The sequence below is a fragment of the Hemitrygon akajei genome, unplaced genomic scaffold, assembly GCF_048418815.1.
Source record: "Hemitrygon akajei unplaced genomic scaffold, sHemAka1.3 Scf000108, whole genome shotgun sequence".
Taxonomy (NCBI): domain Eukaryota; kingdom Metazoa; phylum Chordata; class Chondrichthyes; order Myliobatiformes; family Dasyatidae; genus Hemitrygon; species Hemitrygon akajei.
The window spans coordinates 3360-147538 of NW_027331994.1; the positions used below are offsets into that span (position 1 = coordinate 3360).

Genomic DNA, 144179 nt, shown 5'->3' on the forward strand with positions numbered 1-144179 from the left:
TTGGTAGGAACTACCAGGGTAGATCTTACACAGTGACTGGTCGGACATGGAGGAGTGTTGTAGAGTAAAGGAATCTGGACATACAGGTCTATATTTCACTGAAAGTGGTGTCACAGTTCGATAGGGACGGAAAGAAAGATTTTGACATATTGGCCTTCTTGAACCAAAGTTCTGAGTACAGGAGATGGATGTTATGTTGACTTTGTACAAGACATTGGTGAGGCCTAATTTGGAGTACTAAGTGCAGTTTTGGTCACCAACCTACAGGAAAGATGTAAGGACTTTGAAAGAGTTCAGAGAAAATTCACAAGGATGTTGCCAGGTCTGGAGTACTGGGTTATAAGGAAAGATTGAACAGGTCAGGACTTTATTCCTTTGACTGTAGGAGATTGAGGGGAGATTTGATTGTGATAGAGCGGCATAGATAGTGTAAATCCAAGCTGGCTTTCTCCACTGAGCTGGGGATGGGACTACAACCAGAGGCCATGGGTTAAGGGTGAAAGGTGAAATGTTAAGGGAAACATGAGGGGAATCTTCTTCACACAGATGGTCATCCGGGTGTGGAATGAGCAGCCAGCACAAGTGGTGCATGTGAGCTGGATTTCAAAATTTAAGAAGCTTGTACAGGTACCTGGAAGATAGGGGTATGGGAGTGGGCAGTTTAAATAGATCACCACAAACCAGATGGCCCAAAGGGTCTGTTTCTGTGTTGTAATTTTCTATAACTGTGACAAGAACCTGAAATAATAGAAAAATTTACTCTGTCCTTTTAACAGCTGTGTGGACCAGCAATTCACATCAACAGGATTTTTTTATATGGTGTTAGAATTGTGGCACTTTAAGTTAATAAGACATAAAAGAAAATCCCAGCTGCATGTCAAGAAAGACAATTTGCGTGAGACTGTTTCAGTTACTGTGTGGCCAGGCACCCATGCATCTCAGGAGGAACAGGGAATAATACCACTGGAGAGAGTCAAACTGAGCCAGGTCACAGATTGGAGATGGCAGAAATGCCCCATTCTTATAGAGACAGGAAGAGCATCAGAGAATTGATGGTCATTCCAGATACCAGCACTCTGCCCAGTCAGGATGGATGGATGGATAGATAGATAGATAGATAGATAGATAGATAGATAGATAGATAGATAGATAGATAGATAGATAGATAGATAGATACTTTATTCATCCCCATGGGGAAATTCAACTTTTTTTCCAATGTCCCATACACTTGTTGTAGCAAAACTAATTACATACAATACTTAACTCAGTAAAGAATATGATATGCATCTAAATCACTATCTCAAAAAGCATTAATAATAGCTTTTAAAAAGTTCTTAAGTCCTGGCGGTAGAATTGTAAAGCCTAATGGCATTGGGGAGTATTGACCTCTTCATCCTGTCTGAGGAGCATTGCATCGATAGTAACCTGTCGCTGAAACTGCTTCTCTGTCTCTGGATGGTGCTATGTAGAGGATGTTCAGAGTTATCCATAATTGACCGTAGCCTACTCAGCGCCCTTCGCTCAGCTACCGATGTTAAACTCTCCAGTACTTTGCCCACGACAGAGCCCGCCTTCCTTACCAGCTTATTAAGACGTGAGGCGTCCCTCTTCTTAATGCTCCCTCCCCAACACGCCACCACAAAGAAGAGGGCGCTCTCCACAACTGACCTATAGAACATCTTCAGCATCTCACTACAGACATTGAATGACGCCAACCTTCTTAGGAAGTACAGTCGACTCTGTGCCTTCCTGCACAAGGCATCTGTGTTGGCAGTCCAGATGAGAGATGATTTCTCTCTCCAAGTTGGGTTGTACCTCACTGTAACAGTGTGTTACCAGATCAAACCTTGGCAGCTCAAGTAATCTCATCTGAAATGTTGCCCTACACCCATTGATGAATTATGTAAATCTTTTCACAGGATACAAATGAGAAGGAATCTGTCGCCGGGAATCTCAAACGCGGTAGACCAGTTTTGCTGTCTCTGTCTAGATATTTAAGAAGTGTGGCAAGGGATTCAATCATCCATCCTTCCTGCTCAGACTGTGGAGAGGGATTAGGTTGGTCATTTGACCAACTGGCACACTCGTCATTTTAGACAGGAGAAAGGTCGTTCACCTGCTCAGACAGTGGGGGTGGATTCACTCGGTTATCTCAACTGAAGATACATCAGTCAAATTCACACTGGGCAAGGCCATTCACCTGTTTTGTGTGTGAGAAAGGATTCAGTCAGTCTTCCCACCTGTGGACACACCAGTCAGAGGCTGGTCATCTGCTGAATTTGTGGGGAATGATTCACTCGGCCATCTGACATAATGGCTGACCTGCGAGTTCACACCGGGGAGCAGCCGTTCACCTGCTTGGACTGTGGGAAGGGATTCACTTGCTCATCTAAATTAAAAGTACATCAGGGAGTTCACACTGGGGAGAGGCAGTTTACCTGCTCAGACTGTGGGAAGGGATTCACTCGGTCATCCGTCCTACTGGTACACAAGTCAGTTCACACTGGGGAGAAGCCATTCACCTGCTCAGACTGTGGGAAGGGATTCACTCACTCTTCCACACTATGGAGACACCAGCGAGTTCACACTGGGGAGAAGCCGTTCACCTGCTCAGTCTGCGGGAAGAGATTCACTCAGTCATCCATACTACAGATTCATCAGCGAATTCACACTGGAGAGAGGCCATTCACCTGCTCAGAGTGTGGGAAGGGATTCATTCGGTCACACCATCTGCAGAGACACCAGCAAGTTCACACTGGGGAGAAGCCGTTCACCTGCTCAGACTGTGGGAAGGGATTCACTGAGTCATCCACTCTATTGGTACATCAGCGTGTTCACACTGGGGAGAAGCTGTTCCTCTGCCAAGACTGTGGGAAGGGATACACTCAGTCATCCCACCTACATAGACATCAGCGAGTTCACACTGGGGAGAAGCCGTTCCTCTGCCAAGACTGTGGGAAGGGATTCACTCAGTCATCCAACCTACAGAGTCACTTGCGAGTTCACACTGGGGAGAAGCCGTTCACTTGCTCAGAATGTGGGAAGCGATTCACTCAATCTTCCACCCTACAGAGACATCAGCGAGTTCACACCGGGAAGAAGCCATTCACCTGCTCAGTCTGTGGGAAGGGATTCACTCAGTCATCCAACCAACAATGTCATCAGCGAGTTCACACTGAGGAGAAGCCGTTCACCTGCTCAGAATGTGGGAAGCGATTCACTCGGTCATCCCAACTACTGGCACATCAGTCAGTTCACAATGGGGAGTTGCCGTTGTTATGAATCCCGAGGTTTCGTTTGCCGTGGACTGTCATTTTAAGAGAGAGAGATAAAGAAGTCAAATCAGTTGGACTTGCAGCTTGTTTACATCGCTCACAGCTTGTTTAGTTTTAATCGAGGACACAGACACTCAGAGTCAGACGGAGATGAAGGAGGAAAAATGGAAGGATTGAAACCAGGGAACTGGTGCCCAAGGGTCACTGTTTGGAGCTTCCCTATGCCCACAAGGGTGGGTTAATTATCGATTCACTGTACATCGAATGTGTGTTTGTCACCTCGTTTGATCCATGGGAGTCAATCTGATTTGGGATATCCTGTGAAGACAACTGATGTGTTAACCCTTGCATGGCTGTGGTGAGGTAATTCACTTGAAGACAATACTCCTTGTGACAAGTCCCTTTCGGTGATAATTTGTATGTGGATTTGGAATTACGATGGATAAAATCTACACTGACTGTTCTCTCATTTTACCACCATGGAACCTGTGGAATTCAACATAATTGCCTTCTCTCAACATTTAGCCTGGATTACAAATATCTCTCTCTCATCACCTATTCCATGAATGAACTGAACTTTCATATTTTACCATCTCAAGACCATTGTTTCCCCTAAACTCAATAGTTTTAGAGTTACATTTATACACATATATACACATTACTCTGTTAACTTTTGTTTATCTTGCACAAGTTTCTACATAGTAAGTAGGTACTAATAAAGAGGGGGGTTTTCACATCAAAGCCAGACTCCAGTGTGAACTCTATTTGCTGCTGGTTTGTTTCTAAAGTGTTATGGTTCGTAATGAAATTGGGGCCTGCATCTGAAATATGAACAAATTTGGGGCGTTTTGATTGATTTATGATCAATTTCATTGGGGAAATCCCGTTTGATTTATTTGTGTGTGGAAAATCAGCAGCGGATGCTGATAGGTTTGTGGAAGCGCCAACCTCTGAGGCATTAGAGGATGCCAGACGGATTGAGTTGTTGAGTATTGCTAAAACGTTAAAACTTGTAAGGTGAAATTGACAATGAGGAGGGCACAGATGCAGAGGATAATAGCGGAACATTATGTATCTGAGGGTGTGCTTAAAGTGGAGGAGTTGGAGGTGTTTCCTGAAAGTAAACCTCATGAGCTTGAGCTCCTGTAGAAGTTAGAAAAATTAAAGATGGAAGCTACAGTAAGACAGAGGCAATTTGAGGGTAGAGAGGCAGAAAAACAGCAAGGAAGCAGAAAGAAAGAGGCTGCTCGAGCTGGAAAGGATAGAAAAATTGCAGGAAAGGTACTCTGGTGATGTTTGAGGCCAGTCGGGAAGTTAAATTGGTACCTGCGTTTGACGAGGCAGAGGTTGTTAAATATTTTCAGCGTTTTGAGAAGGTTGCTCAGAGTTTAAAGTGGCCTATTCTCATTTCATTCTTTTTCAATCTTTTTATTGATTTTCCAATAAAAAAATACAAATCAGAGGCGATAACACAAAAGACATGTAAACAGCAAAAAAAAGTATATATTGTGAAAATCAGATAAGTTTCTTTTTACTGTGTCATGTAACACCATGGTCCTCAAAAATGTTGTTTCATTTTTACTATGTACTGTGCCAGCAGTTATGTTCGAAATGACAATAACAGTGACTTGACTGGACTTGAAGTAGAATGTTATGCTGTTATAAATATAATCAAGAAACCACAACTCCTCTTAACAAATAAAAAAATAGGCCTATTCTCTTCAAAAGTGTAATTAAGGGGAAGGCTCAGCAAGCCTATTCTGCTTTGACAGTTGATGAAGCAGCTGATTATGACATAGTGAAACAGGCTGTGCTCAAAGCTTATGAGTTCGTCCCAGAATCATACAGACAAAAGTTTAGAAATTTGGTGATGAGACTGAAAATGGTGAGGTAAATCTTATTAAAGGCATTGGGGGTGGTATGGTTTTCGTGCCATTGTACAAGGTAACTTTACAGTCAGGGTTGGTTTCGGGACCTGTTAAAATTGGATTATTCTCCAGTTTACTGGTGGAAGATGTTACCTTGCTATTAGGGAATGACCTGGCAGATGGTAACGTTGTTCCTGCAGTGCTGTTGACAACTAAGCCAACCACTGACGACCCACCGATGGATTTTAACATTTATCCTTCCTCCGCAGTAACTTGAAGTATGGCTAAAAAGTCTGCCGATGCAGACGGTTCTGTGCAGCATGACTCTGATACCCATGATAGCCAAAATCGGGATTCAGGTTATGATGACTTGTCAGGGACTTTTCTGCCTTCATTGTTTCAACAGGATTCAGGTAGTAAGTCTGATGAGAAAGATCTATCCCTGTCTAGGAAGGAGTTTATAGCAGAACAGAACCGAGACCCTGAGATTGAAGCTTTAAAAGAAACAACTCTCTCAGATGATGAGATTAAGAAAGTGCCAGTAGGGTATTATCTCAGGGATGGAGTGTCAATAAGGAAGTGGAGGCCACTGGCTATACCTGCGAGTGATGAATGAGCAATTGTTCGCCAAGTTGTAATTCCTAAGGTTTATAGGACTGAAATGTTAACTTTGACCACAGTATGCCCTTAGGACGACATTTTGGAGTGAATAAAACTGTAAACAGGATTATGAAATACTTCTACATGCCTAATTTGGGGAAAGATGTTGTGACCTTTTGCAGAACCTGTCACACTTGTCAAGTCGGTGTCAGTTAGATAGGAGGCCCCACTGCGGCCTATACCTGCATTTGGTGAAACCTTTCCAAAAGTTATAGTGGATTGTGCTGGCCCATTGCCAAAGACTAAAGCTGGCCATCAGTATTTGCTAACTATTATGTGTACTGCATCCAGATTCCCAGAGGCAATACCTCTCGGAAATATTAAAGCTAAAACTGTGGCAAAGGCTTTACCGAGTTATTTTATTTGGTTTTCCTAAAGAAATCCAGTCTGATCAAGGAAGCAATTTTACATTTGGATTACTCCAGCAGGTAATTTATGAACTGGGAGCTAAACAAATTACATCGTCTGCATACCATCCAGAATCACGAGGGGCTCTAGAAAGATTTCATTCTACCCTCAAAACAATGATTAACACAAACTGTGTACCACACAATCTCTCTCTCTCTCTCTCTCTCTCTCGCTCCATGCCTTGTAAAGGCTTGAAAAAGACATCATCGGACGCACGCACGCACATGCCAAAAAAAAGACATACTGTGTTGAAAATGGAAAAGTCTAGGATGAAGGAATATATTTGCTTTTGTTCCCAATAAGAGAGTTGGTACAGGATTAACTGGGCTTTACTCCATTTGAATTTGTATTTGGTCATAGAGAGAGGGGACCTTTGACCTTGTTAAAGGAACAGTGGATTGATGGGGATGTACATGTTAACTTGTCAGACTATGTTTTAAAGATCAATGATAAACTACTCCACGCCTGTAGTCTAGTGTGACAAAACTTAAAGATTTCTCAAAACAAAATGAAGTGTTGGTTTGATAGGGTTTCTAAAGAAAATAGCAGGTAGGGGATAAGGTGCTTACCTTATGTTGAAGAATGTTGACAAATCCACTTCAGGCGAATCTCAATGGACCATATGAAATAGTCTCTCAAATTAATGATGTGAATTATGTTATCAAAACACCCGACCGACGTACACTAACACAGGTGGTACAGATAAATATGATAAAGCCTTATTTTGACAAGCAGGCACCATCTGTGAGTGTTGTTGTCAAAACATATGAATCTGGCAACCCTGAGAATGGTACAATTGACTCGTCTGAGACTTTTCACAAGCCAAACATTGTCCCAGTTAGGCTAATGAACTCGGTTGTTCTAGAAAATACTGATAACAGTTTGGCTCACCTGCAGCCAAAGCAACAACAACAGCTGAAGGAATTAATTCTGAAGTTTAAAGATTTATTCCCTGATATTCCCAGGCAAACCAGGGTCGCAGTACATGATGTAGATATTGGTCAAGCCAAACCGATTAAACACTCATATCGCATGAATGTAGACAAGTGTAAATTGGCTGAGCAAGAAATTGAAAATGCTGGAAAATGGTATTATTAGTCCTTCAGCATCAGATTGGAGTCACCCCCCGTTAATGTGCCCAAACCTGATGGTAGTGTTAGATTTTGCACTGATTATAGGAAGGTAAATGCAGTAACAAAAACAGATGCCTATCCTATCCCTAGGGTGGATGATTGCATCAATAAGGTTGGAATAGCTAATTTCTTACAAAGATTGATCTGTTGATAGGGTATTGGTGTGTTCCATTGATGGACAGAGGTAGAGAAATTTCTGCATTTGTGACACCATTTGGGTTGTATGAATACAATGTTTTGCCTTTTGGAAGGAAAAATGCTCCAGGAACATCCCAGAGAATGATGGATTTTGTAATTCGAGGGTTAGAACACACAGATGCCTATATTGATGACTTAGTCACAGGGAGTGACACTTGGGAAGAGCATATCTCTGCAGTAGAAAAGCTTTTTAACAGGCTTTCCTAGGACAACCTGACAGTTAACTTAGCTAAGAGTGAATTTGACAATGCCACTGTGACCTGTCCTGGCTATGTTGTAGGTCAATGCAAGTTGGCTCCTGTTCGGGCAAAAATCCAAGCAATTTCTCAAGTTCCTATTCTGACTGCGAAGAAGGCTGTTAGAAGGTTTCTGGGAATGGATGGATGTTATCTTAAGTTCTGTAAGCACTTTGCTGCTATCGCTCTTCCTCTGACTAATCTCCTGAAGAAGGGTGAAAAGTTTGTTAGGACCGAGCCTTGTCAGGTGGCATTTGATCGATTGAAAGTTATTATTTGAGATTAGGTCAATCAATGTAGTGCTGTCAGCAAATGTAATTAGCAGATTTTGAGCTGTGGGTGGCAGCACAAGTCATGGGTGCACAGAGAGTATTGGAGAGGGCCAAAAAAACAACCCTGTGAGTTATGTGTGCTGAGGGTCAGAGAGACAGAGGAGATGGAGCCCACTGTTACCACCTGCCGGCGATCTGACAGGAAGTCCAGGATCCAGCTACACAAGGCAGGGTGAAGGCCGAGGTCTCTGAGCTCCATGTCGATACTTCATGCCTTTGTATGGCTACTGCTCTGCCCATGACTGCAAGGAACTGCAGAGAACTTTGGAGAGCAGAGAACATCAGAGAAACAAGCCTCCCCTCCATGGACTCTTCCTACACTTCCCCTCCCTCGGAAAAGCAGGCCATGTACTCAAAGATCCTCACAACCTGGACATTCTTGCTGCAAACCCGCTCCCCCATCGGGGAAGAGATACAAAAGCCTTAAAGTGCGTAACACCAGGCTAAAGGATGGCTTCCTGTCTGCAGTTATAAGCCAAATGAATGATAAAATGGTCTCGGCCTCACAATGTAACTCGACGTGACCCTGCACCATATGTCTATCTGCACTGCAGTTTCTCTGCAGTGTTATGCCCGCAGCCCCCTCCTTTGTGAGAATCGCAAGGGCACTAGTGGGTTGGGTCAGTGGACCCAGGAAATGGGAGAGAGACGTGCCGAATGCCTCGTTCCCCGACGATGCAAAATGACGCGACATTGGCCATTGTCTCTTGGAGACGTATTTGTGGATTGGGGACTGCTACGTGCAAGTCCTCAGGCAAAGTGGGCTGGTTGAGAGAGAGATTGCATCACCCCCATCCTGATTGACATCTACTACCCTGTGAGTCAAGATAAAAGAGGGGCTGTAGAGACGGCCCCTCAGACGCACCAGAAGAAACGCTAGCGATCCCGTAATAGCGGGAGGCCATTTGAAGGAAGCCATAAGCTTGTCCCTTGTCTGGGAACCGGTGGCTGATACCACAGAAAACGACTTTGAACTAACAACGGGGAACCAACTCCCCCGACGCAACGGATTGGCCTCATCAAAAGACCCGGGCAAGTTTAAGACTGTCTCTCTCCCCAACCCGAAAAAGAGCTGAATCTTTAATGACAATTGACTTTTACTTCTTCATCGGACAATACAGTAACCCCGAGACAAACGATAGAGTTATTTCTTATTGATGATTATGAATATACCCGCGCTTTAGATTGAGTATTGACGACATATATTATCTGATTGTTTGTATTAATCCTATTTTTGTGCCCCTTTATGAATAAAGACTTCTAAAAATAGTACCATCAGACTTCAACAGACCTCTCTATCTTTGCTGGTAAGTGCCTCAGTTACGGGGTACGTAACTGCAGCCACAATGCTTAGTTACAGTGAGTGTTTTGTCATATATCAGCTCAATGTAGTGTTGTAATATATCGATCTGTGTGGATGGTACATCAGGCAAGACTTTCACTGTAGCTCAGTACATGATGATAATAAACAAATTCCCCATTTTAATTGTGTGGAAATATTAGACAGACTGAGCTTCTGCTCTGGAACCACAGAAGGAAGCTGAACTGTTGTCATTTCAGTGATAAACAAATATATGGAAAATGCTTCAATCTCACATTACGATCTGCCGTAACTGGGATCAGGTGACTGGTGGTGTGTCTCCCATATCAATATCAGAATCAGGTTTAATAACACCGGCATATGACATGAAATTCGTTGACCCTGAGGCAGCAGTAGAACCTAATTCATAACAATAGATTTTAACAATTGTGATTTAAAATAAGAATATACATATATATAGTACAAAAATGGAAAAAAATGTAATAAGCTATTTTAATTGTGTGGAGCAATTTGACTGACTGGCTGATGCTTTGGAAATTCTGAAGTGAAGCTGAACTGAACTTTACACATTTATGAGAAGCTCAGAGAAATAGAAAAGACTAAATTCTCACATAAACGGGTCAGACACCCAGAAACATCGGCTGCACTTCAGCACGTTGAAACAGTGAAATGAAACATGCAGAAACTATTGCAGAGAAAAAAAACATTGTCCACCCACAATGAGAGGATGTGACCAATCCGGATCTCACTGCCTTGTCTGAACGGGCGAAAGGTGAAGCTACACGTACACGTAGAGCAGTGACCCGCAGATGCTGCAGATCTGCAGAAAAACATGAATGGGAAACGGGATCAGGTGACGGGTGGAGGGTCTCCCTCCTGAACTGATGATTCTGCTCCTTGCCCCTCACACACTGCCCGACCCATCCACCGCATTCCCCACATTATTCCATATTTACCCCAGATACATGATTATTTTTCCACACCATATCTTCCCCGATCCCTTTCCCTCCACCCCCTGTTCACAGAGTCACCGGCTCAATTCCCATCCAGGTCCAAAACATAATTCAGACCCAAACAGGAAATGTTCACGTTTCATTTAAATCAGTTCTGTGTTTATAAACACTAATTTCTATTCACATTCCTCCGGAGCCTTGCTGGACAAGAACACTGAAACATCAAGTGAGAAACAGCAGGAGGCCATTCAGCCCCTCTAACCATCAGCAAGGTGGCGGCTGCTCTCCCATCTCAGCCACATGTTTCTGTCCGATCCTCATTTCCTCAATCCCTTCGGTCTCCACACATCTGGCGGCCTCTGTCTTATGTGAGGACGATCACTGAGTCTTCACAGCTCTCTGTGGTGGGGATTTACGGACATTCAACACCCTCGGAGTGGAGACGTTTCCCCTCATCTCAGTCCCGGACAGTCCATCCCTGTTTCAGAGACTGGGATCCCTGGTTCAACTGGTAATGATGTTGAACATTTCAATGTGTTCACCTCTCAGTCCTCGATTCTCTAAATGAAAGGGTTATCACATTTGATCTTTCTTCATATGATGACCCCACCACTCCAGGGATCAGTCAGGTGAATCTTCATTGCACTCTCTATAACAAATACTCTCTAACCTCTTTGTTAATCCTCTATGGAATTAATTTCCATCTTCTGAAGCCCCGTGTTGCCCCAACTACTCACCTCCCACCCCTGTCACTATTTCCACCTTCCCACCTCCCCCCTCACCTGGATCCACCTCTCTCTCCCCAGCTCTTGCCCCATCCCCACCCCTCACCTCTTTTCTCTGACTATTTCCCGTCCACTCTCAGTCCAGAGGGAGGGTCTCGGCCCGAAATGTTGACGGTCCATTTCCCTCCACAGATGCTGCCCGACCCACTGAGTTGCTCCGGCAGTTTGTCCTTTGGTCTGTATAACCCGTGTTAGTGTGGGGAGCGGGATTTTACACCATATTCCAGGTACAATCTCAACAAAGCACAAATAATTGTCACTTTGTCCGGACCATCGGCCCCGCTTGCAGGGCAACAGTCTGCCGGTGTTTGCCCCCTAATGTGGAGAATCCCTCTGCTCGACGCCACCGTCGGCTCAGACATTTCCACAGATGAGCCCCTCCTGTCCCCGCCGGGACAAACATCCTGTCCGCCCCCTCTCTCACCATTTTCATCCTTTCAATAAAATCCCCCTCTCCCTCCCTCCCCGGGGAACCGGCATCAAACCGACGGGCCGAGCGGTCTCCTCCTACCTTTCGGCGATACATCAGACTTCGGCCGTAGGAGACGCTTCACAAACGCCCCAACTTCCCTCGGAGGGAAATGGAAATAAATCAGAAAGCGGACATTTACTTTGAGGTTTTCTCCGCTCTGAGGAGGCGGTCGGCGCTTGAGCGGGAGACGAACTCAGCGGGGTAACGCCCACTCGGCTTGTCCACCTCCGCGATTGGCTGTAACCGGTGATTGACATCGCTTCGCACCAATGGGAATAGCGCAGCCCCTGAATCCTCTGTTGAAAGCGGTGGGGGAGGGGCTGGTCACATGATTATTAGTCCAGCCGTTAAACCGATAAAGCTCGAGCACAGCAGCGCGTGGGTGACGTAAGACACCGCGCACGTCAGGGCAGATCCCGGTGTGGGAAGCCCATGTGTGACGTCAGGCGCGTGGGGAGCTGTGTCTGACGTCACCTGTGGGCGAGCGCTGGCATTTAAAAGCACCTTAATGGAGTTTTCAGTGGGACAACAACATTAATGACGGGTTTCATCACTGAATCCAGTGTTGTGGGATGTGAAGTCCCCTGTTATGTGTCCGGCTGTGCCGTGTTGTTGGTGGAGTGGGCAGCGTGGTGTTTGTCTCGATTCGGGACACAACACCAGAATTGCCAGCGGGGTCCACACACAGTGTATTAGTCAACAGAAAACCTCTCGTCCCTGCAGTCTTTGTCTCCTGGTAAACTCAACACCCTGACAGTGTGGACCATAGATACCCCTTCCTCTCAGAGTCAGGGAATCATTCAGACAGATGATCGCTGAGAGGAATTATATTTATTGGTCATTAAAGTTCGCCCAGATTCGTTTGGACGGATTTGATGTGGAGTTCGGGGTGTCACAGTGAAAGGGCCGGACTGCCGAACTCTCTCCGTTGTCCAAACATCCTTCCAGGTGAGGCGACGCTTCACCTGTGAATCTTCCAGGGTCGCCTATTGTGTCCGCTGCTCCCGATGCGGCCTCCTCTGCACTGGTGACACCGGCTCCTCCGCAGTTGTGCGGGGTAGGGGTGTTTATTTGCGGGGGCTCGATGTTATTGTTCCCTTTTGTGTGTGTGTGTGGGGGGGGGGGTTGTGGATTGATGATCGGGATGTCGTTCTTTTTTATGCTGGGGTTGTGGTGGGAGTTTGATTTTTCTATCGAACGACTTTCGTGCTCTTTCTTTGTTTCGTGGCTCTCTGGAGAAGGAAAAGAAACTCAACGTGTGTCGGGGTGATGACTTCTTCTCTGCAGGCTGCCTCGTTACTTGGGATTCGGCCGATCAATGTAGTGTGGTCAGCAAATGTCATTAGCAGATTGGAACCCGCCACTGCAGCCCCACAGTGCACTATGTACTGATTGCAAAGCTACGAAATTGCATGTGAATAGCCTCCCCTCCCCCAACTCCACTCTTTCTGCGTCACCAGCAGACTGGGACATCTCACATCTCGCTGCCTCCGCCAGGACATTAAACTGTGAACAACTGTGGTCAGGGACTGATCTCTGGGGTACTCCAAACGCTACCTCCTTCCAGTCTGAAAACAACCCACTCATCCAGACACACACTACCGGCAGTTTATCGATCTCCAACGAAAAAGCCTAATCACCTACTCCCGATGTTCAAGACCATTGCTGACCTGAGTTGAAATGTTGTCCTTCACCCACTGACGTGCTGTATAAACTTTTAACAGTATAGAAAATTCAAAGGATTTGTGTATGGGAATCTCAAACATAACAGCACGTTAGTTCCGCTCTATCTCTCAGTTCACCAGAGCTTGAAGACAAAGTAAACTGCAGATGCTGTGGTCAAAGCAACACGTACAAAATGCTGGAGGAACTCAGCAGGTCGGGCAGCATCCGTGTAAATGAGCAGTCAACGTTTCGAGCCGAGACCGAAGACCGAGATCTACAGCTTTGCACTGGGAAGCGGCCGTTCACCTGCTCCGTGTGTGCGAAGAGACTCATTCAGTTAACCCACCTTGTGATGCTCCGGTGAGTTCACAATAAATAGAGGCGACATTTCTGTCCGGAGTGAGCAAAGAGTTTTACTCAATCATCCCAGCTGCTGCAACACCAGCAACTTCACATCAGGGAGGAAGTTCAAATCAGCTCCGTGTTAAATGTTTAACCATCACGGTGACTGAAGGCAGCTGCAGGTTCATGAGGGACTGTTACTGTCAGATTCTGCAGTTCTTGTGGCTGCTCATCGCACCCAGGACTGAACCCTGGTCACTGAGCATTGGAGGAGTCTGTTCTGCTGATGTTAGCCTTAAACTAGACTGGTGTTTAATATTGTGGAGCTGTGAAAGATAAATCAGTTCTGTATCAAATCCCATGTCGCAGGTACTTACTGTCACTGCCAAACTCACAATGTACACTAGAGAGGCCACTCGGTCTATCTGCTCTCTGCCCAGGTTTCTGTTCCATATCAGTATTTTAAAATTTATGTCTCACTCTCCCTGTTGCAACTTGTCACCGCTCTGTGGGAGAAGAGATTTCCCTTGAATTTCTTAGAATCAGAGCAATCTGCTGCAAATTACAGGCCCTTCGGCCCACAATGTTGTTCCGACCATGTAACCAACTCTAGAAAATGCCTAGAATTACCCTACCACAGAACCCTCTACTTTCCTAAGGGCCATGTACCTCTCTAAGATTCTCTTAAAAGACTCTATTGTACCCGTCTCTACCACCGTCACTGGCAGTGCAGTCCACCCACCCATCACTCTCTGTATAAAAAAATATATCTCTGACATCTCCCTTGAACTACTTCCAAGCACCTTAACTATGCCCTCCCCCCCTTTTGCTGAGTTCTTCCAGCGTTGTGTACGTAACTATGCCCCTCACGTGTTAGCCATCTCAGTCCTGGGAAAAAAGCCTTTGACTTTTCACACGATCAATGCCTCTCATCATCTTGTACACCTGCATGAATTTCCTGCATGATTTCCCCCAGGCTAATTAACACGATGAGCTCGCTGAGTATTTGACCTTCCCCAGGGCTCTGGACTAAGGTGGTTAAACTCCTTTTTCCCTGCTCTTTTCAAATTTTGTGTCATTTTCACCAATTTCAAAGGACTGTGCTTCAGACAGCTGGGTTGTTGCAATGCACCTCTAAAGCCTAACAGCAGACTAGCGAGTGAATCTTCAGTGGAGCAGAGTCAGAAACCGAAGAGTTGCCAGCCTGAGTCAGGGCTTTGGGGCTCAGGAAAGAGACGGGGTCTGGAGGTTACGAGCAGGAGGAGGAAGAGGAACCAGACCAGCAGGATGTGGCTATGAATGAAAGATGAGAAACATTTGGAAACTGGTTAATTGAAAAACAAAATGGTTAATTTCTACAAAACATTGCAGGTAATCAGCAGATCAGGCAGCAAATGTGGAGAGGAATAAATGGGCAGCATTTAAGCCGAGCCCCTTCTGCATGTCTAGACTGTGCACTCCTCTGCTTAGTTGCTGCCTGAACTGCAGAGTTCCTCCAGTATTGTGTGTGTGTGTGTGTGTGTGTGTGTGTGTGTGTGTGTGTGTGTGTGTGTGTGTGTGTCTGTCTGTCTGTCTGTATTTCCAGCAACTGCAAAATCGCTTTTGTTTCACATCTGCATTTGTAAGAGGATTGTACTTTGGCATGAGATACACGAAGTGCTTGTTGATATTGAGTGTATCGTTTATGGGCGCCGCTTTCTGCGTTAAGAAAGCTGCTGAGTTTTCTACACACAAAAAAGACCTGAGATATGGACATGGAACCGACGCTTGCAGAAATTTTTAATGGCACCATGATTACCCATAAAGCCCCGCGGTTAAAATTTCGCTGTCGTTTGAAGCACCGATCAAATGCGCAGGCGTCAGGATTGCTGCCGTCTCCGATAATTACGCATGCGCGCAGTATACAAAATGTCGGGAGGAGCGGAAAGGTAAGGGCATTTTCCACTCTAATTGAGTGACAATTGCTGTGAGAACCGGAGACTGTAGCCCGCAAACTCGGCACAGGCAGGTCTTTTTCCTCTCTCTCAGCCCCAGGATCCGTACGCGGGCCCCGGGAAGCTTCCGGCTAATCAGGGAATGGGAGCAGATAGATCTCACAGACGGAGCTGAGCTCGAGCAATCTGAATGCAAGGATTAGGAACTCTGAAAAGGAGAACAAAATCTTTCTATCAGCTGTTGAGAAAATCACCTTTGTTCTGCCTCCAACCGCAGCAAGAGAAAACCTGCAGCTGCTTGAAATCCGGAGGAATTTCACTCAAAATGCCGGAGGAACTCAGCATTAGTACTCTTTCCCATAGATGCTGCCCGGCCTGCTAAGTTCCTCCAGCATTTTGTGTGTGTTGCTTGTTCTGGAGTTTTCTACACGTGAGGATATGTTTTGACCTATTCTGTCTGGGTACATAATGATATCAAACAACTTTGCCCTGGGCAACAAGTAGCTTTCACATCACAAATGTGCCAGACTCCAATGAGACAGACTACTGCCCTTCCCTTCATATTCATTGGCATCACCAAGTTCATCACCGTCAGTCACCTGAGGGAGGGTTCAGGGGAAATATTTATGCCCAATACAGAAACTGGTGTTACCTGTGTGTATTGTGGTGATGCAAGAATTGCTGGAGAATTTGCAAGTGGAAAGAAGGGGAGTGATATTTGGAAGTCCGGCTTTTTAAAGCATCATTTAGCAAGAAAATTGCATACAGTGACATGCAAAAATTTGGGCACCTTTCTGTTCCTGTGAATAGCTAAGCGAGTAAAACAATGACCTGATTTCCAAAAGGCATAAAGTTAAAGATGACACACTCTTTAATATTTTAAGCAAGATTACTCTTTTGTATCCATCATTTACAGTTTCAAAATAATAAAAAAGGAAAAGGGCCTGAAGTGAAAGTTTGGGCACCCTGCATGGTCAGTACTTAGTAGCAACCCCTTTGGCAAGTATCACAGCTTCTAAATGCTTTCTGTAGCCAGCTAAGAATCTTTCAATTCTTGTTTGGGGATTTTTGCCCATTCTTCCTTGCAAAAGGCTTCTAGTTCTGTGAGATTCTTGGGCCGTCTTGCATGCACTGCTCTTTTGAGGTCTATCCACAGATTTTTGATGATGTTTAGGCCAGGGGACTGTGAGGTCCATGGCAAAATGTTCAGCTTGCGCTTCCTGAGGTAGTCCATTGTGGATTTTGAAGTGCATTTAGGATTATCCTGTTGTAGAAGCCATCCTCTTTTAATTTTCAGCTTTTTTACAGACGGTGTGATCTTTGCTTCCAGAATTTGCAGGTATTGAATGGATTTCAGTCTTCCCTCTACCAGTGAAATGTTCCCCGTGTCACTGGCTGCAACACAAGCCCAAATCTACCCCCATGCTAAACAGTTGGAGAGGTGTTCTTTTCATAAAATTCTGCTCCCTTTTTTCTCCAAACATACCTTTGCTCATTGCAGCCAAACAGTTCTTTTTTAACTTCATCAGTCCAGAGGACTTGTTTCCAAAATGCATAAGGCTTGTTTAGATGTTCCTTTGCAAATATCTGAAGCTGAATTTTGTGGCGAGGGCACAGGAAAGGTTTTCTTCTGATGTTTCTTCCATGAAAGTCATATTTGTGTAGGTGTCCCTGCACAGTAAAACAGTGCACCACCACTTCAGTCAGCTAAATATTCCTGAAGGTCTTTTGCAGTCAAACGGGGGTTTTGATTTCCCTTTCTGGACATCCTATGAGCAGTTCTCTTGGAAGGATTTCTTGGTCTTCCAGGCCTCAACTTGACCTCCACCATTCCTGTTAACTGGCATTTCTTAATTACATTACGAACTAAGGGAATGGCTACCTGAAAACGCTTTGCTATCTTCTTATAGCCTTCTCCAGCTTCGTGGGCATCATGTATTTTAATTTTCAGAGTGCTAGGCAGGGACTTAGAGGAGCCCATGGCTCTGATTGTTGGGACGAAGTTTGTGGAGTCAGGGTATTTATAGAGCTTTGAAATTTGCAACATCTGGCTTTTCCTAATGAAGACTGTAATTATTTGAAAACACAATAAAAAAAAGTTTAATAAAAAAAAAGACTGTGAACAAGCCATTGCTCTAACAAGCTAATTAAGGGCTGGACCTTGGTAACAGTTATCTGAGAGCTCAAATCTCTTGGGGTTCCCAAACTTTTGCATGGTGCTCCTTTCCTTTTTTTTCCACTCTGAAATTGTAAAAACAAAAATAATACTCTAATCTTGCTTAAAATGTTGAAAAGAATGTTTCATCTTTAACTTCATGACTTTTGGAGATCAGTTCATCTTCTCAGGACTTTATTCCTTGGAATGTCGAAGATTGAGGTGAGATTTGATTGTGAAAGAGGGGCATAGATGGTGTAAATTCATTTTTCAATCTTTTTTATTGATTTCCAAATAAAGAATATACAAATCGGAAGAGGAGTTTAACAAGTAGATAATATAAAAGACATATAAACAGCAACAGTAAAAACAAAAAGTATATAATATCAAAATCAAATAAGTAAAATATTATCCTGTTATATATACAATGGTCAAAAAAAACTATAACTCATAATAATCATAAAAAAAGATTGGAGATTTTATTGATAAGGAAAAAAACCCACTAACTAAACTGAAACAAAAAACAAAAAAAAAGAAAGAGAAAAAAAGGAAAGAAAAAGAAAGATTGGGCAGTCCAATTGAGGATAAAATTAAAGAAAACAGAGAGAAAAAAAATACATCCTTCCAGTCATCTCCAAACCTTCATGGATAAGGATTTTCCCCGAAGAGAATTTTAAAAAAAATAATAAATTTAAATCATGTGAAAATTTTGAATGAAAGGTCGCCAGGCTTGTTCAAAATTAAAGGATGTATCAAATGTTCGGCTTCTAATTTTCTCCAAGCTTGGACATGACATAATGGAGGAGAGCCAATAGAAAACAGTAGGTGGGTTAGATTCTTTCCAATGTAGCAAAATAGCTCTCCTAGCCGGTAAAGTTGAAAAAGCTATCACATGTTGGGTGGAAGCAGACACTTTGCTTGCTTCCTCTGGAATAATCCCAAAAATTGCTGTAAGTGGATTAGGTTAAACATCCATATCTATAACTTCAGATAATATTCCAAACACATTCCTCCAAAAATTATTTAAACTTACACATGACCAAAACATATGAGTTAAAGTGGCCATTTCTGTGTTACATCTGTCTCAAATAGGGCTTATATTCAGTAAAATATGCGCCAATTTATCTTTGGACATATGAGCCCTATGTACTATGTTAAACTGAATTAAGATATAGCATGACCAGATAGATGAATTATTGACTAAGTAATAAATTTTACTCCGTTGATTATCTGAAAGTGAATGTTGAAGTTCTACTTCCCAGGTACGTTGAACCCTATCATTAGGCGACATGTGAGCATTCATTAACTGTTTATACATGATAGCTATTAATTGTTTTTGAAAAGGTTTAAACTGAAAAATAACGTAAGCCAAATTTGAAGAGCAGGCCAAGGAGTAATTCGGTAAAAAATCATGTAAGAAATTCCTAACCTGTAAATACCTGAAAAAATGTGTATTAGAGATATCATACTTATCCATTAACTGTGAGAAAGACATTAAACAATCTTGTAAAAACAAATCTAAGAAAGTCTTTATTCCCTTAATTTTCCATGTTAAAAAAGCCTTATCCAAAGTTGATGGTTTAAAAAAGAAATTAGAATAAACATTACTAGAAAGTAAAAAATAATTTAATTCAAAAAATCTATGAAATTGAAACCAGATTTTAAAAGTATGTTTAACAATAGTGTTAAGAACTTGTCTACCTATTCTGGAGAACGAAAACGGAAGAGGAGCTCCTAATAAAGAAGCTAACGAAAACCCCATTACTGGATTTTCCTCCAACTGTAACCATGAAGGGCGATCTTGGTCGTCTGTATCATAAATCCAAAAAGTAATATAACGAATATTAATTGCCCAATAATAACATCTAAAGTTTGGTAAAGCCAGTCCTCCATCTTTTTTTGATTTTTGCAATAAAAGTTTATTCACTCTAGAGCCTTTATTATTCCAAACATAAGATAAAATCAAAGAATCTATTTTATCAAATAATGTTTTTGGAACAAAAGAGGGAACTGCTTGAAATATATATAAAATTTTGGTAGAATAGCCATTTTTATAGCATTTATTCGACCTATCAATGACATCGACATAGGTGACCATTTAGAAAGCGCCGTTTGAGTATATTCAACTAAAGGGAAGGTGTAAATTCAAGCTGGCTTTTACCACTGATTGGTGTGGGACTACAACCAATGGCCATTGGTTAAGGGTGAAAGGTGAAATGTTAAGGGGAACATGAGGGGAAACTTCTTCACACTGATGGTCATCTGGGTTTGGAATGAGCAGCCATCACAAGTGGTGCATGTGAGCTCAATTTCAACATTTAAGAGGTTCGTGTAGGTACCTGGATGGTAGGGATATATGAGAGTGGGCTATTTAAATAGTTCAGCACAAACTAGATGGCCCAAAGGGCCTGTTTCTGTGTTGTACTTTTCTACACGAACCTGAAATATTACAAACATTCACTCTAAGCCCTTTTAACAGCTGTGCGGACCAACCATTCATCTCAGCAGGAATTTTTTATATGGCGTTAAAATTGTGGCACTTTAAGTTAATAATACATAAGAGAACATCCCAGTTGCACGTCAAGAAAGACTATTTGTGTGATACTGTTTCAGTTACTGTGGGGCCAGGCACCCATGCTGCTCAGCAGGAGCAGGGAATAATACCAATGGAGAGTCAAACTGAGCCAGGTCACAGATTGGAGACGGCAGAAATGCCCCATTCTTATAGAGACAGGAAGAGCATCAGGGAAGTGATGGTCATTCCAGATACCAGCACTCTGCCCAGTCAGGAGATGATTTCTCTGTCCAACTTGGGTAGGACCTCACTGTAACAGTGTGATACCAGATCAATCCTTGGCAACTCATGTAATCTCATCTGAAATATTGTCCTACACCCATTGATGGATTTTGTAAATCTTTTTACAGGTTAAAAACAAGAAGGAATTTGTCTCCATGAAGCTCAAACACGGCACACCAGTTTTGTTGTCTCTGTCTAGATATTTAAGAAGTGGAGCAAGGAATTCAATCGACCATCCTTCCTGCTCAGACTGTGGGGGGGGGATTCACTTGGTCATTTGACCAACTGGCACGCCCGTCATTTTACACAGGAGAAAGGCCTTTCACCTGCTCAGACAGTGGGAATGGATTCACTCGGTTATCTCAACTGAAGGTACATCAGCAGGTTCACACTGGGCAAGGCCATTCTGTGTGTGGGAAATGATTCTGTTGGTCATCCCACCTGTGGACACACCAATCAGTTAGATCACATTGGGCACAGGCTGTCATCTGCTGAATTTCGGGGAAGGGATTCTCTCGGTTATCTGATCTAATGGCTCACCAGCGACTTCACACCAGGGGGCGGCCGTTCACCTGCATAGTCTGTGGGAAGGGATACACTCAGTCATCCCACCTACTGAGCCATCAGCGAGTTCACACTGGGGAGAAGCCGTTCACTTGCTCAGCCTGTGGGAAGGGATTCACTGAGTCATCCAACCTACAGAGTCATCAGCGAGTTCACACTGGAGAGAAGCCGTTCACCTGCTCAGAATGTGGAAGGAGATTCACTGTGTCATCCCAACTACTGGTACATCAGCAAGTTCACACCGGGGAGAAGCCATTCACCTGCTCTGTCTGTGGGAAGAGATTCACTTGGTCATCCCAACTACTGGCACACCAGTTTGTTCACACTGGAGAAAAGCCGTTCACCTGCTCAGAATGTGGGAAGGGATTCACACTGTCATCCCGCCTACTGGTCCATCAGCGAGTTCACACTGGGGAGAAGCCATTCACCTGCTCTGTCTGTGGGAAGAGATTCACTGCATCATCCAACCTACTGGTACATCAGCGAGATCACACTGGGGAGAGGCCATTCACCTGCTCAGTCTGTGGGAGGGGATTCACTCAGTCATTCAGACTACAGAGTCATCAGAGAGTTCACACTGGGGAGAAGCCGTTCACCTGCTTAGTCTGTGGGAAGAGATTCACTGAGTCATCCAGCCTACAGAGACATCAGCGATTTCACACTGGGGAGAGGCCGTTCACCTGCTCAGTCTGTGGGAAGAGATTCACTGAGTCATCTAGCCTACAGAGTCATCAGCGATTTCACACGGGGGAGAAGCCGTTCACCTGCTCAGTCTGTGGGAAGAGATTCACTGATTCATCCAACCTACAGAGACATCAGCGAGTTCACACTGGGGAGAAGCCATTCACCTGTTCAGTCTGTGAGAAGGGATTCACTGAATCATCCTACCTACAGAGACATCAGCGAGTTCACACTGGGGAGAGGCCATTCACCTGCTCAGTCTGTGGGAAGGGATTCACTGAGTCATCCAACCTACAGAGACACCAGCGAGTTCACACTGGGGAGAAGCTGTTCACCTGCTCAGTCTGTGGGAAGAGATTCACTGAGTCATTTAACCTACAGAGACATCAGCGAATTCACACTGGGGAGAAGCCGTTCACCTGCTCAGTCTGTGGGAAGGGATTCACTCAGTCATCCCACCTACAGAGTCATCAGCAAGTTCACATTGGGGGGAAGCCGTTCACCTGCTCAGACCGTGGGAAGAGTTTCACTGGGTCATCCCAACTACTGGCACACCAGTCAGTTCATACTGGGGAGAAGCCATTCACCTTCTGAGTCTGTGGGAAGTGATTCACTCAGTCATCCAACCTACTGGTGCACCAGTGAGTTCACACTGGAGAGAAGCCGTTCACCTGCTCACTGTGCGGGAAAGGATTCACTACCTCATCTAAACTGAAGGTACATCAGAGCGTTCACACTGGGGAGAAGCCATTCACCTGCTCAGTCTGTGGGAAGGGGTTCACTGAGTCATCCTACCTACAGAGACATCAGCGAGTTCACACTGGGAGAAGCTGTTCACCTGCTCAGAATGTGGGATAGGATTCAATCAGTCATCTCAACTACTGGCACACCAGTCAGATCACAACAGGGAGTGGCCGTTGTTATGAATCCCTAGGTTTCGTTTGCTGTGGACTGTCATTATTAGAGAGAAAGTGTGAGGTTAAGAAGGTGAATCAGTTTGACTTGCAGCTTGTTTAGTTTTAACCGAGGACATGGACGCTCAGAGTCAGACGGAGATGGAGGAAAAATGGAAGGATCGAAACCAGGGAGCTCGTGGCCAAGGGTCATTTTTCAGAAATTTCCTATGCCCACAAGGGCGAGTTAATTATCAATTCACCGTATATCGAATGTGTGGTTGTCACCTCGTTTGATCCATAGGTTTGGATCGGATTTGGCGTATCCTGTGGAGACCACTTATGTCTTACCCTTTCCTGGGTGTGACGACGATACCTCTTGTGACAATTCGCTTTCGGTGATAATTTGTATGTGGATTTGGAACGACGGATAAAATCTACAGCGACTGTTCTCTCATTTTACCGCCGTGGAACCTGTGGAATTCGACATAATTGCCTTCTCTCGACATTTACCCTGGATTACAACTATCTCTCTCTGATCACCTATTCTGTGGATGAACTGAACTTTACCATCTCAAGACTCAAAGCCTTGTTTCCCCCGAGCTCAGTAGTTTGGGAGTTATATTTACACACATTTATACACATAACACTTACCGTAGATTCCGGATTTTAAGCCGCTACTTTTTTCCCACATTTTGAACAGCTTTGAACTTTGCGGCCAATAATCCAAAGCGGCTAATGCAAGGTTTTTTTCATGCCGCCTCGTAAACATTTTGCCTCGTAACAGTAGACCAATAAAATTGATGAGTAGTTCACAGAGGTCCAATGAAATTGTACGATAAATCAAGCGCACTTTCACAATTAAATTATTGTAAATCAGTCATTTGTACTCACCCTCATCAACATGGAAAACACTCGAAGCATTGTGCTACCTACCCTACTTAGTTTAAACTATATTTGTTTTCTGTACTACATCGCGGGATGCTATGACGTCACACCCGGTTTCGCGGCGTCTTGTGGGAAAATGCCGGTTTGCGATGAAACGGAAAGGAGGGGGGAGCGGCATTACGCGAGCGGCTTTGGATCCGAGCGAACTCTGCTTTTAAATGCCGGTTTGCGATGAAACGGAAAGGAGGGGGGAGCGGCATTACGCGAGCGGCTTTGGATCCGAGCGAACTCTGCTTTTAAATGCCGTTTGCGATGAAACGGAAAGGAGGGGGGGAGCGGATTACGCGAGCGGCTTTGGATCTGAGCGAACTCTGCTTTTAAGTTAAAGGTATCAATAACTTTTCCTGGTAGGCTGCAGTATATATATTTTTTACCAGTCGTTAGGAGATATTGGAATGTTGTTCAGTAAAGAAGTATACGCAACGTATATTTAAAAGTAGCCGCGTACAGGCACGGTTCGAAAAAAAGCATTTGCAATATGTATTTGTTTTTGTTACCATATGGATTTAATTAAAAGTTAAAAAAATCCTCACGTGTAATATCTTTCTGTGTAAATATCTCATATTACAACGTGGGACACCTGCGGCCGAAAATCCGGTGCGGCCTAAAATCCGGTGCGGCGTTTACATTTAAAAAAATGATTTTATTTCTAAAATTAGTGCCAGCGGCTTAAAATCAGGTGCGCTCTGTAGTCCGGAATCTACGGTAACTTTTGTTTAAATTGTTTAAGTAACAATTTTATAAGTAGTTACAAATAAAGACAGTGGTTTTATCATCAAAACTGGACTCCAGGTGTAGTCTATTGCTGCTGGTTTGTTTCTAAAGCATTATGGTTCATAACAAAATTGGGGCCTGCGTCTGGGATATGAACAAATTTGGGGGCTTATTGATCAAATAATTATCAATCTGATTGGGGAAAATCCCTTTTGATTTATTTGTGTGTGGAAATCAGCAGCAATGGATATTTATATATGTCTGGAAGCGCCAACCCCCTGAGGCATTAGGAAAAGCAAAAAAGAATGAATTGCTGACTATTGCAAATGGGCAGAACCTTAAGGAGGAAAGAATGTGTGAAGGACCAGGGGAAGCATAAAACTGGGAGAGCAGGTACAGGTGAAAAAAATAGGGGTTTTATTACCCAAAATGTTTATAATCTCAACAGAACTGTTCTACAGTCCAAACTTGAATCAGCTAAACGGAACAAAACTGGGTTACAACAACATAGCGAAATACTCCTCAGACCTAGAGACACCACTCAGCTCCTGGCTGTGGGCTTATATTGGATGCTGGCCATTCAATAGTAAATTGCATGGGAGAGAAAACATTCCTCTCCTTAAAAAGATATGCCATAAATGAAGTAGCTCCAGAGAACACCCCTCTGGCTGTAGTAGAATGGCACAATCCAATTATCCAGCCCCAGCCCCATCAGTCGTTTCCCAGATTATCAGGAGGACGGTCGGCTACAGGACACATTAATATGCCCAGTTGATGGTGCGGCTGGGAATTGCAGCCACCATAGGGGACTATGAGAAAGCCAGAAATTCAGAGGAAAATAGTTGAGCACTATATATCTATGAAGGTATTTGATAAAGAAGTGTTAAAGAGGTTTCCTGTGAGTAAAGAGGAGATCCAGTTACGACTGGAACAATTGAAGATTGATGTACTTAAATTAGAGGCTGAAGAGAACGAGAGAAAGAGGGGGTTTGATGCTCAAGAGGCATACAAACAGACAGAAGAAGCATAAAGTTTTGAAGCTGAGGAAGCAGAAAAACAGAGGGAAGAAGGAGAAAGACAGAGGCAGTTTGTGATAGAGAAGTTAAGGCTCGAGAAAGAAGTTGCTGTCTCAAAGGAGTTGGTTGCACCGTTTATTGCCAGCCAGGAAGTTAAATTGGTCCCTCCATTTGATGAGACTGAGGTTGGTAAATACTTACAGCATTTTGATAAAGTGGCTCAAAGTCAAAAGTGGCCGAAAGGAAGCTGGACTCTTTAGTTACAATGTATAATTAAGGGTAAGGCTCAACAAGCTCATTCTGCCCTATCAATTGAAAATGCAGCTAATTATGACACAGTGAAGATGTTACTTTGCTGTTAGGGAATGACCTGGCAGATGGTAAAGTTGTTCCTGTAGTGTAGTTGACAACTAAGCCAACCACTGACGACCCACAGATAATTTTAACATTTATCCTTCCTACGCAGTAACTCAAAGTAACTCGAAGTATGGCTAAAATGTCTGCCGACACAGACAGTTCTGTGCAGCATGATTCTGATACCTACCCATGATAGCCAAAATCGGGATTCAGGTTATGATGACTTGTCAGGGACTTTTCTGCCTTCATTGTTTCAACAGGATTCAGGTAGTAAGTCTGATGAGAAAGATTTATCCCTGTCTAGGAAGGAGTTTATAGCAGAACAGAACGAAGACCCTGAGATTGAAGCTTTGAAAGAAACAGCTCTCTCAGATGATGAGATTAAGGAAGTGCCAGTAAGGTATTATCACAAGGATGGAGTGATAATGAGGAAGTGGAGGCCACCTGCTATACCAGCGAGTGAGGAATGGGCAATTTTTCACAAAGTTGTAGTTCCTAAAGTTTATAGGGCTGAAATTTTAACTTTGGCCCATAGTATGCCATTAGGTCGACATTTTCGAGTGAATAAAACTGTAAACAGGATTATGAAATAATTTTACTGGCCTAATTTGAGGAAAGATGTTGTGACCTTTTGCAGAACCTGTAACACTTGTCAAGTTGTGGGTAAACCTAATCAGGTCATCCCAGTGGCCCCACTGTGGTCTAAACCTGCATTCGGTGAACCCTTTTCTAAAGTTATCCTGGATTGAGTTTGCCCATTGCCAAAGACTAAAGCTGGCCATCAGTATTTGCTAACTATTGTGTGTACTGCATCCAGATTCCCAGAGGCAATACCTCTCAGAAATATTAAAGTTAAAACTGTGGTGAAGGCTGTTACCAAGTTTTTTTACTTTATTTGGTTTGTCTAAAGAAATCCAGTCTGATCAAGGAAGTAATTTTACATCTGGATTATTCCAGCAGGTAGTTTATGAACTGGGAGCTAAACAAATTACATCGTCCGCGTACCATCCGGAATCACAGTCGGTTCTAGAAAGATTTCATTCTACCCTCAAAACAATGATTAAGACATAATGTGTACCACACAATCTCTCTCTCTCGCTCCGTGCCTTGTAAAGGCTTGAAAAATACATAATCGGAGGCACGCACGCACACGCCAACAAAAGACATACTGTGTTGAAAATGGAAAAGACTAGGATGAAGGAATATATTTGCTTTTGTTCGCAGTAAGAGTCGGTACAGGAATCACTGGGCTTTAGTCCATTTGAACTTGTATTTGGTCGCAGAGTGAGGTGACCTTTGACCTTGTTAAAGGGACAGTGGGTTGATGGGAATGTACATGTTAACTTGTTAGACTATGTTTTGAAGTTCAAAAATAAACTACACCAGGCCTGTACTCTAGCAAGACAAAACTTAAAGATTTCTCAAAACAAAATGAAGTGTTGGTTTGATAAGCGGGCTTGCGAAAGAAAATACCAGGTGGGGGATATCTTATCTTATCTTAACTTATTTTTTCTCCAATGTTGACGAATCCACCTCAGGCGAAATTCAACAGACTGTATGAAATAGTCTCTCAAATTAATGATGTGAATTATGTTATTAAAACACCCGACCGACGTAAACTAACACAGGTGTTACAGATAATATGATAAAGCCTTTTTTTTGACAGGCAGTGAGTGTTGTTGTCAAATCATATGAATCTGGCAACCCTGAGAATGAAACAATTGACTCGTCTGAGACATTTCACAAGCCAAACGTGGTCCCAGTTAGGCTAATGAACTCGGTTGTTCTAGAAAACATTGAGAACAAGTTGGCTCACCTGCAGCCAAAGCAAGAACATCAGCTGAAGGAATTAATTCTGAAGTTTAAAGATTTATTTCCCGATGTTCCCAAGCAAACCACGGTCGCAGTACATGACATAGATATTGGTCAAGCCAAACCGATTAAACAACACCCATATCGCATGAACATAGTAAAGTGTAAATTGGCTGAGCAATTGTTTAAGTGGGGAAACAGATTCGGTAGGTCTCAAAGGCAAGGACTTCGGACACACACAGTAATGGTAGTAAAGGATTTTATTTACAGAAGTCAAGCGTGGGAAAATGGCAACAGAAGCAACACGCACACAATTTACAGCAGTCGTGGGGAAAGTCAGATCGGCAATAAAACACATACCGACAATTACTATCGAACGTGGGAAAATCGCCTGGGAACAAAGTACACGCACACATGCACAACCAAGGGAAAAGTCAATACGATACTTTCCACCCCTTGACTCTGTGAAGGCTCGGCTCTATGTTATTAGGGACAGTAATCAACGCTCCCAACAGTATTCAATACACAGCTCACCAACAATTCCTCCAGCTCCGTTCCACGGTTCTCAGCCTGGGGTGAAGCAGGGTGGCCCCTCGGAGTTGGCAAAGGGAAAGGGTCCAGCACACGTGGCATCCCTTATAGTGCAGCAGGGCTGGAGGGTCCTGCCCTGGTAATTCACAGTGGGGGCAATGGGTGGGTGCCAGCAGAATTAAGCCGATTACAAAGGCCAATTGCTCGAGGCCAAGTACAAGGAAGGCTAATTAAAGGGACCAATGGTGAGGTGCGCATTGATGGGCGAGGAGGGGTCAAACTTTGATTGGCAGGTGGTGTGCCTTCCGACCAGGTAGTGGGCAGTTCCGTCACGTGACAGTCACGACCCCTCCAATACAGTCTACCCGTCGGATCCACGCCAAAATCTGTGAGACCGACATCCCACAGCCTGGAGATGAGAGAGAGGGAGGCTGAAGGACACAGAGAGACAGGAGACGGTACAAATCCCCAGTGTTTATCAGTAACACAATTACTGATCACTTTAATGTTCAGTGTCAGACACCCAGTGACTGTAAACACAATCTCCCACAGTCTGGTACTTACTCCAGTTTCCGTATTTTACACTCCGGGTTCCTCAGAGCCGCAGACACCAGTTTCACTCCTGAATCTCCCAATTCATTACATGTAACGCAGTGAGAAGGAAAGTAACATATCTTAATGTAAGTCTTACACTTAACTATTTCTAAAGAAAGGCAGACGTGCTCTGAATAGTTTGACAAGCACAGCATAATATACACACAGAATGATAACGAGTTTGAGTGCAATCGATCAGTGAATGACAGTTGCCCACCACCCCACTGAGGACCCAAACGGCCACCAGTTTCCCCATGAGGTGTCGTGCCGGAGGAGCTTGTCCCTCGATTTTTGAATTTTTGCCACCGAGTCCCGAATGTGAGCAGCCCAGTGGGTGATGTTGCTCCAGACGTCAGGGGTAAACGTGCAGCACCCCTTACCAATGACTGCACAGGTACCACCATCAGCCGCCAGTAGGTAATCCGGGGCCTGTCGATGCTGCAGGGTGACCATCCTGACAGCCGCCAGTAGGTAATCCGGGGCCTGTCGATACTGCAGGGTGACCATCCTGGCGGCCGCCAGTAGGTAATCCGGGGCCTGTCGATACTGCAGGGTGACCATCCTGGCGGCCGCCAGTAGGTAATCCGGGGCCTGTCGATTCTGCAGGGTGACCATCCTGACAGCCGCCAGTAGGTAATCCGGGGCCTGTCGATGCTGCAGGGTGACCATCCTGGCGGCCGCCAGTAGGTAATCCGGGGCCTGTCGATGCTGCAGGGTGACCATCCTGGCGGCCGCCAGTAAGTAATCCGGGGCCTGTCGATTCTGCAGGGTGACCATCCTGACGGCCGCCAGTAGGTAATCCGGGGCCTGTCGATTCTGCAGGGTGACCATCCTGACAGCCGCCAGTAGGTAATCCGGGGCCTGTCGATTCTGCAGGGTGACCATCCTGACGGCCGCCAGTAGGTAATCCGGGGCCTGTCGATTCTGCAGGGTGACCATCCTGACGGCCGCCCGCTCTGCCGCCGTTCGGGTGAGGGCATCTTCGGTGTGTGGCAGTGTCACTGCCGTCTCGTTGGCCGGTGTCCCGAGCACACTGGTCATCTGGATCAACTCACGGGACATTCTGGCCGTGCCCTATCTGGGAGAGGCTATCATCCAGAAGCTCTCCGCCTCCATGATGGCCCTCTTGTCCCGGTGGCCGCTGTGTGTCGGGTGCTCCCCCAGATCACCCCGATCCTCAGGGAATACACGTTAATGAAATGCAGAGGTTCACCATCCAGGCGCACAGCCAGATGGAGCAGGCGGCCGGGCACGTCATCCTGAGCTTTTACCATTTCCGGCTGGAAGGTCGAGGCCAACAGGATCACCACCCCGCTAGAGTTGGAGCTGAGGAGGCTCATGTAGACCCCTCCCGGCCACTCCAGGAGCCAAGCGGACTCGTCTCCCGGGATGGTATGGTTTCCCTACAGGTCATTCACCGCATATCTCCCATGCCTGAGGACTGCGAGATTGTTTTATCTGCGGAGAGAACCCCTGCTACCATTAAAATTTAGACCAGCTACAGTGAGCTTCATGTCGGGAGTATACTAGGCCTCAGCACCAGTACCCTTCCCGGTGAGAGCGGAGGCGCCCTCAACCACACTATTCCGAAAAAGAAGCAAGAATGCTGTTTGCTTTCCGGGCCCCAGTGATGCCAACGTCACCCTGTGACCCACCGTCTCCGGAAGGAGCGAGGCTGCTTTCCACTCTGATGTCCCTCACCAGGTCATCCAGGAAGGATTTCAGCTGCCGCCTGTCATTCCTTGACACTGCATTCCTCTTCCCCTTCCGTCTGAGGATGACTCGGCCAGCGAAGCGATGCTAGTTTAGGCCGATGCTTTGCACCCACAGAGGAGTGAATGAACTCTCTGATTTCCTCCACAGGTATCAACGGCGATTTCTCAGGAATGGTGAGGATGTCCATTGTCTCGTTATCAAAAGAGTCTCCCTCCAACCCCTCACTGCAGACAGATCCCCCATCTTTCTCCTCATGTGTTCTAATAGGTGGCTGCACTTGTAACCCACACTGCGCAGCGGGTACCTCACTCAAACCTTCCCGCTCCACCAGCGCATCAGTCTTATCCACAGTTACGACGATGGAGGGATAATCCCCAGAGACTCCCTGCAGGCCATTAGTTGATGAGGTCCGCATGCAGGTTATATCACCCTCCCCAGGAGACAGGTATGAAGGGGACCCCAGCAGCTCTGATCTAAGGGATTCACTGGCAGCCTGATGCTGACAGTGAGAGAGCTTGGTCTCCTCTCCGCTCATACTGTTTAATACACTTGCCTCCAGGGAGGCGCTTACTGCTAAGTCCTGGGTGAAGTACTCCAAGTATGACTTAGTTGTGCAAACAGGGCTAGCACTAGCTTCCGGTACAGCCATTCCACCTACCACAGGACTGGTGGCTACATCTGGGGATTCAGGTAGAACCAACCTTTACCCGGATTCCCACCCTTCCTGCGACTCCCCCGCATGTATATTCCATGCCCCCTTGGGGGAACATTCCCTTCTCCTCTTAAAGCCGGAGGAGCACACAGGTGCGGGATTCACCGATGGAGCGGTACTCTCTGCTTCCATCACCCCGTCCAACTGCGCACTTCCCCGAGCCTCCCGCTCCACTTCAGGGCAAATGGGCGTGAGCTCTGCGGTCCCGGGAGAAGACTTCTTAAGGTGCTTGGACTTCTTATTCGCTTTCTTGCTCCGCACAGGCTCCACCCCGTCCCTCTCCTGAACCTCCCTGCACGTAGCCTCAGGAACACTCGCCTGAACCACAGGGGAGGAGCAGAGACTGGAACAGATGGAGGAATAGGGGCAGGCGCAGAAATAGGATCAGGGGCAGAGGTATCTGGGCATTGGTGCCGGAAGTGGACTCCCTAGGGTTTCGGGTGTTAGGACAGTCCCTCCGAAAGTGCCCCACCTCCCAGCACGCATGGCACCGTGGGCGCTCAGAGCTCCAATACACCTGATAGTCTATCCCTCGTGCTGGACAGTAAACCGGCCCTCAACGTCGTCCTCTTGTTCCAGCATGAATACCTGACGCCGGAAAGAGATTATGGTACGGAGGGTGCCTCTCTTAAATTTGTGTCTGATGGCAGATATTTCTGACCTTACTTGCCCCAAGCGTGCTAGTGTGGGAAGTAGGTCCTCGTTGGGGATGAAAGGCTTAACGTGACCGAGGACGATGCGTTGTGTGGGAGCTGTCACCAGCTCCATCTGTAAAAAGATGTTTTCCACCGTGATCCCCCTACTGAGGGCCCGATGCACCAACTCATCAGATAAAACACTGCCTTCCCGAACTCTTTCTCGGTGGCCAAAATACCATCTCTCCCCAACAAGTCCTCCATAGCCTTCGCGCACTTTTCCAGGGTAGTTCCAGTTCGCAAAATACATTGCACCCCACGTTCCACTTTCACCGACTGAAACGTTGTCCGAGGCTGGAGAGGCAGCCACCTTTGCATAACTCCCCGAAGGCCTGCGACTCACTGGAGACCTGTCCGGCATGTTGCTTCTGTGTCCGAATCGAGAATTATATGCCGCTGCTGCTTATAAAGTCCTGGAGCGAGTTGAGTAACTGGCCGGAAAAGTTTGTACTCGACAGTACCTTGCTGGCCCGGCGCCAGAAATTCCAACGCCAGGAAAGGCTCCGTTAGTCCTGCAGAACTTCCAGGCCGTGAGAGGTCGAGACGTCTCAAACGATGTTTCGGCTCCTACACCGAACGGGAGTCACGACGATAAAGGTGAAAGGAGGTTGTCCCGATGTCAGTGGGGGAACAACAGTGTTTGTCTCCGGTTTTAAAACACGAATCGGCTTCCTGGGGAGTTGCCAGCGGTCACAGCTGGGTGCTACGCAGTTAGCCGTCGAGAAACCCAGCCCAATCTGGCAGAAAACTTCAAACGATGCTTCCACACTCACCCAGCCACTCTCTCAGATGTCCAAGAGACATTTCGAGCCACTTCCAAAGATCTCACGAACTTCGTATAGCAGTTTTTCCTCGATTTCTCCCAAATGATTCAGAACGGCTCCACGCTGTGTCTGTGTGGTGAACTACATATACCTGTCTGGATACGCCCCCCCCCCCCCCCCCCCGCTGACTGCTCCTGTGGCTCCTCCCACTGACCGTGGCTCCTCCCACAGGCCCCGGTAGAAAGGCGATTGAAGCCTGAACCCTGCCCTCAGTCTCCAGGATGTAGCATGGTGGTCAATTGCTGCTTGTTCTTTCTTCCATTCAATTAAAGTCGATATCTCGCCTCACGTCTCAGAGAGTTATTGATGGTGCATCAGTCTGACCCCGGGAGTGTGTGATGGGACAGTGTGGAAGGAGCTTCGTTCTGTGTCTGTTCCTGGTGAGTGTGTGATCCGACGGTGCAGAGGGAGCTTCACTGTGTGTTTGACCCTAGGAGTGTGTGATGTAGAGCGGTGCAGAGTGAGATTCTCTCAACATCTGACCCTGTGACTGTGATGTGACTCTGTGTCTGACACAGGATTTTTGTAATGGCACAGGCCAGAGTGAAATGTTCTCAATAATGACCCTGGGAGAGTATCATGGGATGGTGTGGAGGGAATTCTCTGTGTCTGACCCCTGAGTGTGTGATGGGATGGTGTGGAGGACTTAACACTGTGTCTGATTTGGGAAGTATGTGATGTGACGTAATGAAGGGAACTTCACCCCGTGTCTAAACACTGGAGTGATTGATCGGACGTTGGGGAGGGAGATCACTCTGTGTCTGATCCAGGCAGTTTGTGATGGGTCGGTGAGGAAGGAGCTTCATTCTGTGTCTGACCCCAGGAGTGTGTGATGGGACAGTCTGGAGGGAGATTAATTTGACTTATCCAGGGATTCTGTGATGAGATGGTATGGATGGATCTGCACTCTGCGTCTGAGCCGGCGTGTGTCTGATGAGAAGCTTTGGAGGGAGATGCATTCTGTGTCTGATTCAGGGAATGTGTAATGGGTTGGGCTGGTGGGAGATTCACTCTGTGGCCAACAACTGTAGTGTTTAATGGAAAGACGATGAGAGAGCATTCTCCAGGGAGTGTGAGGTAGGGTGGTGCGGAGGGAGATCGTGTGAAAGGATATGTGAAGGAAGTTTCACTCTGTGTCTGCCCTTGTGTGTGAGCGATGGAATGTTGCAGAGGGAGTTTCAATGTGTGTTTTATATTGGGAGTGTGTGATGGGACGGTATTGAGGGAGATTGACTCTGTGTCTGACCCCGGGAGTGCGTGATGGGACGGTGTGGAGGGAGATTGACTCTGTGTCTGACCCCGGGAGTGCGTGATGGGACGGTGTGGAGGGAGATTGACTCTATGCCTGATCCGGGGAGTGTGTGATGGGACAGTCTAGAGGGAGATTGACTCTGTGTCTGACCCCGGGAGTGTGTGATGGGACGGTGTGGAGGGAGATTCACTTTGTGTCTGACCCCGGGAGTGTGTGCTGGGACGGTGTGGAGGGTGATTCACTCTGTGTCTGATCCGGGGAGTGTGTGATATGATGCTGCGGAGGGAGCTTCTCTGAGTTTCTGACGGGGGACTATTTGATAGGTAGGTGTCGAGGAGTTAGTCGGGGCGAGATGGTGGTGGAACGAGCTGCAGTGTGGTTCTGTCCCTGGAATTGTGTAGATGCAGATGGAGCTTCACTCTGTGCTTTAACCCTGGGAGAGTGTGATGATATTTTGAGGAGGAGGCTTCACTTTATTTCTGACCCCAGAAATATCTGATGTCTCTTTGTGGAGAGTACTTTGATCTGTGTCTGACCAAAGGAGAGATTGATGGGACGATGCAGACGGAGCTTCACTCTGACACCCCAAGCTGTTTGCTTCTGTTCCATTCTCTTTTTCACGACCTCTGTGGGCGCAGGTCAGATATTATACAGTATATTAGCTTCCAATCTCTTTTGTCGTTTTTGGCTGTGAGAGCAAGGAGAGTGCGCAGGACTGTAGGGGTCAGGATAGTACACGTATGGGTGCGGGGAAACGGTGGACAGCCTGGATGGGGATGGGGCGTGAGGAGATCCTGGGGACCAAACACCACCAGACTGACATCCCTCAGCCTGGAGCTGAGACGCTGCTGTACCTGTATGAGGAGCTCAGACCCATTATTGCAGTTCACCGGGCAGCAGTATCCCCCAGGTCACTGTATCTCCTCTAATGAGACTCAAATCCCACACCAAGACAGGAAGTTACAGTGGTTTATTGATTTCATCATGACAAATGTAAATTAAACAATGTGTGAGCTGCTGACGTGCGGGAATTAATAAACTGCTCCCGACTCACTCACAGTCACATACAATTAACTGACCGACGACAACCGGTGACAGATTGAATGATCTCACCTTCGCTCCATACCGGGGAACCGATAATCATTAAAATTACATTTGGGGGCTGTGTCCTGGATCTAGTGTCATATCTAAGGTATTTGTCAAATTAACACCATTACATTGGCCAGTCTACCAAATGCACGGTCCTCAACCCAATGTGAACAAAAGGATTATCTCCTGGGATAATCCCATCCTAGGACACCGGTTTCCCAGACTGAGCCCCGGCCCCGGGCTCTTCCTGTTTGTGTGAATTCCCGGATCTTACGTGGGGAAGCCTCAAACGCGCACATCCGACGGAGGCCGCACTGCTGGACAGCAGGCGGAAATACGTCACTGCAGGAACGCTTCCGATGTCAGAGAGCAAGAGAGTGAAGCCAGTTTCATTTGAACCGTTCGGAATTAAACCTGGCGCTCGGCCATTAAAAGTAAGGTTGGACGTTAAAGGGGAGGGCGGGGAATCGGCTAAAATGTCCCCATCCCGCGGGCGGGGATGTTCACATATTCAGATGTTCACAGCTCCACTGTCGGTCTGGGTCTGGGTTCCTGCAGAGATCTCAGTTCCTTCTCCCCGGTCCGACTGAACTGATTCCCGTACAGCCTGAAACAGATGGAAGAATAACGATGAAATAAACAGATCAGACAACAGTATCAATAGCAGGGGACTGGAGTTAATTCAGGGGTGTCAAACTACCGTCCCGCGGGATGATTTGGGGGAATAAAGAAGTATATTCACCACCAGTTATATGCATCTGTACGGCAGCCGCCCTCTTTTCCACCGCGGTGTGTGTCGCTTGCTGCACCGGCAGCTTACTGTGTGTAATTATAAAACTATAGGCGGCAGTTAACCACCCGCTGTGCATAAGCACCTACCACCAACAGTCAGTGTTCAACAAAAGTCGAGAGACTCATGATGGAGCCGTCAAGGCCGGCTATATTATTGCCAACAAAAGTCGAGAGACTCATGATGGAGCCGTCAAGGCCGGCTATATTATTGCCAACAAAAGTCGAGAGACTCATGATGGAGCTGTCAAGGCCAGCTATATCATTACCAACAAAATAGCTGCTGCGTCGAAGCCATACTCAAAGGGCCAATTCATCAAAGCACGCATGCTGACGGCGGCTGAGCTGGTGTGCCCTGAGAAGAGACAGGCTTTTGGTAATATCAGCTTGTCAAGAAATACTGCGGCAGAGAGAATCAGGAACCTTGCAGGAGATTTGAACAGTCAACTAAAAGACAAAGTGAAGTCACTTATTGCCTTCTCTGTTGCAATTGATGAGAGCACCAACGTGACTGATGTAGCTCTATTTGGAATATTTATTCGTGGTGTTGATGCGTCTTTGACCGTCACCGAGGAGTTTGTGGAGATGGTGCCCATCGCAAACACTACAACGGCGAAAGACGTTTTCTCCAGCCTCGACGAGGCCTTGGGCAGACTGGGGGTTGACTGGAGCCACGCTGTCAGCATGGCAGCAGATGATACACCGTCCATGGTCGGGAAAACGGCAGGTGTTGTTGTGAAACTCAGAGAGAATCCAGAGCAGAAATTCTGGAATTTTCTTTGTAGTTTACACCAAGGGGCATTATGTAGCAGGAGCCTTAAAATGGACAACGTCATGGATGTAGTTATCAAAGCAGTTAATGTTATTAGAGCCAAGGGACTCAACAATCGGCAATTTGAAACTCATTTGTCCGAAAGTAATATTGGACACGGCCTCCCCTACCACACAGAAGTCCGCTGGTTGAGCAGAGGGGCTGTGCTCAAAAGTTTTTATTTTCAATTACGTGCGGAAATTGGACTATTCATGAACGAGAAAGGGAAGCCAGTGGCAGAGCTGGATGACCCAGACTGGCTTCATGATCTTGCATTTTTGTTGCATATAACAGAGCACTTATCTGTGCTTAATGTTAACATGCAAGGCCGCAACAATTTTTTTATGGAATACTACGACAGCATTCATGCCTTTCAAATTAAATTAGGCCTGTGGGGGATGTAGCTGTCCGGAGCAACTCAGTTCATTTATCCTCTTTGCAGTTTGTGCGTGTCGCTCATGGGAATAATGACAATATGGACAGGTACAAGGACAAAATATCACGGTCGAAAAGTGAATTTCAGAATCGCTTCCAAGCCTTCCCTCAGCTCGAGAAGGAATTCTCACTATTTTGCTCGCCGTTTGCCGTCAACACAGCATCAGATGTGCCGGAGGAACTCCAAATGGAACTAATTAAAATTCAGTGTAACTCAACTTTGAAATACAGATTTGAGACTGTGGATCTGGACTCATTCTATCAATATCTGGGACCGATGTACCCCGAGATGACAGACTTTGTCTCAAAGATCCTTTGCATGTTCGGGACAAGATATATCTGTGAGTAGGCAGCTCCATAATGAAGATTAACAAATTCAAGCTGCGCTTGCAGCTGACACACAGACATCTAAATGACATTATGATAATCACAACTGCCCAGAAACTGGTCCCTAATATTGAGAGGCCGGTTAAAGCCAAGAGATGTCAGGTGTCTGGAAGCAGCAAGTGAAAAATTATAAATATTGAGTGTCATAATATTGTGACTCATTCATTTTTTGACTATTCTATTATTGTAAATGTGATTACTTCAATAAAAATTAGAGGCTAACTGTGCTCATTGTCTAAGTTTGATTGCTGGAAGCAGGCTAATAAAAAATTAGCTGCAGTTGTGTAGCCTACATTAACAGTTTGTTTCGTTAGGTCTACTTTTGTGTCTGCTAATGTTCGATTTCAAAAGGTTTATTAATGGCAAGGGTGTGGCTCCCAAAACAATCTTAGCTAAAAGAGCATCGTTTTTTTCTCTCTCTCGTCACAACTTTCTTGCAGCCTATGACTGTAAGTTAATACCAATAATAAAAATAATGCTTGCTAAGAAATCTTCTTCATAAGAAACGAAATTCGTAAAGTGAAACACTTTGTAGTTCTCGCAGAGACTGAGGCACATGAGAGCAGGTTGAAAAAACGGAGGCAACGAAAGCTGTGGGAGCACTCGCGTATTCACAGCTGATCCGGCCCGCATGAAGTCGCATTTTGCCCAATCCGGTCTGAGACCTAAGATAAGTTTGACACCCCTGGGTTAATATTTGAACAACACTCACAGACAAATATCACCAGAAAACCCGCGGATCCGCTGATATTTTATCAGATTGAACATTAACACAAACACTCACTGGATCCGCTCCAGACTCCGGAGGGTCAGTATGAGGCGGCGGAGGGCGGGGACAGATCGGTCTGTCAGAGAGTTATAGCTCAGGTTCAGCTCCATCAGTGATGGGTTCGTACTGAGAGCGGAGGCGAGATCCTCGACACCAGAATCTGTGAGACCGATATTGTGCAGCCTGGAGTTGAGAGAGAGAGTGAGGGTGAAGGACACAGAGAGACAGGAGACGGTACAAATCCCCAGTGTTTATCAGTAACACAGTTACTGATCACATTAATGTTCAGTGTTAGACACCCAGTGACTGTAAACACAATCTCCCACTGTCTAGTACTTACCACAGTGTCTGTATTTTACACTCCGGGTTCCTCAGAGCCGCAGACACCAGTTTCACTCCTGAATCTCCCAGTTTATTAACACTCAGATCCAGCTCCGTCAGTGATGGGTTCGTACTGAGAGCGGAGGCGAGATCCTCGACACCAGAATCTGTGAGACCGACATTCTCCAGCCTGGAGATGAGAGAGAGTGAGGGTGAAGGGCACAGAGAGACAGGAGACGGTACAAATCCCCAGTGTTTATCAGTAACACAATTACTGATCACATCACATTAATGTTCAGTGTCAGACACCCAGTGATTGTAAACACAATCTCCCACAGTCTGGTACTTACCCCAGTTTCTGTATTTTACACTCCAGGTTCCTCACAGCCGCAGACACCAGTTTCACTCCTGAATCTCCCAGTTTATTCGCCCCAAGTCTAAACATAAACAGACAAATTGATGAAGAACATGTTTTAAACTGTGGGTCTGAGGGAATGTCTCTCACTCGGCTATTTCAGCAAACATTAAACCCTCCAGTAAATCACTGATCGGAGTTCCCATCACAGTCAATGTCCCTCAATGCCCAGCTCCAGGGTATTAACCGAATGTCAGTAATATAGTCTGTCGGTGTGACCCTGTAAACTCCACAAATTCTGTCACGTTCCCAGTTGGTTAGAAAAATGTTCCTGATGTGAGAGGGTCAGTGAGTAACTGGGGAAATGCCAATTGGAGATGGTGGAAGAGACACCACCTGTGGAAAAGGGATAGGGAGACAAAACATGAAGGACGAAGAGGGATGGGGAAGAGAGATCCCACAGGAAGAAGGAGGTTGTGAAAGAGAGATCCCACAGGAGGAAAGGGATCAGGAAGAAATATCCCACAGGAAGAAGGGGGAAGAGGAAGAACCATCCCACAGGAGGAAGGGGGATGGGGAAGAGAGATCTCACTGGAGGAAATGGAATGAAGAAGAGAGATCCGACAGGAGGAATGTGAATGGGGAAGTGACAGAACACTGGATGGGGAGGAGAGATCCCAGAGAATTATACAGGATGGGGAAGAGAGCTCCCGCGGGAAGATTGATCCCACATGAGGAAGGGGGTTTGAAGGAAGGAGGATGAGTATGAGAGATCCCACTGGAGGAAGTGGGATAGGGAACAAACATTCCAGAGGAGGAATGGGAATTGGGAAAAGAGATCCCACAGGAGGAAAGGGGATGGGGAAGAGAGATCTATCAGGAGGAAGGGGATTGGGGAATTGAGATCCCACAGGAGGATACTGATGGGAAATGATAATCCCACAAGATGAGAGGATGCAGAAATAGATTGCACGGGAAGGGAACTGATGCCCACAATCTGGAGAGAAGGTGCGCCCATGGGGCTGGGTATCTGGTAGTGAGCATAGTCACTCAGATGGATTGATGGTGATAGAGAAGGGCAGGAGAGGACTATCACACAATGGTATTTCTTTCCTTCTCACTGAAACGGACTACTGACGATCTCTTGTCCCTCACCAGGAAGGGGGTGTGAATCTCTGACCCACCTGCTGTATTCAGTGTCGGTCTGGGTGTCAGTAACAGTGAGAAGGAACATTGTCAATGGACGTGTCACAGGCAGCGAGAAACACGGTCATTCCTGCGATTTACCACCATTAAACCAATGGCCGTTGTTCACTGATCTGATGAAGTCTCCAACATCCCTTCACAATGAACCACAGAAGATTCCCTTCCTTGGGGAGTTACTGACTGATCCCCTGGGCATTTGTCACAATTCTTCACTATCTGATTTACTACAGTTTTACACAAATTCCTTAACATTGAAACAAGAGAATGGAACAGTTTCATAGATCAGAGTGAGAGATAAATCAAGTTACCTCAACTCCTGGCACTTATGCAGCCCGGGTCCCAGCCGCTGGATTCCTTCACATTGAATTTGGCAGCCCTGCAGATTGAGGTGTTTTATTGTATTACAGAGACCGATGACATGAGACAGGACCGCGCAGTCAATCGGGGACATCGTCATTCCACTGAATGAAAGTGATTTCACAGACCCCAGAGTTTCGTGAGCCAGTCCATGATTCTGAGACTCAAACAGGTAGTGCAATGTGTTGAGGAGTCTCCTTTTACCAGCTTCACACTCTGTGTTTCCAATCTGGCGTTTAACCTCCTCCTTCACCCAGTCAATCACCCGGCAGGTTGCTTGATGAGGAAATGGACCCAGAAACTTCTCCAGGCCCCGAGCTGTCATTGGGGAGGAGAGACCAGCAACAAAACGGAGAAATACGTCAAATCGACCATCTGTCATGCTGTGGGCTGTGATGAGGAATTTCAGGATATCTCCGGGATGTGGATTCAGGAATTGTGCGATGGCAGCTACAAACTCTTGGATGGTGAGGTGTGGGAATGTGTACACCACGCTCCGGGCAGAATCCTCTCTCTCCAAAAGCTCCATCAGGAACCCGGACAGGAACTGGGAAGGCTGCAGATTGTAGTTGATCAAATCTCCATCTGTAAACACAATCTTCTTATCAAACACTCCTCTGAAGGCCATCTGACCTACCCTGTGTAACACATCACGGCGGTTCTCAATCTCACGGCCGTGATTTTTCAGGATGTTATAAATATAATAGGCATATAACTGAGTGATGGTCTTGGGAAGTCTCTGCGGATCCCTGACTCTTTGTGTGAAGAAGGGACCCAGTGCCAGAGCGAGGATCCAGCAGTAGGAGGGGTTGTAGCTCATGGTATACAGAATATCGTTCTCCTCTACGTGTCTGAAAACAGCTGCTGCCACTGTCTGATCTTCAAAATGGCTTTCAAAATATCCCTTCCGTTCCTCACCAACAAATCCCAGAATTTCAGCCCAGATCCCGATCTCCGCCTTTTCCAATAAATGTAACGCACTGGGACGGGTGGTCACCAGCACTGAACACCCTGGGAGCAGCTTGTGCTGGATTAAACTGTACACAATGTCAGACACCTTGCACTTGAATTCAGGGTCTGTGCATGCGTACTGAAGTTCTGTGCCTCTCCGACTGTTGGCAAAATTAATATTGTCATTGAATTCATCCAAACCATCGAATATGAACAGCAACCCCTCTGGGTTCTTCCAGACCTCTCTCAGGATATTCCCAAAGTAAGGATACTGATCCAGAATCAGTTCCTTCAGGTTAATTCGACAGTTAATACTGTTTAAATCGCGGAATTTGAAACTGAAGACAAACTGGAACTGTTGATATATTTTCCCCGTTGCCCAGTCATAAACAATCTTTTGTACCATTGTTGTTTTTCCGATCCCCGGGACTCCGGCCACTGCTGACGAACTCCCAGATTTGGATTTACTCCGGGAAAAGCTGCTCTGGAAGAACTGATCAATCCGGATTTTCTCCAGCTCTCTGCGGAGATGTTTCTCTCTCCACTCCTCGTGGTCTCTGCCTCTTGCCAGCAGCTCATGTTCCACCATTCTCCGATCTCGAACAGTAGAAATGACCGTGAGCTCAGCGTATCGATCAACCAGCTGGAAAACCTTCACCTTCTCCCTCATCAGGATCGTGTTCACTCTCAGCGTTTCAGTTTGTGCCCGCAGAGTCTCCTTGTGTTTCTGTTGAACATCTTCCATGGGAAGAGAGAACATTGTGAAAATGTTAAATAGCTCATCTGATAAAGAACTTTATAACTACATTCCAACATTCAGTGTTTGAAATTGCATGGAGTAATTCAATGCTTCCATGGATATTAGGACAGAAAGTAAAACTCTGTTCACAGACACCGGAACTGACAGTGATGGATGTCCCAGAAAATGTCCAGTCCTCATATTCTGGCATGAATTATTTGTGAAGGTGAACATTCCCCTGATATCCTATTCCAATCCTGACTGCACTCCCGTTACAACAACATTTCACTGTATTTAAAGCATTGTTTGCATCATTAACAGACGATAGGTTAATGTTAATCTGGTGGGGAAATATGGAGAGCAGGACACTCTGCATTTTGGCAAAGCTGCACACTAGGGGGTTACAGATGTCCACTGCTCTTGTATGAAAATTGGAGCAGAATATGTTGGAAATACTCAAGTCGGGCATCATCTGTGGACAGGATCACAGTGAAGATTCGGATCGATAGCCCATCGGAACGACAAGAATGAAAATGCATATTTTTCAGTCTCAGTGATGGAGGAGCGGAGGAAAGATGGAAAGGAATCTCCGTGAATGGCAAAGACCATAAGCGTCGTGTGTGTGTCGAGAGGGTGGTGAAGTCTTGGCAACTGTTACTGATCAGTCTGGCCGGTGGAGTGTGGGGCACTGTATTATGATGCCTCCGCCTATCAGAGTCGACCATGGATATTGTGTCCCAGCTGACTGGATACGCAAGACAGGACACTCTTCCATTTGTTAACTTTCTTTTCTTATGATAGTTTCTTCATTTTTATGGCTTATGTTTTCATTTCTGTTCAGTGATGTGTACCCCTTATCAGAATTACATATGCTTGTACGGAGTGCTGAATCCTCCTTGCGTTGATGAAAATATATCCTTAGAGCTAATTGTGGATTTCAGTAATGGCAAGATGAGGGAACACGACACACCAGTCCTCAGAGAGATCTGATATGGAAAGAGTAAGCAATTTCAAATTCCTGGCTGTCAATATCTCCGAGTGTCTAACCTGGCCCCAATATATCGAGGCAGCTACAAAGAAGGCACAAAAGCGGCTATATTTCATCAGGAGTTTCCAACATCACTCGAATATTTCTACAGGTGTAACGGAGTGCATTGTAACTGGCTGCATCACCGTCTGGTTCATGGGGACTACTGTACAGCATCGGAGTAAAACGCACACTCAACAATTCAGGAACAACTTCTCCTCTGCCATCCAGTCTCCGAATGGATATTGAACCCATCGATAGTGACTCACTAATCTCTTTTTTTATTTCTATTTCTACACAACTTATTTAATTTAATTTTATAGAATCACACAAATATGCGTAGCTATGCTGTATATGGTTTCTTTGGAAATTAGTACCATTATTTGAATTAATTGTGTTAGCTTTAGTGATGCAAGAACTAATTTCCGATCATCCCTGAATAGCTGTGTCAAAGTATAATCTGTTCATTATTTTTTTCTGATTTGATACCTGCTTTGTGCCCATTTCAGTAAATTAGACAACCATAGTGGGCTTTGTAATTCGCTCTGGAAAATGTCTCCATTTATTTTGATAACAGTGGTTGTTCCCCGGTGGTTGTTAATATGGCGATTATTATAAGTCACTGCTTCATCAGATGTTGTAGAAACTTCACAAAGATTGGGTGCATCTTATATATATTAGGAACTTCTCTTATACACGCGAGGGACAGAATCAAATGGTTTTTGATAGACAATATAATATTGAAAGATTTCGGCTTTCCCCAGGGCTTGCTATAGAATTGCATAATCTATTATCAGTTGTTCCTTAAATCCGTTCACACCCAAACTGTATTCTTACTACACTTCTGTATGTTTGTTGTGGCTATCTGTGTGTGGTAATTAGTTACGAGATGTATGATATTACAATATTATATGTAAAATTGTCTTGTCATTGAGAAGCCAATAATAACATAGTAGGTGACCTTTCAATCGTCTTATAAATGCAGAATTCAAGCTGTCCTTGAGGCTAGTGGTACATACATTCAGCCTTTTATATCTTCTGCCCCATGGGAATATGAAAGAGAGAATGTTTGAGGTGGTTTGGGGTTCAGCAGCGAGGTTTTGGGCGGGGGAAGTAGCATTTTGCCAACCTGATTGTGTTCTTCGAGGAGGTGCCAAAGGTGATGGATGAAGTTACACATGGATATTGTCTGCTTGGATATTATTTGGGTGTTTGACAAGGTCCCACATGGGAGGCTCATACAGAAAATTAACATGCTTGATAAATGCGGGGAATAGCCCTTGCTGACGGGGAACCACACTGGGAGAAACTTCTTTCACTGGCGGTGGTGAATCTGTGAAATTATTGTCATAAACAGCTGAAGATGACAAGTAATTGAGTGTATTTAAAATGCAGGTCGATATTTTCCTGATTAGGAAGATTGTCAACGTTTACTGGGATAATGGGGTAGAGAGGAATTGAAGAGCAAATTCACTGAGCCGAATGGCTTAGTTCTGCTCCAAGGTCTTCTGGTTTGTTGGAGCATCTGGAGTATTGTACTCACTTCTGATTGTCCAGCTCTTGGAAGGATTGGAGAGGGTGCAGAACAGATTCATCAGGGTGTTGCCTGGATTCGGTGGCATGTGCTACAAGTAGAGGTTTGATAAACTTGCTTTGTTTACTCTGTTTACTTTATTTATCTGTTGATAGAATAGAGATCTGACAGAGGTGTACAAGTTTGAGAGATAAGAGTTTGTGTACACAGCCTGTATTTTGTTGTTGTTTTTTTCACATATGACAGGTATCTAATACCAAAGGGCATTTGGTTAGGATGAGATGGGGTAAACTTACAAAACGTGGGTATTTTTTTCACAGTGCAGTGGGTTCCTGTAATTTATTTTCTGGGTCATGTCGGAGGCAACTATGATATACATTCTTCTAGATGTACACATGAAATGTGCAGGAAATGTAAGGGTACGGTCAATAATATAGAAGAGAACACCAAAGTAGTTTCGTAAAATTGAGAGGGTCGCTATCGGATAGCTGGAAAATGATGTTGCAGATATAGTAACGGGTGAAGAGGAAATGCCAGACAAACTCTGTGGAAGTCACTAGCGAAATTACAAAATGTAAAGAGCATCAGCGGACAGAATTGATTGCAACTGCTATTACGAAGGAGAAGGTGAAGTATCTGAAGATAGAAAAGTCCCCTGGACTGAACGATACAGTATATCAAGACCCTGCTTGGGGTGTGTGGGCATTCCCAGAGCGTTAGGACATGGAGTGAAGGCTTCACCAGGGCCACCAGCTGGATTAGTGGAAATATGCATGGTAGAATATTCAGGCTGCAACGGGATATTGTACCCTGAACCAGAGATCAGCGAATGATTACTGGTGAACTTTGATTCCCAGGTTCTATCAAGTCACAGTCAAACATTTCAGATCTGATTTGAACTGGTTCAAACTGAGTTTGAACATCACTCACCTATCAGGCCAGAGGGTAATTCAGATAACCCTTGGGCAATGTTCATGTATTCTTGTGGATCAGGACCTGTTTAAATCAAAATAATGTCCATGAAAATAGAACTAATATAATTAAAACTGTTTATTACAATGTGTCTTTGTGTTCAGTGTGTGTTTTTAACGTACCGAGCTCCTGTATTTCCCTCAGTATTCTGTCCAACTTTGGTAACTCAGACCTCCATGTCACAAAGGATTCCCACATCGCCCTCCGGGCCTGGGAGCCTTTGCCATTTACCAAACTGAGGAAGAGTCTGGAACCCTCTGTCCGGTTTCCTTTCTCTGTCAGTTCAGTGACTTTCTACAAAAGGAAACAATGGACTTATTGTGGAGCAGACAGACAGATATACAGAATGTGCAGGAAACAGTAACTGAATGAAACTCTAAATCTATATTGTGTAAGAATAGGGATTTACTGACACCCTGCAGTATATTCAACATGATTAATTTACTTGTCCATCAATGTGCAACATTACGGCAAAACGATGCCACAACAAGAACGGAAGAGGGGGAGAGTGAGAGAGGAAAAGAAATGGATGGCGGGCATCACTGTATCGTTGCTGAAATAAGATCATTGTTGGGTGCTTACATCTATGGATACATACTTAAATGGTTGGGTTGACTCTGTTCTCTTAGAAAAATAAAAGTCCTTATAAAGAGGTGACATCGGACTGGACGATGTAGCTGTGAAGAAACTGCACAGGAAAAATTACTCTGATGGAACAGTAACCAGGTTGTCGGCTACAAATTCCAGTGGGAATTTGAAGAGGCATGTAAAGAGGTCAATGTTAAAATAGTCATGGGGAATTTCAATATGCAGGTAGCTTTGGAAAATCAGGTCAATGCCAAGTGAGGGACTTCACAGAATGCCTCTGAGATGGCTTTTGAGAAAAGCCTGTGGTTGAACCCACTATAAGAAAGGCAGCTCTGGAGTCTCTGTTGTGTATTGCACCATATTTAATTGGGGAGCTTAAGGTAAATAAAGAGGCAGTGATCATAATATAGCAGAACTCACACTGCAGTTTGAGAGGAGAAGGTAAAAGTTAGAGGTATCCGTATTACAGTGGAATAAAGGAATTACAGAGGCATGAGAGAGGAGCTGGGCAAAACAAAAATGGAAGAGGACACTAGCAGAGGCAACAGCAGAGCAGGGATAGATGAGGATTCTGGGAGCGATTCGGAAGGCGCAGGTAGAGGTACATAATCCCAAAGATGAAACATTATACCAGAGGGAGGATGATCAACCGTGGCTGACGAGGAAGTCAATGCCAGGACAAAAGCAAAGGAGAGGGCATAGAATATAGAAAAATATAGTAGAAAGCTGGAGGACTGGGTAGCTTTTACTAGACAGCAGAAAGCAACTAAAAAGCCGTACGTAGAGAGAATATGAATGTAGCCTGGCTAATAATGTAAAATAGCTTACCATTTTTTGGATATATATGTCCTTTTAGGACAACCTATTGATTTTTGGTGTCATGAGATATCAGCTTTGTGAGTGGTAGTTCATGTGTAAGCAATCTTAATGTTTTCCCAGGAAGTTACCGGGAAAGTTGTTGAACCGAAGGATGTGTGTGTTGTCTACATGGACTTTAGCACGGCATTTGACAAGGTTCCGCAAAGGAGTGTGGGCAAGAAAGCTCAGTTCCTCAGCATTCAAGGTAAACTGGTAAACTGGATTGGACAATGGCTTTTCTGAAGAAGGCAGAGAGTGGTGAGAGACTGTTGCATCTCTGACTGGGAGTTTGTAACTCGTGTGGTGCTACAGGGATCAGTGCTGAGTCCGTTGTTGTTTGTCATCTATATCGATGATCTGGATGAAAATGTGGTTAACTGGATCAGTAAATTTGCGGATGACACCAAGAGTGGGGACGTGTGGTGGAGAGTGAGGAAGACGACCAAAGCTTGCAGTGGTGTCGAAACCAGCTAAAAAATGGGCTGTAAAATGACCGATGCAATTTAATGCAGACAAGCACAACATACAGTAACCGGTAGGGCACTAAGGAGTGTGGTAGAACAATATATCCGGAATACAGGTCCATAATTCATTAAAAGTGGCGACAAAGGTAGATAGATCAGAAAGGATTTGGCACACTAACCTTCATAAATGAAAATAGTGAGTACAGGAGATGAGATATCATGTTGAACGTGTATAAAGCGTTGGAGAGGCCTATTTTTCAGTATTGTGTGCAGACCCGATCATCTACTTATAAGACAGATGTAAAGAAGGTTGGAAGAGTGGAGAGAAAATTCACAGGGATGTTGCCGGGACTGGAGGACCTGAGGTATAAGAAAAGACTGAACAAGTCGGGCTTTATACCTTGGAATGCAGAAGATGAAAGGGTGATTTGATAGAGGTACACAAAATTATGAGGGTCACAGATAGGGTAAATGAGGGGAAACTTCTTCACTCAGAGGGTGGCGAGAGTGTGGAAGCGGCTAGCAGCGCAAGTGGTACAAGCGGTTAAGAGAAGTCTGGATAGATATATGAATGATAAGGGTGTAGAGCGCCATGGCCCAGTGCAGGTCATTGGGAATAGGCAGTTTCAGTAGTCCGGCATGGAATAGATGGGCCAAAGGGCCTATTTCTGTACTGTACTTTTCTATGACTATGACAAGTCAGCCACTCATTGCTTGGGAATTCAGACAAGCTGTGCTGTGGTTAGCAGGTTTCCCTCGCTCAAGTACAGCAGTGAAGCCATTTTGCCCAATTTACAATCCGACAGTTTAATATTCATCCTGGATTAATGAACTGAGGTGAATTTGACCGACGGTACAGGTAAAATACAAAATTAATTTTAGACTGACTGCCTGTTCAACAGTCCAGATATGCAGTCACTGTTCTTATATCACACTGATAAATACAGCAGGTATGAGAGGAAAAGGTGACGCTGAACCTGCAGTTTCCAGTGCTCCCCACCTTAACAGCTGAAACCAGATCTGTTGGAGTCAAGTCAGAGATCAAAGTCTCCATTGTCATGTCGAACTCCTAGAACGTGCAGGAGATTAATATTGATCACTATTCCCTCTGATATCAGCAGTTCAGTAACAATACACTAAATACACTCACCTCATTTTCTTCTCTGCTGAGATGTCCCTCCTTTGTCAACATCCAACCGAGTCTTTCAACCTTTTCTTCAATCGCCTGTTTGAGTCTGTCTCTGTAGTACTTTGTCAGTTGGTACAGTCGATACTCCTCCCCCTGTGCCAGGAGGTCGGAGATTGTAAACACCGGCTCTGCGAATATAAAAACCGACCCATCAATGCGCTGGGCATGACGTTACCAGAAGGACCACATTCACTAGAAACCTGTCTCTACCACCGTCCCACCCACTTGCTGATTTCAGTTTAAAATGGGCAACAAATGTTGGGACTGTCAATGATAGTCGCTTCCCAGAGATACTCTCTCCATCCTGGTGAGTACTTTTCCCATAACTCATATCCTAGAAATACTCTTTTATCCAGACAGCTGCATTTCCTCCGATACACATCTTGGAAATCCTCAGAGCAGGTAGCACATTTCCTGTAGTGGGGTAACAGGTGCCTCACTACACCACATGCACCACATCAACACATTTTCCCTCTCTGACCAGCCCTCCAACAAGGAATCACATTTACCCGCTTCCTACCTCATTCTTTGAACACATCACCCTCATATTTCACTCACCTGCTCCTTGTTGGGCACTTGACAATTCCGTGTTTAATGAGCTTCCCAGCTGACCGTCAGTCGCCTCACTTGTGCTGGTTCCAGGGTCCTGATTGGTGTCTCTGACGTCACTGTCTCTGGGCTGAATTTGCTCCTCCTCCTCTGCGGCCGGACCGCATTCCATTGGGACATTGCTCTCAATCTGACCCTGCTTTGGTACCTTGTTTCCCGTGTCCCGATCATCTTCCCTCGATGATCCGCCTGGTAAAAACCGCTTGAGTACTTTCTGTACCCGATTTAATTTCCCACCTGAAGTAAATGATGAATAGCAGGTTTAGAGTGATTTATACTCGAACAAGCATTCACAATGGGTGTCTGCAATAGAGTCGAGACTCCGCAAAACCAGAGTTGGAGTGGGACTGTGCTGGTGAATGTGAACCACACCTCCTGCCAGGTGACCATCCTGATAAGCCGGTGTCTGGACACATCCACTCCCAGAAAAAGAACTGGACAGACACAGTAACACTGATCACCGAATACACATTAGTTGAACAGACTGATAACCAGAGGTTATTACTGGAACGGCATCAGGTGATAGCGGGAATTATCACTGGGATTATCTTTCCCATACATGAATCTCTCTGGATCACAAAATGTCCAGTCACCTGTGTCACTCACAGACAAGCCACTGGATTACTCATGGTCAAATCCTCCAGATTAAATGTTCTCCGTTTGCTTTGTCACACACTGTCTTATCCCCTGGGTCACAGAATGACTATTGCCTTGAAACGAACAATGTCCAGTCTCCTGGGTTACAGACTGACCATAACCTTGAAGTCCATGATGCCTGGTCCCCTGGGTCCCATCCCGTCTCCTGGATAATGATCGTCAGGGAACAACCGTACAAATTATTGGCAAATGGAGAGTCTTGCGTGCAGTTCTAGTAGCTAAACTTAAAATCTCGCTTTTGCAGTTGCTAATCTATAGGATGGACGTGACTCAGCTGGAAAGAGTGTAGAGGAGATTGACAAGAACATTACTGGATGGGGTTGTTTGGTTTTTGTGTTATATGGTTCGGCTGGGACAGTTTGCACCGGATCATGGGAGCTTTAACGGTGCCCTTACACACGTACATAAAAAAAATCATGGTGTAGGTAGGGCAGATAGTCACAGTCTTTTTTCCCAGGTTAGGGGAGTCTGAGACTCGAGGGCAGAAATTTAAAATTATGTATAAAGTGAAAAATTGGCAGTTACCACAAGGTATCCAAAGGTTGTTTAAAATGAAAAAAAGTCGTCATGATTTAAGAGGAACATGTATATTTCAAAAACAAAGGATAAGTCCAAATGTAAAAAAATCATTGTATTTCAGTCGGAGGGGGCAACAGTTGCAGTAAGAATTAAAAAAAAAAACATTCACCACATTCAACAAGTTTAAAAAACTATTTAAAAATAATTTAATGAACAAATATAAAAATACGTGATTTTAAATGAATGGGAGTAATGTAAATAAATGATACTTGTGTCATAGTCCAGTCCGTGAAGTCCGCGTTTCGGCTCACGGTCCGGTCCGTGGACTCCAGACTCCGAATCTTCAGGCTGTCCCTTGTCTCATTTGGGGCTTTATCGTAGGCACCTGATTCTCGTCATTGATCCGGGAATTTAAGTGGCCCTGAGTTCGAGTTTAGGTGCTGGTTCGTTTTGTCAGTATCCAGTCCTTATCTCTGTGTGGTCCGTCTCGTCAGTATCCTGTACTTGCCTCTGTGTGGGTTCGTCCCATCGGTATCCGGTCCTCTCTTCCTTGCCGTTACCCTACGGTGGGATCTGACCCTCCCGGTCCTTGCCTCCGTTGGGTAAGTCAGGTTGTCATTGCCGTTACCCTGAGGCTGTACTGTTTCCTTCCTTCCCTCCGACGCCCTGCCTGGAGCCTCGCCTCTGCCTCTGCCTGGGGTCTCGCCCTGTATGGAACAGACTGTCCATTTTCACGCATTCGCTAGGTAGGTCCGACCGTTTGGCCGCTACCTAGCGTTGGGAACTGTCTTGCCGTGTTCAGCGTTCTGTGTAATGAGTCCCTGCACTACGTCCTGTACCCAAGGAGGGGTCCCGGCTCGGTGTACCATGTTCCTGTCTCTCCTTCGACTCTGTGTTCTGCTTTCCTGCTCGCCCTCGAGCAAGGCTCAGTGATCTGCGTTCCTGTTCTTCCTCGACTAAGGCTCTACGTTCCTGTCTCTTCCTCGGCCAAGTCAAGGCTTCGGGGTCTCCTACAGTCCCAGTCACGTCCAAGGTCCTTGTCCCATCCTAGCCACGGCTTTGTGTTCTCATCTTGTCATGTGCCTTGCCCTGTAGCCACGTCTTGTTCTCGCCTGGTTCTGGAGTCCGAGCCCGAGTCAAGACCCAGGTTCTGGGTTCTTGTACCGTCTCTGGCACGGAGTTCAAGCCCAGGCTCCTGGTTCCCAGTTCTATGTCGGTTCCGCTATCCTAGTTAAGTCCTAGCCCAGGACCAGAACCCTGTGTCATGTCCAGCGTCCTTTCTTCCTCACTTCCCTTGCTTCCTTCTCACGCCTACTCCCGTTCCTGGAAGTTCAGTGTCTGTGTCTTGCTTTTGGGTCCACTCCCAACACCCACCTTGTGACACTTGGAATTGGATTTCGTGTTAAAAGATGATGATTTTTTTTTGATGTGACGATTGTCTGCAAATCTGCTTTTTGTATAACAAGCTGTAGCTTCAGCCTCCGCCCTTTCGGTCAGTTTTAAAGAATATCTATGTTTTCTTGTTGTTTTTTATTATTTAGTTTTGTCTTATGAAATCATCGTTGAACATGATGTTTGTTTTTTTTTTGGTTATGCTTGTACTGACAGAAATAAAATTTCTTTCATTCATTCATTCAAAAGGGATTGAAGGGGCATTTTTTCCACGAGGTGGGTGATGTGTATTAATTATGTGTAGCCAGAGGAGGCTGTGAACACAAATAAAATTACAAAGTTGAGAAGACGTAAGCAGGAAAAAGGATCGAAGAAGTCTGCAAGGGAAATCTGGGAAAAGTGGCTGGGAAATCGGGCAAGCTCAGAGACATTTAAAACAGTATGAATTAGCTGGGACCTGTGTCCAGGCTGTAATCTGTGTTTTATTCCACCCGGAATTACAGAGTTGAGCACCATCACAATGCCTACAGGAAACAGAGACAGCTGGTCATTGGTTGTACCAGGTCTCTCATCACAGATACTGGGAATTTAAATTCAGGTAGCAGATCATCTCACGAGAGAAATACAGAGAGCTCACGTTCACCATTTGGCCACTAACCAGACATGGATTGGGGTATTAAAACAGAATCAGAATCAGGTTTATTATCACCGGCACGTGACGTGAAATTCGTTAACTCAGCAGCAGAAGTTCAATGCAAAACATAATCTAGCAGGGAAAAATATTAATGAATAAAATAAAATAATAATAATAATAAACAAATAAACCAATTACTTATATTGAATAGATTTTTTAAAAACGTGCAGAATCAGAAAGAGTGCACATCAAAAAAAACGTTAAAAAAAAAGGTAAGGTAGTGTCCAAAGATTCAAAATTCACTTAGGAATCCGATGGCAGAGGAGACAAATCTGTTCCTGAATCGCTGAGTGTCTGCCTTCAGGCTTCTGTACCTCCTACCTGATGCTAACAGTGAGGAAAGGGCATGCCCAGTGTGCTGGGGGTTCTTAATAATGGACGCTGCCTTTCTGATGCACTGCTCCCTGAAGATGACCTGGGTACTTTGTAGGCTAGTGCCCAAGATGGAGCTGACTAGACTTACAAACTTCTGCAGCTTCTCTCGGTCCTGTGCAGTAGCCCCTCCATTTCAGACAGTGATGCACCAAAGCAGACAACAAGTCTATCTAAAATGAAGTGTCTCCTGATCCTCAGCCGTTTCCAAGGCTGGCAACGTTCACGGCTTGGCTACAGAAAACACCGTTCGGAAAATTCCCCTCATCTACTTTGTGCAGCGAGGGGGGAGTTGATATCTGCCCTGACAACACCTGAAATGTTGTATTATCACAAAATCTCTGAAATCCCGGAAATGTTCTTACCTCCTGCCTCTAAATTTTATAAACGAAAGTTGGAGATGTCTTTCAACTCTAAACAGGCCCTGATGTGCAACAAACCTTGAAACTGGACTTTTACGAAACAAACAACACCGCTGTCACATTCCTGTTAGTGTTTCACTCTCAACCTGCTGATTCAGGGTCTCCTGCTTCTTTCACTCAGGTGAAGCTTTGCCTGGTGAGCGGAGTCATTTGCCTGGTGTCAGTCAGGTCCCTACACTGGAACTGTTGGATTGATCGATTACACAAAGCCGCTATACCAGTGGGATCAATGATACTGCTTGATGAAACTTTTCTCAGCCCTGTTAGCGCCTGTGTAAGTTTCTTCGTCTGAACTATTGTGCACCAACAGGGCAGAAGATTCATTATAAAGATCCCCGTGAACATACCTGCAGCCATTCTGATTCCGACTGACGGTTGTTTTGATTGTCGTCGTCTTGTTTACACTTTGATCGCTGTGCATGACAGCCCCACCTGCTGGTGATGTCCTGAATTACACAAAACAAACAGACTGTGAGTCAGAGAGAGCAGGATTACTTTGCAAATGTGACAGTATCGCCGTCCTCTGTATCCCAACAGCATTTCACTTAGAGACCAAACATCAACTCCTACGCCACGTTGTACGTCTGTCCAGTGATATCTGAGGCATCCTACTGATAGAGTCACAGAGCAAGAGCACAGGTACAAACCATTCAGCCCATCGATACAATGCTGACCACAGTGCACACAGAGATGGCCCCAATTTCCTGTATTTGGCCCATTTCCCTCCTGGCCTCTTCATTCTATCTTCACATCCCAACCACTTCTTGAATTATACCATTGTGCCTGCCTCATCCACTTCCTCTGGCAGGTCCCTCCACATAATCACCAGCCTCTCTATGAAACTGTTGCTGCTCGTGTTGGTCTTGCAATCTATTTACAACTCCTCTAAGCTACGATCATCTTCACCGTGAGTACCATCTACTAATTTTGTGTCATCCGTGAACTTACCAGTGAAGCCTTGTGCACTTGCATTCAAATCATTGCTATCAAATAACGAATATCAAATGTCCCAATTTGTAGCTTTGCGGTACACCACTAGTTACCCGCCTCCATTCTGAGGAGAAACCTTCAACCATCACTCTTTGCTTGCTACCTTCGAGGGAACTTTTGAATCCATCTAACTTCCACTCTCTGTACCGCATGGGACCTTATCTTCCAGACCAAGCTGTCATGAGGTACCTTGCCAAAGGCTTTAGTGGACTTCAATGTACAACATCCACTCCACCACCCTTATTGACAATCATCTTGAAAAACTTTAAGAAGTGTTGTTGAACACAACTTTCCATGCACCATGCCATGGTGACTCCTGATCAGTCTCTGTCGATACAAATGTTAGTAGATATTCTGTGTGTGACTGGTCCATCCTGCGGAAAATTATCTCCGGCACCTCCCCTTCCATTTTCTCCACTCACCATCAAAAAGCCAAAATGGCAACCTGTAATAAGATTATGCTTCTCCAAATGCTTAAATGCTCTAATCTGTTGTGAACCATGGTTCGTTTATATAAAAATTCTTTAACTGCGTCTGCAGCAAATCTACCCCGACCGCACTCAAGTGTTCCTGAAACAACCTTCACAGTTCCATTGTACATTTCCCTTTGAAAATGTTTTCCTAATTTACACTCCCAAGTTGCTCCTCATACCATTGTAACTATCCATCCACTAATTCAATACTGCCTTGTATCGTCTGCTACTATCCTTGTCCATGACCATGATAAAAGTTATGGTGTTGTGGTCACTATCTAAAAAGGTCACCCATCGTGACATCTGTCATTTGACCAACATCATTGCCTCATACTAGATGCAGTAGGGCAACTCCTCCAGTTAGCCCATCCACATACTATGTCAAGAATCCCTCCTGGACACGCAACGCATTCTGCCCCACTGACACCTTTTGGAACAAGGAGGTGGGATCAACATCAGGAAACTTGAGGTCAATAATGATAATAACCTTGTTGTTTTTGCACCTTTCCCAAAACTGTCAACTTATTTTCTCACATTATCCCTGTGGCTTTGGGGGAGGCCTATTGAATACTCCCTGAATGATAGCCCCCTTCCCGTTTCTGAATTTCACTTACATTGATGTCCTCTGTTTATGTTGCTGTGATACCATCCCTAATTAGTAAAGACAATTCTCCCCTTTTCACCCCCCTCCCCCCATGCGTATTATGAAATAACTAAGACCTGGAGCATCAAGCACCAATCCTGCCCTTGTAACAGTCAGGTCTGTGTAATGGTGATAACATGTACCATCCATGTTCTAAGTTACTCTTACTCTTAATACTTATTGTATTGAATTAAACATATTTCCAACTGACTACATGATGCCCTGTCCACAACCGATCCTTCCACAGTCTCTCTGAACATTGCATCTGCCTTTATATCAACTCTTCTATCATCTGACCAAACACACTGGTTCCCATTCCGCAACGACTGAGTTTAATCCGACCTTGCCAGCTCCAGCAGTTCTGCTGCAAGAACATTTGTTCATCTCAAGAACAGATTTAACCCATGCCTTTGGTACAGAGTCAAATGGGAAAATAACTTCATTGTAAAACCCAATTCTGCTTAATCACAGATTCGTAGGTTCTGACAATTTATTAGTAGAAAAGCACTTGATGACGACAGGGTATGTAAATGTAAAATATTGTTTGGCATTTTCTAGTTCGGACTGAAAGAAATGTGGTGCCGGGACATTTGGCTTCAAGAGGGTTTGCTGTTAGCAGAGGCTTGCACGACGATATACTCGAGGGCAAGTATATCATTGCAGCTTGCAATAGACAGAGGAGTCAATGACATGTTGCTGTAGTTCATAGTAATTCCACATTTCTGCAATCACTACAGCTGGAAACAACTGCGGCCTCTTATAAAGGGAGGAAATTCTCAACGCATTTTGAGAACATTGTGACCGAGCACAGACAAGCAAAGAAACTGCAGAGATGACGTTTGAAATGAGCAAACAAAATAAGGGAATATGCGTGGCTTCACAGAGCTAATGCAGACAGCACATTTGTAAATCTGGAATGATTGCAACTGGGTCTGATAGAGTCATAACTGGTATTGCTAGGCTCATTCAGTCCCACTCCAGCTATTTCCTCTATTCCTTGGTACAGAAATGTAATGTCTAAAGAACCAGTGTTTGGGTAAATGAGACTCAGCAAACTTTCTCCTGACTAAATCAATGGAAACTCCGAGTCAGATGGGTTCTCTCGAATTGGTGCTCTCAGTCCTCGGGCTGGTTCATTGTTGTTGTTCCCTTGTCTTCAGTTGCGGGTTGCTTCCAGTCGTGGACTTTTCTTCCTGTAAATCTCGCAGACCAGGGCTAACTTTAACCAGAGAGATAATGAAGCATGTTAACAATACAAAGGAGAACAAAGCATTAAACGAAAATTTAAATCTTGAACGCATATATAATGATCCGAGTGAAGGAATCTGTAACTGTCCCTCACACGTTTCAAAACCAGACATGGGATACAAAAGAACACACACAAAGGGCTGAAGGAACTCATCAGGCCAGGTCGATTCTACCCTCTTTCATAGATGCTGCCTGACCTGCTGAGTTCCTCCAGCATTTTGTGTGTGTTGCTTGTATTTCCACCAACTGCAGATTTTCTCTTATTTATGATGGGATACAATGAAGTCATTGTTCTGTCATGGTATAAGATACAGATCACAATACATAGGAGTAGAATTAGGTGATTTGGTCATGCTCTATAATCAATCTTGGAGGATTTTTTTCCAACACCATATTCTTGCTTCCCTGCTATAACACTCAACCTATTTAGCAATCCAGAACATGAATATAACCATCGGCAGTCTCCACCACCCTCTGCGGTAACAAATTCCACAGATCAACCATTTGACTAAAGTAATTTCTCTCATCACAGTTTTATAACCATATAACAATTACAGCATGGAAACAGGCCATTTTGGCCCTTCTAGTCTGTGCCGAAAGCTTGTCTCACCTAGTCCCACCTAACTGCACTCAGGCCATAACCCTTCATTCCTTTCCTGTCCATATACCTTTCCAATTTTTTTAAATGACAAAATCGAACCTGCCTCTACCACTTCTACTGGTAGCACGTTCCACACAGCTACCATTCCCTGATTAATGACATTCCCCCTCGTGTTACCATTAAACGTTTGCCCCCTAACTCTCAACTCATGTCCTCTTGTTTGAATCTCCCCTACTCTGAATGGAAAAAGACTATCCACGTCAACTCTATCTATCCCCCTCATAAGTTTAAATACCGCTATCAAGTCCCCCCTCAGCCTTCTAAACTCCAAAGCATAAATACCTAACTTGTTCAACCTTTCTCTGTAACTTAGGTGCTGAAACCGAGGTAACATTCTAGTAAATCTCCTCTGTACTCTCTCTATTTAGTTGACTTTTTTAAAGTGAAGCTTCTTTATTCTGAATCTAAACTCTTAGATCTCAGACTCTCCGTCTAATCGAGACATCCTCTCCATTCCCACTGTATCCAGGCTTGTCGTTATTCAGTTGTGAAAATCATTACCGCCGCTCACACCCCCAGCCCCCAAGCACCATCCCACTGAACTCCACTGAACACAGGCCCAGGGTCATCAGATGCTCCTCATGCATAAAACTGATCATTCCTTAGCAACAAGTGTACTGAACACATTTCCAGGAATAACAGGACAATTGGCAGGCCTGGGCAGGGTTGTATGGGAGACCGACAGTTGCCCAGGCTGCAAGACTTCCCCTCTCCACGCCACCGATGTTGTCCAAACGAAGGGCACGAGGACCCAAGCAGCTTGGCACCGGTGTCGTCACAGAGCAATGTGTGGTTAAGTGCCTTGCTCAAGGACACAAACCTGCTGCCTCAGCTGAGGCTCGAACCAGTGACCTTCAGGTTAGTAGTCCAATACCTTGTCCACTAGAACACGCGCCAACACACATACCACTAGATACTAGCTAACAGGTTCTAAAATAACAAAGCCAGAACAAACAATAAGAAGTTCGGTATATGTTGTTTTCCACTCAACAAGCTTTATCAACGCACCATGAAAAGTATCCCATCCATATCCCTGACACCTTCGTATGGATACTGCTCTGCCCGTGACTAAGAAAATGCAGAGGGCTGTGGACCCAGCAGAACAAATCATTGATCCACTCCACTGATCTGTCTATACTTCCCGCTGCCTCAGTAAAGCAGCCGAAAAATAAACGATCACCACAACCCTGAACGTTCTCACTTCTCACCCTCCCATCGGGTCGAAGATAAAATAAAACAGAAACATTCCAACGGGCTCAATGACGGTTTCCATTCGCAAACTGTAAGCATAATGCTTTCTTACACTCTGTTATTATTTTACTTGAACGTACTAACAAATAAATAAGTAAATCAATTACATGAATTGAATAGATTTAAAAGAATGTGCGAAATCAGAAACACTGTATATTAAGTAAGTGAGGTAATATCTAAAGCGTCAATGTCCATTTAGGAATCGGATGGCAGAGGGGAAGAAACTGTTCCTGAATCACTGAGTGTATGTCTTTAGGCTTCTGTACCTCCTTCCTGACTGTAACAATGAGATAATCAGTGTCCAGACGGTGCAATTAATCTGTTTAATCTTCTCTGTCTGCAAGAACACAACAGGACGAATGGCCCCTTCCAGTGTACTGGGAAAATTATCGACCCCAGGCATCGATCCGGCCGAAGCTTGGATCTGATACCGGGCCGGGTGATGGAGATGAAGTGCCCGAGGTACAACTTAACGGATGGGTTTAGTCCGGCATCACCACCTCATCCCGCTCATCGCATCGGGCTTCCCCCCTCCGGATCGGACTCAGGACTCACCGATAGGAAATTGTCGGTCTCGTTCCCGCATCGCGACCGGCCTCAATACTCATCGATGGGAACTTGATTCATCTGCCCCGTAGACAGTGTTTCGACCCCCGGCTTCACGCCGCTGATACGTTTCAACACAGAACGGAAAGAAAACCACCGCCCATCCGAAGACTGTGTGTATTTTACGCTGATAGCTGCGTCATCAGAGCATGGGCGGGGCCTCAAGCAAAAAACGAAATGGTAGGGAGAAAGGGGATCCCGTGACGTACAGACTGTCTTCCAACTGAACCTCACCTGTATCCACCACTCACTCCCCAGCTCTTGCCCCATCCCCACCCCTCACCTCTTTTCTCTGACTAGTTCCTGTCCAATCTCAGTCCAGAGGGAGGGGCTCGGCCCGAAATGTTGACGGTCCATTTCCCTCCATAGATGCTGCCCGACCCACTGAGTTCCTCTGGCAGTTTGTTCTTTGGTCTATGTAACCCGTGTTAGTATGGGGAGCGGGATTTTACAACGTAATCCCGATATAATCTCAACGAAACCCAAATAATTGTTACGGTAATTACCACACTTAAACAGGAGAAAGCTTGCAAACGCTGGAAATCCAAAGCAACACACACAAAATGTTGGAGGAACTCAGCACATCAGGCAGTATCTATGGAAAGAGTAGTTCGACATTCTGTGAAAAGAACCTTCTTCATTGCTATGGGGGGGAAGGGGAAGATATCTGAATAAAAAGGTAGAGGAGGGGAAAGAGGCGAGCTGGAAGGTGATAGGTGAAGTCAAGTGATGGACTGGTCAAGGGCTGGAGATAAAAGAATCCGAGAGTTGTCAATAGGGGAACGGGAAGGAGGAACCCGGGGAAATTATAGGCTGGTGAGCAGAAATGAAAGTTCAGAGTGGAGAATAGAGAAGTGGGAGTGGGGGAGTTTGTTTACTGGAAGGAGAATTCAATATTCGTACAATCAGGTTGGAGGGTACCAGATGGAATATAAGGTGTTGCTCCTCCACCCTGGGGGTGGTCTCATTTTGGTACAAGAGGAAAAACTTCAGCCACTGGGAAGTACCCCTTGCGGCAGATGATACAGAGATACTCGACAAAACAGTCTCCCAGTTTATGGTGGGTCTCACCAAAGCAAAGGAGGCCGCATCGGGAGCTCGGGACACAAAAAATGACCCCAGCAAATTCGCAGATGAAGTGTTGCCTCACCTGGAAGGACTGTTTTGTGTCTGAATGGAGGTGAGGGCGGAGGTGTACGGGGAGGTGTAGCATTTAGTCCGCTTGCAGGGATAAATGGCTGGAGGGAGATTAATGAGGAGGGAAGAATGAACAAGGCAATTGTTGAGTGATCCCTGTTGAAAGAAGAAGGCGGGGTGCGAGCGAGGAAGGTAATGATATGTTTAGTTGTAATATCTCTCAGGAGAACACTGTCAGTTCCGTAATCCTGGAGTCCCATCCCAGGATTATAGACCAATAACCAACACTCCCAGGACTCTTTCCTGTCGGTAATATTCAGCAGTATCTGGTCTAATCCCAGTTCTAAAATTAACACACCGCTCCATCTCATAATAGAACTAGAGCCTGATGATGCTTTAACTGGGCGGGGAACCCGGGCCATGGGTCGCCAGTTGGTGGGAATATATTTTAACTTGTCTGCAGAAGGTTAATTGAGCGCTTCTGTTTATTATCGTTATCGAACTGCGGAGCGGGACAAGGATCACTGCAATTCGCCGCCACATCTCCCATAATGAAACAATAAGAAAATGCTTTTAATATAAAACTGAAAATAAATCACTGGAAACTTAGTACAGGTTATTGTCTTTCTTATGCACAGACATAGGCTGACTGCAAGATGTTTGTGGCATCCTGAAGGGATGTGCATAAATAAATAAATATCTAAATGCATTCTTTTTCTCTTTATTCCAATATAAACATGATAAATTCCATACAGTGAATGCTCAAGGCATCCGGGCCTCCACACCGGCTCCTGAGGCCACTGAAGGACGTTGTGGAGAGAGCAATAAAATGTTCAACACTCCTTGCAACTCCAGTGAGCTGTTACCCTGGTGATGGAGGAAGTGTCTCAGCAGAACTAACTAAAAATAGGAAATAAGGAATTCACATGCTCTGAGTTTCATTATGACAAAAATGAATACTGGGCTCTCAGCCATTTTGTAATGTGGAAGATAAAATTCAAATGGCTGTTTTAACCCTGTCTCGAGGTGCCTCCAGTAAATCTGTTGGTAGTTTCATCTCCACAGAACTTCCAGCAGTGCAGAAGCTGTTCCAAAATCAAACACGTTGTTGGATGTGGCCTATCTGCTTCAAATGGCAACTATGGGATATTTACAAAAGACATCACACAATACACTGTGCTGATAACCATTAAGTGTCCTTCTTTGTTCAATTAAGTTGTTAAAAATTCCATCATATTCTTGTGTCTGCAAATAACTACGATCTACCCCAGGCATTGATCCAGGTGATATTCAGATCCTGCTACTGGACAGAATGATGGAAGAGAAAGTCCCCAGATACAACTGAATAGAGTGAGCTTGTGATCTCAGATCCTAGACTCCCCTATTGGTGAAAACATCCTGTCCCTAGCACTCTATCCAGACCTCAGGATTTCATTGACGTTTCTGTTTCCAGAGTCACCACCCCTCCACTGAGATCAGGCCCAGAAAGACCAAATGCTCCTCAGACATAAAACTTTTCATTCTAGAATCAATCTTGTGAACTTTGTAAACAACAACTGTAATGAACACATTCCCTCGGATAGAGACAATTTGGTGGCGGAATAATTTATTAAGCGACATGTATTGTTTCTTAGTGCCCGATTAACAGTCAAAAAAGATGAGTGTGCTATCTAGTCAATGAACCGAAAGAGATGGGGTACATGTTCAATGATTTTTGTTTGCCTGTATTTACTTGGCAGACAGATACACAGACTATAGAAATCGGGAAACGTTAGTCTTGTTATAGATTGTATGTAGATTACAGAACAGGTGCTTGATGAATTAGAATGGACAAACACCCCGGGCCTAAGATGGTGTTCCTTCGGACCCTGTGGGAGGCCAGTGCACAAACTGCTCGAACACTGTCAGAGACATATAGAATACATAGAGCTACAGGTGATATGCCAGAGGATGGGACGATAGATGGTTTTGCTCATTTGTGTTAGAAAGGCGAGAAAAAAAAGAAGGGATACTATATGCACGTGATCCTGACATCAGCCTTGAGTATGTCTGTGGAAGGTATTTTAAGAAATGGAATTTATCATTTTTCGAAATACTGGGCTTGATGAGGGACAGTCAGACTGGCAGGTCATGTCTTATCAAGTTATTCTGCATGGGAGGCTGGCCCAAAAGGGAAAGGTACGTAGTACTCAGGATGAAGCAAGCGGAAAAGCCAGAGAGTGCTCTGAATGGAGTCATGAAACTCGCGAGGTGCTGCAGGGAAAGCGACTGGGTGCCTGGTACTGATAGTAATGATTGAGATAACAGATGAAAATGTGGCAAACTAGAGCAGCAAACAGTTTGATTACACTGAGATGGAATGTAGCAGGCAGTGAGAAAGGCTACCAAAGGTGCGTTGTAATCTTGAGCAGCTGGGAAGTCAGGTTACAGACTAGCGGGGGAATTTAATGCAAAGAACAGCGAGCTGTTGCAATTTGGCAAGATGAACCGGGGTATGACTTGCACAGGTATTGGCAATGGTCTGTGGTACGTCAAAAGATGAACTTACATGGGAATACAGGTAAAAGATTCCTTGAAAATGACCACACAGTTAGATGTATTTACAAGCTATAAATGCAAGGCGCACTCAAGAGATAAAGAACCGAAAATAAACGAAAGGGAAAATAATAATTGAGTTGTTGTGATGCAGGCTGGACAGAGGCTGAAAAAGTTTGTTGATATATATGATTAAGGTGGAAGGATACAGACTGAACATAGGTTAAACAAGATGATTGATATATATCATTGAAGTGGAAGATAACAGACTGGACAGAGGTTGAACAAGATGGTTGATATATATCATTGAAGTGGTGGGATACAGGCTGGACAGAGGTTGAACAAGATGATTGATATATATCATTGTGGTGCTGGGATACAGGCTGGGCAGAGGTTGAACAAGATGGTTGATATATATCATTGAGGTGGTGGGATACAGGCTGGGCAGAGGTTGAACAAGATGATTGATATATATCATTGAGGTGGTGGGATACAGGCTGGACAGAGGTTGAACAAGATGGTTGATGTATATCATTGAGGTGGTGGGATACAGGCTGGACAGAGGTTGAACAAGATGGTTGATATATATCATTGAGGTGGTGGGATACAGACTGGACAGAGATTGAACAAGATGATTGATATATATCATTGAGGTGGTCGGATACAGGCTGGGAAGAGGTTGAACAAGGTGGTTGATATATATCATTGAGGTGGTGGGATACAGACTGGACAAAGGTTAAACTAGGTGGTTGATATATAGCATTGAGGTGATGGGATACAGACTGGACAGAGGTTGAACAAGATGGTTGATATGTATCATTAACTTGACGGGATACAAGCTGGAAAAATGTTGAACAAAATCGACATGGAGTAAGCTGATGGAACCAGGTGGGAGAAGGAATCAATGAAAATCACAGGTGGTCCACCAGCAACACGCAGATACTAAATTAATATTGAATGAAAGGATTCTCAGATGATGAAGTTGGAACAAATGTTACGTACCCGTGGGTATCTTTGTTCTTGTCACGTGACAGTGGTGTTGAAGCTATACTGGACTTAAGGTAATGGTCTTGTGATGGTGGAGTGACGTCATTTTCCCGCCAGTAGAGGTCATGTGACAGGTTTTTTTAACAGGGTATAAAAAGAGGATCCCTCCCTGTGAAGATTGGCAGTTCGTGGCTGGATTTGCCATTTTGACTCCATGCCACTGCGTGGTCCAATATTATGACGCAGTTTAGTTGAAAGGTGTAGTTTTATTTAATGCCTAAAGTTTAAAAGGTCATTGCTGGCAGTTTCTTTATAATACAGCCAGTTAAAAATCAGTGGAGAGTGAAGATCGGAGTTCGGGAATTAAAAGATCGAGGAAATTCGATTTCGTCAGTGAAACAGGTTTGACCTTGTTTGATCCTCATTCGGAAGGAATTCGTTGGCTGTCCCCGTGTTAACCCCTGCGAATAATAGCAGAAAGGGTTGGGTACAGTTTTGTAAAGGAAAGGTCAGTGACTTTAAGCCGTTTCATTTTCATCTTCGTAAATTCTCCGGGAAAAGTATAGTTCGACTGGGAACCGCAACAACACGACGTGAAAGAGAATTTAAATCGACTAAAAAGTCTCTTCTTTAATGGACTGTAAGCATTTCGGACTTTTGCAGTACTACTTTTAAGAACTGTTTTCGCTTTTTTCCTTTAAGAACTGTTTAAGCTTTAACCCTTTAAGAACTGTTTAAGCTGCCGCACAGCAGTTGATTTCCGGTTGCGTTAGTCGTTTTAGGGGGTTTGTTTTTCAGTGATTAATAAATGTTTTATTTGTTATAAAAACCCGTGCCTCACTCATATATTTATTGTTGCTGAATCCGTAACACAAACAACAGGAACTTTGAATTGTGACCTTTGTCCCTCACTAAATTTCATCAACCTACCATAGGGATTATCCCAACAAGATACCTTAGGCGTTCGTACGGCTCCCGCTTTACTCATGACTGCAAGGAACTTCAGAGAGCTGTGGACAGCTGAGGACATCGTGGAAAGCTGTCTGCCCACCATGGACTGTGCCTGTAGCTTCCTGTGTGATCGATAAAACAGGCACAGCATCACCTCGCAGCGCTGGACAGTCAGTCCTACTTGGGTAGAAGATTAAAAAACTAGAAAACACTACAACCAAGGTTAAGAACGGCTTCCATTCTGCTGTAAGAAAAAAGAACGGTCCACAGCAAGATAAGGTGGACTTTAACCTCACAATATAACTTGTTATGACCTTGCACCATTTGTCTACCTGCCCTGCTGTTTCTGTGAAACAATAATGCATTGCTACTCTCTGTTATTGTTTATCTGATATCAGCTCAATGTACTGTTCTGTTCTGTTGTTCTGTATGGACGGTATACTCAACAGGATTTTCATTGCACCTCGTTACATGAGAATAATAAGAAGATTCCCCATTTTAATTGTGTGATAATGGACAAACTGGGCCAAAATTATTTTAAAAGGGTGCAAAGAGACTTGGGAAGGCTTGTGTAGTTTTCCTGCAGCTTAATGTACAGGATACGTCGGTGATGAGGAGGGCAAATGCGATCTTTGGACTCATTTCTAGAGGACTGTAATATAAAAGAAAGGATGTACTGTTGAGAATTTATAAAGTCCTGATGAGGCAACACTTAGAGCATTCTTAGCACCTTTGGGCCCCTAACATAAGAAAGGATGCATTAACAATGGAGAGGATTAAAAGGCGGTTCAGGAAAATGATTCCAAGTTTGCTCCCAAAGAGCGTGTTCCAGTGATGTACTATTCTATGTTCTATCTCCACTCGACCATACGATATAGGAGCAGAATTAGGGCCATTTGGCTCATTGAGTTTACTCCACAATTTCATCATGACTGATCCAAGTTTCCTCTCATTCCCAGTCTCCTGCCTTTTCACCATATCCATTCATGCTCTGACCAATCAGGAATCTATCAACCTCTCTCTTAAATATTCACAAAGATTTGGCCACCACAGCTGCCTGTGGCAAAAGCTAAACTTCCACAGATTCAACATTCTATGGCAAAATAAATTCCTGCTCACCCCATTCTAATAGGGCACCCCTCTATTCTGAGGTACGGTCAGCTGCTTGTAGACTAGCCCATCAGAGGAACCATCATCTCCATAGCAACTCTATCAAAGTTATTTTCACCATTCGTTAGGTTTCAATAAGGTCACCCCTCATGCTTTTGAATTCTAGTGAATACTGGCCCAGAGGCATCAAACGCGGGTCATATGACATATGAATCACTTCCGTGAACAACCTTTGAATCCTATATAATTACAACACATTCCTTTCGAAGTTAAGAGGCCCAAACCTGCTCAAAACGCTCCCAGTGCGGCCTCAGCGGTGCTTTATGAAGTTTCAACATTACATCCCTGCTTTTATATTCTATTCTTCTTGAGATGAATGCTAACATCGCATTTGACTTCCCCACCACAGACTTAACCTGCAAATTAAACTTTAGGGAATCCTGCACAAGGATTCCCAAGTCCCTTTGCACCTCAGTTTTCTTTTCTATCTAGAAAATATTTAACACTTTAATTACGTTACCAAAGTGCATGACCATACACTTCTCGACACTGTATTCCATTTCATTGCCCAGTTTCCTAATTATTCTTTGTCCTTCTGTAACCTTTCTAAATCCTCAAAACCACATGCTCCTCCAACTATCTTCATACCACCTGCAATCATTGCAACAAAGTCATCATTTCAATTGTCAAAATCATTAACATATGACGGAAGATCATCGGTCCAAAAGCAGACTCCTGTGGAGTATCACGAGTCACTGGGAGTGGTTTCCAATCAAACACTGCGTTATCCATTTCAGAATCTGTCTGGTAACGCCATGATCTCGCAGCTTGTTAAGCAACATGTGTTCTGAGAATCCAATACACAGCATCAACAGATTCTCCTTTGTCTATCATGCTTATTATTTCTTCAAAGAACTCCCCATTAGATTTATCAGGCAAGACTACGGCCTATTTTCTGACGGATCTCAAAGTACCCTGAGACCACATCCTTAATAATCAACTTCTATATCGTCCTAAATACTGAGGTCAAACAAACTGACATATGGACTCCCTTCTGCCCCATTCCTTTCTTGAGGAGTGAAGTGACATTTGCAATTTTTAAGTCTTCCGGAACCATTACAGAAGCTAGTGATTCTTGAAAGAACATTATTAATGTCTCACGATCCATTCAGCCACCACTTTTAGAACTCTGGGGTACACACCATCTAGTCCAGGTGACATATCTAACTTCAGACCTTTCAGTTTCCCAAGAAATCTCTCTCTCTAAATATGCTAACTTCACACACTTCATGCCCCCTGACACCAGGAGCTTCCAATACAGTCCTAGTGTCTTCCTCTATGAAGACTGGTGTAAAATGTATCTTCAGTTCGGCCGCCATTGCTGCCCCCCCCCCCTTTACTACCACTCCTGTGTCCTTTTCCAGCGTTCTGATATCCAGTCGAGCCTCTCTTTTACACTTCATAAATCTGAAGAAACGTTTAGTAACATCTTTAATATTGGTTCGTTATCTTTGTTATTTCACCTTTACCTTCCCAATGACTTTTTGTTTGTTTTTACAACCTCACCAGTCCTCCATCTTCCCACAAATTGCTGCTCTGCTGCCATCCCTGCGAGTGATTCTGGCCAATTCCCCTCTCCTGCCTCGGTAATTCCCTGTACACCACTGCAATGATAGTACTTCTGCAATATCGATGCGCCTGTCTTTAGCTTCTCCCTCTGGAGTTTCTATTTGACTCGCACTAGCTGACCGCAGGGAACAGTGAGAGGGACTTTCCAAACACGGATTGAACACTAAACACCGGATCGTGTTTACTGGCAAACATGGAGCAGCCCATTAATTCACAGCCTCTCACTGTGAGGGAAGGAAGGGTAACTCATTTTCTTCACTGATTCCAAAGGACCTCCAGAAGAAAACATCTGAGCACAGAACATAACTACTAACTCATCACTTTATGTGCCCGAGCAGCTTGATCGACGGGTCCATTATATATAGGTCAAAACCTCTGTGATAGCCCAGGACCCAACCTCACGGGGTCCTAATCCATGCCAAAACATTCGCACATCTTCCCGACGTCTCACACAAGACAGTGTAATTAAATTGCCCCGCAACCCATGTCAATCTGACCGAAACTTTTGCTTCATTGCGGAAGGAGGAACGGTCAGTCCCATCTGTTGAAGCAATAAGCTCGGGCGAAGCCCAAACACTGCAAATACTATATTCCTTGTCTCCCCATCCTAGCCTTATAACCCATGGCCCAGGATTCTTTACTGCCCAGTAACGTGCTGCAGTGTCTCAGCTATTCCCAGTTCAAATATAACACTCCTGAACCAACCCATGACGGAATAGTAACATAGAGGAAGCTTTGTCTGGACGGGGATCGGTGTTGAATTCCGGGTCTTGTGTCACAACGCGGACGCGGATATATTTCAACTAATCTAAACTGAGCATACTTGGTGATTATTTTATCGTTGAGTGAGACCTAGACCAGGTTAGTTAGTTAGCCTTATTTCCTGTAGTGGAACAGGAACAATCTGTTTAAATATTAAATAGTTATTATAGTCCTGGAAGCTGAGTAGAGTAGATTTTTCTTTTCTTTTAATGCACAAATGTTGACTGGTTGCAAGATGCAATCCCAACATTCATTGCTCATCTCTTCATTGCAATACAGGCGTCATATATTCCATACAGTAAATGCTCAAAGCATCCTGGAATCCACACCGGTTCCTGAGGTCACTGTGCCTCCACAGTAATTACAGTTGGATAAAATCTTCCCTCCTTGAAGTTCTGGTGTCCTGTTACCCCGGTGACTGAGGAAGAGGCTCACCAGAAGCAAAGCAAAAAGGAAGTAACTGTCTCAACCTCACATGTTTTGAGTTTGCTTATGAACAGAATGAATACTGAACACTCAGAAATGTTGAAATGCTCAAACTAAAATACCAGTATCAAGTAAATCTGCTGTCAGTTCCTTCTCCACAACACTTGCAGCAGTGCTGAAGCTGGTCATTAAATACGGTCAGTCTGCTTCAAAAGTCGGTTATCTGTTATTTACAAAATACATTACACAATACATTGTGGTGATAGTCATGAAATTTCCTTCTTTGCTTAGTTAAGCGATTAAAAGTTTTCAATCAAATTTTTGTAGCTTCGAATAACGTAAAAGTACAGTTGACAATACAGGCAAGTTTCTGACCCTACTAATGGATAGAATGATGGAGGAGAAGGTTTGTAGATACATCGCAGTGATTTGTGAGGTTGTGCTATCTGTTCCAAGACATCTCTCCTGATGAAAACATCTTTATCCGTCCACTAGATGCAGACGTCAGTATTTGCCACGTTTCAGTGAGTTTCCCCGTCCCAGCGTGCCCCCATCAGCCATTTGAGAACAGGCCCAGGGACAGCGAATGCTCCAAATACATAAGGCTTCTCATTCCAGGAATCGTTATTATAAACAATTACTGTGGTAAGCACATTTCCACGAATAACAAACTCTTTGGTGGCAGTATATTTATTTAAGAAAACCCGTTGTTTCCTTACTGGCCCGTTAACTGGTTATACGAACTTCTGAAGATCAGCGTGCTCATGTACGCATGGAGCCGAAAGAAATAGGGGAGATCTTCAATGATTTATCTGGGTGTGCATGTACTTGAGAGACAGATATAGAGACATAGAAATGAGGAAACGTTCGTCAGGTCATGGGTTATGTCCAGTTTACGAAACATGTGCTTGCTCGCTTGAAGTGAGTATAGATGGATAAATCGCCAGGCCTGACAACATATTCCCTGGAAACATTTGGGACGCTAGTGTTGAAACTGCGCGAACGCTGGCAGAGACATACAAAACGGTCATAGTTATAGGTGATGTGCCAGCCGACCAGAGGAGAACTAAATATTCTCATTTTTGTGGGAAAGGTTTGATAATAGAACATAGAACAATACTGCACAGTACAGGTCATTCAGCCCACAATGTTGTGCCGACCTTTAAGCCCTGCCCCCATAATACCCTCCACCTTAAATTCCTTCATATACCTGTCTAGTCGTCTCGTAAATTTCAATAGTGTATCTGCCTCCACCACTGACTCAGTCGGTGCATTCCACGCACCAACCACTCTCTGAGTAAAAAACCTCCTAATATTCTCGTTGAAGTGTCCTCGCCTTACCTTAAAGCCACAGCCTCTTGTATTGAGCAGTGGTGTCCTGGGGAAGAGGCGCTGGTTATCCACTCTATCTATTCCTCTTAAAATCTCTATCATGTCTCCTCTCATCCTACTTCTCTCCAGAGAGTAAATACCTAGATCCCTTAATCTCTGATAATAATGCATACTCTCTAAACCAGGCAGCATCCTGTAAAATCTCCTCTGTACCCTTTCCAATGCTTCCACATCCTTCCTATAGTGAGGCGACCACAACTGGACACAGTACTCTAAGTGTGGCCTAACCAGAGCTTTATAGAGCTGCATCATTACTCCGCAACTCTTAAACTCTATCCCTCGACCTATGAAAGCTAACACCCCATAAGCTTTCTTAACTACCCTATCTAGCTGTGAGGCAACTTTCAAGGATTTGTGGACATGTACCCACAGATCTCCCTGCTCCTCCACACTCCCAAGTATCCTGCCCTTTACTTTGTACTCTGCCTTGGAGTTTGTCCTTCCAAAATGAACCACCTCACACTTCTCCGGGTTGAACTCCGTCTGCCACTTCTCAGCCCAGTTCTGCATCCTAACAATGTCTCTCTGCAGTCTTCGACAATCCTCAAAACTATCCACAACACCACCAGATTTTATGTTGTCTGTAAACTTGCCAAATCACCCTTTAACTCCTACATCCAGGTCGTTAATAAAAATCACGAAAATTAGAGGTCCCAGAACCGATTCTTGCGGGACACCAGAAGTCACAACCCTCCATTCCGAATGTACTTACTCCACCACGGCACTCTGCTTTCTGCAGGGAAGCCAATTCTGAATCCAACCGGCCAACCTTCCCTGGATCACCTCCCTTTTGACTTTCTGTATGAGCCTACCTTGTGGTACCTTGTCAAATGCCTTACTAAAGTCCATGTAGATCGCATCCACTACACTACCCTCATCTATATGCCTGATTATCTCCTGAAAAAAAACTCTATCAGGCTTGTTAGACACGATCCTTCACAGAGACATGCTGACTGTCCCTGATCAGATCATGATACTCTAAATGCCGATAGCTGCTATCTCTAAGAATCTTTTCCAATAGCTTTCCCACCACAGACGTAAGGCTCACTGGTCTATAATTACCCGGACTATCCCTACTACCTTTTTTGAAGAAGGGGACAACATTCGCCTCCCTCCAATCCTCCGCTACTATTCCCGTGGACAACGAGGACAGAAAGATCCTCAGCAATCTCTTCCTTCGCTTCGTGGAGCAACCTGGGGAATATTCCGTGAGACCCCGGGGACTTATCCGTCCTAATGTATTTTAACAACTCCAACACCTCCTCTCCCTTAATATCAACATGTTCCAGATCTTGAACCTCACTCATATTGTCCTCACCGTCTTCACATTCCCTCTCATTGGTGAATACTGAAGAGAAGTATTCATTGAGGACCTTGCTCATTTCCACAGCCTCCAGGCACATTTCCCACCTTTATCTCTAATCTGTCCTACCTTCCCTCCTGTCATCCTTTTGCTCTTCTCATAGTTGAAGAATGCCTTGGGGTTTTCCTTTACCCTACTCGCCAAGGCTTTCTCATATCCCCTTCTTGTTCTCCTCAGCCCCTTCTTCAGCTCCTTTCTTACTACCCTATATTCAGTAGAACCATCTGATCCTTGCTTACTGAACCTCATGTATGCTGCCTTCTTCCACCTGACTAGATTTTCCACCTCACTTGTCACCCATAGTTCCTTCACCCTACCATTCTTTACCTTCCTCACTGGGACAAATTTATCCCTAACATCCTACAAGAGATCCCTAAACATCGACCACATGTCGATAGTACATTTCCCTGCAAAAACATCATCCCAATTCACACCCGCAAGTTCTAGCCTTATAGCCTCACAATTTGCCCTTCCCCAATTAAAAAAAAAATCCTGTCCTCTCTGATTCTGTCCTTTTCCATGATAATGCTAAAGGCCAGGGAGCGGTTGTCGCTGTCCGCAGATTCTCACCCACTGAGTTATCTGTGATTGACCCGGTTCGTACCTAATACTAGATCCAGTATGGCATTCCCCCTAGTCGGCCTGTCAACATACTGTGACAGGAATCCGTCCTGGACACACTTAGCAAACTCTGCCCCATCCAAACCATTGAACTAATCAAGTGCCAATCAGTATTAGGGAAGTTAAAGTCACCCATTATTTTAACACCTTTCCAAAATCTGCCCCCCAATCTGCTCCTCAGTATCTTTGCTGCTACCAGGGGGCCTATAGAATACTCGAAATAGAGTGACTGCTCCCTTCCTGTTCCTGACCCACCCATGCTGACTCAGAAGAGGATCCTGCTACATTACCCAGCCTTTCTCTAGCTCTAATAATATCCCTGACCTGTAATGCTACCGTCCTGCCCTTTTTCCGCCCTCTCTATCCCTTTTAAAACACTGAAATCCAGAAATATTGAGAATCCATTCCTGCCCTGGTGCCAGCCGGGTCTCCGTAATAATTCATGTATCCAAGCTCTCAGTTCATCACCTTTGTTGCTGATACTTTTTGCATTGAAGTACACTCACTTAAGCCCTTCTACCTTTACACCCTTTATTCTGCTTCTCTTTCCTCAAAATGTTTTTAAATGTTAGATCTGGCTTTACTACGTGAACTATGCTTGCAGTTCTCGCATGACCTTTATCCTTCTACACCTCACTATCTGCCCTAATACTCTGGCTCCCCTCCCCCTGCAAATCTAGTTCAAACCTCCGGAACAGCCCTAGCCAACCTTCCTGCAAGGATATTAGTCCCCTTCCAGTTCAGTTGCAACCTGTCTCGTCTGAACAGGTCCCACCTTCCCTGGAACGAGGCCCAATTGTCCAGAAACATGAAGCCGTCCCTCCTACACCAGCTCCTTAGCCACATATTTAGCTTCATTATCTCCTTATTTCTAGCCTCACTAGCACGTGGCACTGGTAGAAATCCTGAGATTACAACCCTGGAGGTCCTGTTCTTCAACTTTGCACCTTACTCCCTAAACTCTCCTTGCAGGACCTCCTCCTTCTTCCCATCCATGTTATTGCTTAGTCCATTTTTGATCTTTACAGTGAGAGAGAGAGAGAGAGAGAGAGAGAGAGAGAGAGAGAGAGAGAGAGAGAGAGAGAGAGAGAGAGAGAGAGAGAGAGAGAGAGAGAGAGAGAGAGAGAGAGAGAGAGAGAGAGAGAGAGAGAGAGAGAGAGAGAGCTCATGCAGAGAAAACAGAAAACACAACGATGGCCACCCTGAACGAGAGGCCGTGAGAAATCTGGATCTCACTGCCTTGTCTGAACGGGTGAAAGATGGATCTACTCAGACAGATGGAGCAGTGTCCCGAAGGTGCGATTACTCGGTTTAACCTTCTTTGTCTGCAAGGACACAACAGGTGGAAGGGTCGCTTCCCGCGCCCTGGAATGATGTAAAACAATTGTAGACACCGACTATCGATCCAGGTGAAGTTTGGACCCGATGCGGGACTGGGTGACGAAGGTAAAGTTTGCGGGATAAACCTCAATGGATGAGTGCAGCCTCGGTATCACCACCCCATCACGCTCCCAGGACCAGGGCAAGAGGGGCTGAGCGGCGGCTCATCTCATTCGGTATGTAGTGAAGGTCCCACAACACAGACCGACCCCGGCAGGTTCTGTCCAGCAAGCGCAGAGAGGCCGCCAGATCGGGGAAGTTAACTGGGTGCATTACCTTACATCAGACGTCCACACTCGGGACCAGCCTCAGTACTCACCGATGAGAACTTGTTTTCACGCCGGGATAGTGAACTCTCCCCCGGATTCCCGATTCTGGCGGTGATGGTCGTCCCCTAATCCGGATCCTACAGACGATCCGCCGCCGCCGCCGACCCGCTTCAAAACAGAACTGAAGGGAAGTCAGGACTGTAATTTATGTCATCAGAGCTGGGGGCGGAGCCTCGAAAACAAGGCAGATCTGCGGTAAAATGGGAGCAGGAAAAGGACTCACGTGACTTACACATTCATGTACGTCCATGAAATTGTGCAAAATTTTGCAATTTCCGCCGTCAGCTGAGATTCTAACAACAAAACTTTCTTAAGAATATGCGAATATATCACAGGTCTTGTAGCTATGTTTAGATCGTGACGAGATTTGAAGGATTATTCTAAAGTGGACTGTTCCTTTAAACTAGAGAGAGAGGGAGCGAACAGCTTGTGTACTAATTCAGCAGCAGGGAGACAGAAAGTCTGTGAGTTGCCTTGGAAACTGAGAGGCAGAGCTATATGACGGACAGCTCGTGTTCAGCACTTGGAGATATATATAAGGTCAGTTGACGTTTTAATCAGACACACACCAGAGACACACAAGACACACCACAGCAGACACACACCAGAGACACACAAGACACACCACAGGAGACACACGACTCCTGAGGCAAGGAGGACACTGGTGAGCTTTGTGTGCCCACGACAAGGGTGGGGTTTTTTCTCACAGTGAGGACAGAGGGGTGACCGGTGCGGAGATATCGGTGTGTTTAACCCTGGTCTGGGGTTGATAACTCCACCACAGAAGACGGCATCCCCTTTTCTGTGGTCACAAGTTGGTGACTTTTAAATAACTTTCGGGAACAGGAGGACGACGTGGAGGATCGGCATCGGCATTGGAAGACAAACCAACACTCTAACTCTCTCTCTCCAACTCTACTCAAACCAAATTCCAGAACTGAACTGATTACTTACCATCCCACCGTGAGACTGTATCACCCAATCACCTGAGCTGGGGAAGCTTATTTACTCACCTATATATGTGCATAAACTCTGCTAAACTGTTTACTTTATCTCGTTTTATATTACTTTACTCACGTAGTTACTAATAAAATAGAGTTTATAACGGCAGACACAGACTCCGTGTGTGCCCATTTCTGCTGGCTCTTTAACCCGTTACGAGGTACTTAACAGGCGTCCAAACCCAAAGGCAGTATTCCAAGTTCGGGCTCACCGACCTCTTCAATACCTGCTGCCTCCCGTCTGAGGTGTCTGACTTTGTCTGACTCGGTGGAAAAGGAATGCCGTCTTTTTCAGCCGGATGGACTTGGTTCAGCGAATAAAGGGTTAACCTAGGTGCCAGTGGAAATTGAGGATTCTCAGTTATTTGTGTTACACGGTGTTCTAAAAGTTGGTGATGAGTTGAAAGTTGGTGATGTGAATCTTATTGGAAATATGGAGAAAGGTGCTGTTTCTGGATTTTTGAATAAAGAACTTGGGAGGTTTGGACTGGTTTCGCGACCTTTGTCCCTGCTTGCAGGGCAATGGCCTGTAAATTATGTGAATCTCTGTTGAATTTTGTTTTCGCAATAGGAAGTAAACACATTCAAGGTTGTGGAGTTGTTTTTCACGATTGTAATGCGGAGAGAAAGGATTGTTTTGGTTTTGAGAGACCACCTGACTGGGTTGCTATAGAGACGAGTAAAGCTGAAAGTCGAAAGAACAGAATGGATGGGTTGTTTGGGAATTTTCATAATGTAAACGTGGTCTTCGCAAGCTTAGTAATGGTACTGGGTTTGGTAAATATTAGGTTGGCACCTATCCAGGGTGAAGTTTATTCAGCAGTACAGCTAACAAGCAAGCTTGTGTCTGACGACACACGCACAGATACTGATGTGAACCTCACATGCGCAGTGACCCGAAGCATGTCTAAAAATCAGCTGCTGCTTTAAAGGAGATAGCTCTCACAGAAGTGTAGGTTCAGAGAGAGAGGAGTCAGTAGAATATTATCTTAAGGATGGGGTGTCACTGAGGAAGTGGAGATCCCCTACTGTGCCTGCAAGTGAGGATTGTGACATTGAACATCAAGTTGTGGTCCCGAAAGTTTACAGGGCTGAGATTTTAAACATGGCTCATAGTATGTCTTTAGGTGGACACTTTGGAGTGAGGAAGACAGTAAACAGCATTAGGAAGGAATTCTACTGGCCTAATTTAAGGAAGCATGTTGTGAACTTTTGCAGGACTTGCCATACCTGTCAGGGTGCAGGAAAACCTAATCAGGTGATCCCAGCGTCACCACTTAGACCAATAACTGCTTTTGGTGAACCTTTTTCTGGGATCATAGTGGATTGTGTTGACCCATTGCCAAGGACTGCAGCTGGTTATGAGGATTTGTTAACCATCATGTGTGCGATGTCTAGGTTCCATGAAGCGGTGCCTCTCGGGAACATCAAGGCCAAGACTGTGGTAAAATCACTTATCAAATTTTTTCACACTGATATGTCTACCTAAAGAAATCCAATCTGAAGTAACGTTACTTCAAAAACATTCCGGGGGTTGGTTAAAGAATTGAGAGATAAGCACATTGTGTCACCATCGACCCTACTCAGACAGCAATGGTCAGATCAGAATGTGTGTAGGTGCGTGCTGAGTTATGTTTAGGAATTCAGAGACAGACTTAACAAGGCTTGTGACTTTGTGAAGCAGAATTTACAACACTCCCAGATAAACATGAAACAGGACTATGACAGAAGACCGAGGGAGCAGAGATATCGTTCTGGAGAAAGGGTCCTGATCATGTTCCCTCTCCTTACCAACCCCCTGCTAGCGAGATTTAGTGAACCATGTGAAATAATTAAGAAAATTGATTCTTTAAATTATGTTATTAGAACTCCTGACCAATGAAAGGCTACGCAGATCGTCCACGTAAATATCATCAAGGGTTATCATGACCCAGACCCTGCACCAGTGAGTACCGTTATAACAACGGAGGAGATTGTGGTGTCTGGTACTGGGATACCAGAGCTCCGCGTAGTTTCCACAAGACTCAGAACTTCTGATGTTTTGAAAAATCTTGATGGAAAGACTCAGCATTTGCAGTCAAAGCAACGTAAACAACTGAAGAGTTTAATTACCAAGTATAAAGATTTATTCCCTGACATTCCAAGGCCCTGTACGGCTGTGGTGCATGACGTAATTGTAGATGAAGTTAATCCGATTAAGCAGCACCCTTACAGAATGAACCAAGACAAAAATAAAATGGTTAAACAAGGAATTGAATATATGTTAACAGCCGGCATAATTATGCCATCCACTTCAGACTGGGCGTTACCGTGCGTGATTGTCCCTACGTCGGATGGGAGTATGAGATTCTGTACTGATTACAGGAAAGTTAATGCAGTAACTAAGGCAGATGCTTATCCCATTCCAAGAGCGGATGACTGTATTGACAGAGTGGGGAAGGCTAAATACCTTACGAAGATTGACCAGTTGAAATGTTACTGGTGTGTTCCATTAACTGAAAGGGCGAAAGAAATATCTGTATTTGTGACACCATCTGGATTGTATGAGTACAATGTTTTACCGTGTGGGATGAAAATTGCTCCAGGGATGATGCAAAGGATGATGAATTCAGTGATTCAGGATTTAAAGAATACAGTGATTTATATTGATGACTTGGCTGTATGGAATAACACCTGGGAGGAGCATATCTCAGCAGTAGAGAAACTGTTTGAAAGGCTGTCAAAGGGAAATCGCACTGTAAACCTCGCTGAAAGTGAATTTGGCCGCGCCACTGTCACGTATCTTGGATATGTAATAGGCCAGGGCCAGCTGACACCTATGCAGGCCAAGGTTCAGACTATTCCTGAGGTTCCCGTTCCGACAGGCAGGAAAGCGTTATGAAGGATTTTAGGAATGGTTGGGTATTACCGTAAGTTTTGTAAGAACTTCGCAGACATTGCTCTCCCTCTAACGAAACTCCTAGGGAAGAGTGAAAGATTTGTGTGGAATGACCTCTGCCAAGAGGCATTTGACCTCCTGAAAACCATTCTGTGTTGTCACCCTGTACTGAAAGCACCTGATTTCACTAAACCATTTCCAATGGCGGTAGACGCTCTTGGTGAAGCTGCTGGGGCGGTATTGTTGCAAAAGTGCAGGTCGGTGGGACTAGGTGAGAGTCAGTGTTCGGCACGGTCTAGAAGGGCCGCGATGGCCTGTTTCCGTGCTGTAGTTGTTATATGGTTAAAGCATGATGATGAAATTGAACATCCCGTAGTTCATTTCTCAAAGAAATTTAATGTGCATCAGGAAAATTACTCCACTGTTGAAAAAGAGTTGCTAGCGCTCATGTTAGCATTGCAATGCTTCGATGTCTACATATGTCCTGCGCGGAAACCACATGTGGTTTACACGGACCATAATTCATTCGTGTTTCTGTGTAAAATGAAGGATAAGAATAGAAGGTTGCTTAACTGGAGTCTGATCTTGTAAGAGTATGACATGTAAGTAAAACACGTGAAAGGCACTGACAGTGATACAGCAGATTGTTTGACTAGATGCGAAGTTAAAGTTTGTAATGCTTTGCTGTTACCTAATAATTACACATGTATTGCTTTAAGCTGCATAATCGATAGTTAAGACGCAAATTTTGCTGTTTCATCAAAATTCTTCCTGACAGAAGAGAGGTGTGACGAGACCTGAAGGATTATTCTAAAGTGGACTTTTCCTTTAAACGAGAGAGAGAGAGAGAGAGAGAGAGAGAGAGAGAGAGAGAGAGAGAGAGAGAGAGAGAGAGAGAACAGTTTGTGCGCTATTTCAGCAGCAGGGAGAAAGTCTATGAGTTGCCTTGGACAACGAAAGGCGGAGTTATGTGATGGAGAGCTGGTGTTCAGCACTTGGAGATATATGCCAGGTCAGTCGACTTTTTACTCAGACACACGGGACACACAGGAGACACACGACGCCAGAGGAAAGAAGGACACTGGTGAGCTTTGAGGGCCCACGACGAGGGTGGGGCTTTTGCTCACAGTGTGGACAGAGGAGTGACCGGTGGAACGCTATCGGTGTGTTAAACCCTGGCCGGGGTTGATAGCGTTACGGTGGAAATGGTCGCCTTTCTGTGGCCACAAGATGTTGACTTTAAATAAGTTTCGAAATAAAGGAGGACGGCGTGGAGAACTGGCATTGGCATTGAAGGACAAACCAACACTAATCCCAGAGACCTGTGCCAGTACCAAAATAATGCCACCATCTCGCTATCTCCCCAGCCTCGTGTCACCCCAAACTAACCCCAATGCCCCGTTCAGTCCCAGCTTATTCTCCACAGTCCTGAGTCAGTCCTCAAACCAACCCGCTGCCCTGCTCTCTCCCCACACCCGCGTGTCAGTCCCCAATCGCATCCCCTTACCGCGATCTCTCCCCCGAACCTATGTCAGTCCCCGAATTAATCACACTGCCCAGCTCTGTCCCCGCACCCGCCTGTCAGTCCCCAAACAAATCCCGTTACCACGATCTCTCCCTACGAACCTATGTCAGTCCCCGAACTGACGACACTGTCCTGCTATCTCTCCACAGGACCGAAATTTCCAAATTAATGAATTAGCTAAATGGAATTACGATGGTTTAGGCTGGAATCTCAGAGCTAAAACTGGGAATGGATGTACCCTGGAAAATGCACAACAGAAATGAGGAGGTACTTTAGGCAGCACATACATACGGTTCTGGGTAGGTGAATCCACTATGTTTGACAGAGATGTTCATCTAGTTAAGAGAAAGAATTAAACTAACCAGGTTTAGAAAGCTAGGATCGGACACGGCTGTAGAGTTGCAAGGCAGCCAGGGACGAACTGAAGAATGGAATGAGGAGAACTTGAAACCTCTACAGAAGGCCTACAGCGGGATTAATGAAAATCCCGCGACATTCTAGATGTGTGCGAAGAAGTGGATGAGTAGAGTGAGAGTAGGACCGGTCTGGGATAATGATGAAAGATACGACTGGAGTTGGTGGAGGTGGGACAGGTCCTTAATGAGGACTTCACTTCAATTTTCACCAGTGAGAGATCCTGGCGTTTGTGAGGAACCGTCAAACGGGCTTACGTGCGACAACTGGACGAGGTTAGAAAAGAGGATGCACAGGAACGATTGAAAAACATTCGGATAGATAAGTCCTCTTGTGAAGTTGCGAGAAACCCCAGGTTACTGTGGGAAGCGGAGGAAGAGATTGCTGCGCCCTTGGCGATTACCTTTGCGTTATCACTGCCGCACATGCACTATCAGGGGATTGGAGATGGAAATATTATCTCTTTGCTCGGGAAAGGGAGTAAAGATACCATTGTATATCATAGCCCAGTGCATCCTACTTCAGTGACGGGCAAATTATTGGAGAACATTCCAAGAAACCTAATTTGCAAGGTTTGGGAGAACTTGATTTCGGAGAATCAGAATGGCTTTGGGAGAGGCAGGTCATAGCTCACTGCCTGGTTCAATTCGGTGAGGATGTAACAAAACACATTGGTAAAGGTAGAAAACTTTATCTGGTATAAATAGATCTTAATAAGGCATTTGAAACGGTTAAACATGGTAGGACCGTTCATAGCGTCAGAAGGCTTGTTATCCAGGGAGAGTTGGCTGGTGGATTCAGGACTGACGCCCACAGAAGGCAGACTGTAGTTGTAGATCAAGCGTTTTCTCCCTGGATGTCGGTAACCAGTGGTGTCCTGCACGGATCAGTTTCAGACCCCCGGCTTTTGGGTTTTTATGAATGATTTTAGAAGGTTGTCACCGATTTCAACAGGACAGTGACAGGACGCAGAGCAGCCCTGAGAAATTACAGATGGAGCTCAATCCGAATGTTACGAGGTGTTTCTCTTTGGGAGAATACATTTGAAGGCAGAGGTACTACTTGCTCGAATCCACCGACGGCCGCACATTAGTGCGAGTTCCACAATGGAAACAGAGTGGTGAGACTCTCTCCAATAAGCCGAGGGTGGCTCACCGGTACGAGAACCACAATCGGCACGGAGCGGTGCACTGCAGGAGCAGAAGGAAGTGTGATTGACAGGCGAGCTTGAACACATCCGCTGTTCTGTACATACTCATAGTGACGATTGTTTTATGAAAACAGTTGAGTGAACTCGGCCTTTTATCCTAGGAGCGACGGAGGATGAGATGTGAGCTGATTCAGGTGTATAAGGTAATGAGAGGCATTGATCGTGTGGATAACCATATATAACCATATAACAATCACAGCACGGAAACAGGCCATTCCGGCGCTCCTAGCCCGTGCCGAACTCTTAATCTCACCTAGTCCCACCTACCCGCACTCAGCCCATAACCCTCCACTCCTTTCCTGTCCATATACCTATCCAATTTTACCTTAAATGACACAACTGAACTGGCCTCTACTACTTCTACAGGAAGCTCATTCCACACAGCTATCACTCTCTGAGTAAAGAAATACCCCCTCGTGTTTCCCTGAAACTTTTGCCCCCTAACTCTCAAATCATGTCCTCTCGTTTGAATCTCCCCTACTCTCAATGGAAACAGCCTATTCACGTCAACTCTATCTATCCCTCTCAACATTTTAAATACCTCGATCAAATCCCCCCTCAACCTTCTACGCTCCAATGAATAGAGACCTAACTTGTTCAACCTTTCTCTGTAACTTAAGTGCTGAAACCCAGGTAACATCCTAGTAAATCGTCTCTGCACTCTCTCTAATTTAATGATATTTTTCCTATAATTCGGTGACCAGAACTGTACACAATATTCCAAATTTGGCCTTACCAATGCCTTGTACAATTTTAACATTACATCCCAACTTCTGTACTCAATGCTCTGATTTATAAAGGCCAGCGTTCCAAAAGCCTTCTTCACCACCCTATCTACATGAGACTCCACCTTCAGGGAACTATGCACAGTTATTCCTAGATCTCTCTGTTCCACTGCATTCCTCAATGCCCTACCATTTACCCTGTATGTTCTATTTGGATTATTCCTGCCAAAATGTAGAACCTCACACTTCTCAGCATTAAACTCCATCTGCTAACGTTCAGCCCATTCTTATAACCGGCATAAATCTCCCTGCAAGCTTTGAAAACCCACCTCATTATCCACAACACCTCCTACCTTAGTATCATCAACATACTTACTAATCCAATTTACCACCCCATCATCCAGATCATTTATGTATATTACAAACAACATTGGGTCCAAAACAGATCCCTGAGGCACCCCGCTAGTCACCGGCCTCCATCCCGATAAACAATTATCCATCACTACTCTCTGGCATCTCCCATCTAGCCACTGTTGAATCCATTTTATTACTCCAGCATTAATACCTAACGACTGAACCTTCTTAACTAACCTTCCATGTGGAACTTTGTCAAAGGCCTTGCTGAAGTCCATATAGACTACATCCACTGCCTTACCCTCGTCAACATTCCTCGTAACTACTTCAAAAAATTCAATAAGTTTTGTCAAACATGACCTTCCACGCACAAATCCATGCTGGCTACTCCTAATCAGATCCTGTCTATCCAGATAATTATAAATACTATCTCTAAGAATACTTTCCATTAATTTACCCACCACTGATGTCAAACTGACAGGTCTATAATTGCCAGGCTTACTTCTAGAACCCTTTTTAAACAATGGAACCACATGAGCAATACGCCAATCCTCCGGCACAATCCCCGTTTCTAATGACATCTGAAAGATCTCCGTCAGAGCTCCTGCTATCTCTACACAAACTTCCCTCAAGGTCCTGGGGAATATCCGGTCAGGACCTGGAGATTTATCCACTTTTAAATTTCTTAAAAGCGCCAGTACTTCCACCTCTTTAATTGTCATAGGTTCCATAACTTCCTTACTTGTTACCCACACCTTACACCATTCAATATCCTTCTCCTTAATGAATACCGAAGAGAAGAAATCGTTCAAAATCTCTCCCATCTCCCTCGGCTCCACACATAGCTGACCACCCTGATTCTCTAAGGGACCAATTTTATCCCTCACTATCCTCTTGCTTTTAATATAACTGTAGAAGCCTTTCGGATTTACTTCCACCTTATTTGCCAAACCAAACTCGTAACTTCTTTTAGCTTTTCTAATCTCTTTCTTAAGTTTCCTTTTACATTCTTTATATTCCTCGAGCAATTCCTTTACTCCATGCTGCCTATATCTATTGTAGACATCCCTCTTTTTTCGAACCAAGTTTCAAGGCTTTTTCCCAGGGCTGAAATGGCTGACGCAAGAGGACACAGGTTTAAGGTGCTTGGGTGTATGTACAGAGATGTCAGGGGTATGTGTTTTTACGCAGAGAGTGGCGAGTGCGTGGAATGGGCTGCCAACAACGGTGGTGGAGGCGGATACGATAGGGTCTTTTAAGATACTTTTGCATAGGTACATCGAGCTTTGAAAAATGGAGAGCTATGGGTAAACCTAGTAATTTCTAAGGTAGGGACATGTTCGGCACAACGTTGTGGGCCGAAGAGCCTATATTGTGTTGTAGGTTTTCTATGTTTGTATGAAAGACAATATACCGGAAAGCAGATCAGGAGAAAAACAGACAACTTCGTGGCAATTAATATCCTGAAAACCTGCGGAATGTTCACAGATTTTACCTGTTACTTTTGTTCAAACATAGAATGGATGACAAAATACTGGTAGAATTGTAGCTGGTTTGAGCATATCTTTAAAGTTAAATAGAATGCATCGCACGTCACGGGTATGTGGTGGTCAGGTCATTCACTGGCAGAGGTCAGGTTCCTGCCAAACCGCCCATGTGTGCGCTGGAAAACATTGTTCTTCAAACTGTCCTCAGCCCTCGCTAATTTCCCAGGACACGTTCCCTTTTTGATCACAGGCCTCTGGAATATCGCTGTCGATCTTTTGAATTATTTGGAGGAATAGAAGTGCAGTGTTATTGTAATACATGTCAGCTGGCATTGTCAATTCCATCACTCACACCGCCCGGAATGACGGAATGAACGAAAGAAAAGAATGAACGGATGTTCCCCTTTAATAAAGAAGTGTTCTCCAGTTCACCCGCCAGAACAAACTCCTTCCCTCAATTTCAGAAGCGAATGTGCACGGTCAAATATTACAAAATAAATCGACTTCAATATGCATGCCGACTTTAAAAGTAACACAGATACAAAAAACGTCCTATTTAAATAGCTGAAGCCATGTATCATGGAAATTAACATGGAAAATTCACATCATATTTTGTTTTAAAGTAAATAGATTGCAATATCCCTTGAGGAGTAAAATTAATGACACAGGGACATTGAGTAAAAATAGTTTAACGTTATTATTTTTGCAGTTGGTTTACACTAATGTCCCTGACGTGATCGCCACGCTAATTGCCTCAGTGGAATTGCTCTCTCCTCAATAAAAGTCTGCTAAACCGATCACCAGTCCATCTGAGCAGCTGAAACGCTCCGTACAACTGAACGCTGCTTCTGACGGAATATGGGATATGCGGCGATTTACTACATCGCGGCCATTTTCTATCCCACACTTGTAGCGGTTGGTGTCCCCGGTAAGATGCCGGAGCTGGTTACTTTATGTATGGTGCCGTCGTTACTCTGCTGCGGTATCCGCACTGTTACTGAGCACAGTTTCTACCGTCGTCTGAAACGTGTTTCCGGAATGGAGGATTCAGGCATCTAATGGTTTTATTTCCATTTTCCGTACTTCGATCGAAGTGTTTTCTTCTTCTGTCAATTATGTTGGTGCCGACATTGCCACAGTTTCATAATTTAACCATCCTAGGCTTTCTTAAGTGATGCTGGTCTCTGCTTTTCTAGGTCCGAGTCTCTATCAGTGCAGACTCTTCGACCATATAACAACGTGGGAGTTTATTTAAATGAAGGTCCAGTATATTTCCAACATGTAAGACTGTTCTTCCGTGAGTCAGTAAAGGAGCACTCGTGCTTTATATCTCCATGATGCCACGTTGTCACCGCTACAAACAATCCCTTCAGCTATTTCGCCTCTAATAATGGAAATGGTGTTGTTTACAGGAGCGATCGACTGCTCACCGGTACGTGAGTCGTGGAACTCGGATGCCTCGCTCGAAACTGTGGGAATGTCGCCAATCCACTGACACTCACATCCGTCACTGTCCTCCAGCCGGAGTGCAGCGACCGAGACCGCACACACTGGATTCCCGCTTTCCACTTCCAAACAGACCATAACCTGCATAGCATCGGTAGAATGGGGGCATTCAGGGAGCTGATCAAATTTCTATTTTGTTTCCAAATTTCTTGCAGTTAATTTAACGGCGATTGTGATCCTTTCTCGAGGAAAATGCGGACTCTCCAAATGCATCACCCGTTACCTGGTTGGAATGGCAGCAGCGGATCTAATGGTGGTTATCGTTGTTGCTTTAGTGGAACAAACCAACAATATCCACATGTATTCCAGAACCCTGCTCATCACTCCTGTATGCGCACTGACACTTGTATTTCGGGTTGTAACGAGGGACTGTTCTGTCTGGTTCACGGTCAGTTTTACCTTCGATCGCTTCATCGCAATATGTTGCCGAAAGCTGCGGGAGAGATACTGCACGACAGAACAGCAACGCTGGTGATCGTGACCGTTGTTATAGTGAGCTGCGGGAAATGTGCCCCCTTTTACTTTGCCATTGAACCTTACGTCATCATTGATAACATGCCCTGGCGTTGCGCCCTTACATATAAGTACGCTACTTCACCCGTGTGGAGAGGATACGCATTACTGGACCGTATTTTAACGCCATTGATACCAATAGGCTTAATCCTGGTGTTTAACGGGTTAACCGTAAGGCATATCGTTGTGGCAAATAGAGTCCGCAGAAGGCTTCGGCACAGCAGCGACAATCAGAAAGATGCCGAGGTGGAAAAACGCAGAAAATCGATGATTTTGTTGTTTTCTATATCAGTTAATTTCATATTATTTTCGATGCCCTCTGTAGCCTATTCTCTGAAATGGCAAGCGCAAAACTATTATTACCAGGACAGATATTTGAGTTCCCCGGTATACATCCTACAGCAATTTGGGTTCATGTTTCAAATGCTCAGCATGTGCACCAATACTTGTATCTATACACTAACACAGAGGAAATTCAGAGAGGAGCTGAGGAATGGAATGAAGTATGTGTTTACTTTAAATGGCCATCTGTGTAGATAATGCCCGTGTCTACTGACGATTCAGCGGAGTTTTCAAATAAAGCCGTTTTATAGTGAACAGGCTTGGCAAATATGTCATTAATTCAAACAATCTTATGCCTGGGGTTCCGGAAAATGCAGAATTGGCGGAGTATTGCTGACTTCATACAGTTCAGGTAGGTAGCAATACAAACGTTCAATGCTACTGGCGTGATTGTTATACTTGTTGAAGTATTTTCCAAACTATCACAGACACTCGACTGTCACAAGGGCAGGGATGGCTTCAGGAATTTCCGGGGTTTAGATGTTTCAAAATGGGCAGGTTCGGGTAACAAAGTGGAAAGTGAGTGCGATGGGAAACCAGGGATAGTATCGCAGCTGCAGATACGGACGGCAGCAGTGAGACAAACAGAGGTATGTGATCAGCTCACTTGGACTATTCTATACAGCAGCCCCTCTAACAAAAGAAAAAAAACTGCAACGGGAACAGTGAGGAACCGATCAGGAAGCGGGACATGGACATTTGTCATGTTATTGGCACGGGTAACTTAAACTTCCATAATATTCTTTGGAAACTCCCTAAGGAAAAATGTTTCGTTATAGCATAATTTCTCAGTTGTGACCAGGAAGGATTAATGTCACTATAAGAAGACAGGTGGTCTAGCGAACAATTCGTACCGGATCTAATATTAGAAAAGGAAACGGATCAGGTGACAGATCTTTCCGCGGCTCAGCACTACAGAACAACAGGGCACAACTCCCCTCCATTTACCTTGATCAGGGAGCATGGGATCTATTTAATTGGGGATCAGCGAATTATGGTGCGACCTGACAGCAACTTGGGAAGGTAAATTGGGAAATGATGCACTCAGGGAAATGCGCAACAAATATGAGGGGATTTTATTGGGAGTACTGACATAGGGTTCAGTATAGGCTTGTCTCCCTGAAGCAGGGAAAGGATGATAGCGTAAAGTAACTCTGGGTGACAAGAAAGTTGGAACAACTCTTCAAGAGGAAGAAAGAACGATAGTAAAAAATTAGGAAGAAAGAATCAGGTAAGGCTATAACGGGTCAAAATGTAGAAAGGAAAAAATAAACAATCGAGTTAGAAGAGGTAGAAGGGGACTTGAGAAGTTTTTTGCGAATTGCACTGTGAAGAACAGGCGGAGACTGGAGAGAGTCTGGGCAGATCAGAGGACAACTTGTGTCTGGAGTCCCAAAAGGCAGTGCAGCTCCTCACTGAATACATTGATGAATGTGAACACAGCGTAAAACGGCAGACGCTCAGAAAGAGGATTCGGGGGAAACTTCGAAAACATTATGATAGATGATTCCCCGGTGCCAGAAGGGATATAGTCCAGGTAATTTGGGAAAGCGAGAGAAGATATTAGTGAGCTTTTGGACAGAATCTTTGTGTCTTCGCTGGCCACGAAAGTAGAACTGGATGACTTGGGGAGGGGGAATATTATTCATTTGTTAACGAAAGATAATAGGGATACTTCTTGGAATTACAGACCAGGGAGCCTTACATCAGTAGTGGGTAAACTACTGGAGAGGATTATTGAAGAAGGAAATTATGAATATTTAGAGAAATGTTGTCTGGCTACGGAGAGACAACATGGCATGTTGTCCTCTATGAGCCAGATTGAATTATTTGGAAAAAAAATGAAAATAATACCAACAGATGACGCAGGACAGTCGATGTGGGGGCATTAATTCTGGTCAGATGTTGGATCAGTTCCCCATAGTGGACTCATTCAGAAAGTCAGAGGCATGGGATCGAAGGAAACCTGGTTGCGTTGCTTCAGATTTGGCTTCCTAACAGAATGTAGATCATGTAGTAGATAGGGTGACTTCCTGCTGGAAGACAGCGGACAACCGTGTTCCGCACGGAGGGTCGAAATTGTGGTACAAGTTACAACTCTATTTTGGACTCTGCAGTTACAGTGTTCCGCGAAACAGGGCTGAGTGAAATAACCGATTTAACTTGACCACCCAGCAACAGCTGGAAAGTTAATGGAATTAGGGGTGACGATGTAAGCAAATCGCTGAACTATTGACGGCACCGGCACGTTATCTTAACTATCCCGTCATTTACATATTACAGTAACGATGCTAATTTATGGAAATAAGGCCGAAGACGTAAACAGATCGCTCAGCTATTGACTGAACCGCCACGTTATCTAATCTGACCCGTCATTTACATATTACAGGGCAGATGCTACAATGACTTCAAAGCAATCATTTACAGTGGAGCCCTACAACTTAAAAACAGCATTTCAAAGTGTTCAGCAGGTTTTAATAACTAGCCTTCCAAAATTCCAATTCCAAATTCCCAGTTCAAGTACGCATCAATTTATCCTAATGCAAATTTACCTCTGAATCGTGGTTTTATCATATCGAGTGTAGATACGCTCATATTTCGATCTATTTAACCCTGAATCCACATGGCCGGTGTGGAATCCGTGTCTCCCTCTGAAATCAATAATAAATGAAACACACAAAACTACACAAACTAAAAACGCAGCGAAGGCAAAGCAAATATTCGGGCTGACACTTGCCTTCCTTCAAAACCATCGCAGGCTATTGGAGAATACAGAATAAGCAACTTCCAAAGCTTCCATCCATCATCATCTCACATCTGCGCTTCCATCTTCTCATGCTGTAACCATCCATTAACTCAGTCTCCATGCTTCAGTGTGTGCAAGGACAGAGGAATCGAACAGTATCAACGACTTTCTAGATTGGTCGGTGCTGTGAGACACTGAAGCTCTAACCCAGATATCCAGTGAGATACCCAGAGGAAACCACTGCACAGAAACAGGGTCTTCAGCCCGTCCGGTCAGTGAGGAATTATTTAAACTGCCTACTGCCATCGACCTCACCCGGACCGTGGCCATTCATATACCAGTACCTATCCAGTCATCTCTTAAACGTTCACATCGGAATCTCAATAACCATTTACGTAGGCAGCACTGTCTACACTTTGGAGTCCATCTGGGTGAAGAAGCTTCCCCTCCTATTTTCCTTAAACATTTCACATTTCACCCTTCACCCATGATCTCTAGTTGTATTCTCGCCCAACATCAGTGGAGAAAGCCCGCTTGCATTTATACTCTCTATACGCGTCTTAATGTTGTATACCTCTATCTTAATCTCCCCTCAGTCTTCCACCCGCTCGGGAATAAAGTGCTAACATACCTAATCGTTCCTTTTAATTCAAAACATCCTGTCCCGGCAATAGCCTTGTAACTTTGTTCTGTATTCGTTCAAACGTATTTATTTCTGCCCTGTTGGTAGTTGAGCAAAAACACAACATTATTCCAAATTAGGCCTCAATAATTTTTTAAGCAGCATCGACATAACAGCCCAAATCCTGTACTCAGTACTTTCGTCTATGAGGGCCAATGTACGAAAAGCTTTCTAACTGCGCCACAACTTCCATTGAATATGGACCTGCATTCCCAGATTCATTTGTTCTGTCGTACTCCTCAGTGCCCTGTTTCTCAGTGTGTCAGATCAACCCTGGCTGGTCTTCCCAAAGTGCAACATCTGACACTTGTGTATGTGTTACATGCGTCCCGCCATTTTTCAGCCCGTTGTTCAAATTGGTCCAGATCCCGCTTAATGCTCCGTTAGTCTTCCTCACTGAGGAGAAAGAGACTGGGGAATGTAAAGAGACGGTGTCGAGAATCTGAGAAGGACGGGAGGGAGAGAGACGCAGCCGAGATTTTAGGAGAGGAGAAACGGCAGTGGGGGAGAGAAACTGAGCGAGACCGGGTGGGGCGGGGTAGAGGGAGAGACCGAGGGCTTAGAGAAAGACCAGGGGGAGGGAGACCGGGGAACTCGAGAGATCTGGAGTGAGAACAGAAATTTGTGATGTGGAAAAATCAATGTGAGGAGGAAGATTGGAAGAGAACTCGGAAAGGGAGAGCCCAAGACAGCGGTGGGGGGTGTAAGATATGAGTGAAAGCGGGTAGGGAGAGAAATTGGCCGGGGGGAAGGTGGGTTGGGGAGACTGCTGGATACAGAGAGACGCGAAATTAAAATACTTGGGAGGGAAATAGACACTATGGGTTGAGAGAGAGACTGGGATTAGGTCGGAAAGTGTGAGTCAGAGAATACTGTCCATAAATGCACTGAGCGATTAGAGGACTTTTCGTCCTGCAGGGAATTCTGGGATTACAGCGCTTCCATTCTAAAGTCCTTCAGAAACAAGCAACTCGTGTAATCTCGCTGACCTCTCTCACCCCGCCTGCTTAACCACTCTCCTTCCCACACCATATCCTCGATCTCGCTTTCCTAAACTGGTCTTCGCGGTCTTCACCCTTTCTCTCCGTTTCTGTGATCACATCCGGTGGCTCCTGTTACGAACGCCGCAAAGTAATATGATGAAACACACTGAGTCATGTTAGTAACGGGACATTCTGGACAATTTACAAGTGGGTCCTTCTCCCCGGCGCCCCTCTACCCATCTGTCGGCTGTATAACCTGCCCGACCAGAAAGGGAAGCAATGGAGGCTTACCTAAATGACTCTTTCGCGGCGGGCATTATCCGACCCTCATCTTCCCCTGTAGAGGCAGGATTCTTCTTCGTGCGGAAGAAGGACAGCTCCCTGAGCCCCTGCATTGTCTACCGTGGCCTGAACAACATCACCATAAAGAATAAGTCTCCACTGCCCCTTATCACCTCTGCCTTCGAGCCCCTTCACGGAGCCACAATTTTCTCTAAGTTGGACCTGCGGAGTGCCTATCACCTGGTCAGGATAAGGGAGGGAGATGAGTGGGAAAACAGCTTGTAACACCCCTCTTGGTCATTTCGAATACCTGATCATGCCATTCGGCCTCATCAATGCCCCCGCTGTCTTCCAAGCCCTGATAAACTATGTCCTTACGAAATTTATTAACCGTTTCGTTTTCTTTTATTTGGACGACATCTCAATCTTCTCCCGCAGTCTTCAGGAACACACGCACCATGTCCGTCAGGTTCTTCAGAGGCTTTTGGAGAACAAGCTATTCGTTAAGGCAGAGAAGTGCGAGTTTCATGCCCGTTCCGTCAGTTTGCTGGAGTACATCATTGAGGGCGGCCAAGTGAGGGCGGATCCCGAAAAGACCCGGGCGGTGGCCGAGTGGCCAAACCCCACGACGCTTAAGCAACTCCAGCGATTTCTGGGGTTCGCAAACTTCTACCGTCGCTTCATCAGGGATTACAGCCGGGTGGCAGCGCTCCTTACTCGATTCACCTCTCCTGCGACACCTTTAAACTGGACCCCCGAAGCCGTCTCGGCCTTCTCGGAGCTAAAGATGCTTTCACCTCCGCTCCCATCCTGGTCCAACCTGACCCGTCTGGTCAATTCATTGTGGAAGTCGACGCCTCCGACTCTGGGGTGGGAGTGGTCCTCTTTCATCGCTCCAGCCCAGACCAAGAGCTCCATCCCTGCGCCTCCTTCTCTCGCCGCCTAAACCCCGCAGAACGGAACTACGACGTAGGGAACCGGGAGTCACTGGCCGTCAAACTCGCTTTGGAGGAGTGGAGACGCTGACTGGAGGGAACGGAACATCCATTCATCGTCTGGACGGAACACCGGAACCTCGCATACATCCAAACCGCTAAACGCCTGACCTCCCGCCAAGCCATTTGAGCATTACTTTTTGGCCGTTTCAGATTCACACTCGCCTATCGTCCAGGTCCAAGAACGGGAAGCCCGAAGCTCTCTCTCGTCAATCTTCTCCGAGTAGGGCCTTCCGAACCCCGAGACCATCCTTCCACCATCCGGTGTGGTGGCTGCCCTCACCTGGGAGATGGAATCCATAGTCAGCGAGTCGCAACGGACTCATCCTGACCCAGGGAATGGACCCGCCGGTCGTCTCTTCCTGCCCGACGCTGTTCGGTCTCAGGTTCTCCAGTGGGGGCACTTCTCGTTTCGCCTGCCATCCCGGGATCGATCGAACTCTATCCCTTCTGAAGAGACATTTCTGGTGGCCCTTCACGATAGATAGATAGATAGATAGATAGAAAGATAGATAGATAGATAGATAGATAGATAGATAGATAGATAGATAGATAGATAGATAGATAGATAGATAGATAGATAGATAGATAGATAGATAGATAGATAGATAGATAGATAGATAGATAGATACTTTATTCATCCCCATGGGGAAATTCAACCTTTTTTCCAATGTCCCATACACTTGGTGTAGCAAAAACTAATTACATACAATACTTAACTCAGTAAGAACTAACTCGAAAAGCATTAATAATAGCTTTAAAAAGTTCTTAAGTCCTGGCAGTTGAATTGTAAAGCCTAATGGCATTGGGGAGTATTGACCTCTTCATCCTGTCTGAGAAGCATTGCATCGATAGTAACCTGTCGCTGAAACTGCTTCTCTGTCTCTGGATGGTGCTATGTAGAGGATGTTCAGGGATTTCCATAATTGACCGTAGCCTACTCAGCGCCCTTCGCTCAGCCACCGATGTTAAACTCTCCAGTACTTTTCCCACGACAGAGCCCGCCTTCCTTACCAGCTTATTAAGACGTGAGGCGTCCCTCTTCTTAATGCTTCCTCCCCAACACGCCACCACAAAGAAGAGGGCGCTCTCCACAACTGACCTATAGAACATCTTCAGCATCTCACTGCAGACATTGAATGATGCCAACCTTCTAAGGAAGTACAGTCGACTCTGTGCCTTCCTGCACAAGGCATCTGTGTTGGCAGTCCAGTCTAGCTTCTCGTCTAACTGTACTCCCAGATACTTGTAGGTCTTAACCTGCTCCACACATTCTCCATTAATGATCACTGGCTCCATATGAGGCCTAGATCTCCTAAAGTCCACCACCATCTCCTTGGTCTTGGTGATATTGAGACGCAGGTAGTTTGAGTTGCACCATATCACAAAGTCCTGTATCAGTTTCCTATACTCCTCCTCCTGTCCATTCCTTACACACCCCACTATGGCCGTGTCATCAGCGAACTTCTGCACATGGCAGGACTCCGAGTTATATTGGAAGTCTGATGTGTACAGGGTGAACAGGACCGGAGAGAGTACGGTTCCCTGCGGCGCTCCTGTGCTGCTGACCACCGTGTCAGACCTACAGTCTCCCAACCGCACATACTGAGGTCTATCTGTCAAGTAGTCCACTATCCAATCCACCATGTGAGAGTCTACTCCCATATCCGTTAGTTTGTGCCTTACGATCTTGGGCTGGATGGTGTTAAAGGCACTAGAGAAGTCAAGGAATGTGATCCTCACAGCACAACTGACCCCATCTAGGTGAGAGAGTGATTTGTGCAGCAAATACGTGATAGCATCCTCCACTCCCACCTTCTCCTTATACGCAAACTGAAGCGGATCCCGGGCGTGCCTGGTTTGTGGCCTCAGATTCTGTATTATCAGCCGCTCCATGGTCTTCATCACGTGCGACGTCAAGGCAACAGGTCTGAAGTCATTCAACTCCTTTGGTTGTGGTTTCTTCGGACCGGGACAATACAGGATGTTTTCCACTGTCTGGGTACTCTTCTCTGATCTAGGCTCATGTTGAAGATGCGTTGTAGTGGTTCTCCCAGCTCAGTCGCACAGACCCTCAGTAATCGTGGGGAAACTCCATCCGGTCCAGCCGCCTTGCTGGTACAGATCTTCCTCAGTTGACCTTCCACCTGTGCAACCGTAATCCTGGGCGTGGGCAAGGTCTCCTGTGAGTGGCTATTTTCCTGTGAGGGAAGTAAGCCTGGTGTGGAGTTCTGCGGTGAGGATGAGATTGTGCTGTCGAACCTATTGAAGAAGTTATTCAGCTGGTTCGCTTTCTCCACATCTCCACTTATGTTTGCCCCCCGCTTTGCACCGCATCTGGTGATGATCTTCATCCCATCCCACACCTCCTTCATGCTTTTTTTCTGCAGCTTTTGTTCTAGCTTCCTCCTATACTGCTCCTTTGCCCCCCTTACCTGTACTCTGAGTTCCTTCTGAACTCTTTTAAGCTCCAACCGATCACCATCTTTAAAGGCCCTCTTCTTCATGTTTATTTTAACCCCAGCTGTTGGAAAACACGTCAGCCTTGTGTGATATTAAATAGTTCGTGTGATGGAGCGAGTATAAATGAATGAGCGTGGAGATTCGTCAGCTCAAAGTTTCTCCAGCCAGATCGCGGACAGCTAGAAGACAGGGTGAATCTCAGACAGCATGCGTGAAACCTTTTACCGTGTGAGGAAGATATGGTACTTGGTCATTGCCGTGATCGGTGTTCCTGGTAAGAACACAAGCAAATTAACATTTTAAGTATTGTGTGCGCGGTCCGTGGACTCGTTCAGTGACCGACAGCGCTGCGATGTCGGAGTGTCAGAGAGTGCGGTGTTCACATTGCGACCAATCTCTGCGTTCGTTCAGAAGTTCCCTTCCTTTTTAATTCATGGCTTCTGCTGGAAGTAAACCGGCAGCTGAAGCGGCCGTAGAGAGGAAGATCGGGTAGATGGATTCATTTTGTAGATTCATAGCAGGCAGTTGTGATTTATCAATGCAAAGCCGCTGTCAAGTAAACCCAGATAATCCAGCGCGCTGGCCACCTTTACGGCTATTTGCTTTTATACCGTTTCATTAGAGCAACGTGCTTTAAATTCAAAATTCAAGGTATTGCGCTCCTATTAAAGAAATACTTGCAAATTTGAAGGGAGCGCGGGAAGCGAACGGACTTTGAAATTCAGGGGAGCGTGGTCGATTTCATTTGTAAGTCAGACTCCGAATATAAGTCAAGTAAGGACCTGTGTGCGTGTTTTGTGCCAGGGTTTATTACCACGCCCTGTTATCCGTGAAGTAAAACAGGAGTTAAGAGCAAGCCCAGCGGTGTCCGTTAGGGGTCAGATGGGGTAAGGTGCACGCGATACTCCGTTCTTGTACAATATGCTTCGGAACATTTAGAGTAATGCTGAAGTAATTCGGAGCGGCCCCAAAGGAGACAGATCTTTTGGAGTACCTACACTGTCGTTGATTACATAAGCACTAGCTTATGAAGTGAAAATACTTTAAAGTTCAGCGGGTCAAGCATAAACCTCAAAAACGAAAATTGAAACTTTCTGATCGGATTCGTTGAGAGCGTGTGAAGGAGCCCCGGCCAAGGGTAGTTGCGGATTTTAAAAGAAGCCATCCAAGCGGAGGTGGGGGTGGGGGGGTGGGGGTGCTGTGTGCGGGTGATAAACGGGAGTCAAGAAGGAGACGCAGGCATTGGAACGGTGGAAATGAATTTGCTTTGAACTTTGTGGATGGACAGAGGTGGAGGGAGCGGGACTTCGCTGCACAGTGAGAGTGCCAGGACATAGGTGACAGGAACGCGGTAATCAGCATCGCTGAGAAAGTTGCCGAGGTACCCAGGTTTTCACATTAGTCCAAAACCTGACGGGGGGAGATTTATATTGATTTCTCTCAAGCGTTCTCGGCGATCCGTTGATAACGCCTCCTTCCCAAACCCTGTTCCTTTTCCAGTATCGAGTACCTTCTCCGTTCACCCCGCATACATTCGTGAGAGGGATCTGAGATTCCCGCATTACTCCTTTTAAACCCACAGAAATGAGTTGTCTGCACAGTTTGATTGTTCTCAATTTCCAGCTTGTCTCTGCCCTGAGACCCACTGATCGGTGAGCCAGTAATTCACTCATTCTGTTTGCTGTTCCCCAAGTGAATTTAGTGGCGATTGTGATCCTGTCCCGGGGAAAGTGCGGCCTCTCCACCTGCACCACTCGCTATCTGGTGGCCATGGCAACGGCGGATCTCCTAACCATCATCTTTGATGTCATACTGTGGCGGCTCAGTTATTACTACTTCCCCGGGACTTTCCTGGACATCACCCCCGTGTGCAGTGTGATCGGTGCCCTGGGACAGGCAGCCACTGACTGCTCTGTCTGGTTCACCGTCATGTTTTCATTTGATCGGTTTGTCGCCATCTGTTGTCAGAAGCGGAAAGCGAAGTATTGCACCGGGAAAACTGCGGCTGTGGTTCTGACAACAACCGGCGTCCTGATCTGTGTTAAAAATGTGCCCGACTTCTTCATATATCACTCAGTGAAAGTGATTGACAATATACCCTGGGACTGTATTATAAAGCCGGGCTACTATACGGATCCCGGGTGGGTGGGATATGACTGGTTTGCCACAGTTCTAACGCCATTACTCCCTTTCCTGTTAATACTACTGTTCAACGCTCTGACAGTCAGATATATTTTAGTGAACAGTCGCGTTCGTAAGGGTCTGAGGGGTCTGAACCAGGCGGAGAACCGCAGTGACCCGGAGATGCAGAGCAGGAGGAGGTCTGTGATCTTACTTCTCACCATCTCCGGGAGCTTCATCATCCTGTGGTCGGTGTATGTTGCCGAATTCCTTTATTACATCATTGCCGGGTTGGATCCATATAATTACAACGATTCGGAATACATACTTCAACACGCTGGAATCATGCTGATGATATTAAGTTGCTGCACAAACACGTTTATTTATGGGGTAACTCAGTCCAAGTTCAGAGAGCAGTTCATTAGCGCAGCGAAATACCCGCTCACTTCAATTATTCAACTGATTAATGAACAGAATTTCTAAGATCTTCTCAGAGGCGGTCGCCGTGTTTTCATCTTGTTACTATGGAACTGACGGTCACCATAAACACAATCTCTCACAGTCTGGTACTTAGCACAGTTGCTGTATTTTACACTCCGGGTTTATCAGAGCCGCAGACACCAGTTTCACTCCTGAATCTCCCAGTCCATTCTTTCCGAATCTAAACACAAACAGACAAATTGAAGAACAAAGTGATTCAAACCGTACATCGGAGGGAATTTCTCTCATTCGGATAGTTCAAGAACGTTAAGCACTTCAGTAAATCACTATTCGGAGTTCCCATCACTCTCAATGTCCCTCACTGTCCATATCCAGGTTATTCACCGAATGCAGCAATTTAGTCGGCAAATGTGATTTTGTAAACTCCTCATGTTCTGTCTCATTTCCCGATGGTTACAAAAGTGTTCCTGATGTGAAATGGTCAAAAGGGCAGGCCCACAGTGAGGAAGATTTATGAATGTGGAACTGTCGATGAGAAAAGACTACATCTGAGGAAAAGATAGGGGAAGACAGAACAAGAACGTGGGACGGAAATGCGGACAAGATATTCCACATGAGGATAGGAGATGGGGAAGAGAGATCCCACAGGAGAAACGGGATGGGGAAGAGAGATCCCAAAGCAGGAAGGGGGAAGTGGAAGAGAGACCACAGAGGAGCAAGGGGATGGGGAAAAGAGATCCCGCAGGATGAAGGGGGATGGGGAAGAGCGGTCCCACAGCAGTAAACCGATGGGAGAAGTTAATCCAACAGACCGGATGACGCAGAAACCGATTTTTCTGGAGGGGTGGGTGTGACTTAAGTCCCACAATCGGGAGAGGAGATGCGCGCATGGGTTCTGGGTATCTCGTAGTGAGCACAGTCACACAGGTGGACTGATGGTGATAGTCACACATGGGGAAGGGCAGGAGAGTACAATCTCACAATGCTATTTCTTTCCTTCTCACTGGGACAGTTTGCTGACGGTCTCTTGTCCCTCACCGGGAAGGGAGTGTGAATCTCTGACCCACCTGCTGCAGTCAGTGTCGGTCTGGGTGTCAGTAACAGTGAGAAAGAATATTGTCAATGGAAGTGTCACAGGCAGTGAGAAACACGGTAATTCCTGTGATTTACTACCATTAAACCAATGGCCGTTGTTCACTGATCTGATGAAGTCTCCAACATCCCTTCACAAGGAACCACAGAACCCTCCCGCCTTGGAGATTTACTGATCGATCCCCTGGGCATTTGTCACAATTCTTCTTAATCTGATTTTCTACAGTTTTATCCAAATTCCTTTACATTGAACCAACACAATGGAACGGTTTCACAGTTCAAAGGAAGAGACAAGTCAAGTTACCTCAACTCCTGGCACTTGTGCAGCCCGGGTCCCAGCCGCAGGATTCCTTCACACTGAATGAGGCAGTGTCCCAGGTCGAAATGTTATATTGTATCACAGAGTCCGATGACATGAGACAGGACCGCGCAGTCAATCGGAGTCAGTGTCATTCCACTGAATGAAAGTGTTTCCACAGATCCCAGTGCGGCCTGAGCCAGTCCACGATTCTGAGACTCAAACAGGTAGTGCAATGTGTTCAGGAGGCTCCTTTTACCAGCTTCACTCCTCATGTTTCCACTCCGGCGTTTAACCTCCTCCTTCACCCAGTCAATCACCCGGCAGGGTTAAAAAGTACCAGCAGATTCACCTGGAGTCTGAGTCTTCCGTTATAAACTCTATTTTATTAGTAACTACGTGAATAAAGTGATATAGAAGGAAATAAAGTAAACAGGTTAGCAGAGTTTATATGTGCGCATACCTATCTATATATATATGTGTGTGTGTGTGTGTGTGTGTGTGTGTGTGTGTGTGTGTGTGTGTGTGTTTGTGTGTGTGTGTGTGTTTGTGTGTGTGAGTGTGTGTGTGTGTGCGTGTGTGTGTGCGTGTGTGTGTGTGTGTGTGTTTGTGTGTGTGTGTGTGCGTGTTTGTGTGTGTGTGTGTGTGCGTGTGTGTGTGTGTGTTTGTGTGTGTGTGTGTGTGTTTGTGTGTGTGAGTGTGTGTGTGTGAGTGTGTGTGTGTGTTTGTGTGTGTGTGTGTGTGTGTGTTTGTGTGTGTGAGTGTTTGTGTGTGTGAGTGTGTGTGTGTGTGTGTGTGTGTGTGTGTGTGTGTGTGTGTGTGTGCCCAAGCTTCCCCAGCTCAGGTGATTGGGTGATACAGTCTCACGGTGGGATGGTAAGTAATCAGTTCAGTTCTGGAATTTGGTTTGAGTAGAGTTGGAGAGAGAGAGTTAGAGTGTTGGTTTATCTTCCAGTGCCGATGCCGATCCTCCAAGTCATCCTCCTTGCTTCCGAAACCTATTTAAAAGTCACCAACTTGTGACCACAGAAAAGGGGATGCCATCTTCTGTGGTGGATTTATCAACCCCAGACCAGGGTTAAACACACCGGCCGTACTCACTGGTGCAGGGTCGGGGTCATGATAACGTTTGATCATTTTTACGTGGACGAGCTTGGTAGCCTTTCATCGCTCAGGGGTCCTAATAACATAATTTAAAGGATCAATTTTCTTAATTATTTCATATGGTCCACTAACTCTCGCTTGAAGGGGGTTGGTAAGGAGAGGGAACAGCATCAGGACCCTTTCTTCAGCACGATATTTCTGCTCCCTCGCTCTTCTGTCATACCTCTGTTTCATGTTTATCTGAGAGTGCTGTAAATTCTGCTTCACAAGGTCACAAGCCTTGTTAAGTCTGTCTCTGAATTCGGAAACGTAACTGAGCCCGCTCCTACTCACATTCTGATCTGATCAATGCTCTCTGAGTAGGGTCAAAGGTGACATAATGTGCTTAGCTCTCAATTCTTTAACTACCCCCTGGAATGTTTTCGAAGTAAAGTTACTTCAGATTGGATTTCTTTAGGTAGACATACCAGTGTGAAAAGTTTGATAAGTGCTTTTACCACAGTCTTGGCCTTGACGGTCCCGAGAGGCACAGCTTCATGGAACCTAGACATCGCACACATGATGGTTAACACACACTCATAACCAGCTGCAGTCCTTGGCAATGGGCCAACACAATCCACTATGACCCTAGAAAAAGGTTCACCAAAAGCAGGTGTTGGTCTAAGTGGTGCCGCTGGGATCACCTGATCAGGTTTTCCCGCAGCCTGACAGGTATGGCAAGTCCTGCAAATGTTCACAACATGCTTCCTTAAATTAGGCCAGTCGGATTCCTTCATAATGCTGTTTACTGTCTTCCTCACTCCAAAGTGTCCACCTAAAGGCATGCTATGAGCCATGTTTAAAATCTCAGCCCTGTAGTCTTTCGGGACCCCAACTTGATGTTCAATGGCCCAATTCTCACTTGCAGGCACAGTAGGTGATCTCCGCTTTCTCAGTAACACCCCATCCTTAAGATAATATCCTACTGACTCTCTCTGAACCTCCTCTCCTGTGAGAGCTGTCTCCCTTAACGCAGCAATTTCAGAATCTCGACTTTGTTCCGCTAAAAATTCATCCCAGGACAAGGACAAACCTTTCTCCTCCTCCTTACTACCCACATTCTGATGCAATGTGGAAGGCAGAAAAGTCTCTGACAAAATTCTCATAAATTAAACCACTGTCAGACCAAGGAGATGGTGGTGGAATTTAGGAGGTCTAGGCCCCATATGGAGCCAGTGATCATTAATGGAGAACGTGTGGAGCAGGTTAAGACCTACAAGTATCTGGGAGTACAGTTAGACGAGAAGCTTGACTGGACTGCCAACACAGATGCCTTGTGCAGGAAGGCACAGAGTCGAATGTACTTCCTAAGAAGGTTGGCGTTATTCAATGTCTGCAGTGAGATGCTGAAGATGTTCTATAGGTCAGTTGCGGAGAGCGCCCTCTTCTTTGTGGTGGCATGTTGGGGAGGAAGCATTAAGAAGAGGGACGCCTCACGTCTTAATAAGCTGGTAAGGAAGGCGGGCTCTGTCGTGGGCAAAGGACTGGAGAGTTTAACATCGGTAGCTGAGCGAAGGGCGCTGAGTAGGCTACGGTCAATAATGGATAACTCTGAACATCCTCTACATAGCACCATCCAGAGACAGAGAAGCAGTTTCAGCGACAGGTTACTGTCGATGCAATGCTCCTCAGACAGGATGAAGAGGTCAATACTCCCCAATGCCATTAGGCTTTACAATTCTACCTCCAGGACTTAAGAACTTTTTAAAAGCTATTAAATGCTTTTTGAGACGGTGATTTAGATGCATATCATATTTTTTTACTGAGTTAAGTATTGTATGTAATTAGTTTTGCTACAGCAAGTGTATGGGACACTGGAAAAAAGTTGAATTTCCCCATGGGGATGAATAAAGTATCTATCTATCTATCTATCTATCTATCTATCTATCTATCTATCTATCTATCTATCTATCTAATTGCATCAGCAGCTTTTTTAGACAGGGTTCGGGCTACTGCGCATGTGAGGTTCACATCAGTATCTGTGCGTGTGTCGTCAGACACAAGCTTGCTTGTTAGCTGTATTGTTGAATAAACTTCACCCTGGATAGGTGCCAACCTAATATTTACCAAACCCAGCAACATTACTAAGCTTACGAAGATCATGTTTACATTATGAAAATTCCCAAACAACCCATCCATTCCGATCTTTCGACTTTCAGCTTTACTCGTCTCCATAGTAACCCAGTCAGGTGGTCTCTCAAAACCAAAACAATCCTTTCTCTCTATATTGCAATCGTGAAAAACAACTCCACAACCTTGAAGGTGTTTACTTCCTATTGCGAAAACAAAATTCAACAGAGATTCACATAATTTACAGGCCATTGCCCTGCAAGCAGGGACAAAGGTCGCGAAACCAGTCCAAACCTCCCAAGTTCTTTATTCAAAAATCCAGAAACAGCCATTCTACATATTTCCAATAAAATTCGCATCACCAACTTTCAACTCATCACCAACTTTTAGAACACCGTCCAACACAAATAACTGAGAATCCTCAATTTCCACCGGCACCTAGGTTAACCCTTTATTCACTGAACCAAGACCATCCGGCTGAAAAAGACGGCATTCCTTTTCCACCGAGTCAGACAAAGTCAGACACCTCAGACGGGAGGCAGCAGGTATTGACGAGGTCGGTGAGCCCGAACTTGGAATACTGCCTTTGGGTTTGGACGCCTGTTACGTACCCCGTAACGGGTTAAAGAGCCAGCAGAAATGGGCCTACACGGAGTCTGAGTCTGCCGTTATAAACTCTATTTTATTAGTAAGTACGTGAATAAAGGAATATAAAACGAGATAAATTAAACATGTTAGCAGAGCTTATGCACATATACAGGTGAGTAAATAAGCTTCCCCAGCTCAGGTGATTGGGTGATACAGTCTCACGGTGGGATGGTAAGTAATCAGTTCATTTCAGGAATTTGGTTTGAGTAGAGTTGGAGAGAGAGAGTTAGGGTGTTGGTTTGTCTTCCAATGCCGATGTCGATCCTCACGTCCTCCTCCTGCTCCCGAAGCTTACAGTCACCGACTGTGACCGCAAGAAAGGGTTGCCGTCTTCTGTGGTGAATTTATCAACCCCAGACCAGGGTTAAACACACTGATAGCTCCCGACCCGTCACCCCTCTGTCCACACTGCGAGCAAAAACCCCACCCTTGTCGTGGGCACACAAAGCTCACCAGTGTCCTCCTTGCCTCAGGGGTCGTGTGTCTCCTGTGGTGTGTCTTGTGTGTCTCTGGTGTGTGTCTCCTGTGGTGTGTCTTGTGCGTCTCTGGTGTGTGTCTCCTGTGGTGTGTCTTGTGCGTCTCTGGTGTGTGTCTCCTGTGGTGTGTCTTGTGTGTCTCTGGTGTGTGTCTCCTGTGGTGTGTCTTGTGTGTCTCTGGTGTGTGTCTCCTGTGGTGTGTCTTGTGTGTCTCTGGTGTGTGTCTGATTAAAAAGTCAACTGACCTTGTATATATCTCCAAGTGCTGAACACGAGCTGTCCATCACATAGTTCCGCCTTTCAGTTTCCAAGGCAACTCACAGACTTTCTGTCTCCCTGCTGCTGATTTAGCACACAAGCTGTTCGCTCCCCCCTCTCTCTTTTAAAGGAACAGTCCACTTTACAATAATCTTTCGGATCTCGTCACAATCTAAACATAGCTACAAGATCTGTGATATATTCGCATATTTTTTAAGAAAGCTTTATTGATTGAATCTCAGCTGATGGCGGAAATTTCAAAACCTTGCAACATTTCATGGACGTACATGCATGTGTAAGTCACGTGAACCTTTTCCCCGCTCCCATTTTACCGCAGATCTGCCTTGTTTCCGAGGCTCCGCCCCCAGCTCTGATGACATAAATTACAGTCCTGCCTTCCTTCACTTCTGTGTTGAAGCGGGTCGGCGGCGGCGGCGGATCGTCTGTAGGATCCGGATTGGGAGACGACCATCACCCCCAGAGTCGGGAATCCGGGGGAGGGTTCACCGTCCGGGCGTGAAAACAAGTTCTCATCGGTGAGTCCCGAGTGTGGACGTCTGATGTAAGGTAATGCACCAGGTTAACTTCCCCGATCTGGTGGCCTCCCTGCGCTTGCTGGACAGAACCTGCCGGGGTCGGTCTGTGTTGTGGGACCTTCACAACAAACCGACTGAGATGAGCCGCCGCTCAGTCCCTCTTGCCCTGGTCCTAGGAGCGTGATGGGGTGGTGATACCGAGACTGCACTCATCCATTGAGGTTTATCCCGGGAACTTTACCTTCGTCACCCAGTCCCGCATCGGGTCCAAACTTCACCTGGATCGATAGCCGGTGTCTACAATTGTTTTACATTATTCCAGGGCACGGGAAGCGGCCCTTCCCCCTGTTGTGTTCTTGCAGACAGAGAAGGTTAAACCGAGTAATCGCACCTTCGGGACACTGCTCCATCAGTCTGAGTAGATACATCTTTCGCCCGTTCAGACAAGGCAGAGAGATCCAGATCTCTCACGGCCTCTCGTTTTGGGTGGCCATCGTTGTGTTTATTTTTGTTGAATCCATGCCACTGTTCCGACTTGCTGAAGCGCAGCCAATGTTTCCGGTTTTATAACCCCAATAAATGCAACAAATAAGCCTTTTCCAGTGATCTGGGTTTCTCAAACTTGTACAGCACATTACAACAGCACATTGAGGTGATAACATATTGTTACAAATCCTTATGGTTACAGAGAGAGGGCAGTGAACATCGAGTTAGACTGGGAGATCAAGAGTCCAACTTATCACCGGGGAACATTCAATGTGCTTACAACAGCAGCCTGGACGGTTTCCTGGAGCCTGGTGCTGTGTGTTTTCAATGTTTTTTTTTTAAATCTTCGATCCGGCTGAGAAGAGAGAATAGCGAGGGTTTTGAGGATCTTTGATGCTGCCTGCTTTACTGATGCAATGGGAAGTGCAGTCACAGTCCAGGGAGGGGAGTCTGGTTTCTGTCATGTCCTCAGCTGTGCCCACATTTCCCTGCAGTTCCTTGCAGTCAAGGGTAGAGCGGTAGACTTATGAAGGCGTTATGTATCCGGATGGGATACTTTCTATGGCGCTTTGATAAGGTTTGGGGAGGGGCAATGTGCCTAAGCCAAAGTCATTGTTGTTTGATCTAGGCTTGTCATTTTAGAATCTTTTTCTAACGTTTTATTCAGTCCCTGTGTATTGCTGAATGACCACCAGTGACTGTCCTTGATCCCTCACCCAAATGTTCCATCTCCTCATTCACTCACATCTCGAGCAACCTCTCTCCAGCCCCAGTGTACCCACCTCAATGATGTACAGTATATCAGTAAAGTTTCCTGTAACATTTGACATCATTGTGAAGTATTATCCTGCACTGAGTTTTCCCAGGAATTGTTTATTTTTGTTAGTAGAACTACCAGAGGTTTAGTTGAATGCAACACCTGGTGAGGTAAGAGTTACAAGCTACGAGCCCAGGGTGTGGCAGGAAAGATTCCAGCATGTATAGAGCAGTAGTTGGTGATGGAATGTATACCTGCTTGTATACATTTTTTTATAACAATTTACTTGATTGTATCTGCGGAAATTTTGTAAAATGAATGGGAACTTCGATGAGACATAAAGTATGCTGCGGAGTTTGACAGGGACGTGGACTAAATAGTTCCTGTTTTGTGAGGGTCTGAAACCAAGCACCGCCAGCTGAAGACAGCCGAGATGTTTTTCTCTCTCCCTCTCCGGGTCTAGTGTGTCATGGTAATCACCGTCCTCAATATTCAGCAGAAGGAGAGTCTTTCATTTAATATTGTAATCCTGCAGTGTAGTGATACACAAATGAGTGAGATGTTACAGGTGAGAGGCAGGATTGATGCGCCGAGATCACAGTCTGATCTGGGTGGGTCACAGTGAATGCAAGATGCCAATGAAATTAAATATCCGCGGATAAAATCCAATGCATTGTTATTTTTTTTTAAAAAACTGTACTGTATATAAGCATGTCTCCCCTGTTTTATGTAACACCACAAGTCAAGATCACAACATATTCCTCATAGAAAAACTCGCAGGGGCAGATATCTGTCTGGTAAACCTTCCTCTGGTTTCCCACCTACCCACTCACATCTGACAGAAGGGAAACAACACTGCAGACGGTGATCCACAACAGATCTCACCAACCGACTATATAATGGAACCATCAACTCCTTACACCGCCTCCCCCCACGACCACCCCCCGCCCGGCTGTAATCTCCAGTGTGGGTGTTTCCATACTTTTGTCCACCAACCGAAATGCCGTTTAGGATGGACAGATAGTATCAATCCCGCCAGTGAAGGAATAAACAAAGCGAATCCTCAGTTCCCTCGGTCGGGGATCGGTAAAGCCCCGAGTATGGACGGATCTGTCTTCCTGTTACTGCAAGCAGTAGCCCGCGGACAGTTCCGAGGTGCGGGGAACTCGCAGCTCCCGAGTCTTTGCTGATGATTCGGAGCCGGGTTGAAAGTGCGGCGTTTCCGATAACACTGTCAACTGCCCCGGTTTCCCGCGGGAAATACACAGGAAGTCGATGCATTCAATTAGACGAAAGGAATTATTAATTTACTTAAAAGCGATTCGCTACAGTTCTAATGTCGATCAACGTTATCAATTCCATTCGTGTTCATAAAAGTGGCTGACTGCCTTTGTGATGTTTATATATCAGTATATACTGCTTCTTACCGTGTACCGCGGCTCCAGGTTCTGTTACCACCCTGTCCCAGTGAGGCTGTGTTACGGGTTCTGTAAGTAATGAACACACGCTGGTTAATGCTCAGTCAGCTCCTGGTGATAATCATTAACTAAACTCACAGCATTATCAGTGGGTCACTCCGTGACCTGTTCCTTAGCACAGGGTACGTTCTGTCTCCAAACAAACATCACCATGGAGATGAAATGTGATCTCAGTGATTTTGAGAGTGGAATGTTTGTCGTTGCCAGACGGTGCAGTTTGAATATCTCAGGAACTGCTGAACTCCTGGGATTGTCAAGTTCAACAGTCTCAGTTTGCGGAGAATGATGCTGTGAAAAAAATCAGGTAGCGGCAATTCTGAGAGAGAAAAATCGCCTTGGTAATGAGAGAGATCGGTGGTTAAAGGCGGACTGATTCAATCTGCCAGGAAGACAGTAACTCAAATAATCACGAACTACTGCACTGTGCAGAGAGGCATCACTGGACGCGAAACATGTCGAACATTGGACTGAATGAGCAACGGCAGTAGAAGACCATGGATATACAATCAGTGGCCGTATTATTAGGTACCGGAGGAGCATAACACAGTGCACATCGATATTTGTTATCAGCAATGAGATTTAACTCATAAAGTTTAATTTTTAATATCACTGACACATACTTGTTGTCTTTGCTAAAATAGCACACTCACTCCTGCAAAAAAATCAGACGGATCCGCAAAGCCACTCAATGTTAAAGACAGTATTGAAATGGTAGAAATGTCATAAGGGGACATGGAATGGACCCAAATGCAGGACGCAGGCACTGAAGTACTAGGGGCAGGACAGGGACAACTAAAGGATAGAACAAGTTGGGGTGACCGTGGCGTGAGGAACGTGGCATTCAAAGGTGATCCTGGTGTTCAGAGATAGCTCAGGCAAGGCAGGAGGATCCTGAGGATTCTGGCAAGGCAGGATCTTGGGGTTCATGGCAAGGCAGGATCTTGGGGTTCATGGCAAGGCAGGATCTTGGGGTTCATGGCAAGGCAGAGTCCTCCGCCAGGTAACGGCAATCTGACCTGACCTACCCGACGGAGGCGAGGGGTAAGTAAGGGGCAGAGACCTTTGGATGACTCATTGGCACTGCCGCCTCCCAGGCGTGAACACAGAGGCCTGGGCAAGACGCGGTAAACTGGGCAGGTGCGGGGTACCACCCGTCGGGACCGAGGGGTAGGAAAGTGGCAGAGCCCTCCGCCAGGTAACGGCAATCTGGCCTGACCTACCCGACGGAGGCGAGGGGTAAGAAAGAAGCAAAGTCCTCCGACGGGCAACGGCAATCTGGCCTGGCTTACCCGACGGAGGCAAGGGATAGGAAGGGGACTAAGTCCAGGGTGACTCTGAAACTGACTCACAGAACTAGTTGATTAGCGATGGGTACACCAAGCCGGGGCGAACAGGAACGAAGACCAGGCGAACAGCACCAGCAGGACAAACATGACGCACGGGTCTGCACAGGGAAAACAGGGCGACCAGCGCAACACAGGACGAGGAGGTCAAAACGGGATGGACAGTCGGACAGTCGGACAGCGCGAGCAAGGCAAACCGAACGGAACCGCGGGACGAGCACCTACCAGGGAAGCAGGACAAAACAGGTTCAGAGCAGGACGACCCCCAACTAGACTCAGTCTCAGAGCCCCTTATATCCACCTACCAGCCGATGGGCAACAGTTGCGCCTCCTTGAGTCCAAACAAGCCAGAATGATCCACAGGTGTGACTAATTAGCTCAAGGGTGAAAGGAGGGACGGCTACAAGACCCGGAGTCAGGAGTCCGCGGACCAGATCAAGACCCGGAATAGGGGCTCCGGACCGGACCATAACAAGAAACACTAGAAAACCTGCCGTCACAAGTGGGCGTATTAACTCATCGTAACGTTGCCCACCCACTACAGTCTCTGTGTTTACTCTGTGCTGAGCTCCTGATTCTGTTACCAGCGAATCCGAGCACCGGAGTTCCGTGGGACCAAACAGTAAGTGAACACAATCAGAGTAATGTTCAGTTGACAACACACACATAAGCCTGCACGTCACACTCATCAGCACGTAACTCCACACCCTGCTCCACAGCGCAAGAACTAAACGACACAAAAACTCCTTCGAGCCAATGGTTCTGATGTGCTGTTCGATCCAGGCTTAATTTTGCACCTCAGTAGACGGTGACAAAGATTACATACAGTATCTCACGACAAATCGATCTGCTCCAGGGAGCAACCGCGACCCGCATCCTGGTTCAGATCGGGTGGTGTCATCGCATGAAATTATTCTTTACTTTGGGACCAATTTACTTCAGTGACAGCTGAGGGCAGAAATCGCTGTGGGCTTGTAGGAAAGACGCAGTCAGGATGGGACTTCTGAACTCTGGTGAAAAGTTATGATTTTGAAATAATCTTTTCTTTTGAACACTGGACATTCCCTTTCGCCAGATTTAACTGTGCCCCGGCAACCTGGAACAGCACTGATCTCAGAGACAACTTCATACTGCAATCTTAAATATTTGTCCACAATTGGACCATTACACTGAAGGGCAACAACTATGTGGAGATTGCAAACTGGAGATAACCACGTCCAAAAGAATACAACATATTTCACCATCAGATTAGTGCTCACTTACTGGAAATAAATAACCTTATCAATCAGATGACTTTCCTGACTAAAAGGTCTATTTAAGTTACTCCCGTCGGTGTGTTACCCCGCTATCTCCTTTACTTTACAAATACCTTAGCTGTTTAAAGAAGAAGAAGTACTGGCACTATTAAGGAATATAAAAGTGGATAAGTCTCCGGGACCTGACAGGATATCTGCTAGGACCTTGAGGGAAGTTAGCGTAGAAATAGCAGGGGCTCTGACAGAAATATTTCAAATGTCATTAGAAAAGGGGGTTGTGCCGGAGGATTGGCGTATTGCTCATGTGGTTTCATTGTTTAAAAAGAGTTCTAAGGGTAAACCGAGCAATTATAGGCCAGTCAGTTTGACGTCAGTGGTGGGTAAATTAATGGAAAGTATTCTTAGAGATGGTATATATAATTATCTAGATAGAACAGTTAACATGGATTTGTGCGAAGAAGGTCATGTTTGACAGATCTTATTGAATTTTTGAAGAGGTTACCAGGAAAGTTGACGAAGGTAAAGCAGTGGATGTTGTCTATATGGAGTTCAGTAAGGCCTTTGCCAAGGTTCCACACGGTTGGTTAGTTAGGAAGGTTCAACTGTTAGGTATTAATATTGAAGTAGTAAAATTGATTCGACAGTGGCTGGATGGGAGATGCCAGAGAGTAGTGGTGGATAACTGTTTGTCACGTTGGAAGCCGGTGACTAGTGGTGCGCCTCGGGGATCTGTACTGGGACCAGTGTTATTTGTCATATACATTAATGATCTGGATGATGGGGTGGTAAATTGGAATAATAAGTATGCTGATGATACTAAGATAGGTGTCGTTGTGGATAATGAAGCAGATTTTCAAAGCTTACAGAGAGATTTAGGCCATTTAGAAGAGTAGACTGAAAGATGGCAGATGGAGTTTAATGCTGATAAGTGTGAGGGGCTACATTTTGGTAGAACTATTCATAATAAGACAATCATGTTAAATGGTAGGGCATTGAGGAATGCAGTAGAACAGAGTGATCTGGGAATAATGGTACATAGTTCCCTGAAGGTGGAATCTCGTGGATAGGGTGGTGAAGAAAGCTTTTGGTATGCTGGCTTTTATAAATAAGAGCATTGAGTATACGACTTGGGGTGTAATGTTAAAATTGTACAAGGCATTGCTGAGGCCAAATTTGGAGTATTGCGTACAGTTCTGGTCGCCGATTTATAGGAAAGAGGTCAACAAAATAGAGAGAGTACAGAGAAGATTTACTAGAATGTTACCTGGGTTTCAGCACCTAAGTAACAGAGAAAGGTTGAACAAGTTAGATCTTTATTCTTTGGAGCGTAGAAGGTTGAGGGGGGACTTGATAGAGGTATTTAAAATTATGAGGGGGATAGATAGAGTTGACGGGGATAGGCTTTTTTCCATTGAGAGTAGGGGAGATTCAAACAACAGGACATGAGTTGAGAGACAGAGAGTAAAAGTTTAGGGGTAACACGAAGGGGAACTTCTTTACTCGGAGAGTAGTAGCTGTGTGGAACAAGGTTCCAGTAGAAGTGGTAGAGGCAGGTTCGATATTGTTATTTTTAAAAAATTGGATAGGTATATGGAGAGGAAAGGAATGGAGGGTTCTGGGCTGAGAGCAGGTCGGTGGGACTACGTGAGAGTAAGCATTCGACACGGACTAGAAGGGCTGAGATGGCCTGTTTCCGTGCTGTAATTGTTATATGGTTATTTGTGAGGTGATGGACATTCAAATGAAGTAGAACTTGTACAATGAATGGCAAGGCGCTGACAAGTCAGTTCACTGAAAGGCAGGATGGTGAAAAAACTCGTTTAGCATGCTAGCCTTCATCAGTTATGGTGTACAGTTCAGGAGCGGCGAATTATTTGCAGTTACATAATTTGTTGTTGAGACCACTTTTGGAATATTATCTACAATTTTGGTTACCCTGTTATAGGAAAGACACTGCCAAGTTGGAGAGGGTGCAGAAGAGATTTAGGAGGATGTTTCTTTGGACTACAGGGCATGGATTACACAGAGGTTAGCCATGCTGGACCTTTATTCCTTGGAGAATGAGAGGTGACCTCAGAAGTCTAAAATCATAAGGGGTATTGATAAGGTGGATTGTCATTATTGGAGAGTTGGAGAGTCCGAAATGAGAGGTCACAGATAGAAGAGAGGAGGGAAAAAATTGAAAAGAGATCAATGGGTTAACTTCAGTACACAGAGGATTGTGAATACCTGGAAGAAGCTACCAGAGGAAGTGGTTGAAGTGGGTTCCACTGCCACATTTAACAGGCATTTGGACGGGTACATGGAAGGGAGAGGCTTGGAGAGTTATGGGCCAAACTAGAAAACTGGGACTAGCAGGGAGGATGCTGTGGTTGGTATGGACCAGTTGAGCCGAAGGGCTTGTTTAGATCGCATTACTCTAGGATTCCATAATTCTAAAGTGACACAAGTTGCATCCCTGTGCAAATAGTTTTACTTGTACACATCGTTCTGCTATCAGTCACTGGTGTCTTTCCACGGCTCCTGGCATCCAAGGTTTTACTCATACACATTGTGGATCATGCTATCTATCTGCCTTGTTCTGCTATCAGTTACTTGTGCTTTCTCTGGGCTCCTGGATTACAAGGTTCACTGCTCTTCATGAAGCGTAAATTCCTGCCATAGGTGATGCTGGTGCCGTTTTCCTTCAATAGATATGGGCCTGCGATGGCTTCGCTGTCTTGTCACAATTGCTTACTACTGAATGTCTGGGTGGAATCAGCCTTGCCATTGGGACTAGTTATGCCTTAGTTGTAGCCTTTCATAAAGTGGTTTGACCAATGGATGGCAGGGTGGGTGGGCCACTGCTAATTTAACTTTGAATACACTTCTCTGGTTAAAATAGAAGCAAAAAGCCAAGGTCCTTGAGTATACTTCTCTTTGTTTCTCCTATTGTAGGCATACATAGACCAGGTTGAAATGCCCTGAAAATCAGATGCTTTCAGTAGCTGTACTAACACGTTACCTTCCCTGCACTGCCATATATTCAGTTACTAATCAATGGTCAATAATAGATCATCTTCCATAGTATCAATAACCTGTGAACTTAAACTGAATGTTGACCGAGATGGGGCCTTCCTCTTTAGAGCAAAGGGGGAGGAGATGTGATTTGATAGAGGCGTATAAGTTGATAAGATGCATAGATAGAGTGGACAGCCAGCAACATTTTCCCAGAGCAGAAATGACTAATAAGATGGGGCATAATGTTAAGGTGATTAGAGAAAAGTTTAGGGGATTGTCAGAAGTAGTAATTTTTAAAAGAAAATGGTGGGTGTATGGAATGCACAGCCTGGGTGGTGATAAGGGTCGATGCATTACTGAGATTTAAGAGGCTTCCAGATAGACACATGAATGAAATAAAAAAATGGAGAGCTATTTGAGAGAGTAGGGGTACATTGATCTTGGAGCAGATTAAAAGGTTGGTGCAACATCATGGGCCAAAATGCCTGCATTGTGCTATATTGCTCTATGTCTGGCCCAGCTCAGTTTAAGCCCCGAGAGGAGTGATGAAAGCTCTGAAGCGAGGTGGAATAAAGCCTTTGGAATAATATATCTTTAATGCACCGAAAGAAACTATACGATTTTCAGTTTAATGACAGATGGTATCCTATAGGTAGATTTGTTTTTCTGCTGGGATGGAATGCTTCAGGTCAATTAAACTTTCTGTAGGGCCTTGCCTATTCCTTACCTCACCACCATTTTGAGGTTAATATTACAAAGCATTAGTGAACCTCATTACAGTTTAAACTTCTCATTCTTCTCAAGCATCATGTAAATGTAAAGTTTTCTTTGAATTACTCCATATTTTTTCTCTATTTCAGGTGAAAGATGAGAAGACATCAGCAATTCTATGTGAAAGTACTGCTGGGTGTTTTGATTACTCTGGGATTGTTCTTCATGTTCTGGAATAATGACAAACGTCGAGAGACTGATGATGTTGCAGAAACTGTTCATCGCAAAGATCTGCCCAAGGTTGTTACTGCTGATGCAACTAAATCAGTGCTCAAGCCAAAGTGCCACGCGAACAGGACATTGTTGCACCTGTCCTCATTTCATCAAGAGAAAGAGCACATAAAAAACTTCTTGATGTATAAACACTGTCGAGAATTTAACATGATTCAAAATGTCCCAGACAAATGTGGTGGTCGAGAAGGATCTCAGAATGTCTTCCTGCTCCTGGTGATCAAATCTCACCCTTTCAACCAGGATCGGCGGGAAGTGGTAAGGAAGACCTGGGGCAAAGAACGCGAATTCAATGGGGTCCTAATTAAGAGAGTCTTTATCTCTGGTGTCTCTCCTGACCAAAAAGAAAGTAGGAAATTGAATCAGCTGTTAGCAATGGAAAACAGAGAACACAGAGATGTCCTACAATGGGATTTCTTGGATACCTTTTTCAACCTCACCCTCAAACAATACAAGTTGCTGCAGTGGGTCTGTGAATTTTGCCCCAGTGCTAAATTCATCTTCAATGGAGATGAAGATGTCTTTGCCAACACCGATAACATGGTTGATTACTTGCTAGGCATGAAGGTTCACCAACACCTGTTTGTGGGCCGTCTCATTTATGGGTTTGGGCCCAAACGCCAGAAGTCGAGCAAGTATTATGTGCCAGAAATAGTGACCACTATCAAGTCTTACCCACCATACGTTAATGGAGGGGGCATACTTATGTCTGTGTATACAGCTCATATCATTTACCACATAGCCCAAGACCTTGAACTATACCCCATTGATGATGTATTTTTGGGGATGTGCCTGGCCAAGGCTGGACTAGCCCCACGCTCCCATAGTGGATTCAGGGCAGCTGGTATCAGTGTTCCTTCAACCCAAGAGGACTCTTTCAATCCTTGCTATTACCGTGAGTTACTGCTAGTGCACCGTTTTCAGCCTTTCAAACTGCTACTGATGTGGGATGCGGTGCATGATGCTAATCTGAATTGTGCTCATGCTGCCCAGAAGTCTGCATCCACGAAAAGGACCGCATGAGTCATGAGAGAATGTAGCAACTGTTGGAATGTAATGCAGTTTGTAAACATGTGTTAATCAGTTGTTTATGCAATGTAAGAAGGTTAATTCCTAAATTATATTGGAGGATACATTAATTCATAGGGTTGGTGCCTTTCTACATTCCACAAATGTTTGTAAAGCTGTCAGGTGTCATCACTCAGCCTAATTCTTACTGCACCCATAATGACATTACAATATTGATAGGCGCACCACAATTTAAGTCAATTGTAAAGTTATTCCAAGTGAGCAGTCCTTGTTGCATTGCGTGCAGATAGGTACAGCATGTTCACTTGGGGCATTTGTATAATAAGCCACCAATAAAATTTTTAGTAGCAGTTATATCTGTGTATTTTTTTCTTGCCGTTTCTTACATGTCCCTTGCAAAATATGAAAGACACAAATGTGTTTCTTGGACTGGAACTGTGAGGACAACAAAGAATCTAGATCTAAAATTGTCTCAGGGTTGGAGGAATAGAGAAACTTATGGTCATCACTTCTGTAGTCAAATGTCAGCCTGCATTGTGTCTGTGTAACTACATATCAAATAGAAGCACACACGCAGGAGATGGCTTTAACTGGAGTATTCACATTGCAGAGAGGGAAAGAGATCAATGAACATGTGCGGACAACAGGTCAATATGCATACATAGACGGCAGTCCATATGTAGTGCGAAGGGGAGTGGCATTAGATTTGGCAGGTGTCTTGTCCGAGACAATGTACTCGGTTGCCAGTGTCATGTTGCTGTCATTGCCATGGCCATCACTGAGAGGTAAGTCCGGTAGCTTTGACTAGTGGCCAACCAGGACATCGGAAATCTGGAGAGGAGGGGACTTCAATAAGGCTCATTGTCCGAGGGGCAGCTCACGGCAGTGCAATAGAGCAATCGGTGACCAATCAACTAGTGGCCAATCGGCATTTGGGATTGATTAGTAAGAGCAAATTAAAGGAAGGTGGGACAAACCCTTTTGCCGTCGTCTGAGTAGAAACATAGAAAACCTACAGCCCAATATGGGCCCCTCGGCCCACAGAGCTGTGCCGAACATGTCCCTACTTTAGACCTACCTAGGCTTTACCCATAGCCCTCTTTTTCTAAGCTCCATGTAACCATCCAGGAGTCTCTTAAAAGACCGTATCGTTTCCGCCTCCACCACCGCCGCCGGCAGTCCATTCCACGCACTCACCTCTCTCTGTGTAAAAAAATCTTACCCCTGACATCTCCTCTGTACCTACTTCCAAGCACCTTAAACTATGCCCTCTCATGCCAGCCATTTCAGCCCTGGGGAAAGCCTCTGACTGTCCACACGATCAATGCCTCTCATTATCTTGTACACCTCTATCAGGCGACCTCTCATCCTCCATCGCTCCAAGGAGAAAAGGCCGAGTTCACTCAACCTATTCTCATAAGGCATGCTCCCCAATTCAGACAACATCCTTGTAAATCTCCTCGGCACCCTTTCTATGGTTTCCATGTCGTTCCTGTAGTGAGGCAACGATAATTGAGCACAGTACTCCAAGTGGGATCCGACCAGTGTCCTATATAGCTGCAACATTACCTCTCAGCTCTTAAACTCTATCCCACAATTGATGAAGGCCAATGCACTATATGCCATCTTAACCACAGAGTCAACCTTTGTAGCAGCTTTGTGTGTTCTGTGGACTCGGACCCCAAGATCCCTCTGATCCTACGCACTGCCAAAAGTTTTGCCTTTAATGCCATATTCTGCCATTATAGTGTAGGGACTGCGGTCTGCAGTCAGGTACTCAGGATCACTCAGCATAATGTTGCACGAACATTATTAGCAAAACACTCCGACACAAGACGCGTTTCATTTTGTTACAGACAGGAATGCCAGTTTGGTACTACAAGTAAACTGCATTTCCACATTGGTGGAGAAGTGTGCTGACACACCTCACTATCTGTAAAAACTGTGACGAGATGCTAAGGTGTATTCAATATGGACTGTGCCTTTAAAAAGAGAGAAATTTGGTGTACACCGATTCAGAGAGAGAGAGAGAGAGAGAGAGAGAGAGAGACAGCGAGAGAGCACCGAGCAGGCCGTGAGTCTCCATGGTTACGGAAGGGCGGAGCTATAAATGGGCAGCTGGCGTTCAGCATGTTTGGGATATATTCAAGGTCAGCTGACTTTTCAGACAGACACACAGACACGGACAGAAATGCAGAAGAAATAGACACTGGATGAACATTCAGTGCCCACGAAAGTGTGGGTTTTGATCGCAGTGTGGCAAAGGGGTGACCGGTGGAATGTTATCGGTGTGTTTAACCTTTGATAGCTTTACTGCGTGAAGGCGGTACTCTTTTGTGTGATCACAAAACTTTAACAGGACTTTGGAAGGCAACGGAAAGATCGACGACATCAGCTTACTTGGAAAACAATCACCTCTCTCTTTCTCTCCTCAATTCTACTCAACTTAATATCACGAACTGAACTGACGTCATGCCTATACCATCGTAAGACTGTATCATTTACCACCTAAGATTGAAGAAGTTTGGGGTTTTATATTTACACACTTATATATGCATAAACTCTGCTAACCTGTTTGATTTATCTGGTTTTATATTACGAGATTACGTGGATACAGATAAGTAGTGTTTTATTTGTAACAATACCAGACTCCAGGTGTGTTCCATTTCTGCTGGTTCTTTTAACCCGTTACAGGGTACGTAACAAAACCGTTCAAACCCCTACATCACACCGCATTTCTGTAAACCCCTTCGACCCCTACAGCACTCGGCATCTCTGCAAAACCTCCATCATCCACCCCTGTGCATTCAGACGACAGCAGACCCGAGAAAGATACCGTCGTGTCAGATTGAATGGCTCATAAATCACTGTTGGCCAGAAGAAACTACAGACTGATCAAGGACAGGGAAGCATACAAACCAGTTCTCTCTGTTTTCCCCCATTTTGTTGGCTATGAACTGATTCTTGCACTGGAATAATTTAATCACAGGAGCTGAATGTGGACACAGGAAGCTTCAGGTAATGATCTGCTAAACCTGAGACCATTCTCAAACAAGTCGCCATTTGTTATGTGAAGGGCGTGGACTCTGAACTGATTCTTGACTCTGGGACAATCTAATCAGAGCAATAAACCCGAGACCATGCTCAGAAGAGTAGCTACTTGTTAAGACAAGTGTTTCCAACCCATTTTTCCAGCTGGTCCAGATTCCGCTTCATGCTTCTGTACTCTTCATCACTGTCGACTACACCCGCAATGTTGCTGTCAGCGACAGTGTGTAAATCTACGTGCTTTTAGTAGAAATAATAAAAAATACTTGTTGGAAGGAGATACAGAAGCCTGAAAGCTCATGCTCAGCGATTCAGGAACAGCTTTTTTCCCCGCCGCCACCTGTATCTCAGTTTTGTTTTCTCTATATTTATTTATCCAGTATTTCTTTGTACTGCTACCGTAAAGTTAACAATTTCGCGACGTATGTCTGTGATATTAAATCTGTTCTGATTCTTTAAATGTACCTTTGAAACCTTTGATTCTGATGGAGATGCAGGGGGGATGTGTTAGATCGAACTTACATTAGTTGAAAGCCTATCAGAACCTTGTGTATTGTGCTGTAATATTCTATGTTCTGCGTTCGACCGAGCGTACCGTATCTTGCTATAGTTAAGTAAATCGATTAATTATTTAAAGCTACAACGCCTAGCTCTTCCAGACTACTCTCAATGCGTCGGATAATAAAGTGCAGGAGAATTAAAAAAATATTAGGCCATAAATATCAGTCCCGACCGCTGGATGATCTCGATAGCTTTGCTTGGAAGGGACTCGCTCAGTATTATGTAATGATGAATTGTCCTTGTTGTTCAGACTACGCTGGTCATGGAGTATGAAGGGAAGTAACTGGACAAACAAGAACATTAGCGATAGTCAGAATGGGCCCGTGCGTAGTAGGTCATGTCTAACCAATCTCACAGAGCTTTAAGAGGTAGTTACCAGGAATGGTGTGGAAGGCAAGTCAGTGGATGCCGTCTAACAGGGACTTCAGCAAGGAATTTCTCAAGGTTCCGTATGGGAGGATGTTCGAGAAGGATCAGTCGTTTGGCTTTTACGATGAGGTAGCAAATTGGATTCGCCATTGGATACGTTGGGGAAGCTAGAGTGTGGTAATGGATGGTTGTCTCTCTGACTGCGGACCTGTGATGAGTGGAGTGCCCCAGGGATCGTTCTTGTGCCCGTTGTTATTTGTAATCTATATCAACTATCTGGATGATAATGTCGTTAACAAGATCAGCAAATTTGCCGATGACAGCAACATTGCGGGTGTAGTCGACAGCGAGGAAGAGTACCGGAGCATGAAACGGAATCTGGACCAGCTGGAAAAATGGGTTGAAAAATGTCAGATCGCATTTAACACAGACAAGAGTTAGATCTTGCACTTTGGCGGACCAGTCAGGGTTGGTCTGACACAATGAGAAATAGGGCACTGAGGAATACGATAGGACAAACGAATCTGGGAATGCAGGTCCATAATTCAATGAAAGTTACACCAGAGTAAGACAGGGTCATAAAAAAAAAGATTTTCGCACATTGGCTTTCATAGACCAAAGTACTGAGTGCAGGAGTTGTGACGTTACCTTGCTGTTGTTTAAGGCTTTATCGGGGCCTAATTTGGAATACTGTGTGCGCGAAAAATGAAAATAAATTTAAAATAATGCAGAAAAAAAATTACACGGCTAGTGCCTTGACGGACTGAATATTTTTTAATTAAAAGGAAAGATTACATATGTCAGCATTTTATTCCCGAGCGGGTAGAAGACAGATGGGAGATTTGATAGAGGTATACAACATTATGAGGCGTATAGAGAGTGTAAATGCAAGAGGGGTTTATCCACTGATGTTGGGCGAGAATACAACTGGAAATCATAGGTGAAGGGTGAAATATGAAATGTTTAAGGGAAACATGAGTGAAAACCTCTTCACTCAGAGGGTGGTCAGAGTGTTGCCAACACAAATGATAATTGAGATTCCGATGTCAACGTTTAGGAGTTGATTGGAGAAGTCCACGGATGAGAGGGATATGGATGGCCACGGTCCGGGTGAGGTCGATGGCAGTAGGCAGTTTAAACAATTCCTCCCGGTCCTGACGGGCTGGAGACCCTGTTTCTGTGCAGTGGTTTCCTATGGCTGACTGACTGTATGTCTGGGTTAGAACTTCAGTGTCTCACAGCACCGAACCATCTAGACAGTCTTTGATACTGTTCGATCCCTCTGGCCTCGCACACACTGAAGCATGGAGACTGAGTTAATGGATGGTTATTGCATGAGAAGATGGAAACTTTTGAAGTTGTTTATTCTGCATTCCCCAATTGCCTGTGATGGTTTTGAAGGAAGACAAGTGTAAGCCTGGATATTTGCTTTGCTTTCGCTGCGATTTTAGTTTGTGTAGATTTGTGTGTTTCATATATTAATGATTTTAGATGGAGACACGGATTCCACACCGGCCATGTGGATTCAGGGTTAAATAGATCGAAATATGAGCGTATCTGCACTGGATGCGATAAAACCACGATTCAGAGGTAAATTGGCATTATGATAAAATGGTGTGTACTTCAATTGGGAATTTGAAATTGGCATTTTGCAAAGGCTGGTTATTTTAATGAGCAGCAAAAGCTGCTGCTGGACACATTGAAATGCTGGTTTTGAGTTGTAGTGCTTTGAAGTCAATGTTGCATTTGCCCTGTAATACGTAAATGACAGGTCAGTTTAGACAACGTGCCGGTCCAGTCAATCGTTCAGCGATTTGCTTACGTCGTCAGTCTTAACTCCATAAATTATCCAGCTGCTGCTCTGTGTTCAGATTAAATCGACTATTTCCGTCAGCCCTATTTCAGCAGTTTAACTGCAAACTCGAAAGAAAGTTATGAAGTGTACCGAAATTTCGACTCTGCATGCGGAACACGGCTGCTCGCTGTCTTCCATCCAGAATTCATTCTGTCTACGACATCATCTGCCTTCTGTTAGGAAGCCAATCCTGAATCAACACAACCAGGTTTCCCTCGATTCCATGCCTCTGACTTTCTGAATGCGTCCACTTTGGAGAGCTGATCAAATACTTGACCGTAATTAATGCACCCACATCGACTGTTCTGATTCTTCTGTTTGTTTTATTTTCACTTTTTCAAATAATTCAATCTGACTCATAAAGGACAACATATCATGTTGTCTGTCCTTAACCAGACTACGTTTCTCTAAATACTCATAAATTCCTTCTTCAATAATACCCTCCAGTAGTTTACCCACTACTGATGTAAGACTCCCTGGTCAATAATTCCAAGAAGTATCCCTATTATTTTTCGTCAACAAATGAATAACATTTTCCACCCTCCAATTTTCTAGTTCTACTTCCATGGCCTGCGAAGACACAAATATCCTGCCCAAAAGCACAACAATATCTGAGCTCGCCTTCCAAAATTACCTGGAGTATATCCCTTCCGGTATCTGGGAATCATCTATCACCTGGAATATATCCCTTCCGGTATCGGGGAATCATCTATTACCTGGAGTATATCCCTTCCGCTATCGGGGAATCATCTATCACCTGGGGTATATCCCTTCCGGTATCGGGGAATCATCTATTACCTGGAGTATATCCCTTCCGGTATCGGGGAATCATCTATCATGTTTTCCAAGTTTCTATCGCATCCTCTTTTCAGCGTCGGCATGTTCGAGCATATCTGTCTTTTTAAGCTGTGTTCACATTGATCAATGTATTCAGTGAGGAGCTTCACTGCCTCCTTGGACTCCAGACACAAGTTTTCCTCTTTTACCTCTGATCTGCCTACACTCTATCAGGTTTCCTCCTGTTCTTTACTTATCTTAGTGCATCTTTACTCCGCTTCTAACTTTGAAGTCCATTGTTAAATTCTTTTCTGTCTACATTGTGACTCGCCATAACCCTATCTGATCCTAAACCTTAAGTATCTTCCTTTCTTCTTCTTGACGAGCTGTTCCATATTTCTTGTCAGCAAGGGTTATTTTACGCTATCATCCTTTGCCTCAATGAGACAAGCCTATACTGACCCCATGTAAGTGTTTAGTGAATAATCTCCACATATCTGTTGTGCATTTCCTTCAGTACATTATTTCCTTATTTACCATTCCATGTTCTGGCCAGTTAGCACCACACATCGCAGATCTCCATTTCAATACATCTCATGCTCCCTGGTCATAACCCCGTGTACGGTAAATGAAGGAGAGTTCTGCCCTGTCGTTCTAAAAATGTGACCTGCGGAGAGATCTGTCACCTCATCCGTTCCCTATTCTAATTTTAGATCCGGTATGGACTGTTCGATAGATTGTCTTTCTTTTTTATATTGACATGAATCCTTCCAGCACACAACTGAGAGATTATGCCAGACCGCAAGGGCAGGAATGGCTGCTGGACTTTCCCGGGTTCATATATTTCAAAATGGAATCAGGTAAAAGAAAGTAAAGGAAGTCCCACTGAAACACGGGGAGAGTATGATAGCACGCAGAGTCCGAAAGGGAAGGAACCGTGGAGTGACTGTCTATTGATAGACTGGGAGTAGATCTCAGAGCAGAAAGGGAGCAATCACTAGTTTGTGAGCATTCTGTACAAACCGCAGACCCGCACCCCATCACCAAAAATTATATATAAATAAATAAATAAATAAATAAAATAAAATATATATGTGTGTGTGTGTGTGTGTGTGTGTGTGTGGGTATGTGTGGTGTGTGTGTATGTGTGTGTGTGGGTGGTGTGTGTGTGTGTGTGTGCTGTGTGTGTGTGAGTGTGTGTGGGTGGTGTGTGCGTGTGTGGGGGGTGGTGTATGTGTGTGTGGGTGTGTGTGTGTGGGTGGTGTTTGTGTGTGTGTGTGTGTGTCTGTGTGGGTGGTGTGTGTGTGTGGGTGTTGAGTGTGATGTGTGCGTGTGTGTGCGGGAGGTGTGTGTGTGGTGTGTGTGTGTGTGTGTGTGTGTGTGTGTGTGTGTGTGTGTGTGTGTGTGTGTGTGTGTGTGTGTGTGTGTGTGTGTGTGTGTGTACACACACACAGATACAGAAACAGCGCGGAGATGCGTAGATATATTTTGGACAGGTGCCATATTAACAAGCTGTTGTCACAGGCAGCTTAAATTTCAATAAAATTCTTCGGCACTTCCTCGCGTTAAAGGGTATAGATATGACTGAATTTCGCATTTGTGTCCAGAAATGAGTCCTGGCACAATTATCGGACAGGTGGAATGGAGAACAGGCCCTCCTGGATCCTGCACCAGAAAAGGAGAAGGATCAGGTAATAGATCTCTTCGCGGGTCAACTATTCGAAATGTCCGATAACTACACCGGGATAGATGCAGACTGTATTTAATTGGTGCTAATGGGTAACAGCTTGGGAGCCGAATTCGGGAGAGGGTTTGCTCCTTGATCTGCACAACAGGTGATTCATTATCGACTTGCATTGGGGTTCAGTATAGACTTGTCTCATTGAGGCGAGGTAAGGACGGTAGTGTAAAGTAAACCTGATTGACAACGATATTGAACACCTCGTCAAGAAGAAGAAAGAAAGATATTTGAGGGTCAGGAAGAAACGATCAGGCAGGGCTGTGGAATGTCACAATGTAGCCTGGACGGAAACGAACAATGAACTTAGAAAGGGACATGAGGCGACTTTGGAAAATCGCATTAAGGTACGAGAAGAACAGGAGGGTGACGAGACAGAGGGTGGGAGAGCTGAGAGATAAAATGGTAAGCATTCGTCTGAAGTGCAAGGAAGCAGTGAAGGTCCTTAATGATACTTTGCTTATATATTCAACAGTGAGCGGGACCTTGATTAATTAGGATTAAGCGTAACAAAACACAGATATACCGACGGTAACAATTACGCGCTGGAAACTTATAAAATATTAAAATAATCATTCGCCTTTTCTAGAAGGGAGATACGCTGTTGAAAGCGGGCGAAGATATTGCTGCGAATTTGGGCATGATATTTGTGGTCTCACTATCCACAGAAGTAGTACCGGAGGATTGGAGGGTGGCAAATGTTTTTTTCTTTGTTCTAAGAATTCCGTGAGGATTGTCCTGAGTGTTACAGGCCAATGAGTCTTCCGTGAGTTGTTGGCAAGCTATTGGAGAGGATTTTTAAGGTGGAAATGTTTGAGTATCTCGAGAAACGTATTCTAGTTGGGGATAGGCAGCGTGGTTTTGTAATGGATGGTCATCCTTTATGCCCATGACTGATTTCTTTGAAATTGTAAAAAGAAATACCGCTTAAGTCCCACAAATACCGATGTGGGATGTATTAACTTGGTCATGTGTTTCACCAGGCTAGGCATGGTAGGCACGTTCAGAAAGCTAGACGGCATTCCATCTCGGGAAACCTGGTTTCGTGGACTCAGAATTAGCAAATTGGCAGATTAGATAGTAATTGGAGGGAATTCTGCCTGGAGGACAGGGACCAGTGATGTTCTGCAAGAGGGTATAAAGTTTAGTACAGTATACTAGTTTGTCTCGACTCTGCTGTTACAGTGCTCTGAGAGGCAGACTGTAATCTGACCATCCTGCAGCACTTGGATAATTTACCGATGTCAGCAAAATGGTGAATTTCAGGATGGAACCGCACGTTATACTGTATAATCTGAACACCCGTTACATAGAACAGGGCGGATGCTACATTAACATCGGAACAACCTTTTCCAATGGAGGCCCCAAAGTCGACATTTAGCAGCATCTTGTGGTGCTATCCAAATATATCGGATGATACAGTATAACGTGCAGTTGCATTCTGAGACTCAGCGTTTATCTAAGTGCTGCAGGATGGTCAAATTAAAGTCTGACCAGGCAAGTGAACCAGCATTCCAACATGCCAAAATCAAATTTCTAATTCGAGTACAAATGCATTTATCCTAATACCAATTTCCCTTTGAACAGTGGGTTTATCATACATGGATACCTTTTTACCACGATTCCACCTGGCCGGTGTGAAATCGGCGACTCCCTCTGAAATCAATAACAAGGTAGACAAGTAAAAGAACACAATATAAGTACACAGGTACATGCAAAACAAAGTGAAAGCATGTCCTTTTCTGCGTTCAATACCGTTGTAGATAATTGGCGCATACAGAATAAACAGTTAAATACCAGATTGTAATCCCTTATCAGATATTCCAAGGACCAGAGGAAAGAAAGATCGGGGTGGTTGCGGCCCACATACACTAACACTTCATGTAATTTCGGAAAGACCCACTCTCTGAAATTCAACTCATATACCTGGAAATGCATTTCACTCAACGAACTAGACTTTTCCAGACAGTCATATCCTGTGATGAAACAGAGGATTAATTCAAACATCCTGTCAATTCAAACCTAACAAAGACACGACTGCTTTCCGTTCATTTACGACCGAATTACCTCTCCTTGTTTTTCAAGCGAACCCGCAAACGTCCTGTCCTCGTGCAATATTTTACAATCTCAATGCATTCACATTATAAACTTTTGCAGAACACGTCGTACTATTAAGTGTTGAACAGTTCACAGCTAAGCACTAATTAGAATCATTCAAACATTTAAGAAATCCTTTCGAGTTTCAAGCATATGGACGCTGGAGGCTATGTATCGTCTCAAGTTGATATTCAACAATTTAAAACATGCAGTCATCGCGTCACCGAAATCCCCAGCGGCTTCCACGTTTTCTGGCCTCTAAATTCCGCTCAAACATAGGATGTAATTTAAATGAAAGTTTTGCTGTATAGAGTCGTGTTTAGTAATCCCCATAACCACCGCTGAATGAATATATATTTAACAGGGTACTGGTCTCGGCCCGAAACGTCGACAGCGCTTCTCCCTATAGATGCTGCATGGCCTGTTGTGTTCCACCAGCATTTTGTGTGTGTTACTGGGAACATTTGCCTACCAAATCCGGTCCGGAACTATCGCCTTTATCACCTAATTAAGGGTATATTACTTTAGTGTGTGTCCTCCCTCATATACTCACGCCTGCACTTACTTATTCACACGCGATAACTTTGTACTGAGTCCCCATGCTGAGTACTCCATACTCCATACTGAGTCTCCACTTCGTGGGTGTAATGACAGACCGATGAAACATTACCATGGATTTTCTATGTTGTCAGTGCTGCGACACACTAAATTTCCGAACGAAATTTATGTTACTTCTCGCTCCAAAATGTCTCGATGTAATGTTGAATAATTAAGCGCTTGGAACACCATTCATGGATCTGACGTAAATGTGGTCAGGTGCTTGGCGCATGTCTGGTTAGCACGTCTAGCGGTATCCTCTGTTAATACCTAGAAGTGACTTAACGGATTATTTAATTCTTCACTTGCTCACCTATCCATGTATTTTCGCACAGTCCAGTGTGGAGAATGTAATTCTGAGACTTTAAAAGGCAGCTAAGTGTTCTGGCACAAAAGCTTCTGGGTGAGGCAGAAAGGATGCAGTGCATGGTATATTCTGCTTTCAGATTCCTGCCTCTGTCTCCTTCCGTTGCGACTTTCTCGCTGGTCGCATGTGGGGAAGGGGATGGAAGAAGGTACATAGTCCTGTTTGAGTACTGGCAGGAGGTGTTTGGAAGTGGGCTGCCTATCGTTGTCATAACCATGAGGAATTGCACCACTCCTGATTTAAATCAGTATACATTGCACTCAATCCTTCCACATCGCTACAAGCTGATCTGCCTCTTATCACTCACTCTTCTTTCACTAACCATCAGAAACTGATTCAAATGCATTATTTTCTCCCTCCTCGCACCCGCCCTCCTCGCAAGTATGTTGCCCTCTCCTTAAGGTGGACAGCTTCTCTTCAAGACGGGTCTCCACGTCATGGAAAACATTATTGCTTCTTATAATCGAACCCGCTGTATTTCAGTTTGCTGCCGCCATTCTACCCAATTCTCAATTAAGCATCCTTTCTCTCGGGTTTCGTTTACCCTCCTTGCCTCACATTGTCCCATAGGTAATCATCCAAATCTTTATCACAGCTTCTTTATTTTCCTTCATTCACCATGACCAGTGGAGTCTCCACTCTGAGACTTTGCGTTACCCTCTTCTCAATTACAAAACAGGCAAGTTCTGAGATTGATGTTATAGGTACAGGGGACTTTTATTTCCCAAGTATTGAGTGAGAGAACCAAGTGGCTAATGGATTACAGGGAAGTGAGTTCATTATGTTATTGAATTGCTGTTTTTTTGACGCGGTATGTTAATGCACCGATAAGAGGGGATGTCTGTCTAGATTTGAAATTCTGCAACAATTCAGGATAGAATTTTGAGTGTAGAAGTTGATAAACCTTTCCAATCTCTCGAAACCTTCGCCTCAGTAGAGAATTCCTGGGTTATATGTCATAGGGGTCTGTCAAGTGTATTTAAAATTTGAGAGGAATGTTCAATAATGAATGAGGATAGAGAGAGGTGAGTAAGACAGTTCACTGGTCAACTTGGTTGAAACTGGTTCAAGCGACAATCAGTCACTGAACATACTGAGGTCAATCGACCTGTCGTAGAAAGTGCTTGGACCAAGAGGAGCAATCGAGATAAAGTAGACGGCGAGAAAGAATGTATAGTAGAGACACCAATTAATAATTTTCGCCGGTATTCATATTCGAAAAGGGGTTTGCAGTGGCGGATTCAAAAAGGCAAGGGAAAATTCTGCTGCGACTCACCAGAAATGTAGCCGATATCCTAATGGAATTAAAAGAGAACAACTCTGCGGGGCTGAGTGAGGCTTGTGGAGAGAAAGGGAAGAGAATACTTAGTCCAAAGTTATAACTTTTTGGGGAACAATTCTGAGATGCCAGATGATAACAGGGTTGCAGAAGAGGCCCCAGCACTGAACAAGAACAGAACACTGTGGCTCAGAGAGGCACGAATATCAGCCAACGATAGGCAGCCATTTTTCTGTTGGAAAGGCGATGGTCTAAATTAGTTTGCCCGACATGTGTTATTATGAAGAGCACCGTGATCGGGTGGGAAATGTGTATTTACCCCTCAGAGGGAGAGGGGTCACAGATCGGAAACAAGATGCACGGATGTGGAGGCAGAGTTAAGATGCCACTAAACGACTCCTTCGCACGCATCTTCGGAAACAGCTCTCTTACCATCTGTCATGTTTTCATTTTTCCTTTTCAGGGTTCTTTCGAAGACCTTGACCTGGAGTTACACGCTGACTTCGGTTCTTTGCGGGAATGGGACTGGAGTATCAGAACTGTCCTGTATCCGATATGCCCAGGGTTCGGCCTGAGAGTCTCGGCCGCACTTGGAAGCCTGAGATCTCGGGGCTCTGGAGATGGCCGGATCGAGGGTCGGCGTCACGGCAGGAGACCCGTGTGTCACCGGTGAGGCCGGAAACACTTTTGCTGTGGGCCAGAAGACCCGAGAGCTTTACTGTCTTCGGGCACGGATCTCGGTTGCTTTTATGTCTCCCACTCGCCGTGAAAATGGGGGACACCTCCCTCTCCCTTATTAGGGGTAGAGAGAACCTGTGGTTTGTCGAATGCCGGATGTAACGAGAAGTCTTTGGGGTAACTGCAAGTCTGTGTCTTTGGTGTTGCCTACCTCACGTTTGTGCCCGGTGGTGGTTTTGACGCATTTTGCTGGGTTTGTTTCTCACTGCCGCACTCGGGGAGAGGGGAGCTGGGGAGGGGTGATTTGGAGTTCTCACGTTTAACCGTCGTTCACTCTTTGGGGCACTTCTCTGTTTCCATGGATGTTTGAGAAGGAAATGCATTTCAGGACGTATATTGCATACAATTCTTTGAATTGAATTGGACCTTTCAACCTATAAACCTTTGAGCACCTAGCGAGGCTATGCAGCCTCACAGTATGTCAGAAGTATCTGGATAGGGAGACAACGACCAATCCTGATCAAATTCTGGTAAACGAATTCAGATTACCTGAAAAAAAGCTGCCCCGCCACTTTGTAACTGTCATGGTCCGGCCCGTGAAATTCGCGTTCTGGCTCACAGCACGGTCCGTGGACTCCGGACTCCGCGTCTCCCGGCTGTCCCTTGTCTCATTTGGGCTTCATCATAGGCACCTGATTCTCGTCTTTGAGCCGGGAATTTAAGTGGCCCTGGGTTCGAGGCGGGTGGCTGGTTCGTCTTGTCAGTATCCTGTCCTTTTCTCTGTGGGGTTTCTGTCGTCAATATCCTGTCCTTGCCTCTGTGTGGGCTTCGTGCCGTCGGTATCCTGTCCTGGAGCCTTACCTCGCCTCGCCTTGCCTCTGCCTGGAACTTTGCCTCGCCTTGACTGTGTCTGGTGCCCCGCCCTGTTTGGAACTGTCTCTTTAAGTCCACGCCTCCGCTAGGTAGGTCCGGTCGTTTTACCGCTACCTAGCGTTGGGACCTGTTTCGTTGTTTTCAGTGCTCTGTGTAATGTGTCCCGGCCCTACGTACTGTACCCAAGGAGGGGTCCCGGCTCTGTGTTCCATGTTCCTGTCTCTCCTTCGGCTCTGTGTTCTGCGTTTCTGTTTTTCCCTGATCAAGGCTCTGCATTCCTGTCTCTCCCTCGACCAAGTCAAGGCTTCGGAGTCTCGTCCAGTCCCAGTCACGTCCAAGATCCTTGTCCTGTCCAAGCCAGCGCTTTGTGTTCTCGTCTTGTCCATGTGCCTCGCCCAGCCCAGGAGTACCTTGCCCAGCCCGGTGCTGGGGTTCCCTCGTCCTGTGCTGGGGTTCCCTTGTCCTGTGCTGGGATTCCCTTGTCCTGTGCTGGGGTTCCCTTGTCCTGTGCTGGGATTCCCTTGTCCTGTGCTGGGGTTCCCTTGTCCTGTCCATTAGTCTGACGTCCAGTCCTGTTGCCTCTCCCCGTCCTGTAGCCACGTCTAGTCCTCGCCTGGTTCTGTAGTCCGAGCCCGAGTCAAGACCCGGATTCTGGGTCCTTGGGCAGTCTCTGGCTCGGAGTCAAACCCAAGCTCCTGGTTCCCAGTTCTATGTCCTGGTTCTGCTATCCTCGTTATTCCTAACCCAATATAGCAGAGTGTGTAGGAAGTGAAACCCCGTTAACCCTAACCCACGGGATTGAGTCAAGGGTGCAAGTTTGCCAATTTTCAACATGGAGATGACAGGGCAGTGAAAGATCAATGAGACCATGGAACGGTATGCGAAATACAGGCCGTTATTTAGGATTATATGGTACCGGGGCAGGAAGGGGTCGTGGGCATCATCGGAGTAACAACGAAAGGTAATTCAGCCGGACTAAGAAAAAAAAAAAACAGCAGTGTGTTCCCTATTGTTGTGGGGTGTCTAGTTGGAAGATGAGATGCCGTTCTCCTCATTTATGTTATGCATATGATGGGAGTGGAGAAGGCCCCAGACAGAGGAAAGAAGTCCGAATATCAGTGGATTAAGCATTAAATTGTGATGAGCTCAGGATCAAACATGCTCGCAGTCCGAGCAAATCCAGGTTGTGTTTTATTTTCCAATGTAGTGGAGACATCATTGTGAACCCTGAAAGTGCAGTAGGCTCGGTCGGCAGGGCACAGCCCTAACAAGCTAATTAAGGTCTGAGACCTTGGTCAAAGTTATCTTAGAGCTCAAATCTCTTGCGGTGTCCAAACTTTTGAATGGTGCTCCTTTCCTATTTTTCACTGTAAAATTGTACAAAACAAAAATAATATACTAAACTTGCTTAAAATGTTGAAAAAAATGTTTCGTCTTTAACTTTATGACTTCTGGAAATCATTTCAACTTCTCTTCACTTAAATATTCACAGTAACATAAATTATGACCAGTGTTGCCCCAGACTTTTGCAAGCCACTGTATGTCCCTAATAATTTTTTAGCTTCTGTGTGTAACACCACCTGGTCCTCCGCTTCAAGGACAGAATGACAGATTCTCGGCTGACATCGGAAATGTTCTATGTTCGGCAATTTCCTGGTGAAACACTTGTGCAGCGGCTCCACAGCAATCACGTCCATCACTCACGGGGAGCAGAAAATCAGACGACTATATATATTATTCCATCATGACTTTCCCGTCCGTGACGGCATCTGTTCAGAACGTATTGGATGCCCCATTGTAAATCTGCTTCCGTACCTTTATTGACGTTTGGACTTCCATTTCTTTCTTCGTGTCCACATCAGCACTCCCTAGAGCCCCGTCACTCTTTGTGAATATCCTAGCCATACTCACCCATGGAAGGTAACCTCGTACCTCAATATGGACCCCTGTCTGCCCTTCGCTGACTAGCTGACAAAATGACTAATTTAATCCCACAACCGACGACCCATTGAGTGAAGGGCTCGTCTCATGAGCCATTCAATTCAGACCATTCAATACATAAGTAAATCTAGGTGGGGTATTAGGAACATAAAAGCAGAATAAATAATTTTGTGTTTAAAATGGAAGTGTCAAATAGGCAAATGCCATTGTCTACAACACTATCAACAACGCTAGCAATTTAGCGCATCTGCCAAACAATTGTTGTTACAAATGTAATGAATGCAGATGCTATGTCGGTTTAAAGATATACACAAATTCGAGGGTCATGTGTACGGCGGTTGAATTACTTTGCTTCATACCGGTGCGAGCATTGGTGGCCGCTGGTTTACTACACGAAAGACTGCATGTATATCAATTGTATTCACATACAAAACGCTGAGGGTATCTCCGCAGGTCAGGCAGCATCTATGGAAATGAACAAACAGACGACGTTTCGGGCCAAGACCCTTCATCAGGGGGTAGAAAGGAAGAAGGAAGATGGCAGAATAAGAACCTCTTGGGGAGAGGGAAGGACAAGCTAGAAGGGAATGGGTGTTGCCAGGTTGGCGAAATAACAGTCTGGGTGATGATAGGTGAACAAGGCAAAGGGCTGCAGAAGAAGGAAACTGATAGGAGAGGAGAGTGGATCCAAGGAAAAGGGAAGGAAGAGGGGCGTCATGGGAAGGCGATAGGCAGATCAGGCGGAGAGATAAGAGGCCGAAGTGGGGAAAGGAAGGAGGAGAAAATACAGGAACTCAACGGAAATCGATGTTCTTGCCATGAGATTGCAGGCTACCTGGACGGAATTTGAGGTGTAGCACATCCGGCCTGAGAGTAGACTCATTGTGGCACGAGAGGAAACCACCGGTCGACATATCGGACCGTGAACGGGGATCGGAAAGAAAATGGTTTGCCACTGGGAAATCTCGCTTCTGTTGATGGAGGTGAGGTGCGACGAAGTGTTAATTAATTTGAAGAAAGATCTTGGCCAGAAAGGTCGACAGATTAATAATTTCCAAAGATGCTGCCTAACCTGTTGAGTTCCCTCAGCATTTTGTGCGTGTTGCAGTGAATTTGATTAAACGTTTACATGCATTCAATATCCCCGTGAGCCTGAATATGATATTAGTTTAAGGTTCTTCACTATGTTACAGAAAAGTACAAACATCTTAATCTTTATTTTATATTTCTATTGCAAGATCTATAACCGAGACAATTCCCAGAGTGAAACAGAACAGCGCATTGACAGTATAACATTGGTCTATGGTGAACAAAGTCCATGGATCCTCGGAATGGACAATATCAACAATAACAATCATGAAACCGAGAGCTGAGTGTGAGAGTGTTTCACAACAACATTCACTGACTTCTCCAATCGACATTTCTTCACCTTTGAGATTTTGTAATTTCGTGTCAAGCTATTCATATTTCATCACTATTGGGAGTTTACTTAAATGACATCATGTTTACTTTAGCCCCAGCAGTTGGAAAACACGTCAGCCTTGTGTGATATTAAATAGCTCGTGTGATGGAGCGAGTATTAATGAGTGAGCGTGGAGATTCGTCAGCTCAGAGTTTCTCCAGCGAGGTCGCGGACAGCTAGAAGACAGGGTGAATCTCAGGCAGCATGCGTGAAACCTATTACCGTGTGAGGAAGATATGGTACTTGGTCATTGCCGTGATCGGTGTTCCTGGTAAGAGCACAAGCAAATTAACTTTCTAAGTTTTTTGTGCGCGGTCCGTGGACTCGTTCAGTGACCGACAGCGCTGTGATGTCGGAGTGTCAGAGAGTGCGGTGGAGACATTGCGACCAATCTCTGCGTTCGTTCAGAAGTTCCCTTCCTTTTTTTAATTCATGGCTTCTGCTGGATGTAAACCGGCAGCTGAAGCGGCCGTAGAGAGGAAGATCGGGTAGATGGATTCATTTTGTAGATTCATAGCAGGCAGTTGTGATTTATCAATGCAAAGCCGCTGTCAAGTAAACCCCGATAATCCAGCGCGCTCGGCACCTTTACGGCTATTTGCTTTTATACCGTTTCATTAGAGCAACGTGCTTTAAATTCAAAATTCAAGGTATTGTGTTCTGATTAGAGAAATACCTGCAAATTTGAAGGGAACGCGGGAAGCGAATGGACTTTGAGATTCTGGGGAGAGTGGTCGATTGCATTTGTAAGTCAGACTCCGAATATATGTCAAGTAAGGACCTGTGTGCGTGTTTTGTACCAGGGTTTATTACCACGCCCTGTTATCCGTGAAGTGAAGCAGGAGTTAAGAGCAAGCCCAGCGGAGTCCGTTCGGGGTCAGATGGGGTAAGGTGCACGCGATACTCCGTTCTTGTACAATATGCTTCGGAACATTTAGAATAATGCTGAAGTAATTCGGAGCGGCCCCAAAGGAGACAGATCTTTTGGAGTACCTACACTGTCTTTGATGATATAAGCACTAGCGTGCTAAATACTTTAAAGTTCAGCGGGTCAAGCATAAACCTCAAAAACGAAAATTGAAACTTTCTGATCGGATTGGTTGAGAGCGTGTGAAGGAACCCCGGCCAAGGGTAGTTGCGGAATTTAAAAGAAGCCATCCAAGCGGAGGTGGTGGTGGTGGGGTGGTGCTGTGTGCGGGTGATAAACGGGGAGTCAAGAAGGAGACGCAGGCATTGGAACGCTGGAAATGAATTTGCTTTGAACTTTGTAGATGGACTGAGGTGGAGGGAGCGGGACTTCGCTGCACAGTGAGAGTGCCAGGACATAGGTGACAGGAACGCGGTAATCAGCATCGCTGGGAAAGTTGCCGAGGTACCCAGGTTTTACACATCAGTGCAAAACCTGACGGGGGGAGATTTATATTGATTTCTCTCAAGCTCTCTCGGCGATCCGTTGATAACGCCACCTTCCCAAGCCCTGTTCCTTTTCCAGTATCGAGTACCTTCTCCGTTCACCCCGCATGCATTCGTGAGAGGGATCTGAGATTCCCGCATTACTCCTTTTAAAGCCCCAGAAATGAGTTGTCTGCACAGTTTGATTGTTCTCAATTTCCAGCTTGTCTCTGCCCTGAGATCCACTGATCGGTGAGACAGTAATTCACTCATTCTGTTTGCTGTTTCCCCAGTGAATTTAGTAGCGATTGCGATCCTGTCCCGGGGAAAGTGCGGCCTATCCACCTGCACCACTCGCTACCTGGTGGCCATGGCAACGGCGGATCTACTAACCATCATCTTTCAGGTAATATTGTGGCGGATCAGTTATTATTACTTCCCCGGGACTTTCCTGGACATCACCCCCGTGTGCAGTGTGATCTCTGCCCTGGGAGAGGCAGCCACAGACTGTTCTGTCTGTTTCACCGTCATGTTTACGTTTGATCGGTTTGTCGCCATCTGTTGTCAGAAGCGGAAAGCGAAGTATTGCACCGGGAAAACTGCGGCTGTAGTTCTGACAACAACGGGCGTTCTGTTCTGTTTTACTAATGTGCCCATCTTCTTTACATTTCATCCTGTGAAAGTTATTGACAATATACCCTGGGACTGTATTACGAAGCCAGGCTACTATACGGATCCCGGGTGGGCCGGATATAACTGGATTTCTGCCGTTGTAACGCCATTACTCCCTTTCCTGTTAATACTACTCTTCAACGCTCTGACAGTCAGACACATTTTAGTGACGAGTCGGATCCGTAAGAGACTGAGGGGTCAGAGCAAGGCGGAGAAACCCAGTGACCCGGAGATGGAGAGCAGGAGAAGGTCTGTGATCTTACTTCTCTCCATCTCCGGAAGCTTCATCATCCTTTGGTCGGTAAAAGTTGCCGAATTCCTTTATTATATCATCGCCGGATTGGATCCAAATAATTACAACGATTCGGAATACATACTTCAACATTCTGGATACATGCTGATGATATTAAGTTGCTGCACAAACACGATTATTTATGGGGTAACTCAGTCCAAGTTCAGAGAGCAGTTCATCAGCGCAGCGAAATATCCCTTCACGTCAATTATTCAACTAATTAATGAACAGAATATCTAAGATCTTCACAGAGGCCGTCGCCGTGTTTTCATCTTGTTACTATGGAACTGACGGTCACCGGAGAATGAGGAAGAGGTGAGAAATAAACTGTTTTATAGCCCGAGATAGACACAGCACGGGAACAGACTCTTCGGCATTCGCAGCCCGCGACCTCCACCTCCTAACAATTACTCAACTCATTCCAGCATTTTCTTCACCATACTCCCGCTCCCGTTACAGCCACACCCCTTTAGACAATGTTAGGGCTGTTCAGGATCTGAGGACATTTAAGACCAAATCGGCAGATATGTAAGCCATTCGTTACTTTTGCACAAGAATAAACGAAAAAGAAAGTCAACAGTCCGCACGAACTTACAGTAAACCTTACACTTGTCCTTCGCGTTAGAAAACCCTGTTGTGGAGAAATGTTTAACAATGCAGAAATCATGCATTCTGATTATAATTGTGCAAATTCCTATGGAAAACCCAGATGCCCACTCTTCTCCAGGGAAAGATTGTCATCTCACCTGACGATTTCGATTAAATTTCCACCTGTGGAAACTGAATGTCGAATCTCCACTGCATTCACCCAAGTACAGTCGCAAGTTGTTATTACTTTTCTCAGCTAAAACTGGTAAAGCCTGAGGTATGAACATGGGAAAGTGCACTCATTTCTCAATTGCTAGCAACTTTCGGACTATTCTGGTGATCATTAGCATTGTGGCTTTCGGGAGATTTACATAGATTTTGCCGGGTAATAGTTTAATGTCATTGTGTGGTGACTTAGGGAGAATACCAGTTGTAGATATTTATATTGGGACAATGTTTACCCTGTTCGTGTACTATGGACTTTCTATTTCCTCTTTCAAGTCAGCATATTTCGAGTATCTTCGCTATTCGATTTTCTGTAAGTGGTGTGTTATCTGGAATGGTTGTATCTATTAAGTACGTTGTTCTTGCTTCTTTATCCTGTAATATTATAACCGGAAGGATATCATGTATTGCAATGCTCATGGACCGGAATCTTTCATTTCCCTCTTTCACGCCAGCATACTTCAGATGACTCTCCCTGACTGATTTCTGTGGTGTTCTGCGTGTTTTGGATAGTCATGCCTCTTTATAGGTTGACTTTACTGGTTTACCCTGCAATATTATATCCGGACGGGTATCGGGTACTGCCCTATCTGCAATGTACGATCAGTCGTAATATAATTGTAGGACTCGGCCTCTGAAACTGTATAATTACTAATATATGGTACCTTGAGTATCATGCGTTTGTATTGTAAAGCACGGTTTTGGTGAATGACTCTTACCACTGCTTTCTGCCTATGTAAGAAATCAGACTGAATTAAACTGTTGCTGGATTCTGTAATGTGTTGGATAGCTTGTGTGTTTCCCTCGGCATTTTCTGCTTTTATCGTCTTGAATTTGTTGGACTTTTATTGTGTAATTTTGATATCTTTGTGCTAACCACCTGACACCCTTTTACCACAAGCAACCACTCCGTTTCTGGAAGGAGGTCTCCAACATTGAAACTGGCGTTGGACGCTTCCTGTCGACATCTACTCTGCTCCGATTGAGGGGATGTCGATAGAATGTCATGTTCATCCATTGGTTAATCATTTCATCCATGGTGACGCTGTAGAAGTAGCTTCACTGTTTCTGACATGCGGAGAGTGTGATGGGACAGTGTGGAGTGAGATGTACTCTGTGTCTGACCACGGGTGTGTGTGATGGGACGGTGGGGAGGGAGCTTCACCCTGTATCTGACCCCGGGATTGTTTGAAGCTAGAATGCGGAAAGAGCGTCACTTAGTGTTTGACCCCGGGTGTGAGTGATTGGACGGTGTATACGGAATTTCACTCTGCGTCTGAACCCAAGGAATGTGTGATGGATGATGCAGATGGAGCTGCTCTCTGTTTCGGACACAAGGACTGTGGGATGGGATGATGCGGATGGAGCTGCTCTCTGTTTCGGACAGAAGGAGTGTTTGATGGGATGATGCCGATGGAGCTGCTCTCTGTTTCGGACACAAGGAGTGTGGGATGGGATGGTGCGGATGGAGCTGCTCTCTGTTTCGGACACAAGGAGTGTGGGATGTGATGGTGCGAAGGGAGCTTCACTCTCTGTCAGGCCCCGGGCGTGTTTGATGGGATGATGCGGACCGATTTTCATTGTGTTTGTGATCCCCGGAATGCTTAATGGAACGTGCAGGGAGTTTCACTCAGTGTCTGAGGAGACGAGGTCGAATGAGCTTCACTGTGTGTCTGACCCCGTGAGTGATGCGAGGATGAGGAATGAGCCTCACTACGGGGCTGCCTCAATGGCACAGCGTTCGGCTGGAGCCGGGTCCGATGGAGCAGTTGGGAATGAAACCCGGAGCGCGGCCGTTAAAGGGGAGGATGGCTTTAAAGGGGACGGCGGGGAAGCGGCCAAAATGTCTCAATCTCAAACCACGGTTCACACATTCGGATGTTCACAATCTCACTCTCAGTCCGGGTCTGGGTTCCTGCAGAGATCTCAGTTCCTTCTTCCATTTCTGACTGAACTGATCGTCCTGCAGACTAAAACAGATGGAAGGATACAGATGAAATAAACAGATTACACACCAGTGTCAGTAACAGGACAGTGGGTAATGTTTCAATAACACTCATTGCCAAATATTGCCAGAAAACCCACGGATCGGCTGAAATTTTATCACATTATTAACACAAACACTCATCCGATCGGGAGGGTCAGTATGAGGCGGTGGAGAGCGGGGGAAGATCGGTCTGTTAGCCAGTTTGATCCCAGATCCAGCACCGTCAGTGATGGGTTTGTACTGAGAGCGGAGACGAGATCCTCTGCACCAGAATCTGTGAGACCGACACTCTGTAGCCTGGAGATGAGAGAGAGTGAGGGTGAAGGACACAGAAAGACAGGAGACGGTACAAATCCCCAGTGTTTATCAGTAACACAATTACTGATCACATTAATGTTCAGTGTCAGACACGTAGTGACTGTAAACAAAATCTCCCACAGTCTGGTACTTACCACAGTTTCTGTATTTTACACTCCGAGTTACTTAGAGCCGCAGACAGCCGTTTCACTCCTGAATCTCCCAGGTTATTATCACTCAGATTCAGGTCCGTTAGTGATCCTATTGTACTGTGAGCGTAGCCAAGATCCTCGGCACCAGGATCAGTGACACCGACATTGAACAACCTTGAGATGAGAGCGAGTGAGGGTGAAGGACACAGAAAGACAGGAGACGGTACAAATCCCCTGTGGTTATCGGTAACACAATTACTGATCACATACATATTCAGTGTCAGACACCCAGTGACTGTAAACGCAATCTCCCAGTCTGGTATTTAACACCAGTGTCGGTATTTTACACTCCGGGTTCCTCAGAGACTCAGACACCAGTTTCAATCCTAAATCTCCCAGTTTCTTTTCACTCAGGTTCAGCGTCGTCAGTAACCCAGCGGGACGGGTGGTCACCAGCACTGAACACCCTGGGAGCAGCTTGTCCTGGATTAAACTGTACACAATGTCAGACATCTTGCACCGGAATTCATGATCTGTGCATATGTATTGGGGTTCTCTGTCTCTCCGGCTGTCAGCGAAATCAATTTTGTAATTGAATTAATCAAAACCATCCAATATAAACAGCAACACCTCTGGGTTGTGTTCTATTTGAAGGCTGCGGATGTGTTCATTAATTATACGCCGACTCTGAGACGGGTATCAGTAATATCTGACAACGTAACGTGCCAACACCGTCAGGCTGTATAAACGTTACAGTGACAGACTCAGTCTACATTGCGTGTGCAAGGTAATGTGCAAAATCTTTATGAAGCTAGTCATTCCCCGTGACGCCGCTCGTTACTCCATTCTGTAGATACTGAACCGGGCCAATAACTTTACTGGGTGTTTTTTTATAGGCGGCCCAATAGTAACAGGGATATCGAGGAGCAGATAGGGAAACCGATCCTGGAAAGGTCTAAGAAGAACAGAGATGTCGTGATGGGAGATTTTAATATCCCAAATATCGATTGTCATCTCCTTAGAGCTAGGGGTTTAGATGGAGTGGAGTTTGTTAGAACATAGAACATAGAATAGTACAGGACATTACCGGCCCTTCGGCCCAAATTTTGTGCCGACCCTCAAACCCTGCCTCCCATATAACCCCTCACCTTAAATTCCTCCATATACCTGTCTCGTAGTCTCCTAAACTTCACTTGTGTATCTGCCTCCACCACTGGCTCAGGCTGTGTATTCCACGCACCAACCACTCTCTGAGTGAAAGGCCTTCCTCTAATATCCCCCTTAAACTTCCCTCCCATTACCTTAAAGCCATGTCCTTTTGTACTGAGCAGTGGAGCCCTGGGGAAGAGGCCCTGGCTGTTCACTCTGTCTACTCTTCTTAATATCTTGTACACATCTATCATGTCTCCTCTCATCCTACTTCTCTCCAAAGAGAAAACCCTAGCTCCCTTAAACTCTGATCATAATCCATATTCTTTAAACTATGCAGCATTCTGGTAAATCTCCTCTGTACCCTTTCCAATACTTCCACGTTACGTGTGTTCAGGAAGGATTTTTGACAAAATATGTAGAAAGCCTGTGAAGAAATGTGGCAAAAAATCAATAAGATTAGTCAAACATGACCTTCCACGCACAAATCTATGTTGACTGTTCCTAATCAGACCCTGTCTATCCAGATAATTATATATACCATCTCGAAGAATACTTTCCATTAATTTACCGAGTCTGTGACGTCTGATGATGGCAAATACGTCCCCACCCCCGAGTGTTCCCACTTCCTTGAGGTGTTTAGTAAATAGTGGCGACCACACTACTGCCCCATCGGTGCCATGACAATGCTATATAGTGAGGGTATCTCGATGACAGTTTGATCTTTTCTAACCGGTGTAAGGAACATATAACACGTGTCAGGCTGGGTATTCGAAGACTGTTAAAACTCGCTTGTTTGTGAAATTAGACTGAGATCTGCGTCCCCGAGGTCTCTTCTTTGGGATTTGTCACTTATTAATTTCTGTATTTTAGGTGTGTTTGGAATGGCTAGATCTAATAAATAAGTTGCCCTTGCTTGTTTATCCTGTACTACTGCACCGACCTGTTATTATGGATTGTCCAATCTGCAATAAGTTGATCTGACATAATATAATTTGTGGTATTTTGACTCTAAAAATGGATAAAATTGTATGAATGTAAGGTGTGTCTTCATTTCCAGGATTGCATTTTAAAACCAGATTTAGATGAATGATGTTTGCATTTGATTGTGGCTGTGTAAGTATTCAGATTGTGTTGAGCGGTTACAGGGTCCTGTAATGCTTTCGATTGTCTATTTTTTTTTTCTTGGCATTTTTTAAATTTATCGAGCTTGCTTAGATGGTGGGGATGTTTTCCATGAAGAACCATGCTCTACCATTGGCTCACTTTTTCTTTAATAGTGGTAATTACGGGGCTGTAGCTTAGGAGAAAATGGCGTCTAACGGCGACTCATTTGTTTGCATCTTCGGAAGCAGCTCTATTTCTGTCTTTAATAACTCTCTTGTTCCCTTTTAGGTTTATTTTGAAGATCCTGGCCTGGCGTTACACGCTGACTTCGATTATTTGCGGGAATGGACCCGCCATCGGGGTCTCACGACTGGCCGTTCTTCCACTCGGCCTAGAAGATTAGGGCGCCTTCTGAGCTTCCGGATTTCGTGGCCCTGGAAGCGGGCGGACTGGAGTTTGGTGCTTCTACAGGAAATCGGTGTCTCCTGATAGGCAGAAGATCGAAAGCAGCAAGTTAGCTGTTGGTTGTGTGCCTAGAGACCCGAGTTGTTTGGGCAGATTTCAGGATGTATATTGTACACATTTCTCTGACTTTAAGTATACTCTGCGTTTGAAACTTTTGACTTTTCTAGGATGTGCTCTCACTTAAATTTAGTAGCGTAATCTTCTTATCAGAGTTGTAATGCTCTCAAGGCGGGCCTATATTATTATTCTTATTATTTACTATGTTTGTATTTGCACATTTTGTTGTATTTTGTACTCGTTCGCTTAGCGTTGTTGGTGCGGACATTCATTGATTCGGTTATCGTTACTGGTTTTATTTGAGGATGCCCGCAAAAATGCAGCTCGACGGTTCCACCTATATGGTGACTTTCATAATAAGTTTACTTTGAACTCTGAATATGGTCATCCCTGTTTAAATTGATCCGAGAGAACCAGCTGTTCGTCGCCTTCAAAGTGAAATCCACCCTGTCAACTACTGTCATGTTCGCCGCAGTCGGTGGTGCGACTCTCTTCCTCACTTAATTTCCTCTTTAGCAGCGCATTCGGACCCGGCCAGCCTGAGATGCCAATCGTACTCATACGTTAAAGACATTTCCATAACCAAGTGTCCATAATACTGTCATTCACAACCACCTGCAGATTTTACGGGATTCACTCGTCTCAGAGATGAAGAAAATAGCGTTAGTAATTGAAATAAATCCGCTAAAGGACTATAAATACTATAATTATATATTATAATATTATAGTACATATTAAAATAAATATAAATATTATATAAATATAATAGATTATAAATATCCCTAAAAAAATTTTTAGGGAAGACGATTGCAAAACATCGCTTTGTCTTCCAATAGACTGTACCATAAAGCACGTCGTCATTAAGAAAGAAATTTATAATTGAAACGTGTTGCTAATAATGTAAATATTGCATTTCAGTTTGACAAGGTGACAAACTTATTTTTGGACGCGGGGATATTTATTTACTCCCATGAATCAGCATCGGGGTGGAGCAACAAAATTTGTATATCTTATATCCGATTAAAAGTGAATCTTAGCGTCTCTGTGCGCTTAGTCTTCGTGATTATCGATTCGATTAAACAAAAACGTGCATTTAATGGCAAGATTAGCATATAATTGTTGTTGAATGTGTAAAAATAATTCAAGACCAACAATTAAAAAACTAAAAATTTATTAAATATCTACTAAAGCGCGCGCGCGCGTGTGTGTGTGTTTGTGTGTGTGTGTGTGTGTGTGTGTGTGTGTGTGTGTGTGTGTGTGTGTGTGTGTGTGTGTGTGTGTGTGTGTGTGTGTGTGTGTGTGTGTGTGTGTGTGTCAACAAGGATAATCATTGCTGGTGGAGACGGGATGCCGCAACGTGCAAAATTACGACCATATAGTTTCAGCTATCACATTAGATCTTGACCTCAGAATTTTACTGTGCAGCGTATTCGACTTGCAGTAGTCTGCGTTTCTTATGGGCATTTTATTTTCCTCCAAAATTCAAAAGACTTTCGGGGAGCCATTCAAGGTTGCTTCGTTTACTGCGACTAGTAGTTTGTTGATTAGGTTCCACTTAAAAGTCCTCCACTTCTTGGTCAAATTTTATATCGGTTGTGGGACGAACGACACAGCGATCTTGAGATTGGATGACACAGGAGCCGTATGATCTTGTGAACGTAACGAGAAAGGTTTGGAACAGGATGAACTCAAATGCAGAGTAAAGTCTGGAATTAGCTCAGACTCAGACTCAAAATTAACAAAACGATATAAACACAATCCATTGGCGAAATCTCAAACAGTAATACGAAAAATGCAACTCTTCCGATTGAGCCCTGAGCGCTCAGTACGAGGACTTCATGCAGGGACTTTCCATGAATAAACATGACAGCAATAATAGGCAGTCTGATAAGGGAGAACTGCATTCATTCTATTACATTATTACGTTGTATGTCCAGACACCACATTAGGGCTGAGAACTTGAATTTTCATTTGAGCTGATTGTCTACTCACTGTGCTTCATTTTCTCAGCCAGTTCACGTGAACCTTCACTTCATTGTTGTACTCCATGTCGAACAAACCATATATCATCAATACAGTTAAAACTTGGCCAGCAAGTGAGGGATTACACTCTGCCGACTCGCAGTCTACTGGATCATGGAATTCAGTCGGCCTTTGGAAATAAACTTGAAGTGACAATTGAATGATGAACTGAATCTCTCCCATGTCACAGCGTATCTACCTTGTGGATATCAATCCGGTAAGATAGAGAAAAGAAGTATTTAAATATTCTAAACGGTTTCTCTTTTTCCATCTGTTTGTGAAGTGAGCTTGATCAAAGTCACAATATCTGGGAAGAAGTAGATGAACGATATATAGTTACACAGACAGACAGACAGAGAAACAGGCAGACAGAGGACAGGCACACCGGCAGACGGCCAGATAGTTAGAGAGATACATGGATAGATAGGTAGATAGGTAGATGTGCAGACACGCATATCGACAGACGAACATATATGTTGTTCAGAAAACCATAATCTGCAAATCAGTTAACAGAAACGAGGCAAAGGCAATGGAAATAGACAAAGAAGATGCTTTTGTTCTTGCCATGTGATCGCAGGAATGGAGGTCCGTTCTCAGGGATGGATTCATCAAAGCAACTACAGGCGTACACAATGAGTTGCTTTGTTTTTGATTGTCGAAAGCAAACCATTTTCAGATGAGAAGGAACAGCCTGTGACCTGTTGGTCTGCGCCGACTGTCTGGCTTGAACCAGTCTGAGTTGGGAAGGACAAAATCAGTTACCAAGATCACATGTCGGGGGAAAGGGCCATAAAGTTTGAGTCAACGAAATTGAAAGCTATTAGATTAATGTGATAAGGGAAAGAGAGGAATAGAGGTTTTCATGAGTACAGGCAGAGACAACTCGGTGGAGACCAGCTATCGCGGAAGTGAATGACCCGAAGTTGGGATCTTGAAGGTTATATCAAGAAGGACGAGGAGCGCCCGGCCAGCGTGGATTACTTTCCCCCAGTATTACCTTTCCCATGCGTTGACTCTTTGTGGTGGGTACAAACTTACTGGGCGCACACATAGGTATTTACTCTTCCTTTATAACACAGTCGCTTTCCACAATGTGCATTTGATCCTCGAGGAACTCTCGCGATTTATTGGATGTGATTCACCTGTCATTACACCACGTCAACCAGGGTCTCGGCCCCAAACGTCGACAGCGCTTCTCACTATAGATGCTGACTGGCCTGCTGTGTTCCTCCAGCATCTTGTGTGTGTGGTTGTTTGAATTTCCAGCATCTGCTGATTTCCTCGTGTTTGTACGTCAACCAATGCCTCCACTTTACCCACTTCCATAGATCGGCCTGTTTTTTGTCCTCAGGCTTTTGACAATGTAGACCACATTATTTTTCCCAGAAGTGTGTATCGCTACGATGTCATTCCAAGGTGTGAAAGAGAAAAAAATTGTTAGAACACCTACAAAGTAGCAGAGTCAGTAGAAAGTGAATCCCCGTTAACCCTAACCCACGGGATTGAGTCAAGGGTGTAAGTGCGACAATTTTCAACATGGAGATGACAGAGCGGTGAAAGATCAATTAGACCACGGATCTTTATGCGAAATACTGACCGTTATTTAGGATTATATGGTACCGGGGCAGGAAGGGGTCATGACCATCATCGGAGTAACAGCAAAAAGTGTGTTCCCTATCGTTGTGAGGTGTCTAGTTGGAAGATGAGATGCCGTTCTCCTCATTTATGTTATGCCTATGATGGCAGTGGAGAAGCCCCCAGACAGAGGAAAGAAGTCGGAATATCAGTGGATTAAGCATAAAATTGTGATGAGCTCAGGATCAACCATGCTCGCAGTCCGAGCAAATCCAGGTTGTATTTTATTTTCCAATGTAGTGGAGATATCATTGTGAACCCTGAAAGTGCAGTAGGCTCGGTCGGCAGGGCACAGCCCTAACAAGCTAATTAAGGTCTGAGACCTTGGTCAAAGTTATCTCAGAGCTCAAATCTCTTGCGATGCCCAAACTTTTGAATGGTGCTCCTTTCCTATATTTCACTTTCCACAGCAATCACGTCCATCACTCACCGGGAGCCGAAAATCAGACTACTATTATATGTTATTGCATCATGACTTTTCCCGTCCGTGACGTCATCTATTCAGAACGTATTGGATGCCCCATTGTAAATCTGCTTCCATACCTTTATTGATGTTTGGACTTCCATTTCTTTCTTCGTGTCCACATCAGCACTTCCGTGAACCCCGTCCCTCTTTGTAAATATCCCAGCCATACTCACCCATGGAAGGTAACCTCGTACCTCAATATTGACACCTGTCTGCCCTTCGCTGACTAGCAGACAAAATGACTAATTTAATCCCACAACCGACGACCCACTGAGTGAAGGGCTCTTCTCATGAGCCATTCTGTTCAGACCATTCAATACATAAGTAAATCGGGGTGGGATATTAGGAACATAAAAACAGAATAAACAATGTTGTGTTGTGTTTACAATGGAAGTGTCAAATAGGCAAATGCCATTGTTTACAACACTATCAACAACGCTAGCAATTTAGCGCATCTGCCAAACAATTGTTGTTACAAATGTAATGAAAGCAGATGCTATGTCGGTTTAAACATATGCACAAATTCGAGGGTCATGTGTACGGCGGTTGAATTACTTTGCTTCACACCGGTGCGAGCATTGGTGGCCGCTGGTTTACTACACGAAAGACTGCATGTATATCAATTGTATTCACATATAAAACGCTGAG

General features: G+C 45.0%; 2 protein-coding genes and 1 pseudogene across 2 annotated transcripts; 2 read left to right on the forward strand and 1 right to left on the reverse strand.

The window, feature by feature from the left end:
* Positions 1 to 34798: 34798 nt before the first annotated feature.
* On the reverse strand, positions 34799 to 73948 carry LOC140723301 (NACHT, LRR and PYD domains-containing protein 3-like). The gene is made up of 11 exons (XM_073037903.1): positions 73834 to 73948; positions 53697 to 53795; positions 49243 to 49530; positions 48646 to 48812; positions 45708 to 45879; positions 45544 to 45609; positions 40314 to 42051; positions 38795 to 38881; positions 38464 to 38634; positions 38139 to 38306; positions 34799 to 35539 (listed from the first exon to the last, which is right to left on the reverse strand). Exons 2-11 carry the CDS (start codon positions 53704 to 53706, stop codon positions 35452 to 35454), a joined length of 2955 nt encoding a protein of 984 aa, XP_072894004.1. The 5' UTR covers positions 53707 to 53795; positions 73834 to 73948; the 3' UTR covers positions 34799 to 35451.
* Positions 73949 to 86792: 12844 nt separating this feature from the next.
* Positions 86793 to 91437, forward strand: LOC140723303 (uncharacterized). Its single transcript, XM_073037904.1, has 2 exons — positions 86793 to 86821; positions 90930 to 91437. Exons 1-2 carry the CDS (start codon positions 86793 to 86795, stop codon positions 91435 to 91437), a joined length of 537 nt encoding a protein of 178 aa, XP_072894005.1.
* Positions 91438 to 102918: 11481 nt separating this feature from the next.
* LOC140723289 (N-acetyllactosaminide beta-1,3-N-acetylglucosaminyltransferase 3 pseudogene) lies at positions 102919 to 113814 on the forward strand (annotated as a pseudogene).
* The last annotated feature ends 30365 nt before the right edge of the window (positions 113815 to 144179 follow it).

What these genes read in the sequence shown, in the direction of transcription:
- LOC140723303 (XM_073037904.1), top strand. Translation starts at nt 86,793, where the DNA reads ATGGTGCGACCTGACAGCAACTTGGGAAG. An exon ending in CCTGACAGCAACTTGGGAAG is followed by an intron (nt 86,822 to 90,929) that starts GTAAATTGGGAA and finishes CTTCTCCCGCAG; the next exon opens with TCTTCAGGAACACACGCACC.
- LOC140723301 (XM_073037903.1), bottom strand. An exon ending in TCAGCAGAGAAGAAAATGAG is followed by an intron (nt 45,880 to 48,645) that starts GTGAGTGTATTT and finishes TTCCTTTTGTAG; the next exon opens with AAAGTCACTGAACTGACAGA. An exon ending in CGGAGTCTGGAGCGGATCCA is followed by an intron (nt 35,540 to 38,138) that starts GTGAGTGTTTGT and finishes CATCTGTTTCAG; the next exon opens with GCTGTACGGGAATCAGTTCA.